We start from the raw sequence: 144179 nt of genomic DNA, 5'->3' as shown, positions 1-144179 counted from the left end.
GATGAGATGGTTGGATAGCATCACCAACTCAATGGACATGAGTTTGGGTAAATTCTGGGAGTTGGTGATGGACAGGGAGGCCTGGCGTGCTGCAGTTCATGGGGTCCCAAAGAATCAGACACGACTGAGCGACTGAACTGAACTGAACTGAGAGATCTCTTCAAGAAAATTAGAGATACCAAGGGAACATTTCACGCAAAGATGGGCACAATAAAGGACAGAAATGGTATGGACCTAACAGAAGCAGAAGATCTTAAGAAGAGGTGGCAAGAATACACAGAAGAACTAACTATACAAAAATATCTTCATGACTGAGATAATCACGATGGTGTGATCACTCACATAGAGCCAACATCCTGGAAAGTGAAGCCAAGTGGGCCTTACGAAGCATCACTACGAACAAAGCTAGTGGAGGTGATGGAATTCCAGTTGAGGTATTTCAAATCCTAAAATATGATACTGTGAAAATGTTGCACTCAATATGTCAGGAAATTTGCAAAACTCAGCAGTGGCCACAGGGCTGGAAAGAGTCAACTTCCACTCCAATCTCAAAGAAGGACAATGCCAAGGAATGTTCAAACTACCAAACAATTGCACTCATCTACTTTACGCAGGTAAGTCAGTTCAGTTCAGTTCAGTCGCTCAGTCGTTTCTGACACTTTGCAACCTCATGAATCGCAGCATGAAAGGCCTCACTGTCAATCACCAACTCCCGGAATCTACCCAAACCCATGTCCACCGAGTCGGTGATGCCATCCAGGCATCTCATCCTCTGGCGTCCCCTTTTCCTCCTGCCCCTGTTCCCTCCCAGCATCAGGGTCCTTTCCAATGAGTCAACAATTCACATGAGGTGGCCAAAGTATTGGAGTTTCAGCTTTAGTATCACTCCTTTCAATAAACACCCAGGACTGATTTCCTTTAGAATGCACAGGTTGGATCTCCTTGCAGTCCAAGGGACTCTCAAAAGTCTTCTCCAACACCACAGTTCAAAAGCATCAATTCTTTGGCGCTCAGCTTTCTTCACAGTCCAACTCTCACATATACACATGACCACTGGAAAAATGATAGCCTTGACTAGACGGACCTTTGTTGGCAAAGTAATGTCTCTGCTTTTGAGTATGCTATCTAGGTTGGTCATAATTTTCCTTCCAAGGAGTAAGCGTCTTTTAATTTCATGTTGGCAGTCACCATCTTCAGTGATTTTGGAGCCCGAAAAAATAAAGTCTGACACTGTTTCCACTTTTTCCCCATCGATTTGCCATGAAGTGATGGGACCAGATGCCATGATCTTCATTTTCTGAATGTTGAGCTTTAAGCCAACTTTTCACTCTCTTCTTTCAATTTCATCAAGAGGCTTTTTAGTTCCTCTTTCTTTCTGCCATAACAGTGGTGTCATCTAAATATCTGAGGTTATTGATGTTTCTCCTGGCAATCTTGATTCCAGCTTGTGCTTCCTCCAGCCAAGTGTTTCTCATGATGTACTCTGCATATAAGTTAAATAAGCCGAGTGACAATATACAGCCTCTACGTACTCCTTTTCCTATTTGGAACCAGTTTGCTATTCATGTCCAGTTATAACTGTTGCTTCCTAACCTGCATATAGGCTTCTCAAGAGGCAGGTCAGGTGGTCTGGCATTCCCATCACTTTCAGACTTTTCCACAGTTTATTGTGATCCACACAGTCAAAGGCTTTGGCATAGTCAATAAAGCAGAAATAGATGTTCTCTCTGGAACTCTCTTGCCTTTTTGATGATCCAGCGGATGTTGGCAATTTGATCTCTGGATCCTCTGCCTTTTCTAAAACCTACTTGAACCTCTGGAAGTTCATGATTCACGTATTGCTGAAGCCTGGCTTGGAGAATTTTGAACATTACTTTACTAGCATGTGAGATGAGTGCAATTGTGCAGTAGTTTGAGCATTCTTTGGCATTGCCTTTCTTTGGGATTGGAATGAAAACTGACCTTTTCCAGTCTTGTGGCCACTGCTGAGCTTTCCAAATTTGCTGGCATATTGAGTGGAGCACTTTTATAGCATCATCTTTAGGATTTGAAATAGCTCAACTGGAATTCCATCACCTCCACTAGCTTTGTTCAGAGTTTTGCTTTCTAAGGCCCACTTGACTTCACATTCCAGGATGTCTGGCTCTAGATGAGTGATCACACCATTGTGATAATCTGGGTCGTGAAGATCTTTTTTTGTACATTTCTGTATATTCTTGCCCCCTCTTCTTAATATCTTCTGCTTCTGTTAGGTCCATACTATTTCTGTCCTTTATCTAGCCTATCTGTGCATGAAATGTTCCCTTGGTATCTCTAATTTTCTTGAAGAGATCTCTAGTCTTTTCCATTCTGTTGTTTTCCTCTATTTCTTTGCATTGATCACTGAGGAAGGCTTTCTTATCTCTCCTTGCTATTCTTTGGAACTCTGCATTCAGATACTTATATACTTCCTTTTCTCCTTTGCTTTTCACTTCTCTTCTTTTCACAGCTATTTGTAAGGGCTCCCCAGACAGACATTTTGCTTTTTTCATTTCTTTTCCATGGGGATGGTCTTGATCCCTGTCTCCTATATAATGTCACGAACCTCATTCCATAATTCATCAGGCATTCTATCTATCAGATCTAGTCCCTTAAATCTATTTATCACTTTCACTGTATAATCATATGGGATTTGATTTAGTCTATACCTGAATGGTCTAGTGATTTCCCCTACTTTCTTCAATTTAAGTCTGAATTTGGCAATAAGGAGTTCATGGTCTGAGCCACAGTCAGCTCCCATTTTTATTTTTATTTTTGGTGACTCTATAAACCTTCTCCATCTTTGAGTGCAAATAATATAATCAATCTGATATTGGTGTTGACCATCTGGTGATGTCCATGTGTAGAGTGTTCTCTTTTGTTGTTGGAAAAGGGTGCTTGATATGACCAGTACGTTCTCTTTGCAAAACTCTATTAGACTTTGCCCTTGTTCATTATGTATTCCAAGGCCAAATTTGCCTGTTACTCCAGGTGTTTCTTGACTTCCTGCTTTTGTATTCCATTCCCCTATAATGAAAAGGACATCTCTTTTGGTTGTTAGTTCTAAAAGGTCTTGTAGGTCTTCATAGGACCTTTCAACTTCAACTTTTTCAGCATTACTGGTTGGGGCATAGACTTGGATTACTGTGATATTGAATGGTTTGCCTTGGAAATGAACTGAGATCATTCTGTCGTTTTTGAGATTGCATCCAAGTACTGAATTTCAGACTCTTTTTTTGACCATGATGGCTACTCCATTCCTTCTAAGGGATTCCTGCCCACAGTAGTAGATATAATGGTCATCTGAGTTAAATTCACCCATTCCAGTCCATTTTAGTTTGCTGATTCCTAGAAAGTTGATGTTCACTCTTGCCATCTCCTGTTTGGCCACTTCTAATATGCCTTGATTCATGGACCTAACATTCCAGGTTCATAATTCTCAAATTTCTCCAAAACAGGCTTCAACAATACGTGAACTGTGAACTTCCACATGTTCAAGCTGGATTTAGAAAAGGCAGAGGAACCAGAGATCAAATTGCCAACATCCACTGGACCATCAAAAAGGCAAGAAAGTTCCAGAAAAACATTTACATCTTCTTTAGTGATTATGCCAAAACCTTTGACTGTGTGGACCACAACAAACTCTGTAAAATTCTGAAAGGTTTGGGAATAGCAGACCACCTGACCTGCCTCTTGAGAAATCTGTATGCGGGTCAGGAAACAACAGTTAGAAATGGACATGGAACAACAGATTGTTTCCAAATAGGGAAAGGAATATGTCAAGGCTGTGTATTGTCACCCTGCCTATTTAATTAATAGAAGAACACATCATGAGAAATGCTGGGCTGGATGAATCACAAGCTGGAAGCAAGTTCGCCAAGAGAAATATCAATAATCTCAGATATCCAGATGACACCACCCTTATGGTAGAAAGTGAAGAAAAACTAAAGAGCCTTTTGATGATAGTGAAAGAGGAGAGTGAAAAAAAGTTGGCTGAAAACTCAACATTCAGAAAATCAAGATCATGGCATGTGGTGTCATCACTTTACGGAAAATAGATGGGAAACAGTGAAAACAGTGACAGACTTTACTTTGAGGATTCTAAAATCACTGCAAATGGTGACTGCAGCCATGAAATTAAAAGATGCTTGCCTCTTGGAAGAAAAGGTATGACCAACCTAGACAGCATATTCAAAAGCAGAGACATTACTTTGCCAACAAAGATCTGTTTAGTCAAAGCTATGGTTTTTCCGGTAGTCATGTGTGGATGTGAGAGGTGGACTATAAAGAAAGTTGAGCACTGAAGAATTGACAATTTTGAACTATGGTGTTTGAGAAGACTCCTGAGAGTCCCTTGGACTTCAAGGAGATCTAATCAGTCCATCCTAAAGGAAATCAGTCCTGGGTGTTCATTTGAAGGACTGATGCTGAAGCTGAAGCTCCAATACTTTGGCCACTGATGTGAAGAACTGACTCATTGGAAAAGACTCTGATGCTGGGAAAGATTGAAGGCAGAAGGCGAAGTGGAGGACAGGGGATGAGATGGTGGAATGCCATCACCGACTCAATGGACGTGAATCTGAGAAAACTCCCGGGGTTGGCAATGGACAGGGAGGCCTGGCATGCTGCAGTCCATGGGGTCGCAAAGAGTCAGACATGACTGAGTGACTGAACTGAGCTGAATTGAAATTTACAGCATTTTATAGGTATGTTTTACCAAAAATTTTAAAATCATATTTTTTTCTTATCCAAAATTTGTTTTTCTAGGCAATAGAATAAAAGAAAAAAATTCCATAGTCATTCTTAAAGTTTGTAACATCGGTACAAAAATCAGACAAGGAGAGGAAGAGAAAGGAAAATTGCACGACTGTTTTATTCATGGTTTTGAAACAAACCCCAAACGAACCAAATATTAAGAAACCCAAACCAATACAATATTGTAAAGTTAAATAAAATAAAATTTAAAAAAAGAAAAAAAAAGAAGAATGATTGTAAAAAAAATAAGAATTCAAAAAGTGTTTAACATTTTGAAGATAATTTTTAAAATATTTATTTATTTATTGGCTTTTCTCAGTCTTTGTTGTTGTGTGGGCTTTCCTGTAGCTGCAGAGTTCTGGGGAAAATCTCTAATTGCAGTGCACAGACTTCTCATTGCAATGGCTTCTCCTTTTTGCAGATCTCCAGGTGTACAGGCCTCTTGTAGTTGTGGCACAGAGCATAGGCTCAGTAGTTGTGAAGCATAGGCTTAATTGCTTCTGTGGGATCTTCCTGAATCAGGGGTAATTCTGCACTACCAAGTGGATTCCTTACCACTGAGCTGCCAAGGAAGCCCTGAAGATAAATTTTTAAATTAACTCTTACAGATTAAATGAACTATGTTATCTTCTTAATAGAATCAGAAAAAAAAAAGTTTATTATAAGTACTGGGAAGAAAACAAACCTCAGTGAATAAAGCTAAAGAGAACTTGTACACTTTGTTAAATCATATCTACTTAAAACCAGTAAACAGAAAAACAATAGAACTCTACAATAAACATTTCAAATCAGGAACAGTTGGATGCATTCACTTTTAAAATTAGCATGTAATTGGCTCAATTTTAGAATCAACAATTAGAACAAATACTAATCTCTGTGTCATTCACATTGAGACCTCATGCTATTTCCTTTTGACCAACAATTTTTAAAAAAGGCAAGAAAAACACAGATGAAAAACTGCTCCTATTTGACCCTGTTTTTATTTTTTTACATTTTATATTTTTAAATGTAAATCAGATGATTTATATTAGCATTTGCCCTACTATTCTACTGTTTCTTATTCCTATACTGTGAACTCAGCTACACCATTTGAGATTGCAATACAGTATTTCTTTTTTGTTGTTGTTGTATTTTATTTTATTTTATTTTTAAACTTTACATAATTGTATTAGTTTTGCCAAATATCAAAATGAATCCGCCACAGGTATACATGTATTTCTAACTAACATCTGAGCAGCTAGCTTGCAACCATGCCCTCCTCCCGCCTGTTTATATGTATTTTCAGTTTAAATTATTATTAAACTCATCATGGATGCATTCGAACTAATTGTTTTGTATAAATTTTTGTACTAAGCAGTTTTTCTTGCTTTTCATGATTGAAATTTGAACTAAATTGAAGGAATATTTAGTGAAATAGTTTTTAGCCCCTTCCCTTAGTCTTCTGACTGGGCTCTTTATCAATAAACAATATTGAAGAAAAGATAATATTGAAAGGAAAATAAAAGCAACACTGTTATACTCTTTTGGGGATGCATTTAGAAAGTGCTGATTTTTTTCTTTTTTCCTACCTTTATGTTAGAAAATGGAGTGTTAGATGTCAGATAAGCAGCTATTTGTAAAGAAGCAGGCCAATGAGAAATAAAAGTAGTTTATTCCTTTATAGTTCTTCTCAAGAGCACTGGTTTTCATTAACTGCTTTCTAGGAGGACTAATCTTATAGGTATTTTGAAACACAGTTAAATATAATTTATAGTTTTTTTTTTTTTGAAGTTGTAATTCTTTTATTTATTTATTTATTTTTTAAATTTTATTTTATTTTTAAACTTTACATAATTGTATTAGTTTTGCCAAATTTATAGTTTAAATATCATGGCTGAATGAATTATTTCTATACTAATGTCTATACTAAAACCAATGTCTTCTAAGAATATCCTAAAATATTCTCAAAGTCTTATAAAAATTTTAATAGCTTTGTGTGCCTGTCCAGAAATATGAAATAAAAATCTTGACAATTGGCCTCAAATCATAAGTATTGTCTTCCTGGAAATCAAAATATTATCAGGTAAAATAACATTTTATAGATTCTATTTTCTAATGTTGTTAATTCTTCCTGGTAATGCTAGCAGATATGACAGTTGGAGAGCTTAAACAATTTTTTTCTATGTGTTCTACGTACCAAAAGCTTCCAGGGAAGTTTTTGTTTGTTTGTTTGTTTGTTTTTTGCTCCTGAGAAATTCAAGCCTAGGAATTCTAACAAATTTGGAAGGGCTTCCTGAAATATATCAAATTCAATATACATATAAGAGATTAAATTTTCCAAAGAAGTTCTAAGAATAATGCATTTCAGATGCACTCCAAATGTTACTAGAGATATATAGTGTACAACATTATTACAATGACTTTTCTATATTATAGCTTTCATGAATTTTAAATCTTTAAAAGGTCAATGGTCCTACAGAACCAAAATAATCTTCTAAAAAGGCAATTCTCAAAAATCCAGAAAAACTTAAAAAGTTTGCAGCCATAAACACTATAATGGATTGAATGGAAAAGGCCTTGAAATTTTTTAGGATATTCCTAGAAGAAACCAATATATTTCACTTAGTCTCTTCTATTTTTTTTCACAGGAACACATAAATGGGCCTAAGAATCAGAGGGTATTTTTGTGTTTATTTTCCCTTAAATTGTTATTTCTATAGTTATTTCACAGTGTATTTCAATTATCTTTTGACCATCTTTCAAAGAATGTCAAAGAAACCTGCCCATCATTACCTGGAGTTAAATGTATTATTTTTTTTAACCTCATTTACTTGCTAGCTAATCTAAATGGCCTTTAATAGATAAAGTTTTAATATCCAGATTTTGAAAACTGTAAGGGCTGATGGATAGATTCAAAATCACTAAATTAGAAAAGAAAGAACAGCTCTGCAAGGTATTTTACAAGATCAGAATTATCATTAGAAACTGAAGACATTAAAAGCCTGCATATTTTTTTTAAGATAGAATTTACATCTATGTAAATATTTTAATCATTTAATGAAAGGTTTCTAGTTCCATTGCTCCATGTCTATAGCATTCTGTTTTACTCTGAAGCATCATGTAGTATGATTTATGAGTATGGATATTTACAAAAAATTTAGATATTATATTAGGATCCAAAGATGCAAATATAAGACAAAAATTCTACACTGTCCCTTCCCATTGTTAAACCTTAGCATCCTAAATATGTTAATTAACACTTTCCTTCCTTTTCTGTAACAGGGAGAGGAGTATCAAGATTTGTTTGAAGAAATACAGGTGTTAAATAACTACATTCTTGAAAAACCAAAAAGAATTTGTCAAGGGTGCAGAGATGTGAGGAGAGAATGAGAAAGAGCAAGAGCTAGAGGTATAAAGAGAAAGAGAACAAGAGAGAGACAGAGAGGAGGAGAGATAAACTGCTAAATCAAGGGAAAGCAAGATGAAAGTTCTGGAAATTTCACATTCTGCAAAACACACACAAAACAATACTGCTGAATTTAACAAAGTGAGGTTAAAGTTTCAGAAATGTGTATGCATCAGTTGCTGTCCCTAACAAGGGGACATCAATCTTGTGGTAATTTCTTTATAATGAGAAAGAAATATACATGCAGGTGTGTACTTAGTCACTCAGTTATGTCCGACTTTTTATGACCCCAGGGACTGTAGTCTACTCATCTCTTCTGTCTATAGGATTTTCCAGTCAAGAAAGCTGGAGTGGATTGCCATTTCCTACTTCATACATGCAGGTGTAGTAAACAGTAATTAGAATAAGTAGTAATTAGCCTCACCTAGTCTAATTTGACCCATCTTTAGAGAAAATATGTGAAGGAGTTTGTAAAGATTTGTTCCTAAGGAGTAAAGTGCTGAGCAAAAGAATTTCCATTATGTATCAAAGAATTAAGTAACAGAAGACAAATTCCAAAAATGATAAATCCATTTTGTTACCACTGATTTTCTTTAGGGTGATGCCAGGCCACTGTCTTAGTTGTTTTAAGTTCAGTTCAGTTCAGTTCAGTCACTCAGTCATGTCCGACTCCTTGCGACCCCATGAATCGCAGCATGCCAGGCATCCCTGTCCATCACCAACTCCTGGAGTTCACCCAAATTCATGTCCATCGAGTCAGTGATGCCATCCAGCCATCTAATCCTCTGTTGTCCCCTTCTCCTCCTGTCCCCAATCCCTCCTAGCATCAGGGTCTTTTCCAATGAGTCAACTCTTCGCATGAGGTGGCCAAAGTACTGGAGTTTCAGCTTTAGCATCATTCCTTCCAAAGAAATCCCAGGACTGATTTCCTTTAGAATGGACTGTTGGATCTCCTTGCAGTCCAGGGGACTCTCAAGAGTCTTCTCCAACACCATAGTTGAAAAGCATCAATTCTTCGGCACTCAGCTTTCTTCACAGTCCAACTCTCACATCCATACATGACCACAGGAAAAACCATAGCCTTGACTAGATGGACCTTTGTTGTCAAAGTAATGTCTCTGCTTTTGAATAGGCTATCTAGGTTGGTCATAACTTTCCTTTCAAAGAGTAAGCGTCTTTTAATTTCATGGCTGCAGTCACCATCTGCAGTTATTTTGGAGCCCCCAAAAATAAAGTCTGACACTGTTTCCACTGTTTCCCATCCATTTCCCATGAAGTGATGGGGCCAGATGGCATGATCTTAGTTTTCTGAATGTTGAGCTTTAAGCCAACTTTTTCACTCTCCACTTTCACTTTCATCAAGAGGCTTTTTAGTTCCTCTTCACTTTCTGCCATAAGGGTGGTGTCATCTGCATATCTGAGGTTATTGATATTTCTCCTGGCAATCTTGATTCCATCTTCCGCTTCTTCCAGTCCAGCGTTTCTCATGATGTACTCTGCATATACAGAGTATATGCAGAGTACATCATGAGATGTACTCAATGTACATGTACTTAAAGTATGTACTTAAAGCTCAATATTCAGAAAATTAAGATCATGGCCTCCGGTCCCAAAACTTCATGGCAAATAGATGGGGAAACAGTGGAAATAGTGGCTGACTTTATTTTTCTGGGCTCCAAAATCACTGCAGATGGTGTGACTGCAGACATGAAATTAAAAGATGCTTACTCCTTGAAAGGAAAATTATGACCAACCTAGACAGCATATTAAAAAGCAGAGACATCACTTTGTCAACAAAGGTTCGTCTAGTCAAAGCTATGGTTTTTCCAGTAGTCATTTATAGATGTGAGAGTTGGACTCTAAAGAACGCTGAGCTCTGAAGAATTTATGCTTTTGAACTGTGGTTCTGGAGAAGACTCTTGAGAGTCCCTTGGACTGCAAGGAGGTCCAACAAGTCCATCCTAAAGGAGATCAGACCTGGGTGTTCTTTGGAAGGACTGATGTTGAAGCTGAAACTCCAATACTCTGGCCACCTGATGCGAAGAGCTGACTCATTTAAAAAGACTTTGATGCTGTGAAATATTGAGGGCAGGAGGAGAAGGGGACGACAGAGGATGAGATGGTTGGATGGCATCACCGACTCAATGGACATGGGTTTGGGTGGACTCTGGAAGTTGGTGATGGACAGCAAGACCTGGCATTCTGCGGTTCATGTGGTCACAAAGAGTCGGACACGACTGAGTGACTGAACTGAACTGAATATAATCACAATTTCTCTCGTGTTGCTATCACAACCTCTATTTTCTTCATAGAACTTATTGAAGTAGAATGGAGCCTGTCACATATTAGGTGATTAAAAAATCTGTTTAATAAGGAAGCAGGGCATATTTTTACAAACTTCCTGACACTTTAAAATTATGATAAACTATTGACCCTTTTGAAACCTCCTTTCCAAAATTATTTTTAAAACTATCACCTGAGTAGGGTTGGTGGACACATATGACACATAGATTTTTAAAACCAGAGAGAATAGCATTCTCCAGTAACTCCCTAACTGTTGAGAATAAATCCTTACCTAGAATTCATTTTTATTGTCAAAGGCTGTAAGATTAACTGCTCTTAAGAACTAGAGAGAATAAAAGTAATCAAATTAAGAAGAGCTGCTACTTGTTTTATAGCCTTTTGTACTTTATAGATGATATAAAAAATTGAGTAAGGCACAATATAAGAACAGAGTTAAAAGTAAGAAATGTCATTGATTGATTTCTAAAGACCATCTGATGATTGATCTCTAAAGACGATCCAACATCAGTTCAAAGAATCAGAATAAGTTGAAGTTGTCTTTTTAAAGCTTGTAAGGTTACTTGGATATTGTTAATTACAATTTATTAAGAGAGTTGCTTTAAGTCTTTATTTTAGCTTTTGTTATTTCTTACCATCTAATACTACAAAAATAAATGATTCAATATTTTGTAATCTCTATACATGTGTAAAAACAACAAAGCAAAACAAGAACTATAGCCTCTTTTCTCTTTCTATGTAGTAAATAACAAGCAAGTGCAAGCAATGATTTCAAACTTTGTTTTTAGACCCAGAAATAAGAAAACACACTGGAGCTTCACTTTCCATCTTTAAGAAATGTAAAAAAACAAAACAAAACAAAACAAAAAAAACCCTGACACATTAGCATGATTATTTTAAATATGGATTTATTTTCAAATAAGAGTTTGAAAGTAAAAATTCTATTTGTTTTATTTTAATTGGCACAAGTACTCACTTGGGGGTCATGAGGTTTGCATTTTTCTTAAAATATGAAAGTGAAAACTCTTCTTCAGTACTCTAATATCAGAGCAAACATGGGTTATTGTGTGTAGATTACTTTGTTTTTCAAATGAAATTTTCTGTTTTTATATATACTTATGCATAAAAATAAAACCAAAGCCAGTATAGAGATATATCTAAAATATTGATATATAGTTGTTACAATTATAGCAAATGGCACACTCACACACACGTCTGACATTTTTCTTCCTATTTTAAAAATTTCCTTTCCATTAATTTGAATAGCTGAGCAGATTTTTTAGCATCTGAGCCATGAGGAAAGCTCAAGAACTCACATGAGTAGGGATAAATTATTTAGTAATTGGCTTCTAAGTTTCAGAGGTATCTTTCAAACATCATGAAGAAATATGTCATATAATTTTTAAAGTATGAATTTCATTTTTCTGATTAGGCAGGTGAAGAAAATGAAGACTGCTCAGAATGTAGTTAGATAGCCTGTTAGTGGGCCGTCTGTATTCTAGGTCCTTAGAGTCTATCTGCAAGAACAGAGGTTCTCTGGAATAACTCTTGGGAGATGGTGTAAATGTTCTAAAGCAGTACCTTTCAACAGGGATAAAAATGCAGTGAGACATATGGCTATGTCTAGGGGCATATTTCGGAGAAGCCAATGGCACCCCACTCCAGTACTCCTACCTGGAAAATCCCATGGACAGAGGAGCTGGTAGGCTCCAGTAGGCTGTGGTCCATGGGGTCGCTAAGAGTCGGACAGGACTGAACGTCTTCACTTTCACTTTTCACTTTGCAGAAGGAAATGGCAGCCCACTCCAGTGTTCTTGCCTGGAGAACTCCAGGGATGGGGAAACCTGGTGGGCTGCCATCTCTGGGGTCATACAGGAGTTGGACACAACTGAAACGACTTAGCAGCAGCAGCAGAGGCATATTTGATTATCATGACTGAGGGAGATATTTCTGATAGCAAGCATATAGAAACCAACATACTTCTAAACATTCTACAATGCACAGAGTGTCCCACAACAAAGAATGATTCAATCCAAAATGACCATAGTATAAAGATTGAGAAACTCTGTTACATAAATTTTAGGTGAATTTGTCTTCCATAGATATTTAAATTTGTTTATGAATGCCACCATTATGGGAACAGTCTTAATCATTTCTATGTGAAAATTTCAAGAAAAATAATGTACCATTAAAGATTACTTTAGGGTTTAGGAGATCCAACCAGTCTATTCTAAAGGAGATCAGCCCTGTTCTTTGGAGGAAATGATGCTAAAGATGAAACTCCAGTACTTTGGCCACCTCATGTGAAGAGTTGACTCATTGGAAAAGACTCTGATGCTGGAGTTTGGGGATTGGGGGCAGGGGGAAAAGGGGACAACAGAGGATGAGATGGCTGGATGGCATCATGGACTCGATGGACATGGGTTTGGGTGGACTCCGGGATTTGGTGATTGACAGGGAGGCCTGGTGTGCTGCAATTCATGGGGTCACAAAGAGTCAGACACGACTGAGTGACTGAACTGAACTGAACTGAAAATAAAACTGAACCAAATTATAACATCTTGTTTCCAGTACTTTATAAATTATACATAAATATTTACAAATTATTTATTACTTCCATTATTGTTAAAGTATATGATGTTTAAACTCAGATACTTTAGATATTAAATGTGGATACAGTTCTTTCCCTAACTCATCAGGATGCCTCTGATTCTCTGATGGTAACTGTCTTATGTTTTGGTCTCCATGATCATGGCTTTGTTCTCTGGAAGACTCCTTATTGTTCAATATCCTCAATAGCTGTATCTGAAGTTATGGGAGTGTTTGCTTCGTTGATGGGCAAACAGCTTCCTCAGACCACTTCCCACATTATTGAGAGTAAATGTTGCTTCAGAGACTGGACAAGGGCTTTTATAGTACAGATTTGTGTTTCCTTTAGTTGTATGATTTCCTCAGTAAAACAATGAGTTTCTAACCTGTTCCTTTTTCTTTCATTCCATGTGCAAATAACCACACCCATAGATACTTTCTGGACATAGATTTTTAAGCCCACTGATTCTTCTTTATTTGCTGCTTTTCATATCTGATCCATCCAGTTTTTTTTTTTTTTTTTCCTCATTTGCATTGTGGCAAACAGAGCCATTAAAATCATTGGCTTGGGTATGAAAGTATCAGTCTCTAATAAAAACTTTATCACTGGCTGCTCCCCAGTGTCCAGTTGAGAATAGCAAATAAAAGCCTGTTCAGGGCTATTCTTAGTGAATATCTTTTCTTAATTTGAAAACTGTCCTGTTGGCTACCTAATTGCATTTATTTAGGTTGCAGTTCTAGCAGAACTATATTTTCTTCAGTCACTCCTGCATATGGGTTGATTCTTTCCTACTCTTATTTCAATAACACTTTGATAAAAACATAAAATACCAAAACACACAAATAAATGCCAGTGATATAAACTTGTCTACTATCTCTCTTAAAACTATAGATTTAATAGATTACAATATACCTTGCAGGCTATCATAGAATGCTATTAAATGGTTTGTCATAGCATAAAAAAAAAAAGCAGTATGTGCAGCCTGAAATATGTGTTTCTTTGCCAGCTATAGCTTGGTTATTATCATGCCATACTGTTTAGTTTTTCTTGTGGCAGTACCCTACTCACAGGTTAATGTATTAATTAAAATAAATGTTTTACTTTTTTAATAATGAGACCTAAATCCAAGTGACTCAAGTACAATAGAAGCTTATTTATCTCTCATCTAATAATCCATAAGTAGTACAAGGCAATGTATATATGCTTGTGTTGGTATGGACAAATTTGATAATCCTTCAAGGACTGTCTTTTCTTCAGCGTCCTGGTTGATTGCAAATGAGATAATTTCTGGACATTTTTATTTCTGGGTGTTTTGATGAGGAACCTTTAGAAGGAAGCAAGGGGGAAGGCCCAGGCATTTTAGGTTTCTGGCCTTGGAGCTGATGCAATTATAATGCCACTAACTTGGTATAGTTTTATTTGAATTGGAGAGCTACATGAAGGAGAGCTTAAATCTTAGAGTGGCTTACCCACTCGTAAGGATAAAAGTAACAGTGAACTCAAAGGGTTCAACAGACGCTGGCCTGTACAGCTCATTATCCCATAGGCCACTAGCAGTCAGCTTTGCATTTCATCCCTCTTAAGCAAAAACTATTAACAATTTATTAAAGAGAACAGTTTAGGTGATACAAACAACTTTATTTAACACTTCATGAAGTCAGTAGTCTCCATTTGGAGAAATTTGAAAAGAAATCTCTTACAGGATAAAGAATAAAGAACAACGGAGAAAAAATAGAAATTATCTGATTGGTAGAGGCTACACAGTCAACCATGTTTGGGATGAGAAGGCTCAGAGCTAGCTTGGCGTTTGGGGATTGGATGATTAGATACAAGGGTTTCTGGTCAGAGTGTTTATAGGGACACAGCAGTTATCTAAGTTTCAGTTTGCAGATGTGGCACCTGGGCAGAAGCAGCTGTTTCTAAGACATAGAAATTCTTCTCAATACCAAGGAGGAAATTTGATTTTTTTTTTTTTTTAGACAAACTGAATTGCCTAGAAAACTACTACAATTTTACATTTAAAGTTACTAATGGTGGTGGCTCAAAAGGTAAAGAGCTTGCCTGCAATACAGGAGATCCAGATCCCTAGATTGGGAAGATCCCTTGGAGAAGGGAATGGCTACCCACTCCAATATTCCTGCCTGGAGAATTCCAGGGACAGTGGGGCCTGAAGGCTGTACAGTCCATGGAGTCGCATATAAATAGATACAACTGAGGAGCTAACACTTTCACTGGCCATCTTGAAAAATGTCTTTTCATTGGAAAGGTGACTGGATTTTATTTTCCATTATGCTGGAAGGTGTTTTAAAGGACTTTTTTTTTTTTTTTTGTATAATTAAAATAACATTTCTTTCAAATGTAAGCAAAAAGGCTTGTCTTCAGTGTAAAAGAGAAAAATAAAATGGCAAAACAGCCTAAATGAAGCAATGTAGAAAGGAAAGATATCACCATAGCAGTATTTGTCTAAGTATGACATTTGTTTGGTATTAAAGTAATGGCAGTTTCAAACCATGAAATTTAAATCAATGTAACTGATTTGAAGAAAGTAGGGAAAACCACTAGACCATTCAGATATGACCTAAATCAAATCCCTTATGATTATACAGTGGAAGTGAGAAATAGACTTAAGGGCCTAGATCTGATAGATAGAGTGCCTGATGAACTATGGAATGAGGTTCATGACATTGTACAGGAGACAGGGATCAAGACAATCCCCATGGAAAAGATATGCAAGAAAGCAAAATGGCTGTCTGAGGTGGCCTTACAAATAGCTGTGAAAAGAAGAGAAGTGAAAAGCAAAGGAGAAAAGGAAAGATATAAGCATCTGATTGCAGAGTTCCAAAGAATAGCAAAAAGAGATAAGAAAGCCTTCCTCAGCAAACAATGCAAAGAAATAGAAGAAAACAACAAAATGGGAAAGGCTAGAGATCTCTTCAAGACAATTAGAGATACCTAGGAACATTTTATGCAAAGATGGGCTCGATGACAGAAATGGTATGGACTTAACAGAAGCAGAAGATATTAAGAAGAGGTGGCAAAAATACACAGAAAAACTGTACAAAAAAGATCTTCATGACCCAGATAACCACGATGGTGTGATTACTCACCTAGAGCCAGACATCCTGGAATGTGAAGTCAAGTGGGCCTTAGAAAGCATCACTACAAGCAAAGCTAGTGGAGGTTATGGAATTCCAGTTGAGCTACTTCAAATCCTGAAAGATAATGCTGTGAAAGTGCTGCATTCAATATGCCAGCAAATTTGGAAAACTCAGCAGTGGTCACAGGACTGGAAAAGATCAGTTTTCCTTCCAATCCCAGAGAAAGGCAATGCCAAAGAGTGCTCAAACTACCACACAATTGCACTCATCTCACAAGCTAGCAAAGTAATGCTCAAAATTCTCCAAGCCAGGCTTCAGCAGCATGTGAACCATGAAATTCCAGATGTTTAAGCTGGTTTTAGAAAAGGCAGAGGAACAACAGATCAAATTGCCAACATCTGCTGGATCATCGGAAAAGCAAGAGATTTCCAGAAAAACATCTATTTCTGCTTTATTGACTATGCCAAAGTCTTTGACTGTGTGGATCACAATAAACTGTGGAAAATTCTGAAAGAGATGGGAATCCTAGACCACCTGACCTACCTCTTGAGAAACCTATATGCAGGTCAGGAAGCGACAGTTAGAACTGCACATGGAACAACAGACTGGTTCCAAATAGGAAAAGGAATACATGAAGGCTGTATATTGTCACCCTGCTTATTTAACTTCTATGCAGAGTACATCATGAGAAACGTCGGGCTGGAGGAAGCACAAGTTGGAATCAAGATTTCTGGGAGAAATATCAATAACCTCAGATATGCAGATGACACCACCCTTATGGCAGAAAGTGAAGAGGAACTAAAAAGCCTCTTGATGAAAGTGAAAGAGGTGAGTGAAAGAGTTGGCTTAAAACTCAACATTCAGAAAACTAAGATCATGGCATCTGGTCCCATTACATCATGGGAAATAGATGGGAAAACAGTGGAAACAGTGTCAGACTTTATTTTTTGGGGGGCTCCAAAATTATTTCAGATGATGACGGCAGCCATGAAATGTCCATCAGCAGATGAATGGATAAGAAAGCTGTGGTACATATACACAATGGAGTATTATTCAGCCATTAAAAAGAATACATTTGAATCAGTTCTAATGAGGTGGATGAAACTGGAGCCTATTATACAGAGTGAAGTAAGCCAGAAAGAAAAACACCAATACAGTATACTAACGCATATATATGGAATTTAGAAAGATGGTAACAATAACCCTGTGTACGAGACAGCAAAAGAGACACTGATGTATAGAACAGTCTTATGGAGTGTGTGGGAGAGGGAGAGGGTGGGAAGATTTGGGAGAATGGCATTGAAACATGTAAAATATCATGTATGAAATGAGTTGCCAGTTCAGGTTCGATGCACGATACTGGATGCTTGGGGCTGGTGCACTGGGACGACCCAGAGGGATGGAATGGGGAGGGAGGAGGGAGGAGGGTTCAGGATGGGGAACACATGTATACCTGTGGCGGATTCATTTTGATATTTGGCAAAACTAATACAGTTATGTAAAGTTTAAAAATAAAATAAAATTTAATAAATAAATAAATAAATAAAAAACGCTTACTCCTTGGAAGGAAAGTTATGACCAACCTAGATAGCATATTCAAAAGCAAACACGTTACATTGCCAACAAAGGTCTCTCTAGTCAAGGCTATGGTTTTTCCAGTGGTCATGTATGGATGTGAGATTTGGACTGTGAAGAAAGTTGAGCACCGAAAAATTGATGCTTTTGAACTGTGGTGTTGGAGAAGACTTTTGAGAGTCCCAGGGACTGCAAGGAGATCCAGCCAATCCATTCTAAAGGAGATCAGTCCTGGATGTTCTTTGGAAGGAATGATGCTAAAAGTGAAACTCCAGTACTTTGGCCACCTCATGCGAAAGAGTTGACTCATTGGAAAAAACTCTGATGCTGGAAAGGATTGGGGGCAGGAGGAGAAGGGACAACAGAAGATGAGATAGCTGAATGGCATCACCGAGTCGATGGACATGAGTTTTAGTGAATTCCGTGAGGTGGTGATGGACAAGGAGGCCTGGTGTGCTGCAGTTCATGGGGTCACAAAGAGTCGGACACAACTGAACGACTGAACTGAACTGAACTGAACTGAAGGGGAAGATTCATTGCAATTCAAGTTTACCTCAAGATACAAGAGAAAAATCAAATAAATAACCTAACTGTACACCTAAATCAACTAGAAAAATAAGAAATGAAGAACCACCGGGTTAGTATAAGGAAATAAATCATAGAAATTATGGTAAGATAAATGAAAAAGAAAAAAGGAGACCATAGCAAAAATCAACAAAGCTAAAAGCTGAGTTTTTTTAGAACATATATGAAATAGACAAACCGTTAGCCAGACTCATCAAGAAAAAAAGAGAGAAGAATCAAATAAACAAAATTAGAAATGAAAGTGGAAAAATCACAACAGACAACTATAAATACAAAGGATCATAAGAGACTACTATCAGCAACTATATGACAATAAAATGGGCAACTTAGAAATGGACTAATTCTTAGAAAAGTATAACTTTCCAAAACTGAACGAGGAAGAAATAGAAAATCTTACCTGACTCATCACAAGCACAGAAATTGAAACTGTAATAAGAGATGTTCCAGCAAACAAAAACCCAGGGCCAGATGGCTTCAGAGCTGAATTTTATAAAAAATTTAGAGAAGAGGTAACACCTATCCTACTCAAATGCTTCCAGAAAATTGCAGAGGAAGGTAAACTTCCAAACTCATTCTACAAGGCCACCATCATTCTAATACCAAAACCAAAAAAAGATGACACAAAAAAAGAAAACTACAGGCCAATATCACTAATGAGCATAGATGCAAAATTTCTTAACAAAATTTGAGCAATCAGAATCCAACAACATATTAAAAAGGTCATACATCATGACCAAGTGGGCTTTATCCTAGGGATGCAAGGATTCTTCAACATTTACAAATCAAACAATGTGATACACCACATTAACAAGTTGAAAGATAAAAACCATATGGTTATCTTAATAGATGAAGAAAAAGCCTTTGACAAAATTCAACATCCATTTATGATAAAAACCCTCCAGAAAGTAGGCATAAAAGGAACATACCTCAATACAATAAAAGCTATATATGATAAACCCACAGCAAACATTACCCTCAATGGTGAAAAATTGAAAGCATTTCCCCTAAAATCAGGAACAAGACAAAGGGAACCACTCTCACCACTACTATTCAACATAGTTTTGGAAATTTTAGCCACAGCTATCAGAGAAGAAAAAGAAATAAAAGGAATCCAGATTGGAAAAGAAGTAAAACTCACTGTTTGCAGATGACATGATCCTCTATATAGAAAACCCTAAAGGCTCATTCAGAAAATTTCTAGAGCTGATCAATGAATATAGTTAAGTTGCAGGATATAAAATTAACACAGATAAATCCTTTGCATTCCTACACACTAACAATGAGAAAACAGAAATAGAAATTGAGACAATTCCATTCATCATTGCGACAAAAAGAATAAAATACTTAGGAATAAATTTACCTAAAGAAACAAAAGACATATATATATATATATATATATATATATATATATACACATAAAACCATAAAACACTGATGAAAGGCATCAAAGATGACACAAATAGATGGATAATTATATCATGTTCACAGATCAGAAGAATCAATATAGTGAAAATGAGTATACTACCCAAAGCAATCTATCAGTTCAGTTCAGTCGCTCAGTTGTGTCTGACTCTTTGGAATCTATAGATTCAACGAAATCCCTATCAAGCTACCAACAGTATTTTTTATAGAATTAGAACAAATAATTTCACAATTTGTATGGAAATACAAGAAACCTCGAATAGCCAAAGCAATCTTGAGAAAGAAGACTGAAACTGGAGAAATGCACCTGCCTGACTTCAGGCTATGCTACAAAGCTACAGTCATCAAGACAGTATGGTATTGGCACAAAGAGAAATTTAGATCAATGGAACAAAATAGAAAGCCCAGGGATAGATCCACGCACCTATCAATAACTTATCTTTGACAAAGGAGGGAAGAATATACAATGGAGAAAAGACAATCTCTTTAACAAGTGGTGCTGGGAAAACTGGTCAACCACTTCTAAAAGAATAAAATTAGAACACTTTCTAACACCATACACACACACACACGAAAAAAAAAAAAAAAAAAACCTCAAAATGGATTAAAGATCTAAATGCAAGACCAGAAACTATAAAACTCCTAGAGAAAAACATAGGCAAAACACTCTCTGCCATAAATCACAGCTTGATCCTCTATGACCCACCTCCCAGAGTAATGGAAATAAAAGCAAAAATAAACAAATGGGACCTAATTAAACTTAAAAGCTTTTGCACAACAAAGGAAACTATAAGCAAGGTGAAAAGACAGCCTTCAGGATGGGAGAAAATAATAGCAAATGAAGCAACTGACAAATAATTAATCTCAAAAATATATAAGGAGCTCTGGCAGTTCAATTTCAGAAAAATAAAGGACCCAATCAAAAAATGGTCCAAAGAATTAAACAGACATTTCTCCAAAGAAGACTTACAGATGGCTAACAAATGCATGGAAAAATGCTCAACATCACTCATTATCAGAGAAATGCAAATCAAAACAAAATGAGGTACCATCTCACGCTGGTCAGAATGGCTGCTATCCAAATGTATATAAGCAATAAATGCTGGAGAGAGTGTAGAGAAAAGGGAACCCTCTTACACTGTTGGTGGGAATGCAAACTAGTACAGCCACTATGGAGAACAGAGTGGAGATTCATTAAGAAACTGGAAATAGAACTGCCATATGACCCAGTAATCCCACTTCTGGGCATACACACTGAGGAAACCAGAATCGAAAGAGACACGTGTACACCAATGTTCATCACAGCACTGTTTACAATAGTCAGGACATGAAAGCAACCTAGATGTCCATCGATAGATGAATTGATAAGAAAGCTGTGGTACATATACACAGTGGAATATTTCTCAGCCATTAAAAAGAATGCATTTAAACCAGTTCTAATGAGGTGGATGAAACTGGAGCCTATTATACAGAGTGAAGTAAGTCAGAAAGAAAAACACCAATACAGTATAATAATGCATATATATGGAACTTAGAGAGATGGTAACAATGACCCTATATGCAGGACATCAAAAGAGACACAGATTCATAGAGCAGTCTTTTGGACTCTGTGGGAGAAGGCGAGGGTGGGATGGTTTGAGAGAATAGCACTGAAACATGTATATTATCATATGTGAAACAGATCGCCAGCCCAGATTCGATGCATGAGACAAGGTGCTCAGGGCTGGTGCACTGGGATGACACTGAGGGATGGGATGGGGAGGAAGGTGGGAGGGGGATTCAGGATGGGGAACACATGTACATCTATGGCTGATTCATGTCAATGTATGGCAAAAACCAGTACAATATTGTAAAGTAATTAGCTTTCAATTAAAATAAACTAATTAAAAATAAAATAAATATAAAATAAACAGCAAGTAATGAATCATTAAAAAGTGAAAGTGTTAGTTGCTAAATCATGTCCAACTCTTTGATGGCCCAAGGGCTGTAGTCTGTCAGGCTCCTCTGTCCATGGAATTTTCCAGGCAAGAATATTTGAATGGGTTACCATTTCCTTTGCTAGTGGATCTTTCCAATCCAGGGATCAAACCTGAATATCCTGCATTGCAGGAAGATTTTTTACTGCCTGAGTCACCAGAGAAGCCTAATAAGTCATTAGCAAAGCATTAAGCAAGAAATACACATTAAAACTATGTATAGTATCATCATATTTATTTAAGAATGTATTTCAATATCAAATTACAAAGTTCAGTAATACCAACCTGTAACTACTCTCACACCAACCTAATACAAATGAGGTTTCATATCCTTTGACTTTTAGAAATACTCTCTGTTGGATGTTTTCATTTACTTCCCAAAGTGTTGATAGCTATTCAGCTATGACTGTCATTGCCTTTGCAGTTGGACTCTTTTTATATCCCCTGAAGCCATTTTCAAAGCAATGAGGAATCCCAACAAGCTACAAAATAGCTCTGTTATATGATACCAATGTGGATAATATTCTTTTTAAAACTCCATGTGAATCAGTAGAATAGTAGAAACAGTTTCTTGCAGTCTGTCACACAATATGTAGAATAGCATGTAATTTTGACAAGTGTTATTGTTTCAGTTCTGTATCACTAAAAACTTAACTTTTATAAATATACTTTTGTCATATTTTAAGATAAGGCTAATTAAAATTTTCAATATTTTTTTCTGAGTCAAATGTGTCTAACTCACAATAGTTAGACAAAATTAGATGTATGTTGAGGTATATATATTATGGATTATAAGTCAAAGCCAATCATTTAAACCAAACAAAAACAAAATTTAATTTAAACTTTATTGGCATGTTTCAATGAACCTATCTGTGTTGTATCATTTTAGTCATTTACTTTTATAATAAAATGCAGATAGTAAGGAAACAAATTTAATTTTCCCTAGACAGTTTTATACTTAAGAATTCATTAAAATTAAGTACTTTTTAATGTAATGTGTTTGAAAAATTATTTTTGGCAAGTTTTTCTTTCAAGAAAATGCTGATATTTTCCAGGTTATTTAATTTCAATATGAATGTATTTTTTTATCCAGTACTGCCAGAGACAGGGAGAAGGCAATGGCAACAAACTCCAGTACTCTTGCCTGGAAAATTGCATGGACGGAAGAGCCTGGTAGGCTGCAGTCCATTGGGGTCTCGAAGAGTTGGACACAACTGAGTGACTTCACTTTCACTTTCATGTATTGGAGAAGGAAACGGTAACCCACTCCAGTGTTCTTGCCTGGAGAATCCCAGGGACGGGGGAGCCTGGTGGGCTGCCTTCTATGAGATCCCACAGAGTCAGACACGACTGAAGCAGCTTAGCAGCAGCAACAGCCAGAGACAAGTGTGAATATACCAAAATTGCATACTGAAAATGTAATTATTTTAACATAGGTAATAGGAGTAAAAGAAGAGACTACTTGATTTGAACAGAGGAATCAAAATACAGATTTTTAGCAAAGGAAAAAAAGCAAGAGTTTGTTTGAACTTGCTTTTTCATATGCACTTGGCAAAAATGAAGTAAAGTAGAAAACATAAATAGTTTAATTTTCAAATAGTAATATGTTTTTATTTTTAAATACATTTTTTATAAATTTGTTGAAAATGATATCCTTTGGAGAATAAAAATCAACTAAACATAGCTGCTACACTCAAAGGAAGATAAGAAAGTGAAATTCTAGAAACCTACTCCAGTCAGTGTTACAAAATAAAAACTACTAAACTATTTGTACAGCTCTGGAGTAACTATTTGGAAAGAAAATATGTTTTCAAACTTTTTTTTCCAGCTTTTAGATCCAAAGACGTGAGTAGAACAGAATTGTTAGAAAGCATCTTGTCTTCTTTTTTCTTTGCCAATCAACTACTTAGCCAAATAACTACTCAGCTTGCTAACACTCAGTTTTTCACACTTCTATGCTTTAGTGCATTCTAGTCCTCTGATTGGAGTGTCTTTCTTCCTTTATCCCCCTGACATTTTATCCATTTTTCAACATATTGTCATATGTCACCTTCTCTATGTAATCCTCCATGTTTCCTTTAGACATAGATATGGCATCTTCTTTGTAAATACTTCTCTAGCTATACTGTAAACAACCAAATGGCAGTATCTGGGTTTTATTTCATCTTTCTAGATGCTAAGAACTCACAGTTCTTATTCAAAAAAATTAGTGTATAAATACTCATTTTTCCTCTTAAATTCAATAATGGTTTCAACTCAGGTGTGATTAAATACTATAGAAGGTCTTAATTTATTGCTTTATGTCTATGAATTGTTAAAATCATCATATATTATGTCAGAAAGATATAATTGCTTTGGAGAAAAATAAGCTTATGTGAGTTAAATGGAAAATTATGAGAGTGAGGTGCTATTGTACTGAGTATGATCAATAGAGACTTGATTGGCATAGTGATGCTTGAACAGAAACTTGAAGGGAGTGAAATAAAGAAGCATTTCAGATATTTTAGGAGTGAGCCTTCCAGGGGGAGGGAACATAGGGTACAAGGCCCAGAGCCACACATGATTAGCATGTTCAAGGAAAAGCAAGGATGCCAGTATGGGTGGAACAGAGCTTAGAAATAGGTGAAGGAACAGAAAAGAACAGATGGGGTCAGAGAGAAAGCAGAGGCCTCAATAATGTATGGTCTTAGCCTCCATAACAAGGACTTTGTTTTTTACCATGGTAAAGATGGGATTTCAAATTGGTTCAGTAATAAAAAATCCACCTGCCAACACAGGAGATACAGGTTCAACTCCTGGTCAGGAAGATCCCCTGGAGGAGGAAATGACAAGCCACTCCAGTATTCTTGCTGGGGAAAAGGATCTTGGCAGGCTACTGTCTGTGCAGTCACGAAGAGTTGGATGCTATTGAACACACACAGAAATATTGGGAACTTCTAAAAGTTTTGACGAGTGACAGAATTTGACATATGTTCAAAGGAAAAATAAGGCTATTCTGTGGAAATATATTTAGAAGAAAAATGACAGAAACTTGGGGATCAGTTAAGAGACAGTCTTCTCAAGAGTTGATGGCAGCTTTCAATAGAGTAGGAAAGACAGATTCATGGGAAGTGTCTTGATTTGTTTGAGTAACAAAGTACCATAGACTAGTGATTTTATCTTCTAATACTTATAGAGGCTAAAGTCCAAAATCAAGATGTCAGAAGGGTTGGTTCCTTTTAAGGGCAGTTAAGGAAGATTTTTCCAGGCCTCTTTCTTTAACTTATATATAGCCATCTTCTCCCAATGTCTGTTCACATTGTTCTCACATTTTGTTTTTGTGTCTCTCTGTAAATATTCCCTTTTATTAGGGGTAACAGTGATGTTGGATTAAGGACATCCTAAAGACCTCATTTTAAATTGGTTACCTCTACAAAGACTATCTTCAAATAATATCACATTCTGAGATACTGAATGCCAAGACTTCAACATATGAATTTTGGGGGAAGACCTGTAATGGGATCCATTAGGAAAATATTTTGATGAAGGATTTTGATGTAAGAAACCAGAGAAAGATAATTAGTAATATCTTAAATACTTTTCACAGTATCCATTCATTCAATGGGCTTCCCTGATAGCTCAATTGGTAAAGAATCCTCCTGCAATGCAGGAGACCCTGGTTCAATTCCTGGGTCAGGAAGATCTGCTGGAGAAGGGATAGGCTACTTACTCCAGTATTTTTGGGCTTCCTTTGTGGTTCAGCTGGTAAAGAATCTGCCTGCAATGCGGGAGACCTGGGCTCAATCCCTGGGCTGGGAAGATCCCCTGGAGAACGGAAAGGCTACTCACTCCAGTATTCTGGCCTGAAGAATTCCATGGACTCTACAGTCCATGGGGTTGCAGAGAGTTGGACACAACTGAGTGACTTTCAAAACAAACAAACAAACAAACAAACAAATACCAAATGATTTGCTAAGGGAATGCTATTCTAAGTACAGGAAAAAAGACACCCAAACATTAAGCCCACATTAACTCGGCATTTTAATGAAGTGCTCTGTGGGCATACAATTTGCCTCTCCTGAAGCCCCTGCAATTTCCCTTACTACTCCAATTAAAATACTTCCCAAATACTGAAATAAAACTAAGGGTTCAAGTAAGCATTTCCTCTCTGGGATGATGGATAACAACAAACTTTACGTGGCAAGTCAGTTGTCTATGTGAGCCTCTCTTCCTTACCCTGTACATTGTGGTGATAGATTCACATCACAAGATGATAGTATTAAATAGAATATTGTATGCCCAAGTAATGTTCAAACCTTTAAATGTGTTACTCTTGATGATGAACATACTCATGAACATCTGATCTTATTGACCAGCTAAATAACATGAATAAATGGCCAGTCAGTTTAAGAGAATTATGTCTGTTCTCTTGAATAAAAGATTTTTAATAGTGGAAACCAGAAGGAAACTCCACATCTTTGAGTTTGAGGTATGATAATAGAGTTCAGTTCAGTCACTCAGTTGTGTCCACTCTTTGTGACCCCATGGACTACAGCACACCAGGCCTCCCTGTCCATCACCAACTCCCGGAATTTACCCAAACTCATGTCCTTTGAGTCGGTGATGCCATTCAAACATCTCAAACTCTGTCATCCCCTTACCCTCCCATCTTCAATATTCCCCAGCATCAGGGTCTTTTCAAATGAGTCAACTCTTCACATCAGATGGCCAAAGTATTGGATTTTCAGCATCAACATGAGTCCTTCCAATGAACACTCAGGACTGATCTCCTTTAGGATGGACTGGTTGGATGTCTCTTCCATCCAAGGGAGTTTCAAGAGTCTTCTCCAACACCACAGTTCAAAAGCATCAATTCTTTAGCATTCAGCTTTCTTTATAGTCCAACTCTCACATCCATACATGACTACTGGAAAAACCATAGCCTTATCTATACAGACCTTTGTTGTCAAAGTAATGTCTTTGCTTTTAAATATGCTATCTAGGTTGGTCATAACTTTCCTTTCAAGGAGTAAGCGTCTTTTAATTTCATGGCTGCAGTCACCATCTGCAGTGATTTTGGAACCCAAAAAAATCCTATAGTTAATTAGGTTATAGAGAAAAACAATTTTGTGTCCTCAGAACCTGTCATAGTGAAGTATAAATTTAAATTACTGCATATTAAATTGTGTACTCATTTTACATGCTAGCATGAGTATGCTCAAAATCCTTCAAGCTGGGCTTCGGCATATGTGAACCAAGAACTTCCATATGTACAAGCTGGGTTTCAAAGAGAAAAGAACATGAGATCAAATTGTCAGTATCCGTTGGATCATGGAAAAAGCAAGGCAGTAGCAGAAAACCATCTATTTCTGTTCTGCTGAATATGCAAAAGCCTTTGTTTGGATCACAGCAAACTATGGAAAATACTAAAAGAGTACAGATCATCTTACCAGTCTCCTGAGAAATCTGTTAGTAGGTCCAGAAGCAACAGTTAGAACTGGGCTAGTAACAATGGACTGGTTCAAAATCAGGAAAGGACTATGACAAGGCTGTATGTTGTCACTGTGTTTCTGGAGAGTGAAAGAGAGGATCTTTGGATCTGGGGACACCAGACACAATCAGTGATATAGGAACTACACTAAAATACGATTATTAAGAGAAAAGTGGTATATTGAATATAAAGACTTGGAGGAATATTATGCATTTCTCTCTTAAATTCTGGCAACCAGGCCTTTATTCATTATTGAGATCAGAACATTCACTAGAGAATGTGACCAACTCAAGGAAAAGAGCCTAAAAATACTACCATTATGTTATATAAGTATAATTATTTTTCAACAAATAATCTTCTTGTTACTATCACTGCATACTACCATCATCATTCCTGATCTCTATGAGAGGATTATAGGTCTCCATCCTACCGATACTGAAATTGCTGAGGGACTTCAGTGTTGTATGCCACTGTGGTATTTTGATTGTTCACCATGTAGCAATAACTGACTTATACAAAGTGTTCTGTGAGGACTGGGTTCAGAAACATCATCCCAGAATAAGATAAAAGGTATAGAAGTATAAATATTGGATCAGCTGTTTTGAAGAAAGTCATAGAAACTGAGAAGGGCACACATTTAAGATGAATTTCTTGATGTCACAGAATATGCCATTGAATGGAAAGATCAAGACATTAAAAATACTGAATCAGATAATGTTTCTGTCACATTTGTATGACTCTGAAAAAGAAAAAAAAAGTTTTAGGAATCCCTTTGCCCATTTAATTTCCTATTAATATATGCACCAGAGTAACTAAATGATTAAACATATATATATATCCATATATGTATACAAGTCCTCTTTTTTAAAGTATAAAATGAAACATTTTTTAAATTTTTTATTTATTTATTTTATTTTTTAACTTTACAATAGAAACCCATATGTCATAGTTTAACTGTGAGCTTTATGTCTGAATACTACATAAACTAATATAATTTATTATAATTAATTATGTCTTAAATTTAATAAAATAATGTAAATGATACATCAGATAATTAGTGCTATGAACAAAAATTCAATCAGGCAGGCAGTTAGAATTAACTTCTTTATAGTAAGTGATGTGAAAAGACTTCTCTGATATGGTTTTTGAGCAGTGATTTAAGAGGTGTAAGAATTATTTCAGGCAAATGGATCAACAGCTTTTGTGGGCAGAATTTGTGGGCTGGTTACAGAGAAATTACACTTTGAAGAGAATAGCTTTAGGAAATGTTACAGGAGATGAGGTCAGAAAGTTAGTGGAGATAGAGCTATTTACTGATTTATGGTTAATAATTAATCTTTTAGTTGGCTAAGATGGCAAGATTTTGGAAAGCTGTGTTGGAGTGACTTTTTTAATATAAATTTATTTATTTTAATCAGAGGCTAATTACTTTAAAATATTGTATTGGTTTTGTCATACATCAACATGAACCCACCATGGGTGTACACGTGTTCCCCATCCTGAACACCCCTCCCACCTCCTTCCCCATACCATCCCTTTGGGTCATCAGTGCACCAGCCCTGAGCATCCTGTATCATGCATCCAAACTAGACTGGTGATTCATTTCACATATGATATTATACACGTTGCAATGCCGTTCTCCCAAATCATCCGACGCTTGCCTTCTCTCATAGAGTCCAAAAGACTGTTCTATACATCTGTCTTTCTTTTGCTGTTTCACATACAGGGTTATAATTACCATCTTTCTAAATTCCATATATATGTGTTAGCATACTGAATTGGTGCTTTTCTTTCTGGCTTACTTCACTCTGTATAATAGGCTCCAGTTTCATCCACCTCATTAGAACTGATTCAAATATATTATTTTTAATGGCTGAGTAATACTCCATTGTGTATATGTACCACAGCTTTCTTATCCATTCATCTGCTGATGGACATCTAGGTTGCTGTGTTGGAGTGACTTGATCTGACTCACATTTAAAGGGATTTGTCTGACTACTGTGTCAGTAATAGGCTATAGAACAGCAAGGGTAAGGTCTTGAAGACTAGGTGGGAAGCAACTGCAATATTCCAAGCAAGAGATCATGGTGAATAGAATCAGAGAACTAACAATCCAGTAAGTGCTATATTTCAAAATTGAAATAAAAGTTTTGCTGATTGAATGTAGAGTATGTGAGAAAGAAAGAAAAAATTCCAGATTTGGTCAAAAAACTAGAATTAATTAAAAAAAAAACAAAAACAAAATACACTGATATGTACTGAAATTGAGAAGACTTCACGAAGGAGATACTTGGAGGTGAGAAATTCAGAGTTGCATTTATCAGTTTCTTAATGGTGAGTTTTATGAGGTGAAGTGAGTTCCTGAAAATATTATTATTTATCATATTATCATCATTATAATATAAAATGATTAATGTAATCATAATATTATATATATTATATGTTATATAATATATACATATATTATTGTTATATAATAATATATAAACAATTATACAATTATATAATATTATATACATAATTGTATATAATATATAATTATATTATATATTATGTATTGTATATAATATATAATTATATATATATAATACATACTTTTGCTTTTTTGCATTTCTTTTCCATGGGGATGGTCTTGATCCCTGTCTCCTGTACAATGTCACGAACCTCATTCCATAGTTCATCAGGCACTCTATCAGATCTAGGCCCTTAAATCTATTTCTCACTTCCACTGTATAATCATAAGGGATTAGATTTAGGTCATACCTGAATGGTCTGGTATGTACTGAAATTGAGAAGACTTCACGAAGGAGATATTTAGAGGTGGGAAATTCAGAGCTGCATTTATCAGTTTCTTAATGGTGAGCAGTTTTATGAGGTGAAGTGAGTTCCTGAAAATAATATTATTATTTATTATCATCATTATAATATAAAATGATTAATGTAATCATTATATAATATATATTATATTATATGCTATTATACAATTCTATAATTGTATATAATATATAACTGTATAATTATATAATAGTATAATTGTATATATATAATTATATATTATTATATAACAATAATATTATATATATTATGTATAATTATATATAATACACAATACATAATATACATAATATATATTATATATAATATTGTTCCATAATAATATATAATTATATATATATACAATTATATAATTGTAAATTGTATATATTATATAATTGCATATAAAGTATTATATATATAACATATATATATAATATTATATATAATTGTGTATATATTATATATTGTACATATTATATATACTATTGTATATATAATTGTATATATTGTATATTGTATATATATGTGCGTGTATATATATACACAATTGTATATATAATTGTATATATTGTATATTGTGTATATATATATACACACACATATATATGTATATAATTGTATATATTATATATTGTATATATATACATATATATAATTGTATATATTGTATATACATATTGTATATATACAATATGTATATTGTATACATTGTATATATTGTATATATATAATATGTATATTGTATATATATGTATATTGTATATATATGTATATTGTATATATTATATATATATACAATATGTATATTGTATATATTATATATACATGTATATGTATATAATTGTATATATTATATATTGCACATATATATACATATATAATTGTATATATTGTATACTGTATATATATTGTGTATATATATAATTGTATATATTGTATATTGTATATTGTTTATTGTATATTGCATATATATACACATACATATATATGTATATTATTGTATATATATAATTTTATATATTATATATTGTATATATAATATATATAATATTATATGTAACAACATATATAATATATACAATTATATAATATATACAATTATACAATTATATAATAACATATAATATAATATATATAATATAATGATTACATTAATCATTTTATATTATAATGATGATAATATGTTAACAAATAATAATATTATTTTCAGGAACTCACTTCACCTCATAAAACTGCTCACCATTAAGAAACTGATAAATGCAACTCTGAATTTCCCACCTCCAAATATCTCCTTCGTGAAGTCTTCTCAATTTCAGTACATACCAGACCATTCAGGTATTACCTAAATCTAATCCCTTATGATTATACAGTGGAAGTGAGAAATAGATTTAAGGGCCTAGATCTGATAGATAGAGTGCCTGATGAACTATGGAATGAGGTTCATGACATTGTACAGGAGACAGGGATCAAGTCCATTCCCATAGAAAAGAAATGCAAAAAAGCAAAATGGCTGTCTGGGGAGCCCTTACAAATAGCTGTGAAATGAAGAGAAGTGAAAAGCAAAGGAGAAAAGGAAAGATATAAACATCTGAATGCAGGGTTCCAAAGAAGAGCAAGAAGAAATAAGAAAGCCTTCTTCAGTGATCAATGCAAAGAAATAGAGGAAAACAACAGAATGGGAAAGATTAGCGATCTCTTCAAGAAAATCAGAGATACCAAAGGAACATTACATGCAAAGATGGGCTCGATAAAGGACAGAAATGGTATAGACCTAACAGAAGCAGAAGGTATTAAGAAAAGGTGGCAAGAATACACAGAAGAACTGTACAAAAAAGATGTTCATGACCCAGATAATCACGATGGTGAGATCACTGACGTAGCCAGACATCCTGGAATGTGAAGTCAAGTCGGCCTTAGAAGCATCACTATGAACAAAGCTGCTGATAAGCTGCTGCTAAGTCGCTTCAGTCGTGTCCGACTCTGTGAGACCCCATAGATGGCAGACCACCAGGCTCCCCTGTCCCTGGGATTCTCCAGGCAAGAACACTGGAGTGGGTTGACATTTCGTTCTCCAATGCATGAAAGGGAAAAGTCAAAGTGAGGTTGCTCAGTCATGTCTGACTCTTAGCGACCCCATGGACTGAAGCCTACCAGGCTCCCCCATCCATGGGATTTTTCAGGCAAGAGTAGTGGAGTGGGGTCCCATTGCCTTCTCCACCAAAAAAGCTAGTGGAGGTGATGGAATTCCAGTTGACCTATTCCAAATCCTGAAAGATGATGCTGTGAAAGTGCTGCACTCAATATGCCAGCAAATTTGGAAAACTCAGCAGTGGCCAGAGGACTGGAAAAGGTCAGTTTTCATTCCAATCCCAAAGAAAGGCAATGCCAAAGAATGCTCAAACTACTGCACAATTGCACTCATCTCACACACTAGTAAAGTAATGCTCAAATTCTCCAAGCCAGGCTTCAGCAATATGTGAACTGTGAACTTCCTCATGTTCAAGCTGGTTTTAGAAAAGGCAGAGGAACCAGAGATCAAATTGCCACATCCACTGGATCATCAAAAAAGCAAGAGGGTTCCAGAAAAACGTCTATTTCTGCTTTATTGACTATGCCAAAGCCTTTGACTGTGTGGATCACAATAAACTGTGGAAAATTCTGAAAGAGATGGGAATACCAGACCACCTGATCTGCCTCTTGAGAAATTTGTATGAAGGTCAGGAAGCAACAGTTAGAACTGGACAGGGAACAACAGACTGGTTCCAAGTAGGAAAAGGAGTACATCAAGGCTGTATATTGTCACCCTGTTTATTTAACTCATATGCAAAGTACATCATGAGAAACACTGGACTGGAAGAAACACAAGCTGGAATCAAGATTTCCAGGAGAAATATCAATAACCTCAGATATGCAGATGACATCACCCTTATGGCAGAAATGAAGAGGAACTCAAAAGCCTCTTGATGAAAGTGAAAGTGGAGAGTGAAAAAGTTGGTTTAAAGCTCAACATTCAGAAAACGAAGATCATGGCATCTGGTCCCATCACTTCATGGGAAATAGATGGGGAAACAATGGAGACAGTGTCAGACTTTATTTTTCTAGGCTCCAAGATCACTGCAGTTGGTGACTGCAGCCATGAAATTAAAAGACGCTTACTCCTTTGAAGGAAAGTTATAACCAACCTAGATAGCACATTGAAAAGCAGAGACATTACTTTGCCAACAAATGTTCGTCTAGTCAAGGCTATGGTTTTTCTAGTGGTCATGTATGGATGTGAGAGTCGGACTGTGAAGAAGGCTGAGCGCCGAAGAATTGATGCTTTTGAACTGTTGTGTTGGAGAAGACTCTTGAGAGTCCCTTGGACTGCAAGGAGATCCAACCAGTCCATTTTGAAGGAGATCAGCCCTGCGATTTCTTTGGAAGGAATGATGCTAAAGCTGAAACTCCAGTACTTTGGCCACCTCATGCGAAGAGTTGACTCATTGGAACAGACTCTGATGCTGGGAGGGAGTGGAGGCAAGAGGAGAAGGGGACGACAGAGGATGAGATGTCTGGATGTTATCACTGACTCGATGGACGTGAGTCTGCGTGAACTCCGGGAGTTGGTGATGGACAGGGAAACCTGGCGTGCTGCGATTCATGGGGTCGCAAAGAGTCGGACACAACTGAGTGACTGATCTGATCTGATTGTGTAATTATATGTTTGTGGACTAGACACTTAAAAATCAAATCTCTTAGCATGTTACACAAAGTTGATTTATGAGAGTCTCAACTCTCATAAGGACATATAGACACATTCGTATACATACACACACAGATATTAAGGTCAAAAATTAAATATAATGGTCTACATTTGGATGAACATACAATTGTCAAGTTATTAGCTTAGGTGAGAGTGTTTTATTTAAGCACTTAGAGACCAGTTCTTCCCAGAATCTCTTAGTTTTCTGGAACACTCAGTACATCAGATGGTCTTATAACTCCACTACACAATGAGATGATGTGTTCAGAAGTTGGGCTGGGATAGTGTGTGAGAACAGAATGCAAGACAAAGAGAAATGGCTGGCTTGCTTATTCATGCTCAAGTTATCTGGGAAAAATAAGTGCACAGAATTACAGGCTCCTATCTCCACCTGTGGTATGTTTTTTGTCCAGTTGCTCAATCAGAGTAAAACCAGCCACATTTCTAAACATAAATGAATCATTTAACTTCTCTTTTCAAATGACAGAAAATTGTTTACCAGGATATTTTGCACACTGATTTCACTTTAAGTATGAAATGACTGATCTATGACACACTTGACAACTTTAAACTACTGTGTGACATATTTTTCTCCTTATTGCTAAAAAAGTGTTTCAGTTAAGATTGAATCATGAATTACTGAAACATTCCATTTGGGATACAGTTTTATCTATTCTTTTAATTTAGCAAGAATATTTTTATATAATATCTGTAGGTGTTCTTGTGGAGAAGGCGATGGCACCCCATTCCACTACTCTTGCCTGGAAAATCCCATGGATGAAGGAGCCTGGTAGGCTGCAGTCCATGGGGTGGCCAAGAGTCAGACACGACTGAGCAACTTCACTTTCACTTTTCACTTTCGTGCATTGGAGAAGGAAATGGCAACCCATTCCAGTGTTCTTGTCTGGAGAATCCTAGGGATGGGGGAGCCTGGTGGGCGCCGTCTATGGGGTCACGACTTAGCAGCAGCAGCAGCAAGTATTCTCGTAATCATATTTGAAAATATAGGTTGTGGTATTCTCACTGCTTTGAAATAAAGGAGATGGCTTTCCTTCTTTCCTCAGATCTTCGGTTATTAGGACACCATTATCAGGACACCTTGATATCCTGTTGGACACCCAATGTTCAGTACAGTTCAGTCGCTCAGTCATGTCTGCCCCTTTGCAACCCCATGAATCCCAGCACACCAGGCATCCCTGTCCATCACTAACTCCCGGAGTTCACTCAGACTCACATCCATTGAGTCAGTGATGCCATCCAGCCATCTCATCCTCTGTCGTCCCCTTCTCCTCCTGCCCCCAATCCCTCCCAGCATCAGAGTCTTTTCCAATGAGTCAACTCTTGGCATGACGTGGCCAAAGTACTGGAGTTTCAGCTTCAGCATCATTCCTTCCAAAGAAATCCCAGGGCTGATCTCCTTCAGAATGGACTGGTTGGATATCCTTGCAGTCCAAGGGACTCTCAAGAGTCTTCTCCAACACAGCAGTTCAAAAGCATCAATTCGTTGGCTCTCAGCCTTCTTCACAGTCCAACTCGCACATCCATACATGACCAAAGGAAAAACCATAGCCTTAACTAGACAGACCTTTGTTGGCAAAGTATTGTCTCTGCTTTTCAATATGCTATCTAGGTTGGTCATAACTTTCCTTCGAAGGAGTAAGCGTCTTTTAATTTCATGGCTGCAGTCACCATCTGCAGTGATCTTGGAGCCTAGAAAAATAAAGTCTGACACTGTTTCCACTGTTTCCCCATCTATTTCCCATGAAGTGATGGGACTAGATGCCATGATCTTCGTTTTCTGAATGTTGAGCTTTAAGCCAACTTTTTCACTCTCCACTTTCACTTTCATCAAGAGGCTTTTGACTTCCTCTTCACTTTCTGCCATAAGGGTGGTGTCATCTGCATATCTGAGGCTATTGATATTTCTCCTGGCAATCTTGATTCAAGCTTATGTTTCTTCCAGTCCAGCGTTTCTCATGATGTACTCTGCATATAAGTTAAATAAGCAGGGTAACAATATACAGCCTTGATGTACTCCTTTTCCTATTTAGAACCAGTCTGTTGTTCCCTGTCCAGTTCTAACTGTTGCTTCCTGACCTGCATACAAATTTCTCAAGAGGCAGATCAGGTGGTCTGGTATTCCCATCTCTTTCAGAATTTTCCACAGTTTATTGCGATCCACACAGTCAAAGTTGGACACCCAATATTAGGTTAAAAAAAGCCATTCATAGAAACAGTGCCTCTGGCAAAGGAGACACGTTTGTGAAGATGAGCCTTCTGAATAGAATGCACTATAACTCTGAAATAACAATGCCATCTAATTTTTGTTTTTCAAATTAATGATATATTCACATATGCCATTATTTATCATTGTATAAACATACATTTTTTATACTCTGGTATGGAGAAGGCAATGGCACCCCACTCCAGTACTTTTGCCTAGAAAATCCCATGGATGGGGGAGCCTGGTAGGCTGCAGTCCATGGGGTCGCTAGAGTCTGATATGACTGAGCGACTTCACTTTCACTTTTCACTTTCATGCATTGGAAATGGCAACCCACTCCAGCGTTCTTGCCTGGAGAATCCCGGGTACAGAGGAGCCTGGTGGGCTGCCGTCTCTGGGGTCACACAGAGTCAGACACAACTGAAGGGACTTAGCAGCAGCATAGAAAAATTATGATACAAATTTTTACAGCTGAATTTGATTACCTTATATTAACCTTAAATCTTCTGATATGTTGTTAAATACAGACTTTGCCTTAGATATTTTTAATCTTCTAGAAAGAATTAAATCAAATATAACCAAAATTTATTGGCTAGTTTCTAGTTTTAGCATATGATAGCTTCCAGGGATTCACCACAACTCTCCCAAATTGAAAACTAGAAAGAATTATAGAGTTACACTGGATTGTTGATTGATAGAACAGCATTATCCCACACACTACCCTGGACTTCCCTAGTAGCTCAGATGGTAAAGTGAGGGAGAGCTTGGTTTGATCCCTGGGTCAGAAAGATATCCCGAGGAAGGGAATTGTAACCCACCCCAGTATTCTTGCCTGGAGAATTACATAGACAGAGGAGCCTTGCAGGCTACAGTATGTGGAGTCGCACAGAGTTGGACACGACTTAATGACTAACATTTTCACCCAGCAAATCAGGTACTTAATTATCCAGAATCTAGGAACTTAATTATCACAGTCTCTTGCTGATGGGCAACTAGGTTAGATTGACCACCAATAAGCAGTACTTGTACAATTAATGAAAGGTAGAAGAAGAGGAGATATTATTCTCTGGTAACAGGGGGATCCATGGATACAGGATAGATTTGAGTTGTATGATGGCTTCTGGGAGCATTCCTGTTTCTCATTCATTTTGGACCTATTAGCACCTATAATAGATTTCTGCCCTTCAGAGTTCTTAAAAACCAGTAAAAGCTTTCACTAACTTTGACTTTAACAGTCCTTCTGAAAGTTTTGTAAGGCTCTAATTTTCAGGATCTAATTGTTTTCTTCTTGAAATGTCCATAGTAGTTTTATGTGGCTGACTGAACCCAGATTGATGGAGAAGCCAAGGCTCTATAGAGGATTAAATATTTAGTTTTCCCTGAGGTGTCTTTGTGCATATTTCCCTAGAAGGGTGCATGGAAAATAAAGAAATAATCAAACAAACCTGGTTGTCTTAAACACACTACTGATTAGGTATGTGCTGTGCTGTACTTAGTCACTCAGTCGTGTCTGACTCTTTGCGACCCCATGGACTGTAGCCCTCCAGGCTCCTCTTTTCATCAGGATTCTCCAGGCAAGCATAGTGGAGCAGGTTGCCCTTCCTTCTTCCAGAGGATCTTTTTAACCCAGGGATCTAACCTAGGTCTTCTGCATTGCAGGTGGTTCTTTACTGTCTGAGCCACCAGCCCTTTGCACCATCAGTTATCTTCAATTTTTTATTTAAAGCACCTTCCATTATATGTTGCCCTCTATAGAACGAACTCTCAACTTGCTTAAACTTACTTAACATTTGTATTTCTTCTGCTTCTGGTTAATTTGTATTATGCCACTTTCTCTAGAAATTTCCCTTGATTGCTCGAAATTATGTCCCTCTTATTGGCTCCCATAGCATTAGGACCTACTGAGTCATGACACAAGACACCCTGCATCTGTGTGTGTTTTACTCATTAGCCTGCAGTTTGCTTATCTATGGAAGTCTTTTCTTCTCTCTTTGCTTCCTGGTACATAGCACAGTGCTTGAAATATGGCAGGAGCAAAATATAAATTCGATACCAAGACAGGTAATTTTCATGCATAATCACTTTCAGTTCTATGATTTTTATAATAACACTGGTATTTTTATTGTGATTTCATATATATAGCTTGATTTTAAAATTTAATCCAGATTTCCAATGTTTAAATATTTGTAAAATTTCACTTTCCTTTAACTTAAAAACACATTGAGTGGTCATTCACTAAATCCTTCATAACTCCTCTAGAGGAACTGTTTTCCTTAGCTGTTCATATTGGTCAGTATTTGAATTTTTGCTGCCTGTCATTCACTTCAACTTTTGGAATGCCAATTTCATTTGAAATAGTTACCACAACTCATGTATTTGTAACGCTGCAAATAAAGGAGAGGGTTTTTTTTTTTTGTAAACTAAATTATTGAAAGCAAATGTTGAATAAATTTAGATATGGTTTTAAAAAGGGAGATTGAAATTGATATATTTCCATTAGTCTAGGCATAGATTAATATTTTTGTTTTATTTATTAATTTTATTTTTATCCTGTGTCATGCATATAAGTAAGGGTTTCTGAGCACAATTGAAAATCTGAATTAGATGGAAAATGGTGTACATATTTTAAAAAACAAATAAGGGATACAATACATATTTTAATAAATCAATGTAATACAAATTTACCTGTTTAAGAACTAAAACATATATTTAATGTAAAACTATGTTTCTTTCATAATTTTCCTACGCTTTCCAGAAAGAGTAGGTCACTAGTCCATTAAAAAAAAAAAATATATATATATATATATATATAACACACAGAATCTAAAACAAATCACTAATTCCCTTAATTTTTTAATAAATATATGCTAATGCTCATTCTTGCTTAGAAAATCCTATGGCTATGGCTACAGTTCATGGAGTCACAAGAGTTGGACACGACTTAGCAACTAAACCACCACCATGCATGTAAATATGTATATGTATATATATGTATGTGTGTATATATGTATGTGTGTGTATATATACATATATGTGTACATATATATACATGTGTGTGTGCTGTCACTTCAGTCATGTCCAACTCTTTGTGACCCTATAGACTGTAGCCCGCCAGGCTCCTTTGTCTATGGGATTCTCCAGGCAAGAATACTGGAGTGGATTGCCATGCCCTCTTCAAGGGGATCTTCCAGACCCAGGGATCGAACCCAGGTCTCTTATGTCTTCTGCAGTGGCAGGCAATTTCTTTACCACTAACACCATGTGGGCCTCTCTCTCTCTCTCTCTATATATATATATATATATATGGTTTAGTGTTTCATCTTCATATGCAAAGAAAATTCTAAGAAATCTCTTGGTGTTTTATTGTTCACAAAATGTAATGACTCTAAAGTTTAAGATTTTTAACACTCTAAGAAAATAATTTATCCTAAGTTTTCAATCATCTAAGGAATATACTTAATATTTTTATATTCAGCTGTTATGAAATACCACATTTCTAAGAACTCAACATATTGATATTTTTCTTAAGAAACTGAGGAAACAATGTCCAAAATTGCATATTATAATTATTCAAACCTAGGTTGAATCACTGTCATATTTATCATACCATGTTGTAAGCACTTCTATAATACTAATCAAAATTTTGAAGATTTATATTGTTTTAAGTGTTATCTTCAGCACATGATTCTTTTATACTGATTATACTTCAAAATCAGCATATGATTGTGTTTAAATTAAACCAAGTACGCAATATAGCAATCTTTATTTTTCTGCTTATATGTGATACATACTAGATATGTTATATAAAGGAATTTGTTAACTGTTTATCCTGAGATAGTCAACAAAGTATCATGTGCATACATGCATAAGTATAATGAATTAAAGCAATACAACAGATCTATCTTGTCTCTAAATATATTTCATATAAATTGAACAGCTAAAAATATTTAGATTGGCTGCCTGCAGTCATGAAAGTGTTACTCACTCAGTCATGTCTGTTTTTTTTGCCACCCCATGGCGTGGTTGCCATTCCCTTCTCCAGGGAATCTTCCTAACCCAGGGATTGAACCCAGGTATCCTGCACTGGAGGTAGATTCTTTACCATCTGAGCCACCGGCAGTCATAGTCACTAATAAACAATTCAAATGCTTACATAATTTAAGCACGTTTTATCTCTGGATTTTGGAAGATTTTTAACTCACTATTTGACTTTAAGAAAAGTTTTGTGCAAGAAATCAAGAAATCAGAAGAAAAACTATTATTTATATCTGATATATACTAACACTCTCTGTTAAGTAATCTCCCTTATTTTTAAAATGTTCTTAATGTTAGTCAACAATAATAGCATTAATTATTGGCACTTGAGTCTATGGCTATAATCATCAGTTGTCTTTACATGCTAGTAGAAAGCATCCAGTTTTTTTGAAGGTACTGAGGCTTTGAGGTATAAGATGAGTAAATACAGAGCCTTTAATTAAAGTGCTTTTATTCCTCCAAATTTAGATTAGGTTGAAACAAATCTGTGCAGCATTTCTTCTCAGATTCAATACACTAAGGCAATCTCATTACTGATCTTAAATGTTTCTAATATTTAAAAAGAAAAGTTCCATACAGAATGTAAATATTTTATAAATATTTTATTAACTTTTTATATTAATATTTTTATAAATATGTGCTAATGCTCTATTTGTATTTATCACTCTACATAAACAAACAAAAAAAAAGCCAAGTACTTAAATAAATTAATCTTCAGAGAATTTAGAGTACCTTAGTTTGAGCAACAGACAAGGTGATGGCATCCTACTCCAGTACTATTGCCTGGAAAATCTCATGGACGGAGGAGCCTGGTAGGCTGCAGTCCATGGGGTCGCAAAGAGTCAGACACAACTGAGTGACTTCACTTTCACTTTTCACTTGCATGCACTGGAAAAGGAAATGGCAACCCACTCCAGTGTTCTTGCCTGGAGAATCCCAGGGACGGGGGAGCCTGTTGGGCTGCCATCTGTGGGGTCGCACAGAGTCGGACACGACTGAGGTGACTTAGCAGCAGCAGCAGTTTGAGCACAGTTTCTTAAATTTGAACACGTCTTTAAAGAATTTAGATGCTATGACAATACATATGAAGATAAAATTATTTTTCTGTATTGAATTTATACAATGTAAAGAATCTCTTTTCTTATATACTAGATAAGTATTTTATAATACAAAATTTTCATTTCTTTAATTTGGGCTCTTTTAATTTTGCCTGAAAATCTTATTTTTCCAAAGAATATTTTAAGCTATTTATGATATGTCATTACTCACATAGTCATATTTTTATCTACCACCTTATTTCCTTGTTTTTGTTGCTTCTTTGTCTGTTTGTTTGTTTCTTTCTTGGGGGTTGGTGGGTCATTTTTCACTATTTTTGCTATCATTTTGGAAATTATATTTTCTGTTATTATTCTTTTATTAATCAGTCTGACAAATATAACAAACTTACTTAGGTTTGACATTATTATCTACATCTTCCTTCTGCAAAGAAAAAATGACCTTTAGTGCATTTTAACTTAATGTCTTACTTTTCTACTTAACGTACAAAATGTTATCATATATTATTTCCATGTTATCATTTTTAGACTTTGTAATAACTTTTTTCAGTTCAGTTCAGTTTAGTCGGTCAGACGTGTCCGAATCTTTGCAACCCCAGGAATCGCAGCACGCCAGGCCTCCCTGTCCATCACCAACTCCCGGAGTTCACTCAAACTCACGTCCATTGAGTCGGTGATGCCATCCAGCTATCTCATCTTCTGTCATCCCCTTCTCCTCCTGCCCCCAATCCCTCCCAGCATCAGAGTCTTTTCCAATGAATCAACCCTTCACATGAGGTGACCAAAGTACTGGAGTTTCAGCTCTAGCATCATTCCTTCCAAAGAACACCCAGGGCTGATCTCCTTCAGTATGGACTGGTTGGATATCCTTGCAATCCAAGGGACTCTCAAGAGTCTGCTCCAACACAACAGTTCAAAAGCATCAGTTCTTCGGCGCTCAGCCTTCTTCACAGTTCAACTCTCACATCCATACATGACCAAAGGAAAAACCATAGCCTTGACTAGACACACCTTTGTTGGCAAAGTAATGTCTCTGCTTTTCAATATGCTATCTAGGTTGGTCATAACTTTCCTTCAAAGGAGTAAGCGTCTTTTAATTTCATGGCTGCAGTCACCATCTGCAGTGATTTTGGAGCCCCAAAAAATAAAGTCTGGCACTGTTTCCACTGTTTCCCCATCGATTTCCCATGAAGTAATGGGACCAAATGCCATGATCTTAGCTTTCTGAATGTTGAGCTTTAAGCCAACTTTTTCACTCTCCACTTTCACTTTCATCAAGAGGCTTTTTAGTTCGTCTTCACTTTCTGCCATAAGGGTGGTGTCATCTGCATATCTGAGGTGACTGCTTTTTCTCCAGGCATTCTTGATTCCAACTTGTGCTTCCTCCAGCCCAGTGTTTCTCATGATGTACTCTGCATATAAGTTAAATAAGCAGGGTGACAATATACAGCCTTGATGTACTCCTTTTCCTATTTAGAACCAGTCTGTTGTTCCATGTCCAGTTCTAACTGTTGCTTCCTGACCTGCATACAGATTTCTCAAGAGGCAGGTCAGATGATCTGATATTCCCATCTCTTTCAGAATTTTCTACAGTTTATTATGATCCACACAGTCAAAGGCTTTGGCATAGTCAATAAAGCAGAAATAGATGTTTTTCTGGAACTCTCTTGCTTTTTCGATGATCCAGTGGAGGTTGGCAATTTGACCTCTGGTTCCTCTGCCTTTTCTTTCTTTCTTTTTTTTTTTATTTTTTAAATATTTAATTTAATTTATTATTATTATTTTTTAAATTTATTTTATTCTATTTTTTAACTTTACAATATTGTATTGGTTTTGCCATATATCAACATAAATCCGCCACAGGTATACACCTGTTCCTCATCCTGAACCCTCCTCTCTCCTCCTTCCCCGTACCATCCCTCTGGGTTGTCCCATGCTTAGGGCTGGTGCACTGGGACGACCCTCTGCCTTTTCTAAAACCAGCTTGATTATCAGGGAGTTCACCGTTCACGTATTGCTGAAGCCTGGCTTGGAGAATTTTGAGCATTACTTTACTAGCCTGTGAGATGAGTGCAATTGTGTGGTAGTTTAAGCATTCTTTGGCATTGCCTTTCTTTAGGGTTGGAATGAAAACTGACCTTTTCCAGTCCTGTGGCCACTGCTGAGTTTTCCAAATTTGCTGGCATACTGAGTGCAGCACTCTCACAGCATCATCTTTTAGGATTTGAAATAGCTCAACTGGAATTCCATCACCTCCACTAGCTTTGTTTGTAGTGATGTTCTCTAAGGCCCACTTAACTCACATTCTGGGATGTCTGCCTCTAGGTCAGTGATCACACCATCATGATTATCTGGGTCATGAGGATCTTTTTTGTACAATTCTTCTGTGTATTCTTTTCAGTAGCTTTGTATTATTTTCAGTAGATGCTTAATATTTATTTTCATTCTTTCTCATATTTATCAGAAATAGAGAAAAAGACACCCTGTGCTCTAGAACTTCATCAGTAGGCTTTGATTTTACAGTTTTAGGTAGGGGGATGGTCTCTAGTATGACATAATATGCACTTAAAATATTTTACAAAAGGAGACACAACTTCCTATCTAGTTCAGTTCAGTTCAGTCACTCAGTTGTGTCTGACTGTTTGCGACCCCATGAATTGCAGCACGCCAGGCCTCCCTGTCCATTATCAACTCCCGGAGTTCACGCATAGTCATGTCCATCGAGTCAGTGATGCCATCCAGCCATCTCATCCTCTGTCGTCCCCTTCTCCTCCTGCCCCCAATCCCTCTAGCATCAGAGTCTTTCAACTCTTCGCATGATGTGGCCAAAGTACTGGAGTTTCAGCTTTAGCATCATTCCTTCCAAAGAACACCCAAGGCTGATCTCCTTCAGAATGGACTGGTTGGATCTCCTTGCAGTCCAAGGGACTCTCAAGAGTCTTCTCCAACACCACAGTTCAAAAGCATCAATTTTTTGGCACTCAGCTTTGTTCACAGTCCAACTCTCACATCCATACATGACCACTGGAAAAACCGTAGCCTTGACTAGATGGACCTTTGTTTGCAAAGTAATGCCTCTGCTTTTCAACATGCTATCTAGGTTGGTCATAACTTTTTAGTAGATGCTTAATATTTATTTTCATTCTTTCTCATATTTACCAGAAATAGAGAAAAAGACTCCCTCTGCTCTAGATGGTAAGCTTTGTCTAACAGGAATGAATCTAGCTTGGCAATCCTGTAACTCTTTTTCTTATACTACATTTAAATGACTACATTAAATGTATATACATTATAGATAGTCATAATAAGTAGGTTTATCTTTGTCAGGGGTAAAAATAACAAATAAGCAAGAGGAGGGGGAAATGCTAGAATGGACTCTGTGGTAAAATTCTGTGGTGCTGGATTTAAGTCAGAGATTTCCATATGAATCCATATGTATTTAGACAAACATATGATAGATATAAAAATACAGAGATATGTGTATAAATATGTGTGTATATACATTGTTTAGTACTCATGCATGCTTTGACTAATTTTATCATCTGAGAAGGTGTAAAAGTACAGAAACTCAGTAGTATTTAACAAACCTAGTGCCCAGACCTAGGTTTCAAAATACCATTCTCTAATAAAAGGAACTAAACTCCTTGGATAACTGATTTATTCTAGGGCTGTAAAATGGAAAATATAAGATGAGTCTAGAGCAATTCATAGTGTCAGAAAGTAAGAAAGTACTAAAAGAAGGGGGATAAAGGAGAAAAAAGCAAAGGAAGAGAATGGATATTGGCACTTCCAGAGGACACAGGAGCTAAATGGAAAGAGATCTCAGCTCCTAATGGACAAAGTGGGGACAATTTGAGTGATACAATACAGTACCATTACATTATAAACACAAAAAAAAAAAATAAAATAAAAAAGGCATCCATCACTCCATATGGATATTTGCAACTGATTTAATTAATTAGATAACTCCTCCTTAGAGAAGAATTCCAATCAGTAAATGTAGAAAAAATAAAGGAACTATAAATGAAACCACCATTATAAACCTGTATCAGTATTGTTATGATCCAACAATGAAAGCTAAAATTAATGAACAAAAAAACTTTAATGAAAATAGATGTTTATAGAAGCTCAACATATCCTTTCTTCCTCTCATATATAGTAATTCAGATGGCAGTTTTAACGTATGTTAAAAAATTATTTGACTGTTGCTGAGGATGAAGCTCCAACTTTGGCTACCTGATGTGAAGAGCTGACTCATTGAAAAAGCCCTTGACATTGGGAAAAATTGAAGGCAAAAAAAGAGAGGGGCGGCAGAGGCTGAGATGGTTAGATTGCATCACCAACTCGATGAACAGGAATTTGAGCAAACTCTGGGAGATAGTGAAGAACAGGGGAGTCCCTGGGATCACAAAGAGTAAGACACGACTTAGCAACTGAACAATAGCAACAAGTTATTTGGTATTCTTCTCTTTGGCAGGCAGAGCTCTTCTCTTTATTTCAAGCTGGACTTAGTGATTCACTTCTAATGAATAGAATGTAAACAGGAAAAATAAAATAAGGAGAAACCTGGCTAGCACCGTCTTAACCAGTGGCCAATGTTAATATAACCAATAATAAATATCTTGATAATATGCACCCCTTGCTGTGACATGATGAGCCTTCGAAAATAAAGACTGTTTCATTCCAGGCCAGAAGGCAGATTAGTTAACTTCCTAATATCAAATGTAATGAAAACTATGTCTTTCTAAGGGACAGAGGCTGAGCAGACGTGTTAGCAGATCTCTCAAAAATGTCTTTCCTAAACATGGATTTCCACAGCTGTGCACATTTCTATAACATAAGCTGGAGACTTCATCAGAAACACTCATGTTTAAATGACATTATATTGAATATCATTTATGATACATAATTTTATATATGAATGAAAAGTTCCATTAGTAGTTAGAATGCATATTACTCTTACTTGAAATTTATATAATGATTATGTGTAAACTGAAGTTTAAAATTTGCCTAAAAGGATGTAATCAGTTAAAATGAACCAATAGGTGCTAGTTCATAAATAAAAGTCAATTTGACCTGCCAAAGCCTAGAAAACCAGATAGTGGTAAAACAAGAATATTGAGGTTACTTGATTTAAATTCAGTAGTCTTTTTCCAAAATTTATTCATAGCAGTTTCCTTTAAATGAAGATAAAATAAGGGACATCAAATAAAATGTTTTATATTATTAAGTAGTGATTTTTTTGTTGTTGTTCTTGTTCATTTGCTTTGACAATGAATGGAGATATAGCTTTAGGTAATTGGATGGTCTCCTTGTAAAATTATCCAAGAATATTTGATTAAGCTTTTTTCATTCTTGACAGGACACAGCAGAATGCTGCCACTATCATGCCAATCTCTGGATCTTACTCACAGAAAGATAATCTTTTTTAGAGTGTATTCTTTCACAGTTTTGTACTTGTTGATGTTTTATAGATTTGATTGTGATTTAGCTGCTCAAAGAAGCATCATTTTTCTTATTTGAACCTTAGATTTTTTTTAACAATGCATACCTATATAATTAAAGAACATTGTGTTTGTTTATCACATGCTGTGGTATTTAAGACTGTACATTTCCCTTAGCTTCCTCATTATTTGGAGGGACTTTAAATTGACCTTATGAAATTAAATCAAGGGGGTACCTATATTTTATGATATCTGTTAAAGAGAAAAATATTACTGGGTGGTATTTAGGTGTCAAATTATAATGATACAGGCACTGTAATCTTTTTTCTGAAATTATGAACTACTTTTAATGGAGAACTAAATTACCTATTACCCCTCAACTTTCTCTCTTTCTCTCTTAATATGTTTTTAAGAATATCTAGAACTTATCCAAATCTTATCCCTCTTATTCTTTAACTTTTGGCAATATTTAGTTAAAATTTAACATTGTAATTAAATATTATAAAACATTACAAGGCACTTCCCAGGTGGCTCAGTGGTAAAGAATCTGCCTGCCAGTACAAGAGCTGCAGGAGATGCAGGTTCGATCCCTGGGTTAGGAAGATCCCTTGGAGGAGGCAACCCATTCCAGTGTTCTTCCCTGGGAAATCCTATGGACAGAGCAGCTTGTTGGGCTACAGTCTGTGGAATCATAAAGAGTTGGACATCACTGAGTGACTGAGCACATATACACGCAAAAATATTACAAATAGTAATATATTCAAGTCAAATGCTATATCACACAACATTACAAAACAAGCATAAAGTGAGAAGTTAATTGGAAAATGGAACAAATGGTCATCCCAGGCACTTTGGAAGTAAAAGAAAGCATGTGTGGCTTTAAGAGGTGTTATGGGGAGTAAAAGTTAAGAGAACTAGAAGAAAAGAGGGTAATGAGCACACTATGCAGAAAACTTGTAGTACATTTGTCATTTTCTTGAAAATATTGGGAAACCATTGAAAGATTCTAATGACATGAACAGATTTATTTTTTTAAATATGGACTTTGGTTTCTAATAAGAGAAGTGATTGCAAAAAGGTCAGAGTAGATGCTATGGAACAGTCAAGTGCCTATTGGAAAATTCTCCCTTTCTCTGTTTCTCTCTTTCATATCTGTGTTTATATGCATGTATTTATACATATATATGTATATATGAATACCAGTTGATCCTAGAAAAACATGGGCTTGAATTGCACAGATCCATTTACACTCAGATTCTTTTTCATTAAATAGTACTACAGTACCACCAGACCTACAGTTGTTGAATTCACCAATGGAACTCCAGATAAGGAAGGCCAACTATAAAGTTATACTTGAGTTAGTTTTTTACTTCATGAGGTGTCAGCACTTCTAACTCCTGTGTTGTTCAAGCATCAACTATCTATCTATCTTTCTAGTTAACTGTCTGCCAATGTTGTTTAGTCACTAAGTTGTATCTGATTTTTTTGGAACACCATGGACTGTAGCCTATCAGACTCCTTGTGTCTGTGGGGTTTCCCAGGCAAGAGTACAGGAGAGGGTTGTCATCTCCTTTTCGAAGGGATCTTCCTGACCCAGGGATTGAATGCATGTCTCCTGTGTCTCCTGAGTTCGCAGGAAGGTTATTTACCACTGTGCCACCAGGAAAGACACACATATATATGCATAGATAGTTAACAGATGACAATATTGAAATTAAATATTAAGAGGCAGGTAGGCCAAAGGATGAATTATCCTGATAGAAATGACCTTTGTATTCCAGGGTAGCAACATGGAATAGAAAGAATGGGTCAATCAAAGGCAGTTTATTCAGTCTTGATAGATGAAATGGGACAAGAAAAAGGTCATGTCACACATTAGAGGCATGCAAGAAAGCCAGAACAGTATCTTCTAGGAGACAGGAATTTATTGATTGATTTTAAATGAGGACGTGCCATACTTGGTTTTATACTTTAAAAAGATGAATTAATTTAAAGCCACACTTGAAGCAGGGAAACCAGTTAGAAAGCTACTGGCTTGGTCTGAGTGAGAGATAAGAGACCAAGATAACAATGACTATAGAGTTGCCATATCTGACTAATTGCAACTAAGGACAACAGTAGTGCATTTCCTCCATCAATTTAGTAAAGAACAAGTTTTAGGTACAGATATACAAATTGTTCATATTTGTAAGATTATAGATTCATTAAAAGACACTTCGTCCTTGGAGCAAAGCTATGACAAACCTAGACAGCATATTAAAAAGCAGAGGCATTATTTGACAACAAAGGTCTGTCTAGTCAAAGTTATGGTTTTTCCAGTAGTCATGTGTGGAAGTGAGAGTTGGACCATAAAGAAAGCTGAGTGCCAAAGAATTGATGCATTTGAACTGTAGTGTTGGAGAAGACTCTTGAAGGTCCCTTGGACTGCAGGAATATCAAACCAGTTGATCCTAAAGGATATCAGTTCTGAATATTCATTGGAAGAACAGATCCTGAAGCTGAAGCTCCAGTGCCTTATCACCTGATGCAAAGAACTGACTCATTGGAAAAGACCCTGATCCTGGGAAAGACTGAAGGCAGGAGAAGAAGGGCATGACAGAGGATGAGATGGTAGGATGGCATCATCAACTTGATGGACATGAGTTGGGAGTTGGTAATGGACAGGGAAGCCTGGTGTGCTGCAGTCCATGGGCCCGCAAAGAGTTGGACCCTACTGAGTGATTGACCTGAACTGAAATTCATAATGCCTTCAAATAAATTTGTAATATTTCAAGTTCATAACACTTTAAAACCCAGATTTTAAGACTGGTTTGTGATAACACTAGAAAAAATTAATTTCATAAGTAGATTGCAAAATTTATGCTTCAGAAATATGTGTAGAATATAAATCTAAATTGTATAATGTAGGGAAATGATATTAAAATGTAATATCTAACAGGAACTACAAGAAAGAGATAAAATTTACATATTTTCCCTCAGAAGAGGTTGAAACTGAACGTGTCCTTTTATTGATGCAAACATTGATAAAGACAAATCATATCAGCAGAGTTAGTGATTTGTAGTGTCTGAAATTAATAGATGCAGAATGTGCTGAGCAATTCTCCATGTGATGATTAAAAATTCAGTGAAGTAATGATCTTGTCACATCTAATGGAAAGCAGCGTTCAAGATAAGCAGATTCATATGCACATTTGTAACATTTTCCTTCTTTTAGGAAAGACTACAGCAACTTAATATTGAAGTAAATATGATTCAATGAAAGTTCACACTTAGGCTTGTAAATTACTGTTCTGATCCACATGCCAATTTGCATAGGCTTTTAGAAACTCTATGACACTTAAATAAGCAAAACATAATCAGAATGTTGAAAAATATCCAATTTAATTAGTCAAAATATTGGAACTGCTAACTTCAATTTGGTTTTTCAATATAATTTTATATGATAGGAAGAGTTCTGGAAATCATACTGTAACAGGGACATGAATCAAAATTTGGAATTCACTGATTCTGATGAAAATTCAGAATATGTTCATAAAGTCAAAAAACCTAATTATGCTTTAGTAAGGAAGGGGTATTGGAGTTCTTTTCAAATACACAAATATCTGCATGTTGGCTAAAATATTCAACTTCTTCTCTGATAACTTGTAGCAAAGAACTCTTATGAGTGGATGAAAACTTCAGTGTGACTTCAGTTCAAAATAAGCAAATATTTAAAATTCTCATTGATATTTAAGTAGAGAAGTTGCCATCAACAAGAGAGTAAATTGCCCATTATTAAAGGAGTTCAAGGGCAGATTAAACGAAATTATAAAAAGAAATGCCAGTCTATTCTTGTTATCTCACTCCATTCATTTAAATACATTCCAATATTCAGTGACTTGACTTGGATCTTTAATCACCCTAGGATGATCCAACCATGGAAGATACAGGATATTATCTTCTATCAGGTGAAAGCCTAAATCCTAAGGGATTTCCTGACTTGCAGCAGGAATCACTATTTTACTTTAGGTTACTAGAGCCTAAATTATATTTGGGGATAGAACCACTGATGACTCCTTATATTTCATAAAAATATTTATGAAACAGCAAAATATTTCATAATAATTTTTCTGATTATCAAAGATTAACAATCAAATGAGAGGGTGTGGAGAAAAGGGAACCCTCTTACACTGTTGGTGGGAATGCAAACTAGTACAGCCACTATGGAAAACAGTGTGGACATTCCTTAAAAAACTGGAAATAGACCTGCCTTATGACCCAGCAATCCCACTGCTGGGCATACACACCGAGGAAACCAGAATTGAAAGAGACACATGTACCCCAATGTTCATCGCAGCACTGTTTATAATAGCCAGGACATAGAAGCAACCTAGATGTCCATCAGCAGATGAATGGATAAGAAAGCTGTGGTACATATACACAATGGAATATTACTCAGCCATTAAAAAGAATACATTTGAATCAGTTCTAATGAGGTGGATGAAACTGGAGCCTATTATACAGAATGAAGTAAGCCAGAAAGAAAAACACCAATACAGTATACTAACACATATATATGGAATTTAGAAAGATGGTGACAATAACCCTGTGTACGAGACAGCAAAAGAGACACTGATGTATAGAACAGTTTTATGGACTGTGTGGGAGAGGGAGAGGGTGGGAAGATTTGGGAGAATGGCATTGAAACATGTAAAATATCATGTATGAAACGAGTTGCCAGTCCAGGTTCGATGCACGATACTGGATGCTTGGGGCTGGTGCACTGGACGACCCAGAGGGATGATATGGGGAGGGAGGAGGGAGGAGGGTTCAGGATGGGGAACACGTGTATACCTGTGGCAGATTCATTTTGATATTTGGCAAAACTAATACAATTATGTAAAGTTTAAAAATAAAATAAAATTAAAAAAAATAAAAAATAAAAAGACATACTTGTGGGAAAAAAAAAAGTTTACTCTCAAATAGTGTAAGAATTATTAGGAATGTAAACATCAAAGTTTTGAGGTTTGTTTTCCTCTTAAACTATTTTTGATGTTTAGAGGATTTCTGCTCATTTGTGAATGAGATGAAAAGGAGAATGGGAATAGAGTTGGGGCAAAACCTTTCAATTTTATTTTACTTGATTTCATTTATACTATTTATATGAGCAGGTATTTTTACCTTTAATTTAACTCTATCCATTTACTTTTTTTATTTTTTAAGATTTTCTTGAATTTTAAGTCATTTTTTCTTTACTTTTTCTATACTTAGAAACAAAACAAACATGTACACACACACTCACGTATGTGTGTGTGTGTGTGTGTGTGCGTGCACTCAGTCATGTTTGACTCTTTGCTACCCCGTGGACTGTAGCCTATCAGGCTTTCTCTGGCCATGGAATTTTCCAGGCAAGGACACTGGAGTGGTTTGGGGTTTCCTATTCCAGGTGAATCTTCTCAGCCCAGGAATAGAATCAAGGTCTCTTGCTCTTCTCACTGAGCCACCAGGTGGTACATATGATAAAGAATCAGCCTGCAATGCAGGAGACCTGGGTTCGATGCCTGGGTTGGGAAGAACCTCTTGAAGAGGATATAGCAACCCATTACAGTATTCTTGCCTGGAAAATCCCCATGGACAGAGGAGCCTGGAGGGCTACAGTCCATGGGGTCACAAAGAATCAGACATTATTGAGGAACTAAGCTCATCACAACACACACACACACACACACACACACACACACACACATGATATACACACACTACATATATACTATAGTTTGAAATAATGCAATTAATGAAATAAAATTATTTTATAATAGCATTCAACATGACTTTCACAAGTCATGTTCCTAATAAACAATTCTTAAATGGATAGATACTATACTATGTTTATGGTCTTACTGTATCTTTGTTAAAAATGTTAGATTTACTTTGCCTCTTATGTAAAGAGTTAAAAGACTTAACTAGACATATAAAGTTTTTAGTCAAAAATTAGTGAATTTAGAAAAATTGCAAGAAATTAAAGAAAAAATTCTATGATGTTAAATAATACCAGAAATGACTGAAAGAATATGAAAATCTTTTCATATTTATTTGAATGTAATTGCTATAATCTAAGGATTGATTTGAGCTTTATAAACAGAAATTTGATTTCATTACAACACAAAATAGACTTGCATTAATAAAGTTCAGTCTTCCCATGTGGAGATAGTGGTAAAGAACCTGTCTGACAATACAGGAGATGTAATAGACATGGTTTTGATCCCTGGGTCAGGAAAATCTCCTAGAGGAAGAAATACCAACCCACTCCAGTATTCTTGATTGGAGAATCACATGGACAGAGGAGCCTGTTGGGCTTTGCAACCATGGGGTTGCAAAGAGTCTGACGTGACTAAAGTGACTTAGCAGCAGCAGCAACAAAGTTAAAAGAAGGAAACAGTGTGTATATTTACAATCCTAAAAGATGATGCTATTAAGTACTGGAAAAAATATGCCAACAAATCTGGAAAATTCAGTAGTGGCCACAGGACTGGAAAAGGTCAGATTTCATTCCACCTCCAAAGAAGAGGAATGCTAAAGAATGTTCACCATACCATACAATTGCCCTCTTTTCACATACTAGCAAGGATAAGGTCAAAACCATTCAGCAGTAGGTGGATCTAGAACTTTCAGATGTACAAACTGGGTTGTAAAGAAGCAGAGGAACTAAAGATGAAACTGCCAACATTCACTGGAACATGAAGAAAGCAAGGGAATTCCATAAAAACATCTATGTTTTCCTCATTGACTACACTAAAGTTTGTTGTGGATCACAACAAACTGTGGGAAATTCTTCAAGAGATGGAAATACCAAACCACCTTACTTATCATCTGAAAAAACTGTATGCAGGTAAAGAAGCAACAGTTAGAACTAGACGTGAAACAATGGACAGGTTGCAAATTAGAAAATGAGGATGACGTGGCTGTATATTTTCACCCTGTTTATTTAACTTCTATTCAGGTCACATCATGCAAAATGCCAGGCTGGATAAATGGAAAGATGGAATCAAGATCACTGGGAAAAATATTAACAGCCTCAGATATGCAGATGATACAACTCTAATGGCAGAAATTGAAGAGGAACTAATGATGAAAGTGAAAGAGGAGAGTGAAAAGTTGGCTTGAAACTCAACATTCAGAAAACTAGGATCATGGCATCTGGTCCCATCACTTCATGGAAAATAGATGGGGAAACAGTGGAAACAGTGACAAACTATTTTTCTGGGCTCCAAAATCACTGCAGATGGTGACTGCAGACATGAAATTAAAAGATGCTTCCTCCTTGGAAGAAAAGCTATGATCAACCTAGACAGCATATTAAACAGCAGAGACATTACTTTGCTGACAAAGGTCTTCATAGTCAAAGCTATGGTTTTTCCAGTAGTCAGGTACAGATCTGAGAGATGGACCATAAAGAAGGCTGAGTGCCAAAGAATTGATTTTTTTAAAAAGTAGTGTTGGAGAAGACTCTTGAGAGCCCCCTGGACTGTGAGGAGATCCAATCAGTCGATCCTAAAGGAAATCAGTCCTGAATATTCATTGGAAGGAATGATGCTGAAGTGGAAACTCCAGTACATTGGCCCATTGATGCAAACAGTGCTCTCATTTGAAAAGACCCTGATGCTGAGAAAGATAAAAGACGGGAGGAGAAGGACAACAGAGGATGAGATGGTTGGATGGCATCACTGACTCAATGGATATGAGTCTGAGTAAACTGAATTGGTGATGGACAGGGATGCCTGATGTGTTGCAGTCAATGGGGTTGCAAAAAGTCAGACACGACTGAATGAACTGAACTGAACACATATATGTATAACTTGTGCAGCCAACATATGGGTAAAACATTAATTTATCAGTAAATTTTATTTAGAAACTGGGATCTAAGTCAATCATTCAGTGAAATATCATCTTATTTATTCTTGACCCATTAGTATTCTATTTTATGTTACAGCATTTTCTTTGTAGTCTCTATATAATAAAAATTCAGAGATACTTCTCTTAATCACAAAAAGGCTACATACTCAACTACATGAAGAACACTTTAAGCTCTATGAAGAAAATAAGTGGTATATTGCAGAGCAAATGATATTCTGTTATGTATTGAACATATTTTAATGTACTTGAGGCAGTTTGTTTTGTTTTTCCCCTTAAGTGTTAATTGTCCTCTTTTCTTGTGTGATTAGTATGATTAGGTGAAAATATACTTACATAGTGCTTAAGCTATGAATTTATTTTCTAAAAAGAGTTGAGGAGGGTGGAAGAAAATTATGTAACAAACTAAAAGTCAAGAAATCTCTGGATTATAGTGCTGTGCGGCCACTAGTTATGTCAACTCCAATGTGAGAGACCTGTTATAGATGTATAACCTGGGGCCCTGGGCATACTACATCCATGTTTTACAAAAATTAAATATTTACCTGTTTTAGGAATTCTACTATAAAATGCCTTTCCCAAAAATTGAGAGATTGAGTTTTCAATGTAATAGATACTGGAGTACTTGGATAAACATATTTGTTATAACATTTTAAAAGGAAATAGAAGTTATAGGTTTCAACATACTGAACTAAATGTTCTAATAAAATGAAAGGTTGAGAGATAAATAAAAACTATGGAAGGGAAAATGCAAAAGAGAATGTGATAATGCAAATATTGCACAGTACAAAACTGACGGGCAAAGCATATTGATGTATGAAGCTTGGAAAATGTTTGTGAGCTTAGAACTTTGAAGACAATTATTTAGAATTTATTGTTTGGCCTTTAATAGTGATAGTGTCAAAATAAAACTTTAAAGCTTTCTTTCTGCCTGGTGAGTATGATAAAAAACACCAATTCTAAAATAAATTTATGACTGCGCAGCATTTCTGATATATCTTCCTACTTAATGTTTACTTGGATGCAATGTTATTTTGAAAACTCTCAACTGAAGGCTCATAAATTGATAAAAATGTCAACTGTTTTTCTGAACAAACATTTTTAAAAAGAAAATTTATATTCTGTAAGTAGTCATTTACTTTTCACAACTGCTATTGTTATTTTGCTTAAAGATTATAAATTATTTTAATTCTCTAGAGTATCTATTGTTTTCAAATAGTTTTAGTTTTATTTGTGTTTGTTTCTGGAAAGTACTGTATAAAACTCTAGTTTATTGTTGTCAAGAACTTAGACGTATGATTCAATGTATTTTCACATGAGTGAGTAAAGGAATAGAGATATTTTAAAATAAATTATTCTTTTATTGAATATTCGTGAACTAAACAGTGAAGTATTAATTTGTTGAATACATATATTCTTGGTTTCTCATCATCAGATCTACTTGCTTTGGAATATTGTGCTATAAATGCAATTTAATTAAACAGAAAACAATATTGAAATCATTTTTTTAATGAAACAAACTTTATCTCATCCTGTATGAAACTTTACATCAAAAACTTTGTGAATATTTTTACCATAAGTTCAAAGAACACTAACTTTCCTACAGTTAAATTTCCAAAAGCAATGTACATTTTAAGAACCTGCAGCTAATATTCATAATGTATGGAGGCATGTGAGAGCTATGATATTGCATCTATTGCAATTATTTCTTATATTTATAGACTATACTCTCATCTTAAATAGCAGATAGGTTCTCAACAGTATATTTTGAATTCTCTTTGCTATGTATTTCTTTCAAGGTAAGGTTTATCGGATTATCAACTGAATAGGAGAATAATACAAAGTTAAATTTTACTTACAGAAAAGTTATATTTCACTGACTATGAATGATAAAAGTGATATTGGAATACATTATGAGCAATAGAGCTCAGTCTTCATAATAAGGTAAAGTTTCCTCACAGGGCTTCATACTTCTTCCCATATGTATTTTGTATACTCAATTTGCTAGGTGGTAAGAAAAATAAAGCTTGAAAGGATTGTATAATTGAGCTTTCTGCTGTAATTATACAGAGAAGGCGATGGCATCCCACTCGAGTACTCTTGCCTGGAAAACCCCATGGATGGAGGAGCCTGGTAGGCTGCAGTGCATGGGGTCTCGAAGAGTCAGACACAACAGAGCGACTTCACTTTCACTTTTCACTTTCATGCATTGGAGAAAGAAATGGCAACCCACTCCAATGTTCTTGCCTGGAGAATCCCAAGGACGGGGGAGCCTGGTGGGCTGCCGTCTATGGGATCGCACAGAGTCGGACACGACTGAAGTGACTTAGCAGCAGCAGCAGCTGTAATTATTTATCTGACCTTTCTTAATTTCTTATTTCACTATGATTAATAAACATTCTTTTATTGATAATTTCTATATCTCTCTAAATATTGTGCCGTTTTGCTTTTCTACATGATTGTTGATAAGCCATCATTAGATAACAAGCAAAATAGCTTAGTGTAGTGTAGACTAGAGCATAGACCTTAGAGACATGGTCACTAGGTCCACATGCCAGCTCTGCAACTTGTTGCTGTGCAATTTTGGATGAATAAATTAGTAGTTTGGTAACTCAGCTTTATCTGTAAAATGAAAATAATGATAGTATGTTTTTCATGACTCTAAGAATTTAATGTGCTCATCACATAGTAAGTAAATATGTATTGTTTGAAATCATCATTACATTATAACCATGTTGATGCTGATTTTATGCCTCTGAAATAGAAAAAAAAAAAAAAATACCTAACAGCCACACATACTGAGATTTATTTTGAGCAAGTAGCACCTTCATTAGAATACATGTACCTAATAGAACTTGTACTATTTTCATAAAGCTTTTGTGAGGTACTTTCACATAACATAAATGAATTTTGGTAAACGCAAAACCCTTAGAGACTTTGCAGTGTTGTTGTTCAGCCCCTAAGTCATGTCTGACTTTTTGCAATCTCATGGACTGTAGCATGCCAGACAATGGCAACCCACTCCAGTACTCTTGCCTGGAAAATCCCATGCTGGAGGAACCTGGTAGGTGCAGTCCATGAGGTCGCTAACAGTCGGACATGACTGAGCAACTTCACTTTCACTTTTCACTTTCATGCATTGGAGAAGGAAATGACAACCCACTCCCGTGTTCTTGCCTGGAGAATCCCAGGCACGGGGGAGTCGGGTGGGCTGCCGTCTATGGGGTCGCACAGAGTCAGACACGACTGAAACGACTTAGCAGCAGTAGCAGCAGCAGACACTTCTGTACCCCACTGTCTCCTGAAAATTGTTCAAATTCATGTCCATTGACTCGGTGATGGTATCTAACCATCTCATCGTCTGCCGATCCCTTCTCCTTTGCCTTCAATTAGTTCCAACATCAGAGTCTTTTCCAGTGTGTCAGCTTTTCTCATCAGGTGCCCAAAGTATTGAAGCTTCAGCTTCAGCATCAGCCCTTCCAATGAATAGTCAGGGTTTATTTCCTTTAGGATTTACTGATTTGATCTCCTTGCTGTCCAAGGGACTCTCAAGTCTTCTCCAGCCCCATAATTGATTCTTTGGTGCTCAGCCTTCTTTATGGTCCAACTCTCACATCCATACAGGACTACTAGAAAAACCATAGCTTTGACTTTGGACCTTTTTCAACAAAGTAATGTCTTTGTTTTTAAAAACACTGTCTAGGTTTGTCATAGTTTTCCTTCCAAAGAGCAATCATCTTTTAATTTCATGACTGTTGTCACCGTCCACAGTGATTTTGGAGCTCTAGGGAAGAAAATATGTCACTGCTTCCACTTTTTCCCTTCTATTTGCTATGAAGTGATGGGACTGGATGCCATGATCTTCGTTTTTTGAATGTTGAATTTCAAACCAACATTGAGAGCTTTTTAACTCTACTCTTTATCAAGAGGCTCTTTAGTTCCTCTTCACTTTTTGCCATTAGAGTGGTGTCCTCCATATATCTGAGGTTGTTGCTATTTCTTCCAGTAATCTTGATTACTGGATTCCAGTTTTTGATTCATCCAGCCTGGCATTTCACATGATGAATTCTGCATAGAAATTGAATAAGCAAGGTCACGATATACAACCTTGTCATACTACTTTCCCAATTTGGGACCAGTCAGTTGTCCCATGTCTGGTTCTATTATAACTGTTTCCTCTTGACTCAAATACAGGTTTCTCAGGAAGCAGGTAAGGTGGTCTGGTATTCCCATCTCTTCAAGAAGTTTACACAGTTTATTATGATGCGCTGTCAATGGCTTTAGTGTAGTCAATGAAGCAGAAGTAAATATTTTTCTGGACCCTTTGCTTTCTCCATAATTCAACAAATGTTGACAATTTGAGAGAGTCATAAAACACTACTATAATCAAATTTTACAACATCTCATCACTGCTGAAATTCCCTTATGTTTCTTTTCATCCCTCATTCTTAACCTAGACAACTAATGAAGTGCAAAGATGACATTTCATACATATGACATTATAATGTATTAGTATTTTTTGTCTTGATTCTATTTTCTAGCACACCATTTTGGGGATTTATATTTTCTGCTTAATATACTTCATTCACTGTTTCCCTAAGAATTTTCCAATTGTATGGATATATTACTTTCTGTTAATCTATTAATCAATTGGTGAACATAGGGTGCTTTGGAGTTGGAGTCATTCTTGGCCTATGGGCTTTGTAAGAATATATGCTTTTTATTTATCTTGTGCAGATACATAGAATCTGAATTGCTAGATCATTAGTAGAATAAGTTTATATGAAAATTTGCTGAATTATTTTCCTCTGTGTCTCTAATATTTTGCATTTCTCCAACAGTTAATGAGTGTTCAGTAGGTAACAGTCCTTTAAAGTAGTATCTTTCTTTTTTCTTTACTTTTGAGATAACACTGATTTATGGCATCATTTGTTTCACTTCTACATTATATTTTAATTTCTGTTTACACTGTATTATGCTCACCACCAAATGATTTCTCTTTGTGACTATACTGTTGACTTCTCCTTTCACTCTGCTAACCTCTATTCTGTTCTCTGTATCTATGTGTTTGTTTTTGTTTGGTTTGGCTGGTTCATTTATTCATTTACTTATTTTAATATTTTGTGCATGAGTGATATCATATAGTTTGTTTTTCTCTGTCTGACTTATTTCATTTAGTATAATATCTTCAAGGTCCATCCATATTGTTGCCAGTTGCACAATTTTATCTTTTCTTGGCTAAGAAGTATTCCATTGTGTGTGTGTTTATAAAATCTTCACATAATCTTCTTTATCCATTTTTCTGCCAAGGGGAACTTAGGTTGTTTGTACTACTACTACTACTACTAAGTCGCTTCAGTTGTGTCCAACTCTGTGCGACCCCATAGACGGCAGCCCACCAGGCTCCCCCATCCCTGGGATTCTCTAGGCAAGAATACTGGAGTGGGTTGCCATTTCCTTCTCTAATGCATGAAAGTGAAAAGTAAAAGGAAGTCGTTTAGTCATGTCCAACTCTTAGTGACCCCATGGACTGCAGCCTACCAGGTTGTTTCTATGATTTGACTATTATAAATAATGCTGCAATGAACATAGGGTTGCATACATCTTTTTGAATTAGTAATTTTATATTCTTCAGCTCACTACCCAGAAGTGGAATCATTGGATTGTATGTGATAGTAGTGCTCTTCTTAATATTTTGAGAGTCTCCAAACTGTTTTCCATAGTGGTTGGAACACTTTACATTGCCACCAGTGTTTTTTTTTTTTTTTTTCTCCACATCTTCTTCAGTACTTCTTATTAGTTATCTTTTTAATAAGACAGATTCTGAAAGATGTGAGGTGATATTGTAGTTTTGACTTGCATTTACATAATAATTAGTGATGTTAAACATCTTTTCATGTGCTTATCGGCCATCTTGTATGTTTTTGTTGGGAAGAGTATCTATTCACATCATACTATTGTGGCAATTTTATTGAAAACCTAATGTGTTCACTGGTAAATGCTGATGTCTCCTTGGCAGGCTGTGAACTCAAATCTTTCCCTCTTCAGTAACATTTTTTTGTTTGTTTGTTTCTAAGAGGTTTTTCACTGAAGTTTCCAGTCTCTTGCCTAATACATCCTTAGATTTTGGCAAAGGTATATTTACCACTTCAAAATTATTCTGTCATAAGTGGTATTATCCCCTTTAGTTTGTGTTGCTTCCATACTTCCCTAAGACCTGTTGCTTAAATGATTTTGTATTATATTCACTTTTCTAGAATTTTTTTTTCAGTGGAATGTATTGTGTACTGTAAGCTACTTTATCTTCTTTGGAAGTAAAACAGTCTCATCAGGTTTATAGTAAGTTGGTTAATAGAGCTCATATGATAAGATCTCTTATACTACCATTTTTTTTGTACAGATATATATTTTATTTATCTCAATGGTGATTTTAATAAAGTTTCAAGGAGAATAATATATAAACTATATGCTAAAAACATAATCTTTAGAGCCATCCATAACATTTTATACTTAATTAAGGAATACATTTCATACTGTGAGTCCTTATGCTAAATATAGAATATAAAATCTCACATTAGAATTAATCTGTGATTAATTGTTCTATGTGAACATGTTAGTGTAATTAAAGAACAGGGCCACATGAAAGTAATATTTCAACTTATAACATTATTTTAACTTTATTCTTCAAAATAGCTAATATGTCTCACTAATCTGGGATAGTATATTGAAAAGCAGAGACATCACTTTGCCAACAAAGGTTCATCTAGTCAAGGCTATGGTTTTTCCAGTGATCATGTATGCATGTGAAAGTTGAACTGTGAAGAAAGCTGAGCACTGAATAATTGATGCTTTTGAACTGTGGTGTTGGAGAAGACTCTTGAGAGTCCCTTGGACTGCAAGGAGATCCAACCAGTTCATCCTAAAGGAGATCAGTCCTGGATGTTGTTGGAAGGACTGATGCTAAAGCTGAAATTCCAGTACTTTGGCTATCTCATGCGAAGAGTTGACTCATTGGAAAAGACTCTGATCCTGGGAGGGATTGGGGGCAGGAGAAAAAGGGGACGACAGAGGATGAGATGGCTGGATGGCATCACCGACTCAATGGACATGAATTTGGGTGAACTCCGGGAGTTGGTGATGGACAGGGAGGCCTGGAGTGCTGCAGTTCATGGGGTCACAGAGAGTAGGACACGGCTGAGAGACTGAACTGAATCTGGGTTCACAGCAGGAAATATTATATTAATCAATTTTATAATAATGTATGCTTAAAATAAATATGGGCCATCAACATAAATGTTAATATTGATCTGGCTTTTACTTTTCTCAAGATATGTCTGCCATTTTTAATGGCTAAGAGAAAAGACATTTTAGTCACTATTAGTTTTATTATTGACTTTCTGAAATTAACTTCAGTCTAATATTGAAGTTCTGATAAATGTAGCTTAATATGCTCTAAATGATAAACATGCATTTTATTAAACATAAGGCATCAAGAATTTCATGAGCATGAGATATTCTACTTTTAAATTAATTCAAATAGTCAATAAATTGACTCAGTAAAATATTTTACTTGATTATATCACTTATTCTATTTTATATATTTTTATAAAAGTTGATAATTATTAAAGACTCTGAAAGTGCCAGAAAGATGAAGATTTTATTCTAATGCCAATCTGCCCAAATTTAATATTCATAAGCTTTCCTCTCTTCTTTTTTTATTTTGGATGTACTCTAGTGCTGTGACTTCAATTTCACTGAATCTTTAATTCTGCAAAGTCTAATTGTCTGTAAAATTTAGTCATTTATTTTTTTTTTATTTCAAATATGTATTTCATCTCTAGAAGTCCCACTGGGTCCTTTTCATTTCTTCTCAGAATTCCCAGGTGGCACAGTGGTCAAGAATACACCTGCCAATGCAGGAGATGCAAGAGACATGGGTTCTACCATTGGGTCAGGAAGATCCCCTGGAGAAGAAATGGCAACAAAGTCCAATATTTTTTTCTGGGATAATCCCCTGGACAGAGGAGCCTGGTAGGCTACACAGTCCATGGGATTCCAAAGAGTCAGATATGACTGAGTGACTGAAGACACACAGACACACAGACACACACACACACATCTCTTTTCATCATGATCATGTCTTCTCTTTTACCTTAAATCTATGAAATATAATTATTGTAACAGCTTTAACATCCTTGTCAGACAATTCTAATATTTCTGTCATTTAAATATGTTCCTATTGATGAAATTTTCTCCATGTTACAGGTTGAATTTTGTAGTTTTATGTTTTCTTTTTGTACACTAGCTAATTTTTAAATTATTAGCACAACATTTTGAATTTTATGTTGTCAGAAGCTAGTTTTGTTTTTTTTTTTTTAACCTTTAAATAATGCTGGCTTTTATTGTTCTCAGGCACAGTCAGATTTATTTAGAATCAGTGTAAATCTTTTGATGCTTACTTTTAAACATGGTTTGTGCAGAACAACCTATAGACTAGGGAATATTCTCAGAGGAAATATTCTCAGAACTCTTTATGGCACTCATGTATTTTGAGGTCTTTCCACATGGCTTATTGCAACTAGATGGGGAAACTGTAGAAACAGTGTCAGACTTTATTTTGGGGGGCTCCAAAATCACTGCAGATGGTGACTGCAGCCATGAAATTAAAAGACACTTACTCCTTGGAAGGAAAGTTATGACCAACCTAGATAGCATATTTAAAAGCAGAGACATTACTTTGTCAACAAAGGGTCTGTCTAGTCTCAAGGTTATGGTTTTTCCAGTGGTCATGTATGGATGTGAGAGTTGGACTGTGAAGAAAACTGAGTGCCAAAAAATTGATGCTTTTGAACTGTGGTGTTGGAGAAGACGCTTGAGAGTCCCTTGGACTGCAAGGAGATCCAACCAGTCCATTCTAAAGGATATCGGTCCTGGGTGTGTTTTGGAAGGAATGATGCTAAAGCTGAAACTCCAGTACTTTGGCCACCTCATGCGAAGAGTTGAAAGACTCTGATGCTGGGAGGGATTGGGAGCAGGAGGAGAAGGGGACGACAGATGGCTGGATGGCATCATCGACTTGACGGACATGAGTTTGAGTGAAATCCGGGAGTTGGTGATGGACAGGGAGACCTGGTGTGCTGCAATTCATGGGGTCACAAAGAGTCAGACATGACTGAGCAACTGAACTGTTGCAACTAAATTATTCCCTTTGTGCACACCAGGGATATTTCTGCTATTTCTTTCTAGTAATGCTCTCTTTGACTTCAGGTGGTTTCTTTCCTACATGTGTAGATCAGTAACAGCCAAAAATTTAAGGGGACATTTATGCAGACTCTGAAATGCATACTTTGTCTCTCTCTCTTTCTCTCTCCCTATTCCCTCCCCCTCTCTCTTTTTTCCAATACTGCACCCTGCAAATTCTTACCTAAGCTTCACTGTACTATGAAATTTATCTGCTCAGTTAAGCTTTGTTGTGGTCTTGCTCTCTATGTTGCTGCTCCAAAACTTTTTATAGTCATTGAGTCAATAGCAGGCCTTCTTGCTGGTCCGCAATCTCCCAGAGAGCATTGTTCTGTGTTGAGAAACATCTCTTTACATATTTTGTCCAGTGTTCTAATTTCCATATAGTGTGGGTTAAATATAGTCCCTGTTACTTTATTCTGACTAGATCAAAAGTCCTAGAAAAGCTTTTTAACTCATCAACATTTGTCTTAACCACACAAAATTGAGAATGAGTGAATTTAATAAATATAATTTGTTTAAAAACTGAAATTTATGATTTAACTTAATAAAAATGCAAAAACAATCATATCAGAAATATAAAATTTATCTGATTTTTAAAAATGTGTTTCTTCTTCAAAGACATCTTCGAATATGTAAACTAAAATCGATAGAGAGCCTTTCATTGATTATAGAATTCAGTACTTTAAAATAAATTAGTCATAGAAATTGATAATTTCAATTCACATATTAAGGAGACTATCAATGGAGTAGAAAAAGTCCAGCATTATGCATAAATTATCTGGTTGACACATATTTGAAAGTAGAGTTTTGTCAAAATGTTAGTAGCCAGATTCCATGAAAAACTAAGAATATTCTTTTTTTTTTTCTTTTGATTTATTTTTAAAGCTTATTTCCTTGAAAGACAGTACATGAGTGAGGAAAAGTATATATTCTCTGATAAATATATATTCTATAATATATTATGCAGTCTTGGAGAACATGAAGTTAAATTTTTAAAACACTGGAATAGCTTTAACTTTAGAATTGCTTAATGAAATAAAAATAATTGCTTTTATTAATATTACTCATGACTTGATCCAGTGATTATTTCATATGAATGTTTTCTGAAAATGAATAAATATAAATCAATTTTTACTAAAATGTTTATGATTGACTTATTATTACAAATTTTTTTAATTTTATTTTATTTTTAAACTTTACAATATTGTATTAATTTAACAATAGTGCCACCAGTATAAAAAGTAGTGCCTGAGCTCATTTAACAGTATTCTCTCTGTCATGGTCAGTTCAATTTGAATCTACACTATATTCTAGATACATTGTTATAGCAGCTAACCTTTTCTAAATTAAAAAACTACACATTATTAAATTAACATGTTTTGCCATTGAGTTCACAGTGATGTAAACAGTACTTTTTTATGTTTAACACATTGTGTTTAATGAAATTGAGTTAAATCATCAAGATTCATTTAACTGGTTAACAATCTAAATTCCAGTCAAACTGAGACAGCCCAGTTCTACCATTCATCCATTTTATATTGTAATCTGAATAGAAATATCTGAGGCAGGAATAATAGTACAAACTGGAGCTCAAAAAGTAAATACTTAGAAGCTTTCTGGTTCATCTGAATTCACATTCTATCTAGTTCTCACAATTTTAGATCCAAAATCTTTTTTACTTACTGATTGTAACAAACTAATACCTGTCCACCCAATGTCCCCACCATAATGCTGTGACTATGTTACATTATGTAGAAAAAGGGGACTTTTCAGATGAAACCTACTTAGTTTCAAACACATAAAACACAGACTCCATGAAGAAAACAAGGATGACTTCTCAGATTTGGGTAGCAATCCTGGAAGTTTTCCTCCAGCTCAGTCAGTAAAAGAATTCACCTGCAATAAAGGAAACGTAGGCTGGATCTCTGGGTGGGAAGATCCCCTGGAGAAGGAAACGGCAACCCACTACAGTATTCTTGTCTGGGAAATCCTATGGACAGAGGAGCCTGGTGGGCTACAGCCTATGGGTTTGCAAGAGTGGGACAGGACTTAGCAACTAAACTACTACCACTGATCCCAGGGGACAAAGGGTAATTCTCAAGTCTTAAAACATAACACATGTATACCTGTAGCGGATTCACTTTGATATATGGCAAAAGCAATACAATATTGTAAAGTTAAAAAATAAAATAAAAAAAAAGAAAAATAAATAAATAAAATGTCAGATTCACACTCAAAAAAACAAAACAAAATACTGTTTATTTTACATGAATTTTGAAATTGATTGAAACTAATAATTCCTTTTTCCTTCCATGATCTCTTGTTTACAAATGAAAATGTCTAAAACTGATATCCTGTGGTTGTCCCATGAACTGTATTTTGGGAGCACATTGCTTTTTGCTTGATTTTCACAGGTTCAAAGACATAAAGGATTTCTTCCCCCCTTTAAATGATTGCATACAGAACCTCACCTATATCTACTTTATTAACTTAGATGGTGAGATTTGGGATTTTGAACTGCTGAGATTTACAGGACAGTCTGGCAATGGCAACCCACTCCAGTACTCCTGCCTGCAAAATCCCACAGACAGAGGAGCCTGGTAGGCTGCAGTCCCTGCGGTTGTGAAGAGTCGGACACGACTGAGCGGCTTCACTTTCACTTTTCACTTTTATGCATTGGAGAAGGAAATGGCAACGCACTTCAGTGTTCTTGCGTGGAGAATCCCAGGGATGGCAGAGCCTGGTGGGCTGCCGTCTATGGGTCGCACAGAGTCGGACACGACTAAAGCGACTTAGCAGCAGCAGCTGGACTTAAGCCCTTAAACTTGTGATAATTTGTTATCACAACAGAAAACTAGTAAAATGATATAAGGTATAAGAGCTTATGAAAATATTATTATTATTTTCCTTTTCAATAATGAACCAAACTATTTAATTTACCATTTTAGTGTAAATACACACTAACATCTTCCAAGAAAATTAACTCTCTGGCAAAACCAATACAATATTGTAAAGTAATTAGCCTCTAATTAAAATAAATAAATTTAAATTAAAAAAATAAAATATTTTCTCCAAAAAAAAAAGAAAATTAACTCTTTGTTAATTTCAATAGTCAATAAACAATTTAAAAATAAAAAATATATATAAATGATTTATTTCAATAATAAAAATTTATGTAGGACTTTTTCATGGACATTTACTCTAGTAAATGATTAAATGTTTGCATTACACAGCTGTTAACTTCTTTGGTCATGTGTGTGTGCATACTTAAGTTGCTTCACTCATGTCTGACTCTGTGACCCTATGGACTATACTCCACCATATTCCTCTGTCCAGGGATTCTCCAGGCAAGAATACTGGAGTGGGTTGCCATGTTCTCCTTCAGGGGATGTTCCCAACCCAGGGGTGGAACTTGTGTTTCTGTGGCTCCTGACTGGCAGGCAGATTCTTTACTACTGAGCCATGGGGGAAAGGCTTCCTTGGTCATATGTAAATGAAAATAATTTTCAAGAATAAACTATACCTATTTTTGTGCCTGTAAAAATCATCATGTATTGGTAAAATTTAAATCTCTCTGTATTAAAATATAAAAATTGTTATCAATATAATATTTAAATTTTATACTTTAAAGTAGTGACTTTACTTAAAACAAAAAAAAATTCTCTTAAGAATCAGGCAATACACACCAATACAATATTGTAAAGTAATTAACCTCCAATTAAAATAAATAAATTTATATTAAAAAAGAATCAGGCAGAATAAAAATTTAGAAGAATAGTAAAACAGTAAAAAACTATTGAAAATGTTAAATCAACTTAAAAAATAGATAAAATTTTTCATGAAATTGACAAGGATATTTTCATTGTAAAATATGTTAAGCAAATTTCTTAAAATGTCCAAAAATATTGATGTACAAGAACACAATTGCAGTTTTATTAAAATAACAATGATAACAAGTAATTTCAATGGGCAGTATTAGTTAAATAAGATATTGTAAGGTGCTTTTACCTATGAAAATTGCTTTTGAACCAATACAATATTGTAAAGTAATTAGCCTCCAATTAAAAAAATAAATTTAAATAAGAAATTAATACATGGTGATAGTGCAAATAAATGTTTTTATGCATTTACAAAGTTTCAGACATGCCTAATATAATATTAGGCTTATATATATATATATATATATATAACATGAATATAACTTTCAGTCAGTTCAGTTCAGTTCAGTAGCTCAGTTGTGTCTGACTCTTTGTGACCCCAAGAATCACAGCACACCAGGCCTCCCTGTCCATCACCAACACCCGGAGTTCACTCAAACTCATGTCCTTCGAGTCAGTGATGCCATCCAGCCATCTCATCCTCTGTCGTCCCCTTCTCCTCCTGCCCCCAATCCCTCCCAGCATCAGGGTCTTTTCCAATGAGTCAACTCTTCTCATGAGGTGGCCAAAGTACTGGAGTTTCAGCTTCAGCATCATTTCTTCCAAAGAAATCCCAGGGCTGATCTCCTTCAGAATGGACTGGTTGGATCTCCTTGTAGTCCAAGGGACTCTCAAGAGTCTTCTCCAACACCACAATTAAAAAGCGTCAATTCTTTGGCTCTCAGCTTTCTTCACAGTCCAACTCTCACATCCATACAGGACCACTGGAAAAACCATAGCCTTGACTAGATGGAGCTTTGTTGGCAAAGTAATGTCTCTGCTTTTCAATATACTATCTAGGTTGGTCATAACTTTCCTTCCAAGGAGTAAGCACCCTTTAATTTCATGGCTGCAATCACCATCTGCAGTGATTTTGGAGCCCAAAAACATAAAGTCTGACACTGTTTCCACTGTTCCCCCATCTATTTCCCGTGAAGTGATGGGACCAGATGCCATGATCTTAGTTTTCTGAATGTTGAGCTTTAATAAGGTATTTATGTGGCTAAATAAAGTAATATTATAAATTATTTAACTCATAATAATAAAATTAATGAGAGATCATTACTGAGTTAGGTCTCTAGTCTCATACACTCTGGGAAATCGAATAGTTGCTTTCTACGGGATCTTCTTCTCTTGGCATATGAGACTTATTCAACAGAATGAGAAAAATGAGGAATCAGTAGGATCATCCAGGAAAGATGAAATAATATGGAATTTATCAACCTTATTTACTCCCATCTTCTATTTCCTATAGGTCAACGTTTTTTCTAGAGAAGTCTACCTGCCTCTCTTCCTGGTCGTATCACTGACCTCTACTTAGCCACTCAGGAAGCCAGGTACATTGATACTCCACTTGTCATTTCATCCTCAGTTATGAAAGTATCCATCTGCAGCTAAGAAAGGATGCCCAAGATTTGTGTCTATGTAAGCGGTTTTCCTCCCTTGAACTTATACATCTCTTCCACCTTACTTTTCTAATATTCATTAAAGCTTGTCCAAAAAGTAGTTGGCATTCAGTATGTACAATAACTAATTGTATCATTGAACAACAATAAGCACAAATGCAATTTACCCTATGAATCCACCAAACTCTATTTTATTACATTTATTTATTATTGTGGACTGAATTGTGTCTCTCTCTCCCAAATTCATAAGCTGAAATTCTAATCCACACCTTGGAATGGAATGTAACTATATTTGAAAATAAGGTCTTTAAAGAGGTAATTCAGTTACATGAGGTCATTAGGGTGGGCTCTTACCCAATATGACTGATACTGTTATAAGAAGAGATCAGGTCACAGACATATAAAGAAGGAAGATAATGTGAGGACAGAAAGAAGATGGCCAAGAAGCAAGGCCTCAGGGAAAACAAGCAAACAAAAAACACCTTTGTCCATACTTTGATCTCAGACTTCTAGACTCCAGATCTGGATAAAAACAAATTTATGTTGTTTAAACCACCAGGTCTCTGTTGATTTGTAGTGACAGGCCTAGAAAACTAATATATCTCTTAATGTCTGCAAGTGGACAAATGAATTTTTTTCAATCTTTAAGTCCCCTGAAATCTCTTTAGCATTCTGAATTAATGATTATAGCTTTCCTCATGTAAGTCTCTTGTCTCTTGGCTTCCAAGACAATAAGTTGACCATGCATTCTCCTTTTGACTAGGGCAGATTGGGTTCGCATCTTTTGCCCTGGTATAATTATTAATAATACCCCATTTAACTCTAAAAAATGTAACAGTTTGAATGATGAATTATATGTTTATCCCATGATAGCATAACTTCCTATTTTTTATTCTTCTCCCTCACAGTCTTAGTTTCTTCTTCTTCAGGTGGTTTTCCTCTGTTCTTCACATTAATATTGGGCTTGGTGAGAGAGGATTTCTCTCTCTCCTTTTATATACTCATCATATAAAACTCAGTATGCAAATGTTTGCTTTAATTGGCACTATATAACATTAAAAAGACTTGAAGAGTCTCAACACCTAGCATAGCTCCTCTCGTATAGTAATAACTGAAAACAAAACCCAGGCATTCTCCCAAGTTTCAGAAAGGTGTTTCAAATTTAACATTTTTAGAATTAACCTCACACTGGCTCCAAATCTGAAATTTTCTTCTATGGTGAAAGCTTTATTCTTCCTGTTGTACATATTTATATCTCAAAAACATTCTAGTCTCCTTTTCTCTCAGCTTTTATATCTAACTGATCATTGAATTGCATTATATATATATATATATATATATATATATATATATATATATAAACTATTGAGGAATCTCTTTATTCCTGCTACTAATCAAAGTTTCATAAAAATCCCTCCAATATTACTGCAATAGTCTAAATTGTCATCATTGTCCAGATCCGTCTTTCTCAGACAATCCTCAGTACTGCTAATGTATGACATTTATAAATATATAAACATTTAATTATTTCAATAATCTTTTGATGGAACATCCAAACCCCTTTCTTAAAAAATTTACTCTCCCAGGGCCATGTCTTATTCTGATGTTTTCCTCTAAATTTTGTCATTATTGCAGAGCTACATGTAATTATTTAAGTGGGGTAGGCTGTTCTGTCTATGGCCTTTTTACTTGTTAGTATATGAATGATTTATTCTTCATTTATTCTTCCATCTGTTAGAAAATGTTAAGCCATCTATTTCAATGGATTCTGAAAAGCCTTTCTAACTCCATTCTATTCCAATAAACCCCCTGATAGCCTGATAATCTTCAAATTCTAGCTTAGTTATTAAATACTCCAGAAACATTTTCCTTTCATTATTTCTCCATATCAATTTGTTTATTCTAATTTTTCCTTGTGTTCCCACACACCTTGGGAAAATCTTTACCACAGTACTTGTCATAGCGTGATTTTTATTCTTTGTTTCTTACTTATTTTGAATAAATTCTGAAAACTAAATCTGTTTCCCCATCCAGGTCTAACTCTTCAGCTAGTTAAATAATAAGCACTTGAGACAAATGTCATCAGTAAAAACAAACAAGCAAATAAATAATGTAAATGCACTTTTTAAACTTGTGTAATGATTAACTTGTATATCATCACATTATATTCTTTAAAAAATTATCTCTACATTTTTGGAAATTAATCAGTACTCAATAATTACTTACTTAATTTTCTTACCAATGTTGTCCCCTGATTAGGAATACACATTGGTAATTCATTCTATATTAACTAAGAACTCTATATTTTCTTGCATTTTTTAATCCTAATATATAGTACATTTAATTATTTTGACCATGTAAATATGAAGGTCATGACTCTTGTCATGTAATACTCTTATGACTTATCTTGTTTCCATAATGAAAAAAAAATAAATTAATTTTAGACTAATTATTTTAAAAGCTTAATTATGCCATTTTGGAGACTTCACATATGTACAAAGCCATAGTTTAATGGCTCTGTAGTGGGCAAAATATAGGAGAAAACTCTCTGTCCAGAGGTGTGCTGTTATATATATTATATTCTAAAAAGATCCTTTCCTGGCTAATAACTGTAAAATCACATTTTAGTAGTAGCACATGCCAATATAATATCCTTTTAAAGTATCCCTCCATGGCCACAAAATTCTGCAAAATAGCATATTTTAAAACTTGACTCATGATGGCAGCTCTCCACTAAAAGCCAATTATTCTGGAATATTCTGGTACTAAAATGAATCAGAAATGCTCTTCATTCACTAGAGTCTCATGAAACACTTTCAAGGCAGAAATGCAGTTTAGTTGAAATAACAGATGGAATAAATGGCCCCCCTGAACCCAATTTAAAAAATATTGTGGCTTGCCATCCTGCTTATGATACTGCTTTGCTCTGCAAAGCTTTCCTTAAAACTTGTTGAGTATTTGGAATCAAATATAGCTGATTTTATTAAAGTATAAATATATAATCATGGATATGATATAAATTTACACGAAAATCTTGATTCTCAGATAACACTCAAGAAAAACCTGTCAGAAATTATCAAGTAAGTCAATGTAGTCTCACTCTCTTTCGTTTTGTTTTGTTCTTTTACATCTCAAGTTCTGTACTGCACTGTTCATGCTGATTGCTCTATTGCTTATAATCTCTATCTCTTCATAGAGCCTTTACAAATAATGTTAACCTGTTTTTTCATAATTATCAATTGACAGGCATTCCTCTTTGATATTAACATACTTTTGATTATAGCATGTAAATATATATTTAAGAGCAAATATTTTTCTCGGTTTTTGTCTGCCTGTTTTTGTCGTTCTTTTTTTCCCCTAAAAATATCTTATTTTTATGGCAGAATTTTTAGAAAAAATATGTAAGGGAAGGAAGTAAATTGGTTAAGATACTCCTATTGTTCTGGTGCCAAATACATAATATTTCAATATATCCTCATATCAGTAAAGTAGATTTTAGAGTCTTAGTTTGCATGAGGAACATGAGGTCCAAAATCTCAACTATGTTCACACTATAATAGAAAAAAAAAACAAAGTGAAGACTCAAATCTAATTCTGGTTACCCCAAGCATCTCAATAAATGCATATCAAAACATTTAGAATTATTAGTACTGTAATAAAAGGAATTTGCAAGTCTTCTCTTTAAAACTAGGAAGCAGAAATCATGGCCCTTGGACTGAATTTGATTTTCTTTTTTTTTTTTATGTATTTATAGTCAAGTTTAGCAGGTATTTTTCTTTCTTTTTTTTTTTTTCTGTTGTTTATTTTATTTTTATTTTTTTTAAATTTTATTTTATTTTTAAACTTTACATCATTGTATTAGTTTTGCCAAATATCAAAATGAATCTGCCACAGGTGATTTTCAGTTTTGTTAATAATGTTTTTTGTTGCTCTTGTTAATAGTTAACCATTTTAAAATTAATTTTAAAATTAGAAGATGTCTCATTTCATTTCAGGATTCTTTTGAAAAAGTACTACTGCTACTGCTAAGTCACTTCAGTCGTGTCTGACTCTGTGCGACCCTATAGACAGCAGCCTACCAGGCTCCCCCGTCCCTGGGATTCTCCAGGCAAGAACGCTGGAGTGGGTTGCCATTTGCTTTTCCAATGAAAGTGAAAAGTGAAAGTGAAGTCACTCAGTCGTGTCTGACTCTTAGGGACCCCATGGACGGCAGCCTACCAGGCTCCTCTGTCCATGGGATTTTCCAGGCAAGAGTACTGGAGTGGGGTGCCATTGCCTTCTCCGAAAAGGACTACATAGCAACACAAAGCAACACTTGAAGCATGCCCTCTGATACTATATATGGTCTATAATTTGCCTCATTTCACGATCTATTTGTGCAGTTTACTTATTTCCCTGTATGTTTCCAGTAAGCATTCACATTTTCTACCCTTGTGTAAATATTCCTTGCTTCCTCTTGAAATCATTTACCTCACTTCCACCAGATGGCAGGTTATGCTTACTTCCCTGACTGGAAAAAGACAAGAGAAACTGAATGAAGTTTATGACCCTTAAGTTTAAATACAGAGCAGAACAACCCAGTTTGACAGCATTTTCACATTATCTTCATATTCTAGGGTGTGGTATATAACTTCAGAAGACAGATAATTCTAATTTTGTTTCTTCTGTGATTATGATCTCAAACTCTTCCTTACAGCCAGAGAAAGGAAGATGCCAGTTAAACAAAAGGATCAAAAAGGAAGAAAAAACAAACAAAATAAACACAAAGGCAGGAAAAAAGAGAAAGAGCATTCAAAATTTTTTCATATCTATAGTTTTCTCAAAGCCCTCAACTCTACTTTTCTTGGATTTTGGCGATTTGGCCAGTGAAACCCAATACAATTTAATTTAATTTGAATAGCAGTGTATCGTTTTGCATTTAAAACCAAAAATATAGAAATATAAGCATAAAGGTAGGGAGGAAAATAGTAATGTCTAGGTATCCATAGCTGAGGATTGTTTAAACATACAACACATAACCACTGCATACAGTATTACAAATACAATTAGCCAAAAATATTTGGATTAACTACTATTATTTTCAGTCCTCAAAATTAAGTGGAGAATAATTTCAGTGTACTCACTGTTCTCTATAATTATTAGGTGAAAAGGAGGTTACCAGATAGAAATGCATTAGTGGTGATTATGGCTAATATAGATTACTATTTGTCACACACTAATCTAAGTGTTACATATTTTAATTAATTGAATATTTGCAAAATTCTTTGTGACTGATTATATTATTTTTCCCCATTTACCAAATAAGAAAAATAAGACACAGTGAGATCAAATAATAATACACATAAATCCTCAGGTTGTTAAGGAAGAAAGTAGCAGAACTGGATTAACACTCTCTAGCTCAAGAGCTCTTGATTCTAATTACTTTTCTTCTCCTTCTCCAGTGTGCATGCTAATTGCTTTAGTCCTGTCCAACTCTTTGCAACCCTACCGACTTTAGCCAGCTGGCTCCTCCTTCCATGGTATTCTCCAGGCAAGAATAATGTAGTGGGTTGCCTGCCATGCCCTCCTCGAGGGGATCATCCTTACCCAGGGATCGAGCTCTAGTCTCTTATGGTTCTTTACCACTTGGGAAGCCTCCTTCTGCTTCTCATTGTAAGTCGATTAATCTTAAAAATAAATTATGATTATAAATGGATAGAAATAAGGACTTGAATTAATATACACCAAAATTTTAACATTGATATTTTCTGAGTGTAGAATTATAAATGATTATATTGATGTGTGTCTGTTCACATTTTCAAAATACATCAGTTCAGTTCAGTTGCTCAGTAGTGTCCGACTCTTTGAGACCCCATGAATCGCAGCATGCCAGGCCTCCCTGTCCATCACCAACTCCCGGAGTTCACTCAGACTCACGTCCATCAAGTCAGTGATGCCATCCAGCCATCTCATCCTCTGTCGTCCCCTTCTCCTCCTGCCCCCAATCCCTCCCAGCATCAGAGTCTTTTCCAATGAGTCAACTCTTCGCATGAGGTGGCCAAAGTACTGGAGTTTCAGCTATAGTTTGAAAGTTAAAACTATCAGCATATAATTGTTTTTTAACATGTTTACTGAAAGTGCTGTTATTACAGTTGTTAGCAACTAATTACATCATGATGTCTCATAAACACAGATATGACTGAAAGAAATTGCCAAATACTTTTAAATTCTCTGGTAATATATTTCATTTCTAAGAGGCCTTAGATTTCTATTAATATTTATGGGCTCAATAAATGTTTGTTTAATAAATGAATGGATAAATGTTTACCAAATAGCAGAAGTATGCTATCATCATATTATTATTTGTAAACTCAAAGGGCAAAGAAAAAGAAACAAAATTATCATTGCACTGATAATTTAGAAAATGATACAATGTGTGAAATAAAAGTGGAGCTAATATTTTCTGTGGTTTTATGTATTTAAAAAACATAACTACTTTGATGACAAATATCAGATCTGGGGTATTCAAATAGTACACTTTGACTATTCTTTCTTATTTCTCTAAAAAATTATATTTTGGAAAAACCTTTGAACTTAAAGACAAGTCAAAGCTTTTTCCTGAGGTTCAATTGCTTTAGTAATTCTGATTCTCAGTTTACCTATGTTCGTTGTTTTAGATTAAATGAGGTTCACTTTGAAAGTCAAAGTCTTCTCTAACATCTATATCACAATTAAATTTAAATTTTTGTTACTACTATTGTAAATCTTTGTTAATAAAAGGCTTTAGATTGATTACCTTAGATTTATTTTGTTCTCATATCATTAAAGACAGAAAGAGACAAGACATTAAGTATTTTATTTTGCCTTATTCTGCTCTGAACAAAGGCTGTTTTCTCTTATTCAAGGAACAGATGTTGTTCAACTGCCATTTTAGTCAAAGTACTTTCTTATTAAAAATATGTAAATTTATATGTGTACATGTTTTGTCTCTTCAGGCATGTTCAACCTTTCCAACTCTTTACAGCCTTATGGACTGTAGCCCGCCAGGCTCCTCTTTCCATGGCATTCTCCAGGCAAGAATACTGGAGTGGGTTGCCGTGCTCTCCTTCAGGGGGTTCTTTCCAACCCAGGTTTCAAACCCATGTCTCCTGTGGCTCCTGCATTGCAGGCAGATTCTTTACCACAGAGCCACCAGGGAAGCCTTTATATAGAAGGAACTGATTTTTCTCACCCATAACTTGCTTGATATTTAATCAGATTTATTACAGTCAAATCTACTGCTTTATTTTATAATCTACTATACTTACAGTAAACAAATATAATGCATTTTTCAGAGTTCTAAACATTTTAAATATTTGTAAGTATATTGTACTTGATTATTTCTATCAGGCTACAATAAATATTAAAAATATATATTGAATAATGAAGTATTGATTTAAGTAAAATGGAAACTATTTTTACATATTATATCAAAGTAGTCATAAAAATATTGTGCGATAGAGGCTTGGAAAATAAAAACATATTGTTCAGTCAAATATCTTTTCACATAAAAGGACAAGAACACTTTAAATTGTATTTTTCTATTAATTAAACATATAATATATCTATCATAATCAAATGACAGTAATAATTCTTAATAATATTAGGAAATATAATTCATTCTATTGGTTCTAACTTTTTACTTATTTTAAACACTTAATACTTTCCTTTTTGGGAGTTGTTCTCCTAGACTGAGTCCATTTATCTAAATTTAATTTACTTATAACATTCTAGCCTCTAAAAATTCCTGTTACTATATGGCACCCCCAGATTTCTCTTACTTGGAAAAATTACAGATTTAATCTTGTAAATTTAAACTTGTAATTGGTATCAAGGTGCTCAGCCATATTTGAGATAGCCTATTTGAGAAATTTATAATCATTAATGTTTCAGAAATATTGTGGTTCAGTGAAAAAAGTACAAAACTGGTAAAATATAGAAGAATATTTATATCTTTTTCTTTGTGTGAGCACATGTGAGCAATAGAGATTAATCTTCTAAAAGTTTTCACATTTTTTTTTTATTATTCTAATAACACAAGTAACATGTTGTGAGATACTTAAGTTTACTCTTGAAACAGTAGTCATCTTCAACTTGATGGTTTAATCCACCACAGGTCATTAAATATTTTCTAAATTAGCAATGAATGAGTCATTATAGCAAACATGTCAAGATACTTGATATAAAAAGATATTTGAAAAAAAAGTCTTTTTTAAAACTGATTTCCACGTATTAAAAAAGGACATATTCATATGTTATCCTAACTCTAGAAACATCACCAAACTTATAGAAAAACCTTAAAAGATTTTTCACTATTAAACAGTTTGCCATAAACATTTATTATATCAAGGTGTCTAATAAATTATAGGGCAGAGATCACTAGCTCATCACTAAAGAATCTGCCTGCAATGTCGGAGACCTGATTCTATCCCTGAGTCAGGAAGATCCCCTGGAGAAGAACATGGCAGCCCACTCCAGTATTCTTGCCTAGAGAATCCTGTGGACAGAGGAGCCTGGTGGGCTGTAGTCCATAGGGTTGCAAAGAGTTAGACATGACTGAAGCAGCTGAGCACGCAGCATGCAGTGTAAAAGAAAGACATCCTGAGGAAATGGAAGCACCTTCTTTAAAAAAAATAAAATAAAATAACAGCTAATTCTTGTTCACTTATGTATGCTAGAGCTGTTGGAAGCCTTTCACCTGGATTATTAACTCATTTAATTCTTACAGTCCTATGAATTAGTTACTGTTCTTGTGTTCATTTTATAGAAGATGAAACTGAGTGCTCTTGGAGCACAGTGTAAATTTCTCAAATAACATTTATCAGGGCTATAATATACACCAAGCTATTATTATCCTATAATCTGTGGTTTTTAAACCCAATGCTATGGGTTTAAAGGCACTGTTTTTCCAAACCATTTTAAATCTTAAAAGTGAGTAGAGATGGTGAAATAAATAACAGCCCCAAGCAAAAAGTCTCTATAATCCTCCATTCTGATGAAAAAAATCAAGGAAAGGAAGAAAATTTAAACCATGTGGTTAGGAGGCAGGACAGCAGCAAAATAAAGCTAATAAGTTAGGCTAATTTAGAATGATGGGATATATATATATATCAAACCCACATTCATATTCTGGTAATTACTGACACTGAGATGGAATCCATAATAAACTAACTTCTGCAAGCTAGAGTTATTCAAGTCTATTAGTTTCCTAGGGTGGCCACAAAAAAATACTACAAACTAGTCAGTTTAAAATGAGAGAAATTTATTTTCTTACAGTTCTGGAGGCCAGAAATCCAAAATCAAAGTGACAGCAAGGTCAGCCTCTTTCTTTCCCTGTGCTTCAGCATCTCCTAGAGTGTGCCCAAGTTCATGTCCATTGAATCGGTGGTGCTATCCAACTGTCTCAACCTCTGCTGTCCCTTTCTCCTTTTGCCTTCAATCTTTTCCAGCATCAGGGTCTTTTCCCACGAGTCAGCTATCCTCAACAGGGGGGCAAAATATTGGAGCTTCAGTTTCAGCAACAGTCTTTCCAATGAGTATTCAGTACTGATTTCCTTTAAGATTGACTAGTTTGATTTCCTTGGTGTCCAAGGGATTCTCAAGAATCTTCTCCAGCACCACAATTTGAAGGCATCAGTTCTTGGGCATTCAGCCTTTTTTATGGTCCAACTCTCACATCTGTACAGGACTACTAGAAAGACCATAGCTTTGACTATAGGGACCTTTGTCAGCAAAGTGTCACCTTTGATTTTTAATACACTATCTATGTTGTCATAGACTTCCTTCCAAGAATCGAGCATCTTCTAATTTCCTGGTTGCAGTCACTGTCTGCAGTGATTTGGGGACCCCAAAGAGAAAATCTGTCACTGATTGCACTTATCCCCTTCTGTTTGCCATGGCGTGATTAGACTGGAAGCCATGATCTTAGTTTTTTGAATGTTGAGTTTTAAGTTTTGATTTTTTGCTATTCTCTTTCAACCTCATCAAGAGGCTCTTTAGTTCCTCTTTGCTTTCTGCCATTAGAGTGGTGTCATCTGCATATCTGAAGTTGTTTATATTTCTCCATGCAAACTTGATTCAAGCTTGTAACTCATCCAGCCTGGCATTGTGCATGATGTACTCTGCATATAACTTAAATAAGCAGCGTGACAATATACAATCATGCAGTACTTATTTCCCAGTTTTGAACTAATCCCCTGTTCCATGTTGTTGTTGTTGTTCAGTTGCTCAGTCCTTTCTCACTCTTTGTGACCCCATGAACTGCAGCATATCAGGCTTCGCTGTCCTTCACCATCTCCCAGATGTTGTTCAAACTCATGTTCATTGAGTTAGTGATACCATCCAACCATTTCGATCTCTGTTTTTCCCCTCTCCTCCTGCCCTCAATCTTTCCCAGAATCAGCATCTTGTCTAATGAGTCAGCTCTTCACATCAGGTGGCCAAAGTATTGGAGCTTCAGCTTCAATATCAGTCTTTCCAATGAATATTCAGGATTGATTTCCTTTAGGATTGACTGGTTTGATTTATTTTCAGTCCAAGAGACTCTCAATAGTCTTATTCAACACCACAGTTCAAAAGCATCAATTCTTTGGTGTTCAGCCTTATTTATGGCCCAAATCTCACATCCATACATGGCTACTGGAAAAACCATAGCTTTGACTATATGGACCTTTGTTGGTAAAGTGATGTTCCTGCTTTTTAGTACACTGTTTAGGTTAGTCTTAGCTTTTCTTTCAAGGAGCAAGCATCTTTTAATTTCATGGCTGCAGTCTTCATCTGTAGTGATTTTGGAGCCCAAATAAAGGTTCTATGTAAGGTTTGAACTATTGTTTCTTGACCCACATAGAAGTTTCTCAGGAGACAGGTAAGATGGTCTGGTAATCTCATCTCTTTAAGAATTTTCCACAGTTTGTTGTGATCCAGACAGTTAAAAGTTTTCATATAGTCAACAAAACAGAAGTAGATGTTTTCTTGGAATTACCTTGCTTTATCTATGATCCAATGAATGGTAGAAATTTCATGTATGGTTCCTCTGCCTTTTCTAAACCCAGCTTGTACATCTGGAATTTCTCAATTCAAGTACTGTTGAAGCCTAGCTTAAAGGATTTTGAGCATAAGTCATTAGCATGGGAAGTGAACACAGATATCCAGTAGTTCGAACATTATTTAGCACTGCCTTTCTTTGAAATGGGGATGAAAACCGACCTTTTCCAGTCCTGTGGCCACTGCTAGGTTTTAAAGTTTGCTGACAAACTTTAAAACTGAATGCAGCACTGTAACACCATCATCTTTTAGTATTTTAAATAGCTCAGCTGGAATTCCATCACATCCACTAGCTTTGTTCATAGTGATGCTTCCTAAGGCCCAATTCACTTCATACTCCAGGATGTCTGGATCTAGGTGAGGGACCACACCGTTGTGATTATCCAGGTCATGGAGACCTTTTTTTGTGCAATTCTTGTGTATCCTTGAAACCTCTTCCCAATCTCTTCTGCCTCTGTTAAATCTTTACTGTTTCTGTCCTTTATCATGCCTGTCCTTGCAGAAAATATTCCTTTGATATCTCCAATTTTCTTGTAGAGCTCTTTAGTCTTCCCTAATCTATTGTTTTCCTCTATTTCTTTGCATTAGTAATTGAAGAAATCTTTCTTCTCTCTCTTTGCTATTTTTTGAAACTCTGCATTCAGTTGGCTATACCTTTCCCTCTCTCCCTTGCTTTTCACTTCTCTTCTTTCCTCAGCTATTTGTAAAGCTTCCTCAGACAACCACTTTGCCTTTTGGCATTTCTTTTCCTTTGGGATGGTTTTGTCCACTGCCTCCTATACAATGTTATGAACATCTGTCCAAAGTTCTTCAGGCACTCTTGCTACCATATCTAGTCCCTCGAATGTATTTCTCACCTCCACCTCTACTGTCACCTTTGTATAATCATAAAAGATTTGATTTAGGTCATACCTGAATTGCCTAGTGGTTTCCCCCACTTTCTTCAATTTAAGCCTGAATTTTTCTATGAGGAACTGATGCTCTGAGCCAAAGTCAGCTCCAGGTCTTGTTTTTGCTGACTGTACTGAGCTTTTTCATCTTTGGAGGCAAAGAATATAATCAATTTGATTTCAATATTGCCCATTTAGTAATGTCCTTGTATAGGGTCATCTCTTGTGTTGTTGGAAAAGGGGGTTAGCTATGATTGGTGTGTTCTGTTGGCAAAACTCTATTAATCTTTGCCCTGCTTCATTTTGTACTCCACCGTCAAATTTGCTTGTTACTTCAGGTTATCTCTTGACTTCCTACTTTTGCATTCCAATACCCTAAAATGACATCTTTTTTTTTTTTTTTTTTTTTTTCTGTTAGTTCTAGAAAATCTTGTAGGTCTTCATGCAACTGTTCAACTTCAGCAGTTTTATCATCAGTGGTAGGGGCACTGAATTGGATTACTGTGATCTTGAATGGTTTTCCTTAGAAATGAACTGAGATCATTCTGCTGTTTTTAAAATTGCACCCAAGTACATTTTTGAGATTGCTTTTAGGACTCTTTTGATGATCATGAAGGTTGCTCCACTTCTTCTATGGGATTCTTGCCCACAGTAGTAGATATAATGGTCGTCTAAATTAAATTTGCCCACTACCATCCATTTTAGTTCACTGATTCCTAAAATATTGATGTTCACTCTTGCCAAATCCTGCTTGACCATGTGAAATTTACCCTGATTCATAGACCTAACATTCCAGGTGCCTATGCAGTATTGTGCTGTATCAAATCAGTTCAGTTCAGTTCAGTCACTCAGCTGTGCCTGACTCTGTGCCAAGATGAATTGCAGCATACCAAGGCCTCACTGTCCATCACCAACTCCCAGAATTCACACAAACTCATGTCCATCGAATCGGTGATGCCATCCAGCCATCTCATCCTCTGTTGTCCCCTTTTCCTCCTACCTCCAATTCCTCCCAGCATCAGAGTCTTTTCCAATAAGTCAACCCTTTGCATGAGGTGGGTAAAGTATTGGAGTTTCAGCTTTAGCATCAGTCTCACCAAAGAACACCCAGGACTGATCTCCTGTAGAATGGACTGGTTATGTAAAGTTTAAAAATAAAATTAAATTAAATTAAAAAAAAAAAATGGACTGGTTGGATCTCCTTGCAGTCCAAGGTATTATCAAGAGTCTTCTCCAACACCATAGTTCAAAATCATCAGTGTTTCAGTGCTCAGATTTCTTTACAGTCCAACTCTCACATCCATACATGACCACTGGAAAAACCATAACCTTGATTAGACAGACACTTGTTGGCAAAGTAATATCTCTGCTTTGGAATATGCTATCTAGGTTGGTCATAACTTTCCTGCCAAGGAGTAAGAATCTTTTAATTTCATGGCTGCAATCACCATCTGCAGTGATTTTGGAGAACAAAACATAAAGTCTGACACTGTTTCCACTGTTTCCCCATCTATTTCCCAGGAAGTAATGGGACCAGATGCCATGTTCTTAGTTTTCTGAATGTTGAGCTTTAAGCCAACTTTTTCACTCTCCTCTCTCAACTTCATCAAGAGGTTTTTTAGTTCCTCTTCACTTTCTGCCATAAGGGTGGTGTCATCTGCATATCTGAGGTTATTGATATTTCTCCTGGCAATCTTGATTCCAGCTTGTGCTTCTTCCAGCCCAGGGTTTCTCATGATGCACTCTGTATAGAAGTTAAATAAGCAGGGTGACGATATACAGCCTTGACCTACTCCTTTTCCTATTTGGAACAAGTCTGTTGTTCAATGTCCAGTTCTAACTCTTGCTTCCTGACCTGCATGAAGGTTTCTCAAGAGGCAGGTCAGATGGTCTGCTATTCCCATCTCTTTCAGAATTTTCCACAGTTTATTGTGATCCACACAGTCAAAGGCTTTGACATACTCAATAAAGCAGAAATAGATGGTTTCTCTGGAACTCTGTTCCTTTTTCGATGATCCAGTAGATGTTGGCAATTTGATATCTGATTCCTCTACCTTTTTCTAAAATGAGCTTGAACATCTGGAAGTTCGCAGTTCACATATTGCTGAAGCCTGGCTTGGAGAATTTTGAGCATTACTTTACTAGCATGTGAAATGAGTGCAATTGTGCGGTAGTTTGAGCATTCTTTGGCATTGCCTTTCTTTGGGATTGGAATGAAAACTGACCTTTTCCAGCCTTGTGTTCATGGCTGAGTTTTCCAAGTTTGCTGGCATATTGAGTGCAACACTTTCACAGCATCATCTTTCAGGATTTGAAATAGCTTAACTGGAATTCCATTACCTCCACTAGCTTTGTTCATAGTGATGATTTCTAAGGCCCACTTGACTTCACAATCCAGGATATCTAGGTATAGGTGATTGATCACACCATCATGATTATCTGGGTCATGAAGATCTTTTTTGTACAGTTCTTATGTGTATTCTTGCCACCTCTTCTTAATATCTTCTGCCTCTCTTAGATCCATATCATTTCTGTCCTTTATCAAACCCATCTTTGTATGAAATGTTTCCTTGGTATCTCTAATTTTCTTGAAGAGATCTCTAGTCTTTCTTATTCTGTTGTTTTCCTCTATTTCTTTACGTTGACTGCCGAGGAAGGCTTTTTTAATCTCTCCTTGCTATTCTTTGGAACTCTGCACTCATATGCTTATATCTTTCTTTTTCTCCTTTGCTTTTCGCTTCTCTTGTTTTCACAGCTATTTGTAAGGCTTCCCCAGACAGCCATTTTGCTTTTTTGCTTTTCTTTTCCATGGGGATGGTCTTGATCCCTGTCTCCTCTACAATGTCACGAACCTCCATTCATAATTCATCAGGCACTCTGTCTCTCAGATCTAGTCCCTTAAATCTATTTTTCACTTCCAGTGTATAATAATAACGAATGTGATTTAGGCCATACCTGAATGGTCTAGTGGTTTTCCCTACTTTCTTCAATTTAAGTCTGAATTTGGAGTTTATGATCTGAGCCACAGTCAGCTCCTGGTCTTGTTTTTGCTGACTGTATAGAGCTTCTCCATCTTTGGCTACAAAGAATATAATCAATCTGATTTCGGTGTTGACCCTCTAGTGATGTCTGTCTGTAGAGTCTTCTCTTGTGTTGTTGGAAGATGGTGTTTGCTATGACCAGTGCGTTCTCCTGATAAAACGCTATTAGCCTTTGCCCTGCTTCACTCCATACCCCAAGGCCAAATTTGCCTGTTTCTCCAGGTGTTTCTTGACTTCCTACTTTTGCATTCCTGTCCCCTATAATGAAAAAGATATCTCTTTTGGGTGTTAGCTTTAAAAGGTCTTGTAGGTCTTCATAGAACCATTCAACTTCAGCTTCTTCAGTGTTATTTGTTGGGGCATAGACTTGGATTTCTGTGATATTGAATGGTTTGCCTTGTAAGCAAACAGAGATCATTCTGTCGTTTTTGAGATTGCATCCAAGTACTGCATTTTGGACTGTTTTGTTGACCATGATGGCTACTCCATTTCTTCTAAGTGATTCTTGCCCACAGTAGTAGACATAATGGTCATTTGAGTTACATTCACCCATTCCAGTCCATTTTAGTTCACTGACTCCTAGAATGTTGACGTTCACTCTTGCCATCTCCTGTTTGACTACTTCCAATTTGCCTTGATTCATGGACCTAACATTCCAGGTTCCTATGCAATACTGCTCTTTACAGCATTGGACCTTGCTTCTATCACCAGTCACATCCACAACTGGATATTGTTTTTGCTTTGGCTCCATCCCTTCATTCCTTCTGGAGTTATTTCTCCATTGATCTCCAGTAGCATATTGGGCACCTACTGACCTGCAGAGTTCCTTTTTCAGTATCCTCTCATTTTGCCTTTTCATAGTGTCTATGGGGTTCTCAAGGCAAGAACACTGAAGTGATTTGCCATCCCCTTCTCCAGTGGACCACATTCTGTCAGAATTGTGCTTTATAGCACTGGATTTTACTTTCACCACCAGACACATCCACAACTCAGAGTTTTTTTCTGCTTTGGCCCAGTCCCTTCTTTCTTTCTGGAGCTATTGGCAATTGCCCTCTGCTCTTCCCCAGAAGGGCACGACTGAGTGACTTCACTTTCACTTATCAGTTTCATGCATTGGAGAAGGAAATGGTAACCCACTCCAGTGTTCTTGCCTGGAGAATCCCAGGGATGGGGGATCCTGGTGGGCTGCCGTCTATGGGGTCACACAGAGTTGGACACGACTGAAGTGACTTAGCAGCAGCAGCAGCTTCCCCAGTAGTAGGCCTTTCAACCTGGGGGATTCATCTTTCGGTGTCATATCTTTTTGCCTCTTTATACTGTTCATGGTATCCTTGTGGCAAAATGCAGCTTCCTATATTCAGTTTACTGCCTCCCGACTTCACCTTAAGATGACCCTATTTCCAAATATCATAACATTCATTAATGCCAGAAGTTAGGACTTCGATGTAACTTTTCAGGATACATAAATCAATTCATAGCTCCTACTTTTATCTGCAAAGCATGGTAGATAGAGGGGAAAAATATGTTTTGTATTAATGAGGAGAAAAGAAACAAGTATAATTGAAAATACTTAGTGTATATGACCTATAGCCATAGTGAATATAAGAGTTTATTACATATAGATATAATGTACAATGAGTATAGTTTTATTAAACTATAATACTTGGGAGACTTATTCATTAATCATATTTAAAATTTCTCAATGCCAGAAATACGTAAACTAAATAGCTGTTGAAAAATAGCTGAGTTTTATTAGAGAAAAATCACTCAACTTGATTACCAACCTAAAATGACTGCTAACAAGGCTTGACATATTAGTAAATTCTTCTATAAGCACATTTATATGCTAATCAAAGATTTATTTCATAACTCCTGCATTTTTTAAACATCCTTTCTTGCCTTAAATCAGGCAATGATTTTCCCTGATAAACCATAATTATAGACCATTTTCAAAAATATATGGTAATCTTTGGTTGCCCCTTCATATTTAAGAGTAAAGCACTTAAAAGCTCATCACAAATTCTCTGCTTATGCAAGGTACATGCTAGTAAAGTAATGCTCAAAATTCTCCAAGCCAGGCTTCAGCCATACGTGAACCGTGAACGTCCTGATCTTTAAGCTGGTTTTAGAAAAGGCAGACGAACCAGAGATCAAATTGCCAACATCCACTGGATCATGGAAAAAGCAAGAGAGTTCCAGAAAAGCATCTATTTCTGCTTTATTGACTATGCCAAAGCCTTTGACTGTGTGGATCACAAAAAACTGTGGACAATTCTGAAAGAGATGGGAATAACAGACCACCTGACTTGCCTCTTGAGAAATCTGTATGCAGGTCAGGAAGCAACAGTTAGAACTGGACATGGAACAACAGACTGGTTCCAAATAGGAAAAGGAGTTCGTCAAGGCTGTATATTGTCACCCTGCTTATTTAACTTATATGTAGAGCACATCATGAGAAATGATGGACTGGAAGAAACACAAGCTGAAATCAAGATTGCTGGGAGACATATCAATAACCTCAGATATGCAGATGACACCACCCTTATGGCAGAAAGTGAAAAGGAACTAAAAAGCCTCTTGATGAAAGTGAAAGTGGAGAGTGAAAAAATTGGCTTAAAGCTCAACATTCAGAAAACGAAGATCATGGCATCTGGCCCCATCACTTCATGGGAAATATATGAGGAAACAGTGGAAACAGTGTCAGACTTTATTTTTTGAGGGGCTCCAAAATCACTGCAGATGGTGACTGCAGCCATGAAATTAAAAGACGCTTATTCCTTGGAAGGAAAGTTATGACCAACCTAGATAGCATATTCAAAAGCAGAGATAATACTTTGCCAACAAAGGTTCGTCTAGTCAAGGCTATGGTTTTTCCTGTGGTCATGTATGGATGTGAGAGCTGGACTGTGAATAAGGCTGAGTGCCGAAGAATTGATGCTTTTGAAGTGTAGTGTTGGTGAAGACTCTTGAGAGTCCCTTGGACTGCAAGGAGATCCAACCAGCCCATTGTGAAGGAGATCAGCCCTGGGATTTCTTTGGAAGGAATGATACTGAAGCTGAAACTCCAGTACTTTGGCCATGTCATGCGAAGAGTTGACTCTTTGGAAAAGACTCTGATGCTGGGAGGGATTGGGGGCAGGAGGAGAAAGGGACGAAAGAGGATGAGATGGCTGGATGGCATCACTGACTCGATGGAGGTGAGTCTGAGTGAACTCTGGGAGTTGTTGATGGACAGGCAGGCCCAGCATCCTGGGATTCGTGGGGTTGCAAAGAGTTGGACAGGACTGAGAGACTGAACTAAACTGAACTATGGACCAAACTTTCCTTTCTCAGTCACCTTTTCCTGGTCTCTTTAACCATTTCATAATTGCATGGGGAATTAGAACTAGTAACCAAATCTGTCAGATCATAGACTTTCAAGGGACTTGTAATCCATGCTATTACCATGTACTTTTATTAGACCACATGTATGGAAGCACCTAGCTTTGCTAGGAGCCAAGAGTTACAAGACATGTTTGGGAGCGAGGCAGAGCTCTATCTTTGCAGCATTTCTCAGGCTAGAAGTCACTCTCTTGTCTGCCTGCTTCAGGGGCCAATGACCTGAAAGTGAATCTATATGGATAGAAGCACGGCTGGTGACTATGAGGTTTTTGAGGACACAGATAGGGAATTGCAAGATCTAGTCAGATTGGAAGTGCAATGGGCTTCTTCCTTTTGTAGCACTAGCTCTTAGTGGACCAGAGGAGGCTCTCTGATGTCTTTTGTCTCAACTCCTTAGATATTTCTTTATGTGGAATCTGTGGGAATGAACTGGAATGATTGGCCCAAATAGCTCGAGGATAAAAATCACTTTTTGTTTGCTAACCCATCCTGCACCACCTCTTTTGCTATCACAGATACAGGTGTGGTGACACTCCGAAGAGACATCTTGATTGTTGTCCATCCCTTTATAACTCACTGCTTCTGCTGCGGTCAAGACTGTACTCAGGCATGTTCACAGGCACGCCTAAGATGGATGCTTCCCCTAGTAGTCCTAGCTTGGGAAACATCCCAGAAAATTACTCTGTTCCACCCCGGGTGGCATCAGAGGAAAAGGGAAGATCAAACAAAGTTCTTGGTGGTAAGGAACTGGAAATCAATTTGGGATGCCATCAGGTATACACCTGGTGTATCTCCATCCTGCCTCGGTGGTAGAACCGGGAGGGACAAGTAGGATGCCTGTGTCTGTAAGGGACAGACCAAGTCCGACCAGAGAAGGAAAGTTTTAATGGAAAGTCTGTCTACACCCCCATCTAGAGCAGGGAGGGACGCCTCCAGTGGAAAGAAGCCATGGCTTTGGATGCCACTTTTTTCTCTCTTACAGATGGGAGCTAACAGTTCCAGGACAACTCCTTTAAAATGTATTTTAAAAAATGGGGACAAGTTTGATCCCTAGAATTTAAATAAGACACACCTAATTTTCTTCTGTAATACTGAATGACCACAGTATCCTTTGGAAGATAGGGAACGCTGGCCTGTTAAAGCATCTCTCAATCTTTTATAACTAGACTGGTTTACAATCATCTTTTACAACTAGACTGGTTCTGTAGAAAACAAGAGAAATGGGTAGAAGTTCCATATGTGTTGCTCTTTATCTCTCTGCCAGACATACCAGACTTATGTCCTAAGGGTACAGGGAAACTTTCAGGGTGTGTGTGAAACCTTCAGGTCCCTCCTGTCCTCTTACTTTGCCCCTGTATCTGGGACTCTCAACTGAACAGGCTGAGAATCAGGGCACCCTTCCAGGAAGGGTTGCCTCAGTCTAGGTAGTAATTCAAACAGTCCCAGTTGTGGTCGAGACTACTTAGAGGATCCAAAAAGTACACAGAAGCCTTTATGGGACTAACTTTACTTTATGAGCTTACTTGGAGATATATAATGTATGTTTTGAGATAGATGCTGACTTCTGACTCGAGAGTTAAGTTATGGGGGAAGCTACTAATTTTGGAGATGAATAGCTTGAATGTGAGACAAGGGGAAAGAAAAATCATGAAATAGCCCTCCTCCCTACTGGGAGCTAAGCAGTTCCCATAACAGAGCTTCTTTGTCAGATGTATTCTTGACGGACTCAAGCAAGTACCTGGTAAGACTTTAGACTATGCTAAGTTGACTGACATAGAACAGGGAAAGAAGGAAACTCCTGGTAAATTCCTAGTTAGACTATGGGAGGCTCTCCACAAGTTTACTGACATTGATACAGTTCAGAAGGAGGAGGAATCTTAAAAGATAGATTTCTCACTCAGTCAGCTCCAGATATCTGCCATAAGTTACAAAAACAGGCGTTTGAACCAAATCAGTCTTTAAAACAACTGTTGCATCTGGGTCAGATGGTATATTATGGTAGAGAATATGAGGAGGAAAATAAGAAAAAAGAACCTGGCAAACGACTGAAGCCCCAACAATGGCTGTTAGATCTGCTCTGAAGCAGCCTGAGGATAAATGCCTAGAGGAACCAGGTGAAAAGGGATGGACTTGTTATTACTGTGGGAAGGAGGGGCACCCCAAGCGGGATTGCCCTCAAGCATCTAAGCCACCCCCAGCACCCTGTCCAGTATATAAAGGACTAAACTCATTTTGGACACTGGTTGTTTCTCTGTGTTCGCTGAAGTCTCTGATCTGCTTTCCTCCCAATCCACTACCATAATAAGGCTAATCTGGTCAAGGCAAACGCTATTATTTCAGTCATTCTCTAAGCTGCAGCTGAGACTCTACTATTTTCTTGAGTTTCTAATCATTCCAGAGTCTCCCTCATACCTTCTAGGGAGGGATATACTGAACAAGGTCTAGGCCTCTGTTCTCATGAATATGGAGCCTATTCTTTCTCTCCCATTGATTGAGCAAAATGTAAATTCTAGAGTGTGGGCTGATGGAAAAACTGTAGGTCAAGCACAAAAATGCTGCGCCTGTCATTTTCAAACTCAAAGACCCTCACCTATTTCCACATCAAAAATGGTACACACTAAAGCCTGAGGTTAATAAAAGTTTAAAACCCATAACTGAAAATTTAAGGGAACAGGAGTTATTACTTCCCTATAATAATCCATGCAACACTTTATTTTGGGTGTAAAAAAAGTCAAATGATAAATGGAGACTTTTCAAGATGCAAATAATAAGTCCTTAATCCTTATAATGTATTGTCTGAAATTCCTGAATGAGCCAAATATTTTTCAGTTTTTGATTTGAAGGATGCTTTCTAGAGTTAAACCTGTATTAAATCATCCTCTACCTATGACTTTAAGACAATTGAGAGGATTCTTGGGCATTAAAGGCTATTGCTGCATTTGGGTTCTGGGTTATGGGGAACTTGCCTGGCCTTTATATCAACTTATAACTGAGACTCAGCAGGCCCAAACTGACAAGCTGGCCTGGTCCTCAGAGATTCAAAAGGTTCTTCAGGCTCCTCAAACTGCTCTCCTGCAGGCTCCAACTTTGAGCTTGCCCACAGGATCAGAGTTTAGTTTGTTACTGAAAAGAAAGGCTATGGCCACATTGCTTCAGTGTAATTACTACTATTGTTTTGCTAATGCCTGAAGCTCATAAGTTTACTAATGGGTAAAATCTTACTGTACTGACTTCTCATGATGTAAGTGGGATCTTAAACTCTAACGTTCAGAATGACAATGGCTCCATCTTTAAAGCTGCTGTCACTCAAGGGGTGTCAAAAGCTCTAGGAATTGAATATCATTAACACTGTTCCTGGAGACCCCAATCTTCAGGAAAGTTTGAAAAGGCTAATGATATTATTAAAAGACATCTTTGTAAGCTAAGTCAGGACGCACAAGACAGTTGGTTTAAAGTTTTATCCATAGCTTTAATGAGGGCTTGAACTGACCCTAAGAAGAAGGGACTGTCTCAATGGCTGACCATTTTTGCACACATATTGTCAAGCCTTACAATTAACTATGTGACTCAGCTTTCATCTTTTCAACAGATATTAAGAGAACTCCAGGAGGTGACACCTGACCCAGCCTCCACAATCAGTCTAACTGATGGGTCAATAGAGCACTCCCCTCTTTATCAATGGAAGGCTTAACATGGTGGGTTTCTCCACTTCAAGAAAAAGGCTTTCTTCAACTCTGTGATATCATCTAACAATCCTAAGATGGACTGGTATAACATATTGTACCTTAACTATAGGTAAAATATGACTCCAATTTTGATTATGTTTTAACTTGGTTTAATGACTATTTTGCCGTATATCTGTAACTGTACAATGTGGTTTGTTTCTAACTGTCTGAAAGCTTTTAAGTTACAAATGGTTGTCCAAGGTCATACTCATGCCACAGCCTCCTCTATTACTTGGGGCCCCTCAATCAGAGACCCTCAATATAAGGTTTAAGAGAATATGTCACCTCAATAATTTAGGGTGACACCCCACAACAGCAGGAAGTAGTCATGGAATGCAAATGGTGCCCCTTTCCCTTGGCAACATAATTCTCCTAGAAGAAAAGGGGGAAATGAGAAAGTCAATTCCTAAGCAAGTTGATAAGAAGTCCGGGGTCCCCAAGGAGGAGAAAGGGGTGTAGGTCTCTCAAGGAGGAGAGGTGGAGATAGGGTCTGGAGTTCTCAAGGAGGAGAAAAGGACGAACTTTTTTCTTTTTTTTTTTAATTTAAACCCAGAGCTGATGATTGCACAACAAAACAACTCATCTTGCTCAAAGATATGTTTTCCTTTAAACTCTGTACCAATATATATAACAACAATGTATCCTGCTTGAAGACATGTTTCTCCTTCTTAAGAAACTTCTGAATAATCCTGTCATCTTTAAGTGTAGTTGTGGGAGTGGGTCTGATAAGCTCTTTCTATTGTTAGTTTTCACTACATATGGTGACTGCAGCCATGAAATTAAAAGACACTTACTCCTTGGAAGGAAAGTTATGACCAACCTAGACAGAATATTCAAAAGCAGAGACATTACTTTGCCAATAAAGGTTCATCTAATCAAGGCTATGATTTTTCCTATGGTCATATATGGATGTGAGAGTTGGACTGTGAAGAAGGCTGAGCACCGAAGAATTGATGCTTTTGAACTGTGGTGTTGGAGAAGACTCTTGAGAGTCCCTTGGACTGCTAGGAGATGCAACAAGTCCATTCTGAAGGAGATCAGCCCTGGGATTTCTTTGGAAGGAATGATGCTAAAGCTGAAACTCCAGTACTTTGGCCACCTCATGCAAAGAGTTGACTCATTGGAAAAGACTCTGATGCTGAGAGGGAATGGGGGCAAGAGGAGAAGGGGATGAGAGAGGATGAGATGGCTGGATGGCATCACTGACTCGATGGACGTGAGTCTCTGTGAACTCCGGGAGTTGGTGATGGACAGGGAAGCCTGGCATGCTGTGATTCATGGGGTCGCAAAGATTCGGACACGACTGAGCGACTGATCTGATCTGATCTGATTGTTAGTTTTAATCCTGTTATTTTAAAATGTATATTTTGAAAGTGGATCTGGTTAGATCTTTACAACCCTAAGACATTCTCTTGATTTATTGTAATAACCAACTTAAAAAGTATATAACTCATAAGACTAGCAAGGTGGGGGGCACTCGCTGTCCCCCTTCTTATGTCTATGTCAGAAGCTTTCTCTGTCCCTTTTTATACTTTAATAAAATTCTGCTACACAAAAGCTCTTAAGTGATCAACCCTGGCCCCTAGTCCAGAGCTAAATCATCTTCAGAGATCATGCATCAGACATCATTCACCTAAGTATCAATCCTAACCCACAGCTAGTCAGGCTTCTTGCACACATTTTCCAAGCAATATATCATGATTGGCAATCAGCTCTCTGTTTACAGGGTTTGGAAGTAGATCTATGATTAAACTGCTGTTTATAATGACTTTTAACAAAGTCCCATCCAAAATCTCATGTTCAAGCAACCTAACATTTTAATCCCCTAACTCTCTTAGGGAAGATTAAGCTCTTCTTGATCTCTGGATATGCAGATCACAATCTTTCAGTTTCTGCTGTTCTATTATTTTGTACTGCTATTCATTATTAATGATCTTTCTTTCTGATGCCTTTTCTTTTCTATTCTCTTTGTCTTTGAACATTCATACTTGTATCTCCCTAAACTATCATTTGCCATTTGTTCCAAATGGATCGTGGGTGAACATAAATATTCAATTAGATATTGTAAATGATTTTTGTGGATAATAAAGTAAACCATAAAGTAATATAAAACATTAGATTTGTTGGCTAATCAGATTTAGTTAAGATGAATTGTTAAACCCTCAATAATATAAAGAGCTACTGTGGGAATTGGAAAGACAGTGATATGGGAGGTGTTTCCTTATCTTGAATAAGAATCCTTTTAAAGTTGAAGATTTTTTTAAATATTATGACACAATTTTTTAAAATGTTGACCTTAGAGTAATGAGATGAAAATATTATTCAATTATCCAACACATCATTTGAAATGGCATTGTTTTAAAGAGAGATTTGTTCTTGAGATAAATTAGGTATTTAGTATATAAACGATGCAAAATCTAAATGTAAATTATAATTATTTAGGATACTTCATATATTTTATAGTTAAAATAAAATAAAATTTGTATATAAACAAGTAGAGAGAATTTACTTTGTTAAAATAAAAATAAATTGCTGTGATGTAGTGATATGCTAAGTTAAATTTCATAGTTAAGTACTTTAATGCTTAGGTTTAGAAATGTTTTAAGTTATAGCACACCATTTATAATACTGATAGTATGCTGCATCAAATTTAAGAAAAATATTTTAATCTAACAGACTATAATGGGTGGTAGATTATTTTTGGAATTGTTATTAAGCTGCTTACAGCAGTGCTCAAATCTTTTCTTTTAATGTATGGTAAATTTATTACATTTGAAAGGCAAATATGCTTCAGTCTTCTTTGGTATGTATTTATCATGCTTTATGTTGCTCACTGAATTTTTTTAAAATGTTTATTTCTTTTATTTGGCTGCACTGGGTCTGAGTTGTGGCCCTTGGAATCTTCTGTCTTCATTGGGGCCTGTGAGATATTCAGCTGCAGCATAAAAACTCTTAGTTGCATCATGTGAGATCTAGTTTCCTGATAGGGCTTGAACCCAGACCCTCTGCACTGGGAGCCCAAAGTCTTAACCACTAGACGACCAGGGAATTTCTAGTTCATTGAATTTTTAAATGTATCATCCAAAGAAGGAGATCACACCTTTTAGATAACTGGAAAAAAATCAAACTATAAGCCCTAGATTCCCAGGTAAATTATATTTCTCATGAATAAAACTTTATCTGAATAATAAAACTTTATCTTTTTTTTTTAATTAAGATGTTTAATTTTGATGTTTGCTGTACAAGCCCCTGGAGAATTCCTCATACATTGTAAATAACATAATTAAATATGAAAGTGACTGATCTTAGCCCAGATACTGCTTCCTGTTTCTATTCAATGAGAACTCTACCTCACCTGGACATGTACACCTGCACGTACTCTCTGACTTTGGACATGTAAGACTGTGCCTAGGTTAACCTTCCATGACTCCTGTGTTTTTTATGATCTAATATAAGCCATTTACCTGAGCAGGTAGAGCAATTCCTTTCCTAAAATGTCTCTTAAGCTGCAGTGTTTTGGGAATAAAGTGTGAACATATGTTGCAATCTCATACAAATGTTCCTTTGTAGAATTTGGTGCCAAGATTTGGATTGAGAATAAATCTATCTCCATTCCTGGATGAGGTTTTTCAATGAAGTTAGAGCCCATCAAATATTCCTTGTGTTGACTTTAAAAAAAAATGCATAATATGACAGTTGCTAGTTAAGTTTTGTTTGGGGCAATAGAAGGACTGGAACTCATGAGACAGCACCTCAAATAGCTCTGAGAAACTGCTCCAAAGAGCTGGGGGGAAGGACAGAACATATGTGATTTTGGTAAAGAGGGATTACATGCAATCAAGCAGATTTATTTTTTAGAAAGTTTATGTTGGTCTCGTGAGGCTTCTGCTAGTCATGAGAGACACCATGAGGGATTTTATTGATTTTCCAGATATGAGGAAATTCAAGAGTTGGGCTCATACAACCAACTCCTGAGAATATCTAACTATCTTAAGATCTGTCCTGCCAGTTTTCCTGGAGCACAGAGTGCCTTATTTCTGCTCTCCATCCTGAGCTCCTTCAGTGGGTGTTGGAAATAGGCAGCTGTGACAGCACATGATTTAATCCTTGTAGAATTAGATGGCAAGCACCCATGGCAAGGGCAATTTGTGGTTGACACTTGCATCTTATTTTCTTGAGGATCTGGGTCTGATTTTATACTGAATGCATCTTGTTGATTTTTTTTTTTTTTTTTTTTTTTTTGGCTGTGCTGGGTCTGCTGCTGCATGGACTTTTCTTTAGTTGCAGAGAGTAGGAGGTCATCTCTAGTTGCAGTGTGCAGGCTTCTCATTGTGATGGCTTCTCTTGTTCCAGAGCATGGGCTCTAGGCCATGTGAACCCCAGTAGTTGTGGCTCCTAGGCTCTAGAGCACAGGCTCAATGATTGTGGCACAGGCACTTAGTTGCTCTGCAGCATGTGGGATCATACCAGATCAGGGCTTGAACCCATGTCTCCCACACTGGCAGTTGGATCCTTTACCACTGAGCCACCTGGGAAGATCCTGAATGCATTTTGGATTTGATAACCCAGCCTTTAGATTCCTTTCATTAATTTTAGCTAATTCTCTATCCTGTATATTACAAGAAAAAGGATGTTTTCCTTTTCTGTGCTAAACCCCTAGTAATAATGATCCTAGAAAAGCTTTGTCTGAACTCCCCTAATATGCTCTAAAACAGTAAGAGAAAAAACTCTGTACAGAGATGTTTGATCATAACTATGATAGGTCCTTTTTCTTCTAGTTAAGAAATCTCAAGGGCAGGGCTATAATTTTGTTCAGGATCTTGGGGATACACATATGATTATTATACCTTATTTTCCACTGATTACCAATCTAAATATTATTCTTGCCTATATTTTTTAGATTCTATTTATTTTATTGTGCTATCTTTTTAAATTGTAGCTATAAATTTGAAAAGTCAGTATTAATTTTTTTTGGTTTGATTTCAGATGAGAAAATCAGCAATATACTTGAATAGTTGTGTGCTAAAGCTTTTCTCACTGTCTGTATAAATTCTTAAACCAACTTACATTCAATAAAGGCACCAATTTTCTTAAAATGTGGATGATTTAATACTCTGTTCATCTGAAAGAAAATTCTAGCTGTAGAATTTCTTTATTCTTCTAAAAAATTAAAACAAACTTACTGTAAAGAGTGACTGTGTCTCCAAAGATATATTACAAATCCACTAACCTCCTGTCTATTGTCTGCTGCATACTGTCTGTGAAGCAAGCAATAGTGGATTGATTATGGATCACTGAACTTTCCATAACCAACCACCAAGAGAGAATTTGGGGAGTTTTGAGAATGATAAGGTATTGAAGAGTAGCAGACTATGCCCCTTTGGCATACAGAATATTCCAAGCTAAAGCTAGTTGAGAAAAAGCAGACATGAGAAAATCTCTCTGCCTTTTCCCTATTTGTGTGAAAGCAGGATGTAAATTTGTAAAGGCATGCTCCCTTCCTCTTCTATCAGGAAGGACAGAAATTAATCACCAGAGACAACTCTAGATCTTTATCATCCCAGAGCCAGCACTAGAAAAATCTAAATAGCAAATATTACTAATTAGCCTTCATCTTCCTTTAGTTTCCTCCATCTGTTTCTCTTCCCACAATTTACCATGCTCTAAACTCAGTCTTTTTTTCCCTTTGTTTGGTTATTTCTCTAAAACTTTATTGTTCTTTTAGTAAAATGCTATTCTCAGGTGATATTAGTGTTAAAAAACCTGCCTGCCAGTGCAGATGTAGGAGACATGAGTTTGATTCCTGGGTCGGGAAGATCCTGTGGAGAAGGAATGGCAACCCCCTCCGTATTCTTGTTTGGAAAATCTCATGGACAGAGGAGTTTGCTGAGAGTAGCCCATTTCAGCAAAGAATTAGTTGCAAAGAATTAGTCGCTATGGAACAACAGATCAAGTATCCACCAAGTATCCTGAGTTAACTCATTCCTAAATGCTTCGCTCTGTATGTGTGATTGTATGTGTGATGCATATGTTAATAAACTGTTTTTCTCTTGTTAAATTGCCTTTTGTCAGTCTTAATTTATGAAGCCCTCACTAGAAAACATAGGAGGGTAGAAGAAAAAGTCTTTTTCCTCTCCTACAATATAGTTACCAGTTGGTACCAATTTCTCTGAAATAGGCTTTCCAAAGGTGAGGCACTGGAATGATTGAAACAGAGTTTCAATCATTCTTCTATGTTCTTAAGTTTTCTTCATCTGTGCTCTTAAGTTTTTCTTACCTATCCTTTGTGCAAGAAAAATTTGAATATACTTTAATATTGTCCACTCATTAACAAAGTGACATCATCTACTGTAGCACATTACAGTGTGATTTTGGATATAGTGTCTTTGACATCTGTTCATGCATGCTCAGTTGTGTCTGACTGTTTGTGACCCCATGGATTGTACAGACCACCAGACTCCTCAGTCCATGGGATTTTCTGGGAAAGAATACTTGTGTGACATATCTACTCTCTTTGGGCTGTAGCCTTTTACACATAGTAGAATTTTTAGGGAAGGCACTGGCAGCCCACTCCAGTACTCTTGCCTGGAGAATCCCATGGCAGGAAGAGCCTGGTAGGCTGCAGTCTATGGGGTCGCCAAGAGTCGGACACAACTGAGTGACTTCACTTTCACTTTTCGCTTTCATGCATTGGAGAAGGATGGCAACCCACTCCAGTGTTCTTGCCTGGAGAATCCCAGGGACGGGGGAGTCTGGTGGGCTTTAGTCTGCCAATTTTATTCTGGGAAATGATTTAAATTTAAATTGTATTCCTGTCTCCAAACTTAACTTCTGATAATACACAACATTTTTCTGCCAATTTGTTAACCTCATATGATATAGAAGACTATCCTCTTCTTACATAGCCCTAGACTCATGCAACAGCTTAAATCTTGCCATGTTAATGGGCATTCCTGATAAAATCATACCTAGTGACTGTCAGTTGGCTCTTCACGAACTCACTTGCCTCAAACTGATAATTAAAAGACATTTGATAATTTGTTTTTATTTTATTTGTAGATGACTTTTACATTAAACAAGGAGGAAAAATATGAGGCTAAATATAGTATTACTGGTTTCAGTAGATAAAAAGATCCAGTGGTCTTCCAGATATTAAATCAACATAAATAGCTCTGCTGATAGCTCTTACTGGAACACATCAAGTCTTTAAAGTGTTAACATCTATAGTGAGAATAGACATGTTTCTGGAGCTGTACATGATTTTTTAAATTATAGAAGCATGGAAGATTTTTAACTACTAATGAAAGTGCCATACTGCCCAAGAATGACATTTAGATTTAGAAAATGCTTCATGATATATTCGTTACTACTGGAACAGTTGTGATTAAAATAAATGTAAATACCAAGAAACAAGTATTTTAAGCCAGAGAAAATGTCTTGATTGGCTTCTATGCTAAGTAGGATACAGTTATCAAAATCCGGGATGGAATGGGGAGGGAGGAGGGAGGAGGGTTCAGGATGGGGAACACATGTATACCTGTGGCAGATTCATTTTGATATTTGGCAAAACTAATACAATTATGTAAAGTTTAAAAATAAAATAAAAGTTAAAAAAAAAAAAAAAAGAAAGAAATCCAAACCCATTTGCCCATTGATTTTGTCCAGGGATTTATTGATATCTAATCACGGCCCAGATAATCACGATGGTGTGATCACTGACCTAGAGCCAGACATCTTAGAATGTGAAGTCAAGTGGGCCTTGGAAAGCATCACTACGAACAAAGCTAGTGGAGGTGATGGAATTCCAGTTGAGCTATTCCAAATCCTGAAAGAGGATGCTGTGAAAGTGCTGCACTCAATATGCCAGCAAATTTGGAAAACTCAGCAATGGCCACAGGACTGGAAAAGGTCTGTTTTCATTCCAATCCCAAAGAAAAGCAATGACAAAGAATGCTCAAACTACTGCACAACTGCACTCATCTCACACGCAAGTAAAGTAATGCCCAAAATTCTCAAAAGCCAGGCTTCAGCAATATGTGAACTGTGAAATTCCTGATGTTCAAGCTGGTTTTAGAAAAGGCAGAGGAACCAGAGATCAAATTGCCAAAATCCACTGGATCATCAAAAAAGCAAGAGGGTTCCAGAAAAACATCTATTTCTGCTTTATTGACTATGCCAAAGCCTTTGACTCTGTGGATCACAATAAACTGTGGGAAATTCTGAAAGAGATGGGAATACCAGACCACCTGATCTGCCTCTTGAGAAATTTGTATGCAGGTCAGGAAGCAACAGTTAGAAATGAACATGGAACAACAGACTGGTTCCAAATAGGAAAAGGAGGACGTCAAGGCTGTATATTGTCACCCTGTTTATTTAACTTATATGCAGTGTACATCATGAGAAATGCTGGACTGGAAGAAACACAAGCTGGAATCAAGATTGCCGGGAAACATGTCAATAACCTCAGATATGCAGATGACACTGCCCTTATGGCAGAAAGTGAAGAGGAAGTCAAAAGCCTCTTGATGAAAGTGAAAGTGGAGAGTGAAAAAGTTGGCTTAAAGCTCAACATTCAGAAAACGAAGATCATGGCATCTGGTCCCATCACTTCATGGCAAATAGATGGGGAAACAGTGGAATCAGTGTCAGACTTTATTTTTCTGGGCTCCAAAATCACTGCAGATGGTGACTGCAGCCATGAAATTAAAAGACATTTACTCCTTGGAAAGAAAGTTATGACCAACCTAGATAGCATATTCAAAAGCAGAGACATTACTTTGCCAACAAAGTTCTGTCTAGTCAAGGCTATGGTTTTTCCTGTGGTCTTGTATGGATGTGAGAGTTGGACTGTGAAGAAGGCTGAGCGCCGAAGAATTGATGCTTTTGAACTGTGGTGTTGGAGAAGACTCTTGCGAGTTCCTTGGACTGCAAGGAGATCCAACCAATCCATTCTGAAGGAGATCAGCCCTGGGATTTCTTTGGAAGGAATGATGCTAAAGCTGAAACTCCAGTTCTTTGGTTACCTCATGCAGAGAGTTGACTCATTGGAAAATACTCTGATGCTAGGAGGGATTGGGGACCAGAGGAGAAGGGGACAACAGAGGATGAGATGGCTGGATGGCATCATTGACTTGATGGACGTGAGTCTCAGTGAACTCTGGGAGTTGATGATGGACAGGGAGGCCTGGCATGCTGCAATTAATGGGGTCACAAAGAGTCGGACACGACTGTGAGACTGATCTGATCAGATCTGATCTGAATAACAATCTTGAGATGGATTAGTTTACCAGTAAATTCAAAATGTTATGAAAATTATGAAAATCATTTCTTAAGACACCAGAACAGTCAGAATCTGATCATCTCTGAAAAGGACAAGTTTCCTTAAATAGAATTTGGCAAAGTATTACATGTCATTATAGCAAAGATTACTTAAAATGAACCTAAAACATCAATGGTTGGGAAATATAACATGAATATCTGAGGATGTTTCTAGTACATTCCCGAGAGGAGAAGAATACAATCTTGAAGGTTATCTGAAAAGGTTTCTGCTTTATTTAGAAACAGGAACCTGAGCCTCAGAAACCTTTTGAGATTTTTGCATTTAAATTTTATTCTCCATCTCAGGGATTCAAGTATGTTTCACTGATTATAGGCTTATTGGCTCAGGTAAAAGTTTACATTCAAGGACTAAAGTGCCACTCAAGGCTAATGGCTGTTGATCCCCTAATACTTTCCATATATTACTGGAACACTCATGAGATTAAGGGCCAGCTTTATAACCTTAAATATAGCATCTTCCAAGGAGGAATTGTCAGATATTTTAGTGGGTAGAGGACTCATAGTTTACACAGCTTTATAATAAATAAGCTAGATTTGAGATTTAAAAAAAAAAAAAACAAACTTCCTGAACATCTTCATGGATTTTAGCCTGTACCCTTAGCTGTATTTAGTGGAAACAGCATCAGGAAGAAAACAAAACAACAAACTACAAAACAAAACAAAAGATGGAAGAGGCCATATTTGGATTCTGGTAGCATCTAATACTACAGTAAAATTATAAGTTACTGATCATTGGATCCACCATTCCTATCTCAAATGATGTGATGCTAATAAACTGAAGGAGGCTTCTTGACAGTATAAGTTATCTCCCAGCTGTCTCAAGCTATGCTATACTGAAGGCAGGAAAATTAAATCACGTGGTTCAAAAAACTGCTTTGAACTTTAGCTCAAAGAAAATTTAAAATTTTATAAACCTTAAAAAATATACTAACATGAGAGGTATTTAAAATGAGAAAAACAGTTGTTCAAAAGAAAGCATCACACCAGCATCTCAGGAAAGTACCTATACATTACTGAGAAGGCTGTTACACTTTTGTTACCCTACTGCTACTGCTAAGTCACTTCAGTGGTGTCCGACTCTGTGTGACCCCATAGACAGCAGCCCACCAGGCTCCCCCATCCCTGGGATTCTCCAGGCAAGAACACTGGAGTGGGTTGCCATTTCCTTCTCCAATGCATGAAAGTGATAAGTGAAAGGGAAGTCGCTCAGTCGTGTCTGATCCTCAGCGACCCCATGGACTGCAGCCTTCCAGGCTCCTCCATCCATGGGATTTTCCAGGCAAGAGTACTGGAGTGGGGTGCCATGATCAAAAGTCTGTAACTTCTCTAGAAAAAAAATAAGACTGCAGAGAAACTAAATCTGGAGATTTGGCTAACACACTATTCTGGATCCTCATCATTTGGCAGATGATGGGATTATTTTCTTGACTGGATTTAGAAAATGTCAGAACTTATTTCAAAGTAAATTTTAGAGTTTGACAATAATTCAATTTCTCAGTATTCTTGCCATCACATTTATCAATGTATCTCCTCCAAGAGTTTAAGTGCTACTGCATAGGCTGGCTATAAGGCAGATGTTGTTGTTGTTTAGTTGCTAAGTCATGTCTGACTCTTTTGTGACCCCATGGACTGTAGCATGCCAAGCTCCTCTGTCTATGGGATTTTCCAGTCAAGAATACTGGAGTATGTTACCATTTCCTTCTCCAGGGATCTTCCCAACTCAGTGTGTGAACCCAGGTCTCCTCCACTGGCAGGCAGATACTTTACCAATGAGCCACTTAAGAAGCCCACATAACCCAGATAGGAAAGGGTAAGGAAATGCTAGTGGTCATCATCCTACAGAAAGCATCCTAAACCGTAGGAGTGACCAAAAGACTCTTAAAGATTTTTCAATGAAGGTTCTTGGACCAAAAAACATGGTTATGTGCGATTGTATTTGTTATGTCAAAGCACCTAGAAAATTCCCCATATAAAGTAACATTTTTTCACTTAAGTAAAATATAACCTTGGCTGACCTTTAACCATACATATCAACTCATGCAAAGGTAATGTCACAATTAACCTCCTATTTCTGTTCCCATATGATGCAGTGACTTACATGGAAGAGAAATAAAACCAGAAAAATAATATTACTGTAAAGCATATCCTGAGATTCTATCACTTTTTGCAGCCACCCTAGCTATGTGGCAGAATCAAAAGTGTCTATGCAGACAAGGATATTAACTGTTCTAGTTGGGAAGAAAATGTCTCAGTATTTTTTAAACTTTAATGTTTCTTGTGAATTATAATTCATGGTTGTGAAATAGTTAAATTAAAATATCTGGTAATTTAGGAAGTGTATGATGGTAAATGTGTAATAATTATATATTTTAATTATGATTTAAGAAAAAAAGGTAAATTTCTATTGTTTTCATAAAATTGTTATGAACTGTGATAAAGTTTTTTTTTTCAGTAGGCTATTATTGTAATTTGAATTCTGTGCTCCCCCCAAAGATATATTGAACTCTTAATGTCTCATAACCCCAAATATGACCTTATTTAGAAAGCATATATTTACACAGGCAGTTAATTAAAATAAGGTCATTGCAGTGGGCTCTAATCCAAAATGACTGTTGTTCTTACAAAAAGGAAAATTTTGGACAGAGATATAGACTTGAATGGGCTTCCCACTGAAGTGGTATGAATTACTAGTGGCACTAGTGGTAAAGAACCTGCCTGCTCAGGAGACATAAGAGAAGTTGGTTTGATCCCTTCATCAGAAAGATCACTTGCCTCTCCAGTATTCATGCCTGGAGAATCCCATGAACAGAGGAGCCTGATGAGCTATGTTTCATATGGGTTGATAGGATCACAAAGAGTTGGGCATGACTGAAGCATAGACATGAATAGAGAGAATACAATGTAAAGAAACACAGATGGTAACAATAACCCTGTGTACGAGACAGCAAAAGAGACACTGATGTATAGAACAGTCTTATGGACTCTGTGGGAGAGGGAGAGGGTGGGAAGATTTGGGAGAATGGCATTGAAACATGTAAATATCATGTATGAAATGAGTTGCCAGTCCAGGTTCGATGCACGATACTGGATGCTTGGGGCTGGTGCACTGGGACGACCCAGAGGGATGGAATGGGGAGGGAGGAGGGAGGAGGGTTCAGGATGGGGAACACATGTAAACCTGTGGCGGATTCATTTTGATATTTGGCAAATCTAATACAGTTATGTAAAGTTTAAAAATAAAATAAAATTAAAAAAAAAAGAAAAAGGAAAAAAAAAAAAAAGAAACACAGAAATACTGTCATCTATAAGCTTAAGGAGAGAGGCCTGGAACAGTTTGTAGCTAATATAAATTTTGGTGTCATAAAGTGTAGTGCTGCTGATGGAAGTGGGTTTGGAATTAGGTAGGGATAAAGGCTTCCCTGATATCTCAGATGGTAAAGCATCTGCCTGCAATGCAGGAGACATGGGTTTGATCCCTGGGTCAGGAAGATCCCCTGGAGAAGGAAATGGCAACCCACTCCAGTACTCTTGCCTGGAAAATTCCATGGACAGAGGAGACTTGTAGGCTACAGTCCATGGGGTCTAAAACAGGCGGACATGACTGAGCGACTTCACTTCACTTCACTTCACTTCAAAGGCTGAAAGAGTTTTGAGGTGCATGATAGGAGAAAAGAGAAAAAACAGTCTTAAGAGACTGTTGGAAATGTAGATGTTAATGGAGATTCTGATGAGAACTCCGAAAGAAAAGAAGAGAGCTATAAATAAATATTTCTGGCATCTTAGAGAATACATTGGGTTCCCTAGTGGTGCTAGTGGTGATAATGAACAGAATGTTAAGACAAAAATAAATGTTAAAAGTGTTCCTGGTGAGATCTCAGATGGAAAAGTGGAACACGTTATTAGAAAATGGAGGATAGCTGATTCTCATATCCCATAAAGTGATATGGGAGCCCCAAGACTATGGACTAAAACCCTTTTGTAAAGCTCCAATGGTGGATATAATTAAATTGGAAGAATATAAAAATGTAAGGATTGATAGAATTATGATAAAATATGGAATATTTAAATACGCCTTAGTTAATCCCCTTAGTGGCAGGTGGCTGCAATGGTGCACATAGCGTGGACGGCTGCGACAGCACACATAGTGCGGCCAAGAGGAGCTACCCCATGTCCAAGGTCAGGGGCAGTGGCCAAGAGTGCCAGGCTGCGACAGCGCAGGAGCAGCCTAGAGGAGCTACCCACCGCCTGAGGCCCGGCAGTGGCTGGGAGGAGCAACCCCAAGGAAAGGAGCAGCAGCTGTGCTTTGCTGTCACAGCCGTGAAGAGATACCCCACGTCTAAGGTAAGAGAAACCCAAGTAAGACGGTAGGTGTTGCAAGAGGGCATCAGAGGGCAGACACACTGAAACCATAATCACAGAAAACTAGTCAATTTAATCACACTAGGACCACAGCGTTGTCTAACTCAATGAAACTAAGCCATGCCCATGGGGCCACCCAAGATGGGCGGGTCATGGTGGAGAGATCTGACAGAATGTGGTCCACTGGAGAAGGGAATGGCAAACCACTTCAGTATTCTTGCCTTGAGAACCCCATGAACAGTATGAAAAGGCAAAATGAGAGGACACTGAAAGAGGAACTCCCCAGGTCAGTAGGTGCCCAATATGCTAGTGGAGATCAGTGGAGAAATAACTCCAGAAAGAATGAAGGGATGGAGCCAAAGCAAAAACAATAGCCAGTTGTGGATGTAACTGGTGATAGAAGCAAGGTCCGATGCTGTAAAGAGCAATATTGCATAGGAACCTAGAATGTCAGGTCCATGAATCAAGGCAAAGTGGAAGTGGTCAAACAGGAGATGGCAAGAGTGAACGTCAACCTTCTAGGAGTCAGTGAACTAAAATGGACTGGGATGGGTGAGTTTAACTCAGATGACCATTATATCTACTACTGCGGGCAGGAACCCCTTAGAAGAAATGGAGTAGCCATCATGGTCAACAAAACAGTCCAAAATGCAGTACTTGGATGCAACCTCAAAAATGACAGAATGATCTCTATTAGTTTCCAAGGCAAACCATTCAATATCACAGTAGTCCAAGTCTATGCCCCAAACAGTAATGCTGAAGAAGCTGAAGTTTAACAGTTCTATGAAGTCCTACAAGACCTTTTAGAACTAACACCCAAAAAAGATGTCCTTTTCATTTTAGGGGACTGGAATGCAAAAGTAGGAAGTCAAGAAACACCTGGAGTAACAGGCAAATTTGGACTTGGAATATGGAATGAAGCAGGCAAAGACTAATAGAGTTTTGCCAAGAAAGTGCACTGGTCATAGCAAACACCCTCTTCCAACAACACAAGAGAAGACTCTACACATGGACATTACCAGATGGTCAACAATGAAATCAGATTGATTATATTCCTTGCAGCAAAAGATGGAGAAGCTCTATGTAATCAGAAAAAACAAGACCGGAAGCTGACTATGGCTCAGATCATGAAATCTTTATTGCAAATTCAGACTTAAATTGAAGAAACTAGGGAAAACCAAAAGACCACTCAGGTACGGCCTAAATCAAATCCGTTATGAATATACAGTGGAAGTGAGAAATAGATTTAAGGGACTAGATCTGATAGAGTGCCTGATGAACTATGGACTGAGGTTCATGACATTCTACAGGAGACAGGGATCAAGACCATCCCCATGGAAAAGAAATGCAAAAAAGCAAAATGGCTATCTGAGGAGGCCTTACAAATAGCTGTGAAAAGAAGAGAAGTGAAAAGCAAAGGAAAAAAAAGGAAAGATATAAGTATCTGAATGCAGAGTTCCAAAGAATAGCAAGAAGAGATAAGAAAGCCTTCCTCAGCAGAGGAGAGAAAGAAATAGAGGAAAACAACAGAATGGGAAAGACTAGAGATCTCTTCAAGAAAATTAAAGATACCAAGGGAGCATTTCATGCCAAGAGGGGCTCAATAAAGGACAGAAATGGTATGAACCTAAGAGAAGCAGAAGACATTAAGAAGACGTGGCAGGAATACACAGAAGAAATGTACAAAAAAGATCTTCACAACCAAGATAATCACCATGGTGTGATCACTCACCTAGAGCCAGACATTCTGGAATGTGAAGTCAAGTGGGCCTTCACAAGCATACCTACAAACAAAGCTAGAGAAGCTGATGGAATTCCAGTTGAGCTATTTCAAATTCTGAAAGATGATGCTTTGCAAGTGCTGCACTCAATATGCCAACAAATGTGGAAAACTCAGCAGTGGCCACAGGACTGGAAAAGGTCAGTTTTCATTCCAATCCCAAAGAAAGGGCAATGCCAAAGAATGCTCAAACTACTGCACAATTGAACTCATCTCATACGCTAGTAAAGTAATGCTCAAAATTCTCAAGCCAGGCTTCAGAAATACGTGAATCGTGAACATTCAAATGTTCAAGCTCATTTTACAAAAGGCAGAGGAATCCTAGATCAAATTGCCAACATCTGCTGGATCATTGGAAAAGCAAGAGAGTTCTAGAAAAATATCTATTTCTGCTTTATTGACTATGCCAAAGCCTTTGATTTTGTGGGTCACAATAAACTGTGGAAAAGTCTGAAAGAGATGGGAATACCAGACCACCTGACCTGCCTCTTGAAAAACCTATATGCAGGTCAGGAAGCAACAGTTAGAACTGGACATGGAACAACAGACTGGTTCCAAATAGGAAAAGGAAGACGTCAAGGCTGTATATTGTCACCCTGCTTATTTAACTTATATGCAGAGTACATCGTGAGAAACGCTGGGCTGGAAGAAGCACAAGCTGGAATCAAGATTGCCAGGAGAAATATCAATAACCTCAAATATGCAGATGACACCACCCTTATGGCAGAATGTGAAGAGGAACTAAAAAGTCTCTTGATGAATGTGAAAGTGGAGAGTGAAAAAGTTGGCTTAAAGCTCAACATTCAGAAAATGAAGATCATGGCATCTGGTCCCATCACTTCATGGGAAATAGATGGGGAAACAGTGGAAACAGTGTCAGACTTTATTTTTTGGGCTCCAAAATCACTGCAGATGGTGATTGCAGCCATGAAATTAAAAGACGCTTACTCCTTGGAAGGAAAGTTATGACCAACCTAGATAGCATATTCAAAAGCAGAGACATTACTTTGCCAACAAAGGTCTGTCTAGTCAAGGCTATGATTTTTCCAGTGGTCATGTATGGATGTAAGATTTGGACTGTGAAGAAAGCTGAGCACCGAAGAATTGATGCTTTTGAACTGTGGTGTTGGAGAAGACTCTTGAGAGTCCCTTGGACTGCAAGGAGATCCAACCAGTCCATTCTAAAGGAGATCAGCCCTGGAATTTCCTTGGAAGGACTGATGCTAAAGCTGAAACTCCAGTACTTTGGCCACCTCTTGTGACAAGTTGAGTCATTGGAAAAGACTGATGCTGGGAGGGATTGGGGGCAGGAGGAGAAGGGGACAACAGGGATGAGATGGCTGGATGGCATCACTGACTCAATGTACGTGAGTCTGGGTGAACTCCAGGAGTTGGTTTTGGACAGGGAGGCCTGGCGTTCTGTTAGTCATGGGGTCGCAAATAGTTGGACATGCCTGAGTAACTGAACTGAACTGAACTAGATAGGAAGTTGTGTCTCATTTTCTAAAATGTTTTATGTGAATATTATGTCATACTAGAGACCATCCCCCTGCCTAAAACTGTAAAATCAAAAGCTCCTGATGACATTCTAATGGAGGCTACAGTTAGGGACATAAGTATTAATGGGATTACAGTGAAAGTCTGGAGGAAAATTGGTACATTTGGACAGGCTATATATGAAATAGTTGAATCTCCTTTACTTGAGTATATTATGGGGATAGTCATTATGTCTGACTGGGGAATGTTCCCTCTACCTAGTATTATAAAAGAGAGGGTTAGGTATGTGGGTCATTGTATAATATTAAATGGACATGGTAAATGAGAACAAATGATTGTCCCAACCCACACAGTGTAGGATAGAGGTTGCACTACAGTCTGGAAAATTCTCTGTATAATAGTTGTATATGGAGTATAGGCTGTAGCTTATCACACAATCCTGTGAACTCCTCTTAGTAACAACTACTGGGAATTTTGGACTAGACGATTTCCATTTGAGAGTCAATTAGTAGCTTGCTTTTGGCATGAGTTGAAACTACTCTTTTAACTGAGGGACATAAAATAATATTGAAATCTGAAATAATCCATAATGTTTTCAATTACTTAGAAAAGCACTCAAATGGGGAGGGAAGTCCCCAGTAAAGATGCATAATGATATTAAAATGGTTTATACAGAATTATGCTACTTGAGGAATGCAAGGATGATGCCTCAGTATCAGGGAGCCTATTTTCACCTAGGTCTACATTTGGAACTGAATGAGGGGATGCAAGATTCTGTCATCACTTGGACAGTACCCTTTGAACAGCTCTTTAGTTGACCAACCAAGAGCTGCTTGGTTTGTGGATGGGAATTCCAAGGTCAATGGTCAGCATCCTATTTTTAAGGAAGATTTTCTGATTAAAGAAGGGGGAAAAAAAGTTTGCTGGCTGAATTTCATTCTGTAATCCTAGCAATGACGTAGGAGTTTCAAAATGGTAAAAATCCCCCATTGTTAGATTTTTTCTGACTTATTCAGTTCAGTTCAGTCACTCAGTTGTGTCCGACTCTTTGTGACCCCCTGAATTGCAGCACACCAGGCCTCCCTGTCCATCACCAACTGCAGGAATTCACCCAAACTCATGTCCATCGAGTTGGGGATGCCATCCAGGCATCTCATCCTCTGTCGTCCCCTTCTCTTCCTGCCTCCAATCCCTCCCAGCATCAGAGTCTTTTCCAATGACTCAATTCTTAGCATGAGGTAGCCAAAGTACTGGAGTTTCAGCTTTAGCATCAGTCCTTCCAAAGAAAACCCAGGACTGATCTCTTTTAGAATGGACTCACTGGATCTCCTTGCAGTTCACGGGACTCTCAAGAGTCTTTTCCAACACCACAGTTCAAAAGCATCAATTCTTTGGCGCTCAGCTTTCCTCACAGTCCAAATCTCACATCCATACATGACCACTGGAAAAACCATAGCCTTGACTAGGTGGATATTTGTTAGCAAAGTAATGTCTCTGCTTTTGAATATGCTATCTAGGTTGGTCATAACTTTCCTTCCAAGGAGTAAGTGTCTTTTAATTTCATGGCTGCAGTCACCATCTGCTGTGATTTTGGAGCCCAAAAAATAAAGTCTGACACTGTTTCCACTGTTTCCCCATCTATTTCCCATGAAGTGATGGGACCAGATGCCATGATCTTCATTTTCTGAATGTTGAGCTTTAAGCCAACTTTTTCACTCTACTCTCTCAACTTCATCAAGAGGTTTTTTAGTTCCTCTTCACTTTCTGCCATAAGGGTGGTGCCATCTGCATATCTGAAGTTATTGATATTTCTCCTGGCAATCTTGATTCCAGCTTATGCTTCTTCCAGCCCAGTGTTTCTCATGATGTATTCTGCATAGAAGTTAAATAAGCAGGCTGACGATATACAGCCTTGATGTACTTCTTTTCCTATTTGGAACCATTCTGTTGTTCCATGTCCAGTTCTAATTCTTGCTTCCTGACCTGCATATAGGTTTTTCAAATGGTAGGTCAGGTGGTCTGGTATTCCCATCTCTTTCAGACTTTTCCACAGTTTATTGTGATCCACACAGTCAAAGGCTTTGGCATAGTCAATAAAGCAGAAATAGATGTTTTTCTGGAACTCTCTTCCTTTTTCGATGACCCAGTGGATGTTAGCAATTTGATCTCTGATTCCTCTGCCTTTTGTAAAATGAGCTTGAAAATCTGGATGTTCACGGTTCACATATTTTTGAAGCCTGGCTTGGAGAATTTTGAGCATTACTTTACTAGCGTGTGAGATGAGTGCAATTGTGTGGTAGTTTGAGCATTCTTTGGCATTGCCTTTCTTTGGGATTGGAATGAAAACTGACCCTTTCCAGTCCTGTGGCCACTGCTGAGTTTTCCAAATTTACTGGCATATTGAGTGCAGCAGTTTCACAGCATCATATTTTAGGATTTAAAATAGCTCAACTAGAATTCCATCACCTCCACTAACTTTGTTTGTAGAGGTGCTTCCTAAGGTCTGCTTGACTTTGCACTCCAAGATGTCTGGTTCTATGTGAGTGAGCACTCCATCTTGACAGGAATAGACACTAATTCTTGACTGGATTTTGCTTTAAGGATAGTAGGTACACAAGCTAAGAGTAATGAAAAAGAACTAGAATAGTATTTACTGTGCCAATTTGGATGGTCAGTCATCATTTATTCATAACAAGGAACACCCTTTATGGGACTTCTCCAGTGGCCCAATGGTAAAGAATCTACCTGCAATGCCAGAACTGTAAGAAACATGGATTCAGTCCCTGATCCCATGAAGAAGGACACGGCAACCCACTCCAGTGTACTTGTTTGAAAAATCCATGAACAGAGGAGCCTGTGGGTTATAGTCCATAAGGTCATAAAGAGTCAGGCATGACTGAGGCAACTGAATACTCACACATGCACAACATACTTTACTGCCTGTAATGTCCATCTGTAGGCAGAAAGATAGCCTCCTCAGGGTAATAGTTTGATAGAGAATTAGAATAGACAGTTGAAACACTGGTTGTCTAAAACAGAGAGATAAGCATGAAGAGCTGGCTTACATGCTTTCAAGAGGATGTAGCATTAGTGGTTCAGTCATGTCTGACTCTGTGACCCTTGGATTGTAGCCTGCTGGGCTCCTCTGTCCCTGGGGTTCTCCAGGCAAAAATACTGGAGTGGGTTGTCATTTCTTCCTCCATGGGACCTTCCCGATCTAGGAATCGAACTTGGGTCTCCTGCATTGGAAGCAGATTATTTGCCACCTGAGCCATCATGTAATGAGCCCATGCTTACACCCAAGCGGGGGAAGATAGATTTCTGCCACACTGGATAGATTTCTGTGTTTTTCTATTGGATCTGGGAAGCAAGTGGGCAGGATGCTGGTAGAACTGTGCAATTCTTAACAACTATTGGAGGATGCTAGTATAAAGACCATACTTTGTTCTTTCTTGCTCACATTATCTCAGCATTATTTTCCTACTTGATGCAGAAGTCATAGGACCAAAGTTCCAATAAGTACCTTAAGTACTAGGAGCAGGGATGAATCCCAAGCAAAAATTGAAGCTATATTTTAGGCTTTATGTCAGAATCCCTAAGGACTTTATGGGACAAATTATGCCTTTGCTACATCTGGCAAAACTAGAGTTAACAGTGAATTCAGTATTATTGGCTGGCAGTAAAGATACCCCAGATCATCTACACATATGTAACCTACTCTATCTGTATGGGAGTGGGCTCAAGGGGAGAAACTTGTTATATTTTTATTATTTCCTGAAATCTAGACCAACACAATGACTTAACAATGTATTCTTCAGAGGTGGAAGAGTTTAAGTATAAACGAGGAAAATAAAAGAGTAACTAGAGATAAAGTAATAAGTAAATTGGTTATGTAGTAAGAAAAATTTACATTAATAACCTCAGAAGAAGTTTACCACAAGAGATGTCATCTCAGAGATCAATTATACCAAATTCCTGAAGGGAAAGTGAAATCTTATATTTCTAAGACCATTTCTGCCTTTAGAACCTGACAAGATCAAAAGTAAAACTGAGTTGTTTTGCCCTGGAAAACCTTTCAATATGGTATGGTAGTGGACTGGATTATTATTAATGACTGAATTGGATTCTAGGAATGTGCCAGTGTCTTTTGACTTTTATGATCATTTTGCTATAAGGAGTTTGTGGCTAGAGATGTAACAAGAAATATATATTTGACTTTTGCCCCTGGTTCCCTGACACAAAGCTCCTAAAACCTTTGTAATTTCCCCAGTGATAGAAGTGCTTGGAGCATCTTTGTTTTAAATTTTTTTCTTGGATCCTGGTTTTAGTCAAAGAGCTTCTAAAACTCTTATAATGTCCCAACTCATCAGGGTGCTATGAACATCTTTTGTTCTTTTTTTTTTTTTTTTTTTTTTGACCCTGGCTCCTGACACAGAGCTCCTAAATCCCTTTGTCTTTTGTGGGTGATAGTAGTGTCACTTGTTCTGTTAAAGTGCATCTTCCTGGGCACCTGGGTGGCTTCAGGATGGTGACTGGTCACCAAAAAGACCAAGCCATGATTAGAAACTGTAACATTCAGTCCTGCCTTTCGTCCACTGAGAAGGGCTGGAAACTGAGTGAACAATGGATCATGTATCCATTATGAAGCCTCCATAAAAATCCCTAAACTACAGGGTGGGCAGAACTTCCAAGCAGTACACTTTTACTTCATGGGGATAGATGCTCCTGCACTGGAGACACTGTCACAGTTTCCTTAACCCTAACTTAAAGTGTGCGTGTGCTCAGTCACTCTCGTGTCTGGCTCTTTGTGACTCCATGGATTGTAGCCCGCCAGGCTTTCCTGTTCATGGAATTTCCCAGGCCAAAATACTGAATCAGGTTGCCATTTCCTGCTTCAGGGGATCTTCCTGACCCAGGGATTGAACCCATGCTTCTTGAATCTCCTGCTTTGGCAGGTGGATTCTTTACCACTGCACCAACTAGGAAGCCCCTAACTCTAAGACATGATACAAATTTGTTCCATTGTGCCAAGAAGATATGAACAAAGATTTTTAGCAAATAGCTAAAAATTTCTAGCACTATTATTTATATGTATATTATATTTAAATTAAATGCAAACAAAATATCTTTATTTGTGAGTTCTAGGTAACAGAACCCTAAATAAGGATTGAGGATTTTTTTTTTTTTTCTTTTTATCGTTACTGTTTTTCAGGTAATCAGTTCACATTACTCACCAAATTAATCTTTTTAAAAAATTCCTAGTTTAAATGTTTACAAAGAAGTTACTTTTTTAAATTTCTGCCTTAGAAACTAAAGTCAGTTATTATTATTAAGAAAGTTCTTTGTCACTATCAAGATGAACCTAAAAAGACAGGATGAATAAGTGTAATGTCATGTTCTGGAGTGATCCTGGGACAGTCTCAAGGACATTAGTTACAAATAATGGAACTCTAAATGAAGTATCATTTCAGTTCAGTTCAGTGTCCGACTCTTTGAGACCCCATGAATCGCAGCATGCCAGGCCTCCCTGTCCATCACCAACTCCTGGAGTTCACTGAGACTCACGTCCATCGAGTCGGTGATGCCATCCAGCCATCTCATCCTCTGTCCTCCCCTTCTCCTCCTGCCCCCAATCCCTCCCAGCATCTGAGTCTTTTCCAATGAGTCATCTCTTCACATGAGGTGGCCAAAGTACTGGAGTTTCAGCTTTAGCATCATTCCTTCCAAAGAAATCCCAGGGCTGATCTCCTTCAGAATGGACAGGTTGGATCTCCTTGCAGTCCAAGGGACTCTCAAGAGTCTTCTCCAACACCACAGTTCAAAAGCATCAATTCTTCGGTGCTCAGCTTCTTCATAGTCCAAATCTCACATCCATACATGACCACAGGAAAAACCATAGACTTGACTAAATGGACATTTGTTGGCAAAGTAATGTCTCTGCTTTTCAATATGTTATCTAGGTTGATCATCACTTTTCTTCCAAGGAGTAAGCGTCTTTTAATTTCATGGCTGCAGTCACCATCTGCAGTGATTTTGGAGCCCCAAAAGATAAAGTCTGACACTGTTTCCGCTGTTTCCCCATCTATTTCCCATGAAGTGATGGGACCAGATGCCATGATTGTAGTTTTCTGAATGTTGAGCTTTAAGCCAACTTTTTCACTCTCCTCTTTCACTTTAATCAGGAGACTTTTTAGTTCCCCTTCACTTTCTGCCATGAGGGTGGTGTCATCTGCATATCTGAGGTTATTGATATTTCTCCCAGCAATCTTGATTCCAGCTTGTGCTTCTTCCATAGATTTAGTTAATTATAATATATCAATACTTGTTCATTAATTGTGACAAGTTACTGTACAAATATAACATGTTCACAGTAGGGAAAAGTGGATGTGTCTGGATAGGGGACACAGTATTATATTTGAAATTTATTCTAAAATTTAAAATAAGTGTAAAATTTAAAAGGTGATAAAAAATAGAAAATCTGTGATTTCAAAAAGGAATACTATCCAAAATGAACAAATACTCTGAATGACTTTGGAGTATATTCTGAAAATACATTCAGTATTTTTGGAACTATTGTATAGGAGAAACATTTTTGATTATTTATTTATTTATTTTTGGCTGCTCTCTGTGGCTTATAGGATCTTAGTTCCTTGACTAAGGATTGAACCCAGCCCCTTGGCTGTGAAAGCACAGAGTCCTAACCACTGGACCACTGGGGAATTATCTCATAGTTTTTAATTCATAGAGTCACCAACCTAAGAAATATCTCCTTGCTTATTTATTACAGTTCCTGCAATGTTCCCAAAACTAAAAAATTTTAATTTGTATTTTATTTAGTAGATTTGAGTGTATACATTTGTGGTATTTGTTTTGTTTTAGTGTTCAGAGTATCTATATAACCATTTCTGCTTTGCTCATTTTTAGAGGATATATATCTTCCCTTTGGTAATTTTACTGTATAAGTTGCAGTGATCTGTGAAGTATTAATAGAGAAATATATTTCTTGACAGATGTCATTTAAATGCATGAGAAGTCCATTCATCTCAGAATAGTTCTCACATTTGTAGTTTTATATTTTTGCTTTGTTAAATAAAATATTTGTTATTTATAGAATTTAAATTAATCATTGATCACAAATGAATCTGCTTCTGAATTTAAATATTAATAGAATACAATAAGAAATGGACCAGAAAGGGAAATAGAGGAAATGTTGTGGGTAGCATGAATTATTATATGACTGTTAGAAACACTCTTGAAACAGATAAAATCTGACAAAAATAAAATTAATAAATTATCTTATTCAAAATCCTCTTATTCAGCAACCAACAAATTACAATAATTGAGTTCCTTAAGAAGAAGTCTGTATAAAATTAAAAGTGGTATCTAAATGTCAAATTCTCTGTTTCATGCAGCTTTTTCTTAACCTCTTACTGTGACAAGTTCCTATGTTGTTGAGTTGTTTTCAGAAAGGAATAGAAGAAAAGCTTCATCAAAATACATCTCTGATAATTAGTTGTTTCCACTATAAAATAATTGAAACCTTCTTGCATCACTGTCAGATACCATTGTTTATGATTTATTTGTTTCTGCCCTTGATAGCAGCTTGTGTGTGTTTGTGAGCTTAGTTGATCAGTCATGTCCGACTCTGCGACCAGTGGACTGTAACCCGTCAGGCTCCTCTGCCCATGGGGATTCTCCAGTCAAAAATATTGGAATGAATTGCCACATCTTCCTTCAGGGGATCTTCCTGACTCAGGGTTCAAACCCAGGTCTCCCGAATTGCAAGCAGATTCTTTACTGTCTGAGCTACCAGGAAAGCCATATAGTAGCATTTTTATCAATTAGGGAAGGGTACACTTTCACATCCCTTAAAACATATTTCTCTTCCAAATTCATTCATTCATTTTTGCAAAGACAACTTTTTCTCTTCTATAAAGTGTAGGGTGTTAAACATTTCTTTGTACACAGTAATATAAAATAGAATTTATCATTATTAATTTTTCTTTAGTTCCTCAGAAAGTAATGTTCTGTTAACTGTTAATATCAATACAATTTTGTAGAACAAATATATTTCCACTTGGTTAGTTTTCTTTTATTCTTCTAGACTTTAAATAAAGCTTTGTAATATTTACTACTGTATATTTGATACCATATATTTGAGTCATGTGATAAATGTCCAAAAAATATGTTGAATTTATGCAGCATGTAGAAAAACAGGTCTCGTTCTCTTTCTTTAAAGTTGCTTCTAGGTTCTAACCTACTGGATAATCTGGGGACTTTTCGGGGGGATAGGGTTAAAGATACCCTGGAGAAACGAATGGCTACCCACTCCAGTATTCTTGCCTGGAAAATCCCCATGGACAGAAGAGCCTGGCAGGCTATGGTCCATGGGGTGGCAAAGAGTCAGACACAACTGAGTGACTTTCACTTTCAGTAGTGAGAGAGGGGAAAGAAAATTCATATGTGAAGCATGTTTCAGTACCATTAAAATTGGTGTTTGGATGATATGCCTAGCCAACTTTGCTTTGAAGAAAGGGTGAATTGAACTTAAATATTCTGGTTAATAAAAAAGTAGTTTGTATCCTTTCAAAAGAAAGGGGAAGACCTTGCATTGTTAGAGATATGAACCTTTGAATAAGAGTTTGTATTCAAGTTCTATGTTGTCCATAATGTGAATTTCCTTCCCTGATTCCCTGGAAATCTTTATTAGAGGATGCATTTCATTATGAAATGCATTATGGACAACAATTGCCCATGGATTGCTTACTGAATTCCCTGTGGCTTCCTTACTGTCTGAGACACTAAGAAAGCTATGTAGCCCTCATAGTTAACAAAACAGTTCAAAATGCACTACTTGGATCCAGTCTCAAAAGTGACAGAATGATCTCTGTTCTTTTCCAAGGCAAACAATTCAATATCACAGTAATCCAAGACTATGGCCCAAGCAGTAATACTGAATAAGCTGAAATTAAATGGTTCTATGAAGACCTATCAGAGAAGGCAATGGCACCCCACTCCAGTACTCTTGCCTGGAAAATCCCATGGACAGAGGAGCCTGGAAGGCTGTAGTCCATGGGGTCGCGAACAGTCGGACACGACTGAGAGACTTCACTTTCACTTTTCACTTTCATGCATTGGAGAAGGAAATGGCAACCCACTCCAGTGTTCTTGCCTGGAGAATCCCAGGGACAGGGGAGCCTGGTGGGCTGTCATCTCTGGGGTCGCACAGAGTCGGACATGACTAAAGCACCTTAGCAGCAGCATGAAGACATTCTAGAACTAACACCCCAAAAATATGTCATTTTCATTATAGGGGACTGGAATGCAAAAATAGGAAGTCAAGAGATACCTGGCGTAACAGGCAAGTTTGACCTTGAAATATAAAATGAAGCAGGGCAAAGGGTAACAGAGTTTTATCAAGAGAATGCACTGGTCATATAGCAAACACACTCTTTCAACAACACAGGAGAAGACTCTACACATGGACATCACCAGATGGTCAATACCAAAATCAGACTGATTATATTCTTTGCAGCTGAAAATGAAGAAGCTCTATACAGTCTCAAAAAAAAAAAAAAAAAAGGCAAAACAAAACCAGGAGCTGACTATGGCTCTGGTCATGAACTCCTTATTGCCAAATTCAGACTTAAATTGAAGAAAGTAGAGAAAAGCACTAGGCCATTCATGTTTGACCTAAATCAAATCTCTTATAACTATACAGTGGAAATGAGAAATAGATTCAAGAGATTAGATCTGATAGACAAAGTGCCTGAAGAACTATGGATGGAGGCAGTGATCAAAACCATCCCCAAGAGAAAGAAATGCAAAAAGGCAAAATGGTTGTCTGAAGAGGCCTTATAAATAGCTTTGAAAAGAAGAGAAGCTAAAGGCAAAGGAGAAAAGGAAAGATATACCCATTTGAATGCAAAGTTTCAAAGAATAGCAAAGAAAGATAAGAAAGCCTTCCTCAGTGCTTAGTGCAGAGAAATAGATGAAAACAATAGAATGGGAAAGACTAGAAATCTCTTCAAGAAAATCAGTGATACTAAGGGAATATTTCATGCAAAGATGGGCAAAATAAAGGACAGAAATGGTATGGACCTAATAGAAGCAGAAGAAATTAAGAGGTGGAAAGAACAAACAGAATAACTGTACAAAAAAAGGATCTTCAAGACCCAGGTAATCATAATGGTGTGATCACTCACCTAGACCCAGACATTCTGGAATGCAAAGTCAAGTGAGCCTTAGGAAGCATCACTAAGAACAAAGCTAGTGGAGGTGATGGGATTCCAGTTGAGCCATTTCAAATTCGAAAAGATGATGCTGTTAAAGTATTGCACTCAATATGCCAGCAAATTTGGAAAACTCAGCAGTGGCCACAGGACTGGAAAGGGTTAGTTTTAATTCTAATCCCAAAGAAGGGCAATGTCAAAGAATCTTCAAACTACTGCACAATTGCACTCATCTCACACACTAGCAAAGTAATGCTCAAATTCTCCAAGCGAGGCTTCAACAGTATGTGAACCATGAACTTCCAGATGTTCAAGCAGGATTTAGAAAATTCAGAGGAACTAGAGACTGAATTGCCAACATGTGTTGGATCATATAAAAAGCAAGCGAATTCCAGAAAAAAATCACCTACTTCTGCTTTATTGATTATGCCAAAGCCTTTGTCTGTGTAAATCACAACAAACTGTGGAAAATTCCTAAAGATATGGAAATACCAGACCACCTTACCTGTCTCCTGAGAAATCTGTATGCAGGTCAAGAAGCAGCTGTTAGAACCGGGCATGAAACAACTGACTGGTTCCAAATTGGGAAAGGAGTACGTCAAGGCTGTATACTGTCACCCTCCTTATATAACTTATATGCAGAGTACATCATGTGAAATGGAGGGATGAATGAAGCACAAGCTGGAATCAAGATTGTCTGGAGAAATATCAGAACCCCAAATATGCAGATGACACCACCCTTACGGCAGAAAGTGAGGAGGAACTAAAGAACCTCTTAATGAAAGTGAAAGATGAGAGTGGAAAAGCTGGCTTAAAACTCAACTTTCAGAAAACTAAGATCATGGCATCTGGTCCCATCACTTCATGCCAAATAGATTGGGAAACCATGGAAATAGGGACAAAGTTTATTTTCTTGGGCTCCAAAATCACTGCAGATTGTGACTGCAGCCATGAAATTAAAAGATGCTTGCTCCTTGGAACAAAAGCTATGACCAACCTAGACAGCCTATGGCAAAACCAATACAATATTGTAAAGTAATTAGCCTCTAATTAAAATAAATAAATGTAATTAAAAAAAAAAAAAAGCAGAGACATTACTTGCCGTCAGAGGTCCATCTTTTCAAAGCTATGGTTTTTCTTGTAGTCATGTGTGGATGTGAGAGTTGGATTATAAAAAAGCTGAGCACTAAAGAATTGATGCTTTTGAACTGTGGTGTTGGAGAAGACTCTTGAGAGTCCCTTGGACTGCGAGGAGATCCAACGGGTCCATCCTAAAGAAAATCAGTCCTGAATATTCTTTGGAAGGACTGATGCTGAAGTTGAAACTCCAGTACTTTTGCCACCTGATGCAAAGAAGTGACTCATTTGAAAAGACCCTGATACTGGGAAAGATTGAAGGCAGGAGAAGGGAAGGACAGAGGATGAGATAGCTTGATGACATCACTGACTCAATGGCCATGAGTTTGAGTAGGCTCCAGGAGTTGAACAGGGAGGCCTGGCATGCTGTTGGCCATGGGGTTGCAAAGAATCGGATACGACTCAGCAGCTGAACTGATCTGAGCTACTATTTCCATATATATGTATATGTGTATATATATATATATATATATATATATATATGCACACACACATATATATACATATATATGTATATATATAGTATTTTCTTTGCAGAGAAATACTTAAACATTGTGGATTAATTGGTTGGGTTTGAGTCTAGGTTTACTTGCCAGATTATTTCAGGAAGGTTATTTACTCTCTGTTGGTGTCAATTTCTTCATTTGTAGAGTGAAGCTAATAATATACCATCTTGCAATTGGGTTAATACATAAAAAGCACTTTAACCTTTATTTTGGATGTTTAATTTTGAAACCACTGTTTGTTTGTTTGTTTTTAATATACAGCCCATGTTTTTTTGACAATAGCTTTATATTGTTTTCAATATGATAATCCAGAAAAGTTGCTCTGGATATTTTGCTTTTTCAGTGAGAATATTAGTGATGAATTTGAATGGGGATGCATTTAATTATACATGATCACAGAATCATTTATTTACTTGAGAGTAAATTCATAAGAAAAAAAGACATCACATCTCATATGTAGTGATATTTTGAGCAAAGTTTAGATGTTTTCAAGTAAGAATAATTTTAGTTGATTTTTTCTCCATATTTAAGTTTCTTGTTTATTTTGGAAGAATTCTATTATTGTTTCATGTGAAACTGTAAGTGTTAGATGCTCAGTCTGTCCACCTCTTCGTTGCCCCGTGGATTGTAGCCTGCCGAGCTCATCTGTCCATGACTTCTAATTTTATTTTTAAATATGAAGATGAAGAGCTTTATTGATAATTTGAAAGAAAATTTTTAAAATCACTAAACTTAAATATAAATTTTATTACTATGTCCAAGGAAATTTACTTTTTCCAGATAATTCCTCATTCTTTTCTGATTTTGGGTGACAGATTGTTAACAATTCCCACTATTTGTAAGTATCCTAGTTTTTAAAAATTATTCTTCAAGGAAATAAACTTGAATAGTCAAATAGTTTTTGACAGTAATTTCATATATTATCATGTGCAGTTTTATTTTGAATATACTATGTCCTTCTTAACATAGTGAAGTTAACAGTTTTCTTAGGGCATTTCAAATATTGTCACTGAAATGTTGATTATTTTTGCATAAGACATTTGAATTCAATAATACTGCATAGTTTTAGGCAAATGTATGTTTCCTTTCTCTACTATTAATAAATTTGCCCCAGAATCTTTAGAATACAATAAAATAAAAGGACATCTAGATATTCAGTAGGAGTGAATAAGATTCACAGATAGGATGCCTTTGTATAGAAAGCCATCTTAAAAGATTCTTTGTTAAGAAAATAAACAATGATTCCTATAATAACATCTTAACTCATTCTCCTTTAATTCTATGTTGACATTCTGCTACAAAAATTCTAATGCTCTTGCTTATAATCCCTAAGCACATATTAACAGATCATACAAAATCATTATGCCTAACAAAAAATCTAGCAAATAATGCTCATTTTATATATTCAGAATATTTGTAGGAACATGATACCATTATTTGAAAATGTCTTTAAGAAAAGAGCAGCTCTGTTTTTTTTTCTTTGCACAGTTTAATTTATATATTCAAAAGGTGTCCCTTCAAATGGTTCATATACCACAGATAGCCTTAAATGTCTAATACTAAGTCAGTCAGTCAGCTCAGTTGCTCAGTCGTGTCCAATTCTTTGCAACCCATGGGCTGCAGCATGCCAGGCTTCCGTGTCCATCATCAACTCCCACAGCTTGCTCAAACTCATATCCATTGACTCAGTGATGCCACCCAACTGTCTCATCTTCTGTCCCCTTCTCCTCCTGCTTTCAATCTTTCTTAGTATCAGGGTCTTTTACAGTGAGTCAGTTCTCTGCATCAGGTGGCCAAAGTATTGGAGCTTCAGCTTCACCATCAGTCCTTCAATGAATATTCAGAATTGATTTCCTTTCCTTTAGTTTAATCTAAAACTAAATCTTAACCTTTAAACACAGTGGGGACAACCTTTCTAGACATGTAATAGGAGATTTTTATTAATAGATTTCTATAACAAAATTTCCTAATGAGTGTTTAAAGCCATCTTAATTTTAATTCTCAAAATTTTTGTTTCTTCTGAACTTGCTTCTTTCACATTCACTATTACACACTAGCCTCCTATTTGGCAGTTTTGAAATTTTTCTTTCTTATATATATTTTTTTCTTTTCCAAAGAAACATTTACTTTTGTGTATTTTTAAATTCATTTAGTGATTATACAGTAAGACACCAGAGTGATTATCTTCATAAATTGAAGAAATTTAAAAGATTTGATATGTAACCTTGATATCAAGATTAAAAACAACATGTCAAAATCACACTGTTCATAGTTCATTTTATTTTCTCCATTGTGTATATACAGAGATTCAATGAAAAATCTGAACTCAGTAAACAATGAGTAAAAGGTTTCGGTTGAGAAGTTTTTTAGGCCAAAGAACTGTGTGTTAGAAAACTGTATTAATCAGTTTTAGATCAATAACGTTTCTTAGGTTATAGGATTAGCTTTAGTTGAGGCTTCACATTCTGACAAAAAGGACTTTACCTCTGGAAAGAGTTAAATGACTTGATCATAAAGGATAATAGACCTCATTCTTGATAGTAAACTCAGGATTAATCTATTTTTTAGTTAGATCAATATATGTGAATTTTCTCCCTGTTTCTCTTCAACAGTAATTTGCCTCCTTACATATGCAATATCTTTTCCAAGAATAAATAATAACTACAGATACATGTCATAATAACAAAACTTAAAATTATTGCAGAGGAGACTGTCAAATTAATGTGTTCATCAAAGAATGTGCCTTATTTTCTGAGAACACTGATGGCTTATTCAGTAGGACAAGTTATAGCAACAAGCAAATGACTTCAAGGCATCCTAATTTAACTTGCATAGACTATATTTAAAAACAAACTTATATGCTCCATTTCAGAGCAAGAGTCATTTTATAAAAATACTTTTAAAACAGTCTATATTTCTCGTCAGGTAGAGATAAGATTATTAGACATTTGTATGTTTTTCCCCCAAAAAAGATTAAGGGGGTAAGCATTAATTCAATGAGCAACATATTTGCAGTAAGTATATGCTATATGGGGCTTCCCAGATGGCTCCGTGGTAAAGAACTCCCTACTTAGAAAGAAACGCAGGTTAGATCCCTGAATCAGGAAGATCCCCTGAAGAAGGAAATGGCTGCACACTGTATTCTTGCCTGGGAAATCCCATGGACAGAGAAGCCTGGTGGACTACTGTCTGTGGGGTTGCAAAGAGACACTACTGAGAGACTGAATAAGAGTAAGTGTGCCTAGGAGAAGAATAAGAAAGTTTTACTAAAAAAAAAAAAAAAAAAAAAAGGTTCCCAGTAACAAATGAAAATAAATTTGTAAAAGCTTTGAAACTTATAATAAAATAAAAATCTATAATCATATATTATTTAATGATGAGAATAAGAATTCAGAAAAAAAAAAAAGAAGTGTTGTTCTGTTGCTAAGTCCTACCCAACTCTTTGTGAGCCCATGGACAGAACAGGCTTGCCTGTCCTTCACTATCTCCCAGAATTTGCTCAAACTCTTTTAATTTTGTGGTTGTAGTCACAGTCTGCAGTAATTTTGGAGCCCAAGAAAAGAAAATCTGTCACTGTTTCCAATTTTTCACCATCTATTTGCCATGAAGTGATGGGACTGGATGCAATGATCTTAGTTTTTAGAATGTTGAATTTTTAGGAAGCTTTTTCTCTCTTCTCATTAACCCTCATCAAGAGGCTCTTTAGTTTCTCTTTGCTTTCTTCATTAGAGTAGTATTGTCTGCATATATAAGGTTTTTTATGTTTCTCGAAAAATATATAGTTGTAAAGAAATTAACCTATATGAACATTGAATATTCTATATTTTATACTGGGCCAATCCTGGGAAAGTCATTTTAGGTAGGAGTTTTAAGGATCAATGTATAAAATCTGAAACTTTAAGGTATATTGAGTGCCCTAAGGATTTCATTATTACTGGATTTTAGTATTATCAGAAGTAATGCTATTTGCTGATTACTGCTCCTTTTCTTATGCAATATATTTTGATCTTGGAAATTTTGGTTTTGAAAACCTCTCATTTTTTTTTTCCTTTACTCTCTTTCTCTTTTTATCTCTTCCCATATATCTTGTATCACAGATTTGAATATGTCTATATTAAATTCATATCTATACCCTCAATTCACCAATAAATTGTTAATACATAACCACTTAACCAATCACTAATTGTACCTAGACATCTGAAAGTACTCTCAAGCAGAATAGATCTAGACCTTTGACCTATCCCCAGATTTCCATAACTCAGTTAACAGACCTCTATCTACCCAGTTGCTCATTGTTCTTGTTCAGTTGGCCAGTTGTGTCCAACTCTTTGTGACCCCAAGGACTGCAACACGCCAGGCCTCCCTTTCCCTTACCATCTCCTGGAGTTTGCCCAAGTTCACATTTATTGTGTCAGTGATGCTATCCAGCTGTCTCATCCTCTGATGCCCTCTTCTTCTTCTATCTTCAATCTTTCCCAGCATCAGGGACTTTTCCAATGAGTTGTATGTTCACATCAGATGACCAAAATACTGGAGCTTCAACTTTAGCATCAGTCCTTCCAGTGAATATTCAGGGTTGATCTCCTTATGATTGACTGGTTTGATCTCCATGTTGTACAAGGGACTTTCAGGAGTCTTCTCCAGCACCAGAGTTTGAAGGCATCAGTTCTTCAGCATTCTGCCTTCTTTATGGTCCAACTCTCATAACTGTACATGACCATTTGGAAGACCATAGCCTTGAACATACGGACCTTTGTCAGCATAGTAATGTCGCTGATTTTCTACACACTGTCCAGGTTTGTCACTGCTTTCCTTCCAAGAAGCAGTCATCTTCTGATTTATAACTGCAGTCACAGTCTGCAGTGATTTTGGAGTCCAAGAAGAGGAAATCTGTCACTTCTGCAACCTCTTCCCATTTGATTTTCCATGCAGTAATGGGGACACTCAGATGACCAGTATAACTACTATTGTGGGCAAGAATCCCTTATAAGAGATGGAGTAGTCATCTTGGTCAACAAAAGAGTCCAAAATGTAGTGTTTGGGTGCAAACTCAAAAATGACAGGATGATCTCTGTTTGGCAAACCATTCAATATCATGGCAATCCAAGTCTTTGCTCAGACCAGTAATGCTGAAGAAGTTGAAAGGTTCTATGAAGACCTACAAATTCTTCTAGAATTAGCACCCAATAAAGATGTCCTTTTCATTATAGGGGACTGGAATGCAAAAGTAGGAAGTCAAGAAACACCTGGAGTAACAGGCAAATTTGGCCTTGGAGTACAGAAAGAAGCAGGACAAAGGCTAATAGAGTTTTGCCAAGAGATGTCACTGGTCATAGCAAACACCCTCTTACAACAACACAAGAGAAGACTCTACACATGGACATCACCAGATGGTCAACACCGAAATCAGATTGATTATATTCTTAGCAGCAAAAGATGGAGAAGGTCTATACAGGCAGCAAAAACAAGACTGGGGGCTGAATGTGGCTCAGATCATGAACTCCTTATTGCCAAACTCAGACTTAAATTGAAGAAAGTAGGGAAAACCACTAGACCATTCAGGTATGGCCTAAATCAAATTCCTTATGATTATACAGTAGAAGTGAGAAATAGATTTAAGGGACTGGATCTGATAGAGTGCATGATGAACTATGGAATGAGGTTCATGACATTGTACAGGAGACAGGGATCAAGACCATGCACATGGAAAAGAAATTCAAAAAAGCAAAATGGCTTTTTTTTTTTGTAAAGCATCCTCTGGGGAGGCCTTACAAATAGCTGTGAAAAGAAGAGAAGCGAAAAGCAAAGGAGAAAAGGAAAGATATAAGCATCTGAATGCAGAGTTCCAAACAATAGCAAGGAGAGATTAAGAAAGCCTTCCTCAGTGCTCAGTGCAAAGAGATAGAGGAAAACAACAGAACAGTGAAGACTAGAGATCTCTTCAATAAAATTAAAGGTTTTTTCCAAAGACTAGAGATCTCTTCAAGAAAATTAGAGGTTTTTCCCCAAGAAAATTCAAGGGAACATTTCATGCAAAGATGGGCTCAATAAAGGACAGAAATGGTATGGACCTAACAGAAGCAAAAGAAATTAAGAAGAGATGGCAAGAATATACAGAAGAACTATACAAAAGAGATTTTCATGACCCAAGTTATCATGATGGTATGATCACTCACCTTGAGCCAGACATCCTTGGAAGTGAAGTAAAGTGGGCCTTAGGAAGCATCACTATGAACAAAGCTAGTGGAGGTGATGAAATTTCAGTTGAAGTATTCCAAATCCTAAAAGATGATGCCTTGAAAGTGCTGCACTCAATATGCCAGCAAATTTGGAAAACTCAGGATTGGCCACAAGACTAGAAAAATGTCAGTTTTCATTCCAATCCCAAAGAAAGACAATGCCAAAGAATGCTCAAACTACTGCACAATTGCACTCATGTCATACTAGTTACTCTAGTAAAGCAATACTTAAAATTCTCCAAGCGAGGCTTCAGCAATATGTGAACCACAAACTTCCAGATGTTCAAGCTGGTTTTAGAAAAGGCAGAGGAACCAGAGATCAAATTGCCAACATCCGCTAGATCATGGAAAAAGCAAGAGAGTTCCAGAGAAACATATATTTCTCCTTTATTGACTATGCCAAAGCCTTTGACTGTGTGGGTCACAATAAACTGTGGGAAATTCTGAAAGAGTTGGGAATCCTAGGCCACCTGACCTGCCTCTTGAGAAACCTATATATAGATCAGGAAGCAACAGTTAGAACTGGACATGGAACAACAGACTGGTTCCAAATAGGAAAAGGAGTATGTCATGGCTGTATACTGTCACCCTGCTTATTTAACTTCTATGCAGAGTACATCATGAGGAACGCTGGGCTGGAAGAAGCACAAGCTGGAATCAAGATTGCTGGGAGAAATATCAATCACCTCAGATATGCAGATGACACCACCCTTATGGCAGAAAGTGAAGAGGAACTCAAAAGCCTCTTGATGAATGTGAAAGTGGAGAGTGAAAAAGTTGGCTTAAAGCTCAACATTCAGAAAACGAAGATCATGGCATCTGGTCCCATCACTTCATGGGAAATAGATGGGAAAACAGTGGAAACAGTGTCAGACTTTATTTTGGGGGGCTCCAAAATCACTGCAGATGGTGACTGCAGCCATGAAATTAAAAGACGTTTACTCCTTGGAAGGAAAGTTATGACCAACCTAGATAGCATATTGAAAAGCAGAGACATTACTTTGCCAACAAAAGTCCATCTAGTCAAGGCTATGGTTTTTCCAGTGGTCATGTATGGATGTGAGAGTTGCACTGTGAAGAAAGCTGAGCGCCGAAAAATTGATGCTTTTGAACTGTGGTGTTGGAGAAGACTCTTGAGAGTCCCTTCGTCTGCAAGGAGATCCAACCAGTCTGTCAGTCCTGGGTGTTCTTTTGAAGGACTGATGCTGAAGCTGAAACTCCAATACTTTGGCCACCTCATGCGAAGATTTAACTCATTGGAAAGGACCCTGATGCTGGGAGTGATTGGGGGCAGGAGAAGGGGACGACAGAGGATGAGATGACTAGATGGCATCACTAATCAATGGACATGAGTTTGAGTGAACTTCGGGAGTTGGTGATGGACACGGAGGCCTGGCGAGCTGTGATTCATGGGGTCACAGAGAGTCGAACATGGCTGAGGGACTGAAGTGAACTGACTTGTGCAGCAGAATTACAAAAGATCTACATTGAGCTTACGTTAATTCTTCAGTTATCTTAAACTACATTTTCAAGCTTAGAGAACTATAATAATAGAAGGATAGCCTGAGGAAACTTAACATGATTTCAAATAGTCTTATTTTTTTTTTAATTTTAATTTTTCTTGCATTCACTTTAGGAATTCAGAGTTTAGATGGTACTGTGCCATGATCATATAGAGACGACCAAATTAATATAAGCAACTATTTTCTGTATATCCTTAGAGGTAATTTGAACCTTATTCATGACATATGGTATAGAAAAGATCAGCAAAGTTCACAGGAGAAAAATAATGAATCAGTAATAAGGTTTATTATTTGATTCTGGATTCAAAGATTATATGAATATGCTTTTGTTTCTATTTAGAGATATTCACTTTGGTTAGCTCAGAGTATTATTGGCAACACTGATGAACTTCACTCAAAGCTAAGTTGCAAGATTTATTTCCAAAATCGTGCCAAAAAGGGGGAAAAAAAATCTCTCCCTACACGGCACACCTGAGAAGGCACTCCTGATTAAAACCGAGTGACTGAGATGGGGGAGGTGATAAGACACACCGCCCCACCTGGGGAGAGTGAGCTCACCAAGCACCTGGTCACCTGAGCTGCTGGGATCTGGGAAAGGCAAAAAACGCAGGCCCAACTGACGCTGCACCTTTGTGAAGTACCTGAGAACCTGACCATGAGTGGCTTAGACCTGGGAACTACACACAACCCATGGCCCGTTTTAGACAGCTCCCCTGCAGAGCAACCTGGAGCCTGAACAGTGTAGACCAGGAAAGCACACACGCCATGAGTGGGGGCAAACCCAGTGTGGCTGAGACACTGCAGGCACTCCCCAAACACAGTAGTGGTCTTTGTTTGCCGTGTTCCTCCCTCCCCACAGCACGAATGAACAAGTGAGCCTAAATAAGTGACCACCTTCGCCCCCTTGTGTCAAGGCGGAAATTAGACACTGAAGAGACTTGTAAACAGAAGAAGCCAAAATAAACAGAGGAAACCGCTTTGGAAGTGACAGGTGCAACAGATTAAAACCCTATAGCTAGCACTGACTACATTGGAAGGGGCCTATAGACCTTGAGGGGAGAAGGAAATGGCAACCCACTCCAGTATTCTTGCCTGGAGAATCCCAGGGATGGAGGAGCCTGGTGGGCTGCCATCTATGGGGTCGCACAGAGTCAGACACGAATGAAGTGACTTAGCAGCAGCACCACCACCATAGACCTTGAGAAGTATAGGCTGGAACAAGGAACTATCTGAAAGTGAACTGACCCCACACTGCCATCAACAGCTCCAGAGAAATTCCTAGATATATTTTTACTGTTGTCATTTTTTAATTTTTAAGTCCTTTATTACTCCTTTAATTTTCATTTTTATAACTTACTATTACCTTGTTAAAAAAGACCCTATTTTTAAAGCAAATTTCATGTATATTTTTGTGATTTTTTTTTCTAATATTGTAATTTTGAGAGTCTAACCTCTACTCTAGATTTTTAATTTTTGCTTTTTGGTATTTGTTATCAATTTTGTACCTTTAAGAATCCAATCTTCAGTACCCATTTTTACTTAGGATTGTGATTACTGGCTTTTTGCCCTCTCCCCCTTTTGACTCTCCTTTTTCTCCCCCAGATTACCTCTATCTCTGCCCCCCACCACCACCCTGCCCTTCTCTTCTCTACCCAACTCTGTGAATCTCTTTGGGTATTTCAGGCTGTGGAGAACACTTAGGGAACTGATTACTGGCTAGATCTGTCTCTATCCTTTTATTTTTTATTTTTTTTTTTTTAAATTTTATTTTATTTTTAAACTTTACATAACTGTATTAGATTTGCCAAATATCAAAATGAATCCGCCACAGGTTTACATGTGTTCCCCAATTCCCACTCTTCTCCTGGTCACCTCTATCTCCTTCCTCCCTCTTCTCTTCTATATGTAACTCCATGAATCTCTGGGTGTTTCAGGCTGTGGAGAGCACATAGATATTTGATTACTGGCTAGATTGCTCTTGCCTCTTTTGATTACTCCTCTTCTCCCCCTGGTCACCTGTATCTCCCTCCACCCTCTTCTCTTCTCCATGTAACTCAGCAAGGATCTCATTCAAATATGAAGGAGAAATCAAAAGCTTTACAGACAAACAAAAGCTGAGAGAATTCAGCACCACCAAACAAGCTCTTCAATAAATTGCAGAAGAAGGTAAACTTCCAAACTCATTCTATGAAGCCACCATCACCCTAATACCAAAACCAGACAAAGATGCCACAAAAGGAAAACTACAGACCAATAGCACTGATGAACATAGATGCAAAAACCCTTAACAAAATTCTAGTGAACAGAATCCAACAACATATTAAAAGATCATACATCATGACCAAGTGGGCTTTATCCCAGGGATGCAAAGAAAGCCTTTGACAAAATTCAACATCCATTTATGATTAAAAAAAAAAAAAAAAAAAACTCCAGAAAGCATGCATAGAAGGAACATAACTCAACATAATAAAAACCGTATGTGACAAACCCACAACGTTATCCTCAGTGGTGAAAAATTGAAAGCATTTCCCCTAAAGTCAAGAACAAGACAAGGGTGCCTATTCTCCCCACTACTATTCAACATAGTTTTGGATGTTTTAGCCACACTAATCAGAGAGGAAAAAGAAATAAAAGGAATCCAAATTGGAAAAGAACAAGTAAACCTCTCACTGTTTGCAGATGACATGATCCTCTACATAGAAAACCCTAAAGACTCCACCAGAAAATTACTAGAGCTAATCAATGAATATAGTAAAGTTGCAGGATATAAAATTAACACACAGAAATCCCTTGCATTCCTATACACTAACAATGAGAAAACAGAAAGTGAAATTAAGGAGACAATTCCATTCACCATTGCAATGAAAAAAATAAAATACTTAGGAATATATCTACCTAAAGAAACAAAAGACCTATACATAGAAAACTATAAAACATTGATGAAAGAAATCAAAGAGGACACAATTAGATGGAGAAATACACCATGTTCATGGATCAGAAGAATCAGTATAGTGAAAATGGTTATACTACCCAAAACGATCTATAGATTAATTGCAGTCCCTATCATGCTACCAACAGTATTTTTCAGAGAACTAGAACAAATAATTTCGTAATTTGTATGGAAATACAAAAAACCTCAAATGGCCAAAGCAATCTTGAGAAAGAAGAATGGAACTGGAGGAATCAACCTACCTGACTTCAGGCTATACTACAAAGCTACAGGCATCAAGGCAGTATGGTACTGGCACAAAGACAGAAATATAGATCAATGGAACAAAATAGAAAGCCCAGAGATAAATCCACACACCTATGGACACCTTATCTTTGACAAAGGAGGAAAGAATATACAATGTAGAAAAGACAATCCCTTTAACAAATGGTACTGGGAAAACAGGTCAACGACTTGTAAAAAAAAAATGAAACTAGAACACTTTCTAACACCATACAAAAAAATAAACTCAAAATGGATTAAAGATCTCTCAGGCCAGAAACTATAAAACTCCTAGAGGAAAACATAGGCAAAACACTCTCTGACCCATCTCCCAGAGTAATGGACATAAAAGCAAAAATAAACAAATGGGACCTAATGAAACTTTAAAGCTGTTGCACAACAAAGGAAACTGTAAGTAAGGTAAAAAGATAGCCTTCAGAATGGGAGAAAATAAAAGCAAATGAAGCAACTGACAAATAATTAATCTCAAAATATACAAGCAGCTCCTGCAGCTCAATTCCAGAAAAATAAAAGACTTAATCAAAAAATGGGCCAAAGAACTAAACAGACATTTCTCCAAAGAAGACATACAGATGGCTCGTTACAACATTACTATACATTACTATACATACAATACAACATTACTCGTTATCAGAGAAATGCAAATCTAAAACCACAATGAGGTACCATTTCACACCAGTCAGAATGGCTGCGATCCAAAAGTCTACAAGCAATAAATGCTGGAGAGGGTGTGGAGAAAAGGGAACCCTCTTACACTGTTGGTGGGAATGCAAACTAGTACAGCTACTATGGAGAACAGTGTGGAGATTCCTTAAAAAACTGGAAATAGACCTGCCTTATGATCCAGCAATCCCACTGCTGGGCATACACACCAAGGAAACCAGAATTGAAAGAGACACGTGTACCCCAAAGTTCATCGCAGCACTGTTTGCCATAGCCAGGATATGGAAGCAACCTAGATGTCCACTGGGAGACAACTGGATAAGAAAGCTGTGGTACATATACACAGTGGACTATTACTCAGCCATTGAAAAGAATGCATTTGAATCAGTTCTAATGAGGTGGATGAAACTGGAGCCTATTATACAGAGCAAAGTAAGCCAGAAAGAAAAACACCAATACAGTATGCTAACCAATATATATGGAATTTAGAAAGATGCTAATGATGACCCTATATGTGAGACATCAAAAGAGACACAGATGTATAGAACAGTCTTTTGGACTCTGTGGGAGAAGGTGAGGGTGGGATGATTTGAGAGAACAGCATTGTAACATGTATATTATCATATGTGAAATGATCACCAGCCCAGGTTCAGTGCATGAGACAGGGTGCTCAGGGCTGGTGTACAGGGATGACCCTGAGTGATGGGATGGGGATGGAGTTGGAAGGGGGAGCTCAAGATGGGGAACACATGTACACCCATGGCTGATTCATGTCAATGTATGGCAAAAACCAGTACAATATTGTAATTAGCCTCTAATTAAAATAAATTAATTAAATAAATAAAAAATATATCAGGAGGAAAAAAAATAGTTATTCAAATCATACATACACACACAAAAATCTCTCCCATAAGAGAGTTGTTCACTTTATTCCACAGTTTGTATTATTGGCTTTGCTACGCCAGGTGTTTTGCTTTAAGCACTATTTCTTGCTGCACCTCTGATACTACCCTGTCATGTATTGATTAACCTATGTACCTTTATTTGATGGCAATCATTATCATTTCAAAACTTACAGACCTAACAGAACTTATTGCAACTTCATTTGTTCTCCCCTCTTCCCATCTCCCTTTTTTTTCTTTGGTCACCATTATCTGAGTCAAAATGTGGGCTGCATTCTTCTACCAGGCATGTCTTTAACCACATGCTTCTTCACTAGCCATGGGGAAGGTAGGAAAATAAGTATGTCAGAAATAGACAAAATTTTCACAGGCCAATAAGAAAATTCTTCCAAACTTTAAACATTCAAATTAGGGGAAGAACACAAAATAAAACTTTAAGTTTTAAATAAAATAGTTTCAAAAATAAGCATTGATTTCTTTATGTTTTGTGGTTGGATTGGTAGTGATGGTGTTGTTTGTATATTTGACTGATTTTGCTTCTATCTTTTTTTTTTTTTTTAGTCCATGAGGCAGAGTATGGGTTTAAATGAGGAAGTCAGATTTATGATTAGGAAAATATTAAATTATAAATGTAAGTGTTAAGTAAGCATCTTACTGAGTATTTTAAGGTTCCATCTTACTTTTGCTAGACATGGAGCCATTTGGGACATAATATGTGTGCTATCTCTGAAGGATGAACCTCGTATCTTATTCAACAGGAGGTTTTATCCAAACCAAGCTGTTAACTTTCAAAAACATTTTTCCCAAAATCCCTCCCAAAATTCTCAATGAAAGCATGAATTTCATAGCATGTTGTAGAGTCTATTCCTTCAAAATCATGAAAAGTATATGCAATTTTATGCTTCCACAGTTCTTAAAATGTAGATATTACTGTAAGATATTAACGCCGAGCTTCCCACTTATTGTTAAGTTATTGCATCTCAAAAAGTACTCTATAATAAAAAATAAAAAGCATATACTCTCAGACGGTGGTATTCATTACCTTAAACCAATTTAAAATTACAGCTCCATAAACATCTGTTGAATAAAATCTGACATTTCAGAGGAGACTTAAACAAACAAAAACTTGGATTATTATGAAATAACAAACTAGAAACAAAATCTCTGTTATCATCCTTTTATTTATTTGGCTTAAAGTAAAGCATTTTTTTCCTTCCATAGGCATGCAGTTGATAAAGTAGGGTCTAATGTGGGAAAATAAATATTATCTTCTATTTCAGATTCAACACATGTTTTAATTTCTGAGTTAGAATTTTATAAAACACAATATATGTAAATGAGAAACAAAGATAAAATCTGTCTCATTTCATTCTAAATAACTGTTTTATAGCTTAAATCTACACATCAATTATTAAGCTTACAGATATGTTGTATCAAATGAGATAATACATTTGCAAATACATTGTAAACTTTGAAACATTAGAATATTCAGTGTTACTGTTTTCAAAGATTAAAGCAAATGGCCTAGAGCAAGCAAGCCATAGCTAATTAAGAAAAGACACATGCCAGCTTTAAAACAAAACAGTGTTCCAGCCTGCTTATTGTATTTTATTTTCACAGAATGCTAATCATTTTATAAAATAAATATTATGGACAGATAGACTCTCTAGCTAGTACTTAAGCAAATGTTAACTTATATTGTTCAAAAAAGACTTAAACTTACCAAAGCAAAGCAAAATAAAGAATTGCATTCAGGCTGATAACTTGTAGGTCTTACATAAAATGTGACTAATTTTATCAACCTTAAAGTAAACAACAAAACAACAGCATTTCAATGAAGTGCCAATTCAAAGCACCCTAAAAAACACACACCTGGACATTCTTAAAGTGAAGTTAATGCTGAGAAATATATTGTATTAAATATCTTGTCATTGTTGAAGACCCCAATAGCAAGGAGGGGGGCAATATTGCCTATCAGCCGCCTAATTATCTGCAATGTATAAGCAGATATTCAAAGTTAGATGAGGTCTTTACATTTCACCTCTAAGTACCACATTAGTAATTCATGAATCCGCTACTAATGTTTCTATGGCATTCAGGCAGAGTGAAAAATTAAGCAATAATGACTTCAAAGGTAGAAGAACCACAAAATAACTCTGTACTTCTGAGGTCATTTTTACCATTTGAACATAAATTATATGAGTGCACATCATTGGCTTCAGTATTTGCAAGGCATTGCTAATGAACAGGGAAGTTATTTAGGAAATGGAGTGCAGGAGGTAGATATAGATAGAACACTGAAGCTTAACAGAATTGATTCCTAATATAAAAAGAAACTCATTTACTGCTCTTAAATGGCCATAAGTGCAAAATCTGCAAATGAAACAAATTTTCAAAAAATCCAGGAAGTGCACCAGAGTTGTTCAATCAACATGATCAGCTTTAGGTTCTTGCTTTATGAGAATCTTCCCTGGTTCAGTGGGAACTCACAGTAATGATATATTTAAGACTTTTTGTTCTATTCAGTAGCTGTTTTTGCAAATGCAGTCACACAAGACAAATTATATTCTCCTTGGATTGCTTAAAAGCAATTTCCCTCCAGCTGACTAAATTGTACATTGATATATAATGTCATTGTGTTAAAATATTAAAAATGGTCCAGTAAAAAATTATCTCAGCCTTAATTGTACAATTTCAAAATAATACAAATGATAAGAGAAAATTTAACTTGTAAAGTATCCAGTATTGGACATCATTATGCAAAATAATGAAAAATAAATGTAAAACTTAGTGATAGCATTTTGAAAATATTCTAGATTTTTAGTTCCATGCATATCCTACCATCTGATATAGATTAATCCTTTTAATAGGATGTGTGTGATACATTTTTACTATTTGTTTCATTAGCCACATTGTACTGACTCACATAATAAAATATTCAAATCAGCAAATATGCAATGACTAGGGACTAGATGTGTTCAATGGATTATAATTATATTTGATTCATTCAATATATAAATGATAGCTATAAAATAATAAAAGTTCCAAATAATAATTATTATTCCACAGTATATCCAATATTATGTCTGCTCATTAATGTAACCCAGTACAACTAAATTTACAATGAGTTAAATCTGATTTAATATATTTGGGTGGTATTTTAATATGATTAAAATGATGAAGTCTCCAAATAACATTGTGTAAAGTCAACAACAGTCTTAAAATCCATCCTGATAAATTATCAAAAGAAAAATATGTTTCATATATTGGTATCTTTAGAAAATATTCAATAGGATATGGATCAAATGGTGTATATATATGTATATGTATATATGCTATATCTTACTATCTGCTGAAAATATGACTAGTATGTTTTCAAGTTGAAATGGACCATGGGAAGACTGGTTTTTATCATCTTCAATATATTTGATCAGTCTTCCTTTATGTAAACAATCCCCTGCTACTGCTGCTAAGTCGTGTCAGTTGTGTCTGACTCTGTGCGACCACATAGACAGCAGCCCACCAGGCTCCCCTGTCCCTGGGATTCTCCAGACAAAACACTGGAGTGGGTTGCCATTTCCTTCTGCAATGCATGAAAGTGAAAAGTAAAAGTGAAGTCACTCAGTCCTGTCCGACTCTTAGCAACCCCATGGACTGCAGCCTACCAGGCTCCTCTGTCCATGGGATTTTCCAGGCAAGAGTACTGGAGTGGGTCGCCAGTGCCTTCTCTGAAACAACCCCCCCTCACCATCAAAGACAATGACACTCTTTATGGTGCACTCTTCTCTCATGCTTGTGCTTTGACATCTTGAGCCAGGCAGATCAACCTGCACTGCAGTAACTACTGGTCACTCTCCACATGAACATCTTCTTCATTTAGGCTTCAGTTCTGACATCCCATACCAGGATCTGTGGATGTCCTTGTCATCCCACTCAGGCTCTGACACCCAAGCAGGGCAATGCCACCACTGCCCAATTAGCACAAATGCCTACCTTGCTTTCATCTAATGACTTTTGAACTAAATGAATCAGGAAAGAAAGGGAGACAGGAAAGAAACTAGCATGAATTTTTTCATGAGAATATATATATATATATATATATATATATATTTCATGAGAATATATATATATATATATATATTCTCCTATTCACAGTAATTGGGGCTTCCATGGCAGCTCAGAGGTAAAGACTCTGCCTGGACACAGGATTGAACCCTGGATTGAGAAGATTCCCTGGAGAATGCAATGACAACCCACTCTAGCATTCTTGCCTGGGAAATCCCATGGACAAAGGAGCCTGGCGGCTAGAGTCTGGGTCATCGCAGGAATGCTGAACACAACTTGGCAACTAAAGAACATTCACAGTAGTTTAGTTCAGTTCAGTCACTCAGTCGTGTCTGACTCTTTGCGACCCCATGAACTGCAGCATGCCAGGCCTCCCTGTCCATCACCATGTCCCGGAGTTCACCCAAATTCATGTCCATTGAGTTGGTGATGCCAACCAGCCATCTCATCCTCTGTCATCCCCTTCTCCTCCTGCCTCCAATCCCTCCCAGCATCAGAGTCTTTTCCAATGAGTCAACTCTTCACATGAGGTGGCCAAAATACTGGAGTTTCAGCTTTAACATCAGTTCTTCCAAAGAACACCCAAGACTGATATCCTTTAGAATGGACTGGTTGGATTTCCTTGCAGTCCAAAGGACTCTGAAGAGTCTTCTCCAATACCACAGTTCAAAAGTATCAATTCTTTGGCACTCAGCTTTCCTCACAGTCCAAGTCTCACATCCACACATGACCACTGGAAAAACCATAGCCTTGAGCACACGGACCTTTAGTGGAAAAGTAATGTCTCTTCTTTTTAATATGCTATCTAGGTTGGTCATATCTTTCCTTAAAAGGTGTAAGGAATGCATATAATTTAAATAAGCAGGGTGACAATATACAGTCTTGATGTACTCCTTTTTCCTATTTAGAACCAGTCTGTTGTTCCATGTCCAGTTCTAACTGTTGCTTCCTGACCTGCATACAGGTTTCTCAAGAGGCAAGTCAGGTGGTCTGGTATTCCCATCTCTTTCAGAATTTTCCACAGTTTACTGTGATCCACACAGTCAAAGGCTTTGGCATAGTCAATAAAGCAGAAATAGATGTTTTTCTGGAACTCTCTTGCTTTTTCCATGATCCAGCGGATGTTGGCAATTTGATCTCTGATTCCTCTGCCTTTTCTAAAACCAGCATGAACATCTCGAAGTTCACAGTTCGTGTATTGCTGAAGCCTGGCTTGGAGAATTTTGAACATTACTTTATTAGCGTGTGAGATGAGTGCAATTGTGAGGTAGTTTGAGCATTCTTTGGCATTGCCTTTCTTTGGGATTGGAATGAAAACTGACTTTTTCCAGTCCTGTGGCCACTGCTGAGTTTCCAAATTTGCTGGCATTTTGAGTCCAGTATTTTCACAGCATCATCTTCCAGGATTTGAAATAGCTCAACCGGAATTCCATCACCTCCACTAGCTTTGTTCATAGTGATGCTTTCTAAGGCCCACTTGACTTCACATTCCAGGATGTCTGGCTCTAGGTGAGTGATCACACCATTGTGATTATCTTGTTCATGAGGATCTTTTTCACAGTAGTAACTGCCTGTTAAATAACCTTGAACACTGAATTCAGTTCAGTTTAGTTCATTTCAGTTGTTCAGTAGTGTCCGACTCTTTGTGACTCCATGGACTGCAGCACGCCAGGCCACCCCGTCCATCACCAACTCATGGAGTTTACTCAAATTCATGTCCATTGAGCCGGTGATGCCATCCAACCATCTCATTCTCTGTTATACCCTTCTCCCTCCTTCAATCTTTCCCAGCATCGTATCAGGTGGCCAAAGTATTGGAGTCTCAGCTTCAGCATTTGTCCTTCCAATGAATATTCAGGACTGAACTCTGAATTATTGACTATTAAATCATGGCTCCAATGGAAGATTTATAGAGATATATAGGTATTTCTATGTATAACATAGAATGTAGTCTTAAATGGTAAAACCAACTCATCTAGTAAATTATGTTCTATATTTTACAAAAGAGAAAATGAGTATCAGAAGTGTTAAGCCCCACTAATGGGTATCAGAATTAGGACCCAACCCACTCAACTGTTCTCAAAACCTGAGCTTCTTTCACTACATTGCACTGACTCCTACTATCTCTAGGCAAATTTGTAACTTGTACTGATTATTGATTTGGGGCTTACAAATAAATTTTAGTGAGTAGGTGACCCTGAAAGTGTTGTATTCACAAGTAATGATGATCAACCCTAAGATTGTGTATCCGTGTGTTTGTATATGTCTATATCTGTGTCTGAGTTGTATATATAAATGTGTTAAGAGACAATTTTCCATGAACTTCTTCTTATGTTCCTGCACCATTCAGGTCTTCAGAGAAAGAGTGTTTTTGAACATAGAATATGATTTGGAAATTAGAGAAAGTGTCAGCCTAAAGAGAGACCCTAGAAACATCCCAAAGGTAAAAGATAAATCCTTCCCCATGCTTTACTGGGGACAATCACTTACATCCCAGGAAAATGAGTAATTGGTTTCTCTGGAGGGGGGTATGAGTGGATGAGCTAGAAGTTTATAAACATTTAGGATCCCTTATTTTCTTTTTTTTTTTCCTGTGATGTAAACCCACTCAAGAGCAAGTAAGCACCTAATCCTCTTTATCAACCTCAGGGGATTGGCCTTTGGGGAACCAGAACTAACTGGATCTTGTGAGTGATAAAGCACCTGTGTCTGTAACTTAGGTGTTGATATCTTCAATAAGTTTATGTATATGAAACTGAGGCAGGCTTTTAAGTAAGGTAAAATATCAGAACTTTCACAGTTTTAGACAAACATTCCATCATCTTTAAACAGTGTAATCAATTAATAAAAGAAAGAAAGAGTGTATTTTCTAAATAAATAAATAAGAGAAATAAAATATATTTGTTAAGGGCAGTATCAATTTTTAGTACTGACCATATAAAGGAATGAGAAACATTTAATCAGTTTAATCTGAGAATAATCCCTACTACCCTCTCTATCCCTCTAAATATTTCTGTTTGTCTGCCTCTCTCCCTCTCTCATTCATGGACCACATCTAATCAGTTCCCAATGTCTGCTGCTTTTATACCTTGTATTATTTGGGATAATCTACTTTATGTAAAGGGGCTTTCCAGGTAGGGCCAGTGGTAAAGTACTGCCTGCCAATGCAGGAGGCAAAAAAGATGTGGATTCAGTCCTTGGGTGAGGAAGATTCCCTGGAGGAGGGCATGATATCCCACTCCAGTATTCTTGCCTGGAGAATCCAATGGATAGAGGAGCCTGGCAGGCTGTGGTTCATAGGGTCACAAAGAGTCAGGCACAACTGAAGTGACATAGCTGGCTTGCTCATGCCCAAATCCTGCCTGGATCTAAGAGGATCCAATAAATATTGCCCATGACTAACCATTATAACAGAGAAGGCAATGGCACCCCATTCCAGTACTCCTGCCTGGAAAATCCCATGGACGGAGGAGCCTAGTGGGCTGCAGTTCATGGGGTCGCTAAGAATCGGACACGACTAAACAATTTCCCTTTCACTTTTCACTTTCATGCATTGGAGAAGGAAATGGCAACCCACTCCAGTGTTCTTGCCTGGAGAATCCCAGGGACAGGGGAGCTTGGTGAGCTGCCGTCTATGGGGTGGCACAGAGTCAAACACGACTGAAGCGACTTAGCAGTAGCAACCATTATAAGCAAACAACATGTTTATAAAAGGGGGAAGTAAAACCTTTTCTTGGAACTATAACTGTCTCAGTTGCATCTTAATACATGTCCCTCTTCTGCATGCCTACTTTGATCAACCACAAGTAGACTCTTGTAGGTTGTAGATATTAAAATAATTCCCAAGTGATCAGTGCCTTTTCTCTTCTCCTACCCACTCAAATTCATTCTTCTCTCTTCAAGCAGACTGATTTTTCTAATTCTAAAATTAAACAAATTAACTTTCTATGCATTCAGGGATCTCTATCACCTACAGAATAAACTTCACATTCTAAGTAGGGTTTAGGAGGTGACTGTAATAATTGGCCCTTCCCTATGTTCTCATTCTTCATTTAGGACAATTGAAGGCTCATATTTTACCAGTATGTTAACCTGTAATTCCTCACACACCGTGTAATTTTTTCTTTGAATTATCATTAAAGATGTAAGTCAGCCATGATGCTACATATAACCTTTCTTTATTTACATTGGTGGGTTAATGAAAAATGACAAAAGGCAATATATAATCAAAATTTGGAAATGTTATATTATTAAATTTTAGAATCAAATGATAGCTAATTAAAACTCTAATTGGATATAATATGAAATACTGCTTCATTTACTGTATACTGCTCTTTCAAATAGCAATATATTTGATTTAGAAAAATTGAAAGAAAAAGCATCTTGTTAAATGAGACAAAGAAAATGATGGACAAGTTGTTTGAGCCAACTTATATGTTCAAATAACAATGTAAATCCCTTTCATCACAGTGAACGTATGAAGGGACATGTAACTCAGTGAAGCTATTAGCCATGCCATGCAGGGCCTCCCAGATCAGACAGGTCATAGTGAAGAGTTCTGACAAAACACGATCCACTGGAGAAGGAAATGGCAACCCACCCCAGTATTCTCGCCTGGAGAAAACAATGAGCAGTATGAAAAGTAAAAAAAAGAAAAAGATATGACACCTGAAAATGAACCCCCAGGTCAGAAGGTGCCCAATTTGCTACTGGGGAAGAAGGGGAATTAATAATAGCTCTGCAAAGAATGAAATGTCTTGGCCAAAGCCGAAGAAATGTTCAGTTGTGGATGTTTCTTGTGGTGTAAGTAAAAGTCTGATGCTGTACTGAACAATGTTGCATATGAACCTCAAATATTAGGCCCATTAATTAAAGCAAATTGGACATGGACAAACAGGAAATGGCAAGATTGAACATCAGCATCTTAGGAATCAGTGAACTGAAATGGACAGGGATGGCAATTTAATTCAGATGACCATTATATCTACTTCTGTGGGCAAGAATCCCTTTGAAGAATGGAGTAGCCCTCATAGTCAACAAAAATTCCAAAATGCAGTACTTGAGTGTAACCTCAAAAATGACAGAATGATCTCAGTTTGTTTCAAAGGCAAACCATTTAACATCACAGTAATCCAAGTCTATTCCCCACTGATGCTGAAGAAGCTGGAGTGGACCGGTTCTATAAAGACCTACAATACCTTCTCAAACTAACACTGAAAAGACAAGTTCTTTTCACCCTAAGTGACTGGAATGCAAAAATAGGAGGTCAAGAGATGCCCAGAATACCAAGCAAGCTTGGCCTTAGAGTACAAAATGAAGTGGGGCAAATGCTAGGAGAGTTTTGTCAAGAAAAAATGCAGGTCATAGCAAACACTTTTTTTTTTAATAACTCGAGAGAGAACACTGTACATGAACATCACCAGATTATCAACACTGAATCAGATTTATTATGTTATTTTCAGTCAAAGATGGAGAAGCTCTTTGGACAAGTCAGCAAAAACAAGACGTGGACCTCACTGTGGCTCAGATCATCAGCTCTTTAATGCAAAATTCAGGCTTAAATTGAAGAAAGTAGGGAAAAGCACTAGGCCATTCAAGTATGACCTAAATCAAACATCTTATGATTATTCGTGGAAGTGAAAAACAGATTCAAGGAACTGGGTGTGGTAGACAAAGTGTCTGAAGAGTTATAGACAGAAGTTTGTAACACTGAACAAGATGCAATGACCAAAACCATCCTAAAGGAAAAAAAGAGATGCAAGAAGACAAAGTGGTGCTCTGAGGAGGCTTTACAAATAGCTAAGGAAAGAAGAGAAGTGAAGGTCAAAGGGGAAAGTGAAAGATATACTCAACTGAATGCAGATTTCCAAAGAACAGAAAGGAGAGATAAGAAGGTCTTTTTAAATGAGCAATGCAAAGAAATAGAGGAAAATAATAGAATACGTAAGACTAGAGATCTTTTCAAGAAAATCAGAGTTATCAAGGTAACATTTCATGCAAGGATGGACATGATAATGGATAGAAAAGGTAAGGACCTAACAGAAACTAGGGAGATTAAGAAGATCTGGGAAGAATAAACAAAAGAACTATACAGAAAAAGGGCTTAATGACCCAGATAACCACAATGGTGTGGTCACTTACCTATAGCCAGACATACAGGAGTGTGAACTTATGAAGGCCTTTAGGAAACATCTCTATGAAGAAAGCCAGTGGAAGTGATGGAATTCCAGCTGAGTTATTTCAAATCCTAAAAGATGATGCTGTGAAAGTGCTGCACTTAGTATGCCAGCGAATTTGGAAAACTCAGCAGTAGCCACAGGACTGGAAAATGTCAGTTTTAATTCCAATTATAAAGAAGGGCAATGCCAAAGAGTGTTCAAACTACCATACATTTGCACTCATTTAACATGCTAGCAAGTTTATGCTCAAGTGTCACCCTGCTTATTTAACATATGAAGAGTATATCATATGAAAGGCAAGACTGGATGAATCAAAGCTGGAATCAAGATTGCCAGGAGAAATATCAACTATCCCAGATATGCAAATGATACCAGTCTAGTGGAAGAAAATGAAGTGGAACTAAAGAGCCTCTTGATGAGGGTCAAAGAGGAGAGTGAAAAAGCTGGCTTAAAACTCAACATTCAAAAAAAAAAAAAAAAAGGATAATGGCCTCTGGTCCCATCACTTTATGGCAAATAGAAGGGTAAAAAGTGGAAACAGTGACAGATTTTATCTTCTTGGGATCCAATATCACTGTGGATGGTGACTGCAACCATGAAATTAAAAGACATTTGCTCCTTGGTTGAAAAGCTAAGTCAATTCTAGACAGTGTATTAAAAGGCAAAGGCATCAGATTGCCAACAAATGTCCATACACTCAAATCTATGGTTTTTTCCAGTAGTCAAATAGGGATGTGAGAGTTGGATCACTAAGATGGCTGAGAACAGAAGAATTGTTGTTTTTGAATTCTGGTACTGGAGAAGACTCTTGAGAGTTCCTTGGGCAACAAGGAGATCAAACAAGTCAATCCTAAAAAAAATCAACCCTGAATACTCATTAGAAGGACTAATGCTGAAGCTGAAGCTCCAATACTTTGGCCACCTTATGCAAAAAGCCTACTCATTGTAAAGGATTCTGATGCTGGGAAAGATTGAAGGTAAGGAGAAGGGGGATGCAGAGAATGGAACCGTTAGGCAGCATCACTGACTCAATGGACATGGATTTGAGCAAACTCAGGGGGACAGTGGAGGACAGGGGAGTCTGGCATGATGCAGACCATGGGATTACAAAGAACTGAACAGAAATTAGCGACTGAACAACAACAATAACAAAAAAGCAGTCTATATATAGCACTGTTACTGCATATGTTAGATCACAATTTATTCTCTTTATTCCCCTGTGGCCTCCAATAGCATTAAATGTAGAAGACAATTTTTACCTCATCTTTTACCACCTGTGTTAGCAGAAAAGCTCGATCATAGGTAGTATACATGCTTATTAAGCTCTTCAAAATTTAATGTTTCTAATAAAATATTATTTTCAGAAGTTTGTTGGGTAAAATAAATTAATTTGGGGTGTTGATTGGAACAAGGTATTTTTGAGACATGAATACCATAGTTATGAAATAAAGCGTTCTGTTTTCACAGATTAAAGTGGTAG

This window comes from Bubalus kerabau, chromosome 7 (genome assembly GCF_029407905.1).
Source record: "Bubalus kerabau isolate K-KA32 ecotype Philippines breed swamp buffalo chromosome 7, PCC_UOA_SB_1v2, whole genome shotgun sequence".
Classification (NCBI taxonomy): Eukaryota; Metazoa; Chordata; class Mammalia; order Artiodactyla; family Bovidae; genus Bubalus; species Bubalus kerabau.
The sequence above is the reverse complement of the archived record's forward strand: the minus strand, read 5'-3'. Positions refer to the sequence as shown.